The following is a 144,179-nucleotide window of genomic DNA, read 5'->3' as shown; positions in this document are numbered from 1 at the left end:
TCTCTCTCTCCTAAAGCAGCACGGTTCTCCTCCTCAGGGCTGTGCATGGCTCTCCTTCTCAGGGCTGCACATGGTTCTCCCTCCTCAAAGCAGCATGGTTTTTCCCTCAATGGCCGCCATGTCTGGGTTTTAAATCCCCGTGGCCAATCTTCCTCTGCAGCCTCATTTCCTACTCCTCCCACACTCGGCTTCACATGCCAGAATTCATACCCTTCCAGCTTTACTGGGCTGCCATCATGAGTCTGGGCAGGTGTGGTCCCATGTCCTGGAGCCAATCTTCTCCGAGCTCCCACGCAGGCGTTGTAGGTCAGGGGATCTGCCCCCAGTCACGTCTTGGTGGGGGAGTTACTTCCATTCCCCTGGCTCAGGGCATGGCCACAGCTATTTAACATATCTAAGCGACCAGCCAAAGGCTATAGATATATTAAATGACCATGCCAGAGGGTAGCTGCAAGGCTGTTGCTATGCAAAACAGCTCTCAATGGCCCTGCTCCATTTGTCCCTTCCCCCAACCCACACCCTGGGTGGGGGAGATGGAGACATCTTAAAATCTCCTGGACACCTTAAGTTCTGGACCCCATTTCAAATGCCCATTTGGGGTCCCCCCTCTTGGCTGCACCCTGTAACATGGTCACAACAGAACTGTGCATGTCATCAAACTATCTGTAAATACAGTCATACCTTAGTACACATTAGCTTCAGAATTCATCAAATCCTGTACTCACATTTTGATAATAAACAAAAATGTTTCAGCACTCAGCACTTGCTTGAAACTCACTGCACTTGCTAGAACTTATATGAGTCAAATTGGACTCCACAAGAGACAATGCTTCATTGTTCAGTATTTGGTTGGTTTTGGCTCTTTTCACGAGTTCCAGAATTAATTAATGATTGTGAAGGATGCCGGCCAGCAGTATCCACCTTGGCTGCAGATGTTCGTCAACACGTGAGAAAAACATACACAGAGGCAACCAGGTCCTGTGGGGGAATAGGAACAGCAGGGCCACTCCTCACATGAGGAGCGCCTTGGCCACCCTCCCTGGTGGGGAGAGCACCCGTTCCCCCTTTGGAGAGGCTTTTTATTGGTTTCCTTTGAATAAGAATTCAGGTAAAAGCTCATTACTTGTTGCTAGGAAGTAAGGATCAAACAATAGATAACAAGGAAGTCTGAGGGCTTATTTTGAGTCAGAGTCAAAGAGCTGTAAAACTTTGAGGAACAAACTTAATTCTTCCTTGGACCTTTATCATTCAACTGAGAGCATTCTAAACAAAGCAGGTTTCACAGGATTTTACATATTCTTTCTTAGGCTTGATCACCCAGAGAACCCGCCCTTTTCAGCACAGAGCTGCACCACCCTGTCATTGTTTCAGGCTTAGGTGGAGCAAGGGAACTAAGGCAACCAAGAGATAAGGAGGTTTTCTCCCAGACAATGAGGACTCAGGCTATGTCAAAGCCGAGGAGCGAGGGTCCATCACCCCCTTTTGCTGTAGGCCCCAAAGTCCTTTCTTGGGGGCCTCCCATGTGATTGTGCCTGTCTTAGGCCATTCCCCCCTTGGGGAATCTTACCCATCATTGGCTAACTGACCAAGCTTTGGGGTTCAGTTATGAATGAAGCAGGAGAAGCAGCGCTCCTGCCAGGGAGATAAGCTTTTGTCTCCTTGCTGGCTTAAGGTCCAAGGCCACTCCCTCAGCCTTAGCCTTGGTGGGGGTTACAGCTTCTGATACCAGGCAGGGCAGTTCCCAACAAATGATGAGCACCAAGGATCACTGTAATAACTATTGGCTCTCAAAAAACATAAAAATAGCTACTGGAAAGTCCCTAATTAATTAGCAAACAGGCAATAACTGGATGAATTCTCTTTAAAAAAGGAATTTCCCTCACACAATGTGAGATTCATATTCATCAAGATTTTGCTCTGATGACTCATTGTGTAACCGGAAAAGACACTGGTGTTCGAGCTGCCTGTCACTACCAAATCCAATAAGCAATGACAGTGATTGAATGTTTTATAGGTGCTTTATTCAGATGGCCAGCAATCCGAGAAGATGGCAGGTTCATACCCTAACAAATCATCTTACCCTTTCTTTCCCAGCCAGATCTTTTATAAGGGGGTTGGGGGAGGGCAAACAAGGTGTCAGCGAAAGCCTTTGAAATTCAACAGTTGCCTTCAAGGGGGAAGGGTATCGCTTGCTTCTTCCTGGTACAGATGTCTCCAAGAGGCCATCTGTTTATTCTTAGGCACCAAGATAGGCCTTATCTGTAGTTACTGAAACAAAAACTTAACATACACATTACTTGCTAGATTTATGACTATTTACCTTAAGCTAAATTTTCCAAGTTTTAAGCCCCTATCAATTGTAGATCATCCAGTTAGATGTCTTAAATGCCAAGCAGAGAGATGTATTCTTATTGGTATGATGTGTCTGAGGATAAAGTTCAGGGCTGCTACAAGATAGAAATCAAGGGAATTAAAATACAACAAAAAGGGAGTCCTGGGGGAAGAGCCCCATAATCTGCTTGTACACTCCTTTTAAATCTGTCCTTGACTCCTGAAAAACACATGGACAGACTCCAAGAAACCCAGTGGGAAGCAATGCCTTGAAGGGTAACAGGATGGAGATAAGTGTTCACTACACTGCCTCCACAGATGAGACTGTTGGTGTTAGAAACTCTGCCAAGTTAGGAGGTCTTGGAAATACCTCAAGCTTCACCAAATTCAAGAAAGCATGAAACACAGTCCATAAGCTCAAGGTGATCCTATAATAATTTAACTGAAATCAGAGCAAAACTCAGTACAGAAACGAGAACCTCTTCTACATATCATTACAATGTCCAGCTTACAAACTGATATTACTTGATATGTGTCTGTTTGCTGTTTACTTTTGTTACAGGGTGCAGCCAAGAGGGGGGACCCCAAATAGGCATTTGAAATGGGGGTCCAGAACTTAAGGTGTCCAGGAGATTTTAAGATGTCTCCATCCCCCCCCCAACCCAGGGTGTGGGTTGGGAGAAGGGACAAATGGAGCAGGGCCATGGAGACCTGTTTTGCATAGCAACAGCCTTGCAGCTAAGCTCTGGCGTGGTCATTTAACATATCTATAGCCTTTGGCTGGTTGCACGGATATGTTAAATAGCTGTGATCATCTCTGAGCCAAGGGAATGGAAGTAACTTCCCCACCAAGACGTGACTGGGGGCAGATCCCCCAAGCTACAGCGCCTGCGTAGGAGCTCGGAGAAGATTGGCTCCAGGACATGGGGCCACACCTGCCCAGACTCAAGATGGCAGCCCAGTAAAGCTGGAAGGGTATGAATTCTGGCATGTGAAGCCGAGTGTGGGAGGAGTAGGAAATGAGGCTGCAGAGGAAGATTGGCCACGGGGATTTAAAACCCAGACTTGGCGGCCATTGAGGAGAGAACCTTGCGGCTTTAGCAGAGTGAGGACTCTCCCTTCCCGAAGCCCTGAAGGAGAACCATGTGGCTGTCGAGGTGCATAGAGGATCACGGCCATTGTAGAGAGAGCCACACAGCTTTAGCAGAGTGAAGACTCCCGCATCCTAGAGAGGGAGAACCATGTGGCTTTAGCAGAATGGGGAGGACCTCAGCCATTGGAGGAGAACCATGCTACTTTGAGAAGGAGAGCCATGCGCAGCCCTGAGGAGGTGAACCATGCGCAGCCCTGAGAGAAGAGAGAACCATGCGGCTTTAGCAGAATGGGGAGGACCTCGGCCATTGAGAGGAGAACCATGCTGCTTTAGGAAGGAGAGCCATGTGCAGCCCTGAGAAGGAGAGCCATGCACAGCCTTGAGGAGGAGAACGGTGCTGCGTTAGGAAAGAGAACCACGCGGCCTTGACAGAGTGGAGACTCCTGCAGCCCTGAGAGGGAGAACCACGAGGCCTGGACAGAGTGGGGACCCCCACAGCTTTAGAAGGGGAACTACCACCTGGTTTTAGCAGAGATCCCGGTGACTCAGCTGAGGGTGCCGGGAACCCAGGGAGGTCTCCCAGTCGAGATGGAGTACTAACTGGGAAGAACCAGAGGACTGCCTGAGCCATGGACTTCTGTTTCCTTTCCTGAGATACGGTACTCTGGACTGGGCAAAGGGGGAAGGAAGGAAGGACTGTGTGTGTTTGTGGGTGTTTTAAGGGACTTTGGGATTTTGATGAAGACATTAGGTCGCTACTTTAAGTCTGTATAGCATTAAATAAACATTTCCTTTCCTTTTCACGAATCTCTGGCATTGAGAGACATCTTTCCTCTGGCGGCGGACATAACGGACCCGGGGCCTTCTTTCAATAATAGTATATTTTCCCAGGCCCCCACTTGTCTGTTCTGTAACACTTACATTATAAAAAACTTCAAGGGAACAATACTACCTTCTAATGGTTAAACTAGTCCAGATAATCTACAAAATCATAATTTTGGGATGTATTAGAAATATTAGACCTCTTCATAGGAACTGAATTCCAGAGTAGTAACATGTATCTCCCAATACCATCCACTAAAGTAGTTAAGAAAAAATAAATTAAATTTTAACAAAGCCATAAAGGTGAAGTAGTGTCTAGCTAACAGTTCAGAATCCCTGGGAGCTACAGGAATGGTGGCTTTCTGCCTCAATGGGTATTCCTACCAGAAAGATGGAGGGAGGTAGTCCACTGAGGGAGAGAGCCCATTGTTGGTGAAAACTTTTCCAAATTCTTAGATCCTCCTTCCATGGGATGATAAAAGCATCAACTAGATGGGGCAGGGGTGCCAGTATGAGCCTGCACAGCTTGTACTTACTACACACCCAGAGATTTTTCATCTACATATTCCATCAACATAGAGACTTGACCCAGGAGTGGCTGGATCAAGAATGTATATGAATAAAAGTTCAATAACAATCATGAACATGAACACTAAACTGGTACATATATCTTATAACAATTCTGCAGAAGTTGCCAGTGTAAAGTTGATTTCTTAAAAGGCTTAGTTTGCCACAATTTACGTGAAATATTTTTGGATTCAGCTGTGATCATGAAAATCTATAAGTAAGGAAAAATAGTGTTTTTAATTCACACATTCAACATTTAATAAAAAATAATTGAATGTTTTCTATAATACTTTGTTATATTCAAGGTTCACATTGCATATGTTAATGTGTGATGTAATACACAACTTCCCATGTGGAAATAAGGTTTACATACTTCAGTCATTTTATTCCTGTGATCATTGATAAATATAAACTTTTTCCTCTTTCTTGTTATTTTAATAAAACTTGGAGAAAAAAAATGGGCAAAGGACTTGAACAGACACTTCTCCAAGGAGGACATACAAAAAGTCCAGAGACATACAAAAAGATGCTCTGCATCAGTAGACATCAGAGAGATGCAAATTAAAACCACAATGAGATACTACTTTCCTTGGGTCAGAGTGGCCATCATAAACAAAGCAACAAACAACAAGTGTTGGAGAGGATGTGGAGAAAAGGGAAACCTAGTACACTGGTGGTGGGAATGCAGATGGGTGTAGCCACTCTGGAAAACAGTATGGAATTTCCTCAGAAAACTAAAAATGGAACTGCTTTTTGACCCAGCAATTCTACTGCTGGGATTATACCCTAAAAGCCCTGAACCACCAATCTAAAAGAACCTATGCACCCCAATGTTCATAGCAGCACAATTTACAATAGTCAAGCGCTGCAACCAACCTAAATGCACATCAGTAAATGAATATATCAAAAAACTGTGGTACATTTACATGATGGAACACTATGTAGCAGAAAGAAAGAAGGAGCTCCTACCCTTTGCAACAACGTAGGTCAAACTGGAGAGCATTATGCTGAGTGAAATAAGCCAGGCTTTGAAAGATAAATACCACCCTGGCTGGTGTAGCTCAGTGGATTGAGCGCAGGCTGTGAACCAAAGGGTCGCTGGTTCTATTCCCAGTCAGGGCACATGCCTGGGTTGCAGGCCAGGTCCCTAGTGGGGGCCATGTGAGAGGCAACCACACTTGAGGTTTCTCTTCCTCTCTTTCTCTTTCCCTTCCCCTCTTTAAAAATTAATTAATTAATTAATTAAAATTTTTTAAAAATTGAAAACAGAAAGATAAATACCATATGATCTCACCTTTAAGTGGAACCTAATCAAGAAAACAAGCAAGCAAGCAAAATATAACCAGAGACACAATAAGTAAGAACAAACTGACGGTAGCCAGAGGGGAGATGAAAGGGGATAGTGGGAGTAAAAGGGTGAAGGGTTTTCAGGAACAACTATAAAGGATACATGAACAAAACCAAGGGTGGTGGAATCAGGGGATGAAGGTGGGGATGGTGGGGCTGGGGAGGGTATTGGTGGGGTTAAAGGCAGACAACTATAGTTGAATAACAATAAAAAAGAAATAAAAAAACTCAGTAAAAATGCAACTCTAACTTTAAAATTGTCTAACAACTAACAAACAAAACTTTGACCCTCTTTTATATGCATATAACATGTATTTATCATCTTCAAGTCAGGATTTTTTGTAAAGAAAAATAGTATTTCTCTAGAAAAAGAAATATGTAATATTAAACTGTGAAATAGTGTTACAGAACAAGAAGGTGGGCCAAGGCAATATACTGTTGCTGAAAGGAACCCCCCAGGTTTGTTATGTCCACTGCCATATAGGAAAGACATCTCTCAATGCCGGAGGTTCATGAAAAGGAAAGGAAATGTTTAGTTAATTCAATACAAACTTACAGTAGTGACCTAATATCTTCATCAAAATCCCAAAGTCTCTTAAAACACCCACAAACACACACTCCTTCCTCCCCCCTTTACCCAGTCTAGGGTAACTTGTCTCAGGAAAAGAAATAGAAGTCCATAGCTCAGGCAGCCCCCAGTTCTTCCCAGTAATCTATCTTGGCTGGTAGGCCTCCCTAAGTTCCCAGCACCATCAGCTGTGTCACCGGGATCTCTGTTAAAGCCAGGTGGTGTTTCCCCCTTCTAAAGCTACGGGAGTCCCCACTCTGGCAAAGACGAGTGGTTCTCTCTTACATGTCCACACCCACATGCCTCTCCTTTCTATTGCCACAGCTGAGTGGTCCTCTATGCACAATGGTTGCGGGAGTTACCACTCTGCCAAAACAGCGTGGTTCTCTCTTCAATGGCTGCCATGTCTGGGTTTAAATCCCCCTGCCAATCTTCCTTTGCAATCCCATTTCCGACTCCTCCCACAATTGGCTACACTTGTCAGCATTCTCATATCCTTCCCACTTTACTGGACTGCCATCGTGAGTCTGGGCAGGCATGGCTCCATGTCATGGAGCCAATCTTCTCCAAGTTCCCACGCAGGCGCTATAACTTGGGGCACCTGTTCCCCAGTTACATCTTGGTGGGGAAGTTACTTCCATCTCCCTGGCTCAAAGCATAGTCACAGCTATTTAATATATCTGTGCAACCAGTTAAAGGTTGTAGATATGTTAAATTACAACACCAGAGGTTAGCTGCAAAGCTGTTGCTATGCAAAACAGCTCTCAATGGCCCTGCTCCATGTGTCCCTTCCTCCAGCTCACACCTGTGGGGGAAGAGGGTGAGGACATCCTAATATTTCATGAATACCTTGAGTTTTGGACCCCATTCCAAATCCCTATTTGGGCCCCCCCTCTTGGTTGCACCCTGTAACAATAGTAGAAAGCTTATGCCATGGGACTTAGTTATTGAACCCAGAATAGGAGAGTGAAAGTTCAATAGGTTGACTTGTTCCACATTATTAAATTTGCCAATGTGCTTCTCCTATATATTCTGACCAGCTTTATCAATGTTTCAGAACTTACTGTTCTGAATTGTGTTTCCTTACTTGCAACACAGTAGAGACTACAACAAATTTTCTCTATATTTTTAAGAGATTGAAAATGTCTCCATCCTGTCTCCAAAATGTTTTTTAATATGCTAGTCATTTAATTTCATGCTGTGATATGCACATGTAAAATATATTATCTTGCAAGAAATAAAAGTGTTATCAAAGATTTTATTTACTTATTTTTAGAGAGAGAGGAAGGAAGGGAGAGAGGGAGAGAAACATCAATGTGTGGTTGCCTCTCACATACCCCCTACTGGGGACTTGGCCTGAAACCCATGCATGTGCCCTGACTAGGAATTGAACCAAGACTCTTTGATCCACAGGCCAGCACTCAATCCACTGAGCCATACCAGACAGAGTGCAAGAAATAAATATTTCACAGATAATATACATGAGAGCATTACATATAATTTCTTCATTTGGATAATCAACAGAGAAATCCCCTGACTGTAAAACACCATACAACTGAGAATGATTTAAACAACTTTCATAAAACTAATGAGATCAACTAAAGGCCAATGGGGGAAGTTATGATTGATTTGAGTCCTACCTCAAGACTCTCATTTTCTTTTGTTTTTTAAATATTTATTTTTACCCTGGCTGGCATAGCTCAATAAATTGAGTGTGGGCTGCGAACCAAAGTGTTGCAGGTTCGATTCCCAGCCAGGGCACATGCCTGGGTTGCAGGCCATGACCCCCAGCAACCACATATTGATGTTTCTCTCTCTCTCTCTTTCTCCCTCCCTTCTCTCTCTAAAAATGGATAAATAAAATCTTTAAAAAAATAAAAAAAACTCTATCTATATTTAAAAATAATAATATTTATTTTTAGACGGGAGAAATGAGGGAAAAATAAAAAAATAGAAACATCAATGTATGGTTGTCTCATACGTGCCCCTTTACTGGCAACCTGGCCCACAACCCAGGCATGTGCCCTGACTGGGAATCAAACCAGCGACCCTTTGGTTCAGAGGCCAGCACTCAATCCACTGAGCCACACCAACAAAGGCAAAGCCTCTCATTTTCATTACAGAAATTCCTTTCTGGGATTTTAGAATAGGGAGATGCTGAAAGGATTGCATGAAATTATTTCTGTGGCATCTACTTCATGAGAAACCTTAGTGATCCCCAATAGAAGTTAACTTTATGGATTTCCTGATGCCATAGGTTTAATCTACTTTCACTGAGGTATTCCCAGTTTTTTGGCTTGACTCTGGCTTGACTAGACATCTGCCACGAATGTCATGCTATCTCAGGGCATATACTTAGCATCCATATTGTTAATGTGGCAGGAAATATGGAAAAATTGACTTTACAGAACTGTTCATGTAATGAAAAGCATCCATCTTAATCAAGTGTTGGAAAATTAAGGAAAGACTGAAATAGTTAATGGTGATCACCATCATTTTCTACATCATAGTTTAATTCTTTCATTTTTATTAGATTCAGTAATATAGTCTGGTAAATTGCAATGAAACACTGTTCCTTAGAAATTAAAATAATTTAATATTTAAAAATCAATCTATTATCTATCTATCATTTATCATCTGTGTAACCTACTAACACATTAGTTTTTTAGAGCAGTTTTAGGTCTCTAAAAAGATTAAGAGATTTCCCATATATCCCCCACCCTTAGATATGCACAGCCTACCCCGATGGTACATTTTTTTTTACTAAGGTTGAACCTATATTAACACATCATAATCACCTGAAGTACACCATTTACCTTTGTGTTCACTGTTGATGTTTATAATCTGTGGGTCTACACAAAAGTATAAAACCTGCATCCATCATTATAGTATCATACAGAGTTTCACTGCCCTAAAAGTCATCTGTGCTCCACTTATTATTAATCTCTCCCCAGCCCCTGGCCACTACTGATTTTTTATTCTCTCTATAGTTTTATCTAGTCCAGAATGTCATTTAGCTATGATCATACAATACACAGACATTTCAGAACCACTTCTTTCATTTAGCAATTCACATTCAAGTTTCCTCATATCTTTTCTTTTTTTAAAGATTTTTTTTTATTTTTAGAGAGAGGGGGAGGGAGGAAGAAAGAGAGGGAGAGAAACATCAATGTGTGATTGCCTCTTGTGCATCCCCTACTAGAGACCTGGCCTGCAACCCAAGCATGTGCACTGATTGGGAATCGAACCAGCTACCCTTTGGTTCACAGGCCAGCACACTCAATCCACTAAGCCACACCAGCCAGGGTTCTTCATATCTTTTCATGTTTTGAAATCTAATATCTTTTTAGCACCGAATAATGTTACATTATCTAGATTTACTACATTTTACTTTAAATATTTACAATGTGTGGATAAAGCTAAATACAAATTTGTCAGAACCTCCACTTTTTAGCTGGTTTTTGTTTTATATTTGATGTTGATGTTAATACTAGTATTGGTAAAATCAGGAAATAAATACAAACTGTAGGCAGAAATTCAGAGAGAAATTAGTGACAGAATTTCAAAATCACTAATTAAAACTGTATACAAATCAATTGCCCCTCCTCTTTCTTCCTTTATCACATAAAAATCTCCTCCACAGAATGAAGCTCACAAAACATCCAGCTCAGCATTCTGAAATTCTTTTCATCCTTTCCAAGTGAAAAGTAATACTGATCACTTTCCTCTCTCTAAACACCCTTTAAAATAATTCATTGCTTTTTTCCATGAACTTAAAGCTGTTGCATTTTGCCCAGAAACCAGCCAGAAGCTTCTCATTGGATTTCCAAGTAGTCAGAGAATTACCATTACTTAATCTTCTGAAATACCTTTGGCTATTTACCTTTTCAGAATATGTCATGCTAATAAATACCTAGCAATTTACCTGAAAATAAGTCACTGATTATTAGTACAGACTTATGCTGGATGAATAATTTGCTTCTGAAATTTGATGTAGCACATAGCCTCCTGTCTGGGCAGCAGAATACAATTCATTAGCTCACTGTTGGGTCCTGATGATTCCTGAGGTACTCAGCTATACTGACAGAATGAAACAAAGCTGTGTAAAAATGTTCAAATAACATGTCAGGGGGTCATATTAAAGCACTTCAAATTTTGAAAGGCAAATCTTAAATAACAACTGTGGGATTTATATTAACAACCTAGCAGCTAAAACCAAACAAATATTCCAATGATCTCAAGCTCTTCTACAACATATGATTGAGGCAGTTCTGCACGATGAGCTTTGCTCAATATACACAGATGCCAAAGTGAGGAATGAAATTATACAATGCTGCTAATTCTGGTTGTAACACAAAACAAAATAAAAGAAGTTGCCTTCTAAAGGTAAATAATTCAGAAAAGAATATTTTTATGTGGAGCAGGCTGGCAATAGGCCTGACCTTTAATTCAGAGTCACAGAGGCCCGAATTTGGACTCAGGATATATATGTATCCTGAATAATCAAAGGTGAGTAACTTAATTGTTTAAAATCTTAATCTAAAAAAAGAAAGGAAGAGGATAATAATGAACCTTGAATAGGCTGTGGTATGAATGTGACATAACCATTTTTCTTTCTAAATTCAGAAATATTTGTGATTTAAATGCTTTAAGATATCCCATTTTTTTCTTTAAGTTATATCATATAAAATGTACTGTAGAATAAAAACAAGATTATAGATGAGAAAATCAACAAATGCTGCCAGATCTGTTATATCCAGAAGTTCAAAATTCATACCAGCCATGTATCAGCTGAGCCCCAGAGATTAAGACCACCTGAGGTATATGGATGATGCTTCTCTTGATCACAGAGACCAGAATCAATAGCTGTGGCTTCAATTCGTCACATCCCCAAAAAGTATTCCTCAGAGTATAGTACAGGAGGTACCTGGTCAAAACTACAAGGTTATTGTGATTTGTATTAAAAACACAGAGTACGTAGAACTCAGGCAGATAATCTGAATTGATTAAGAGATTCCCTAGTTATTTTTCTAGACACTAAAGTTAACACAACCTTTGAGAAACCTAAACAGTACCTGGAGAACAATCAAGGTCAGTATAACCAGCTAAGTTACGAGACGAAAAGGGTTCATTGGACCATAAGTGGTTATACACATATCTTAGATCTACTGAACCCCTAATGTCAGTGATCACAATGGAGGATTTTAGCATTTACACAGTGCTGTTTACCTAGCCCATTAACCCCAAAACACTTTTCTGCAGTTTATCCACCATCCATATTTGCAACTTTTCCAAGCATCATGACTGAATCTAGATGCATTTCAGAAGTGAAATGTCTATTACATCTTAGACCCTGACACATCCTACCCAATTCCTGCTCCCATCTCTCTGACTCTAATTCTTATATTCACACCACATTTCATTCTCTGGCCACAGGGGCCACAGTGCAGGGCCTTGGCTGCTCTTTTTCTTCAATCCACAATCCCTTTGTGCCCTGACATTTGCACTCCACTTTACTAGAATACTCCTAATGCTCAAAGTGTTTTTAATTACCTACTTTCCTCTGTACCAACATGTTTATTGAAAATTCATTATGTGCCAGGCACTAAAGTAAGCATTTTTTTAAATCTGCACTATCGCTATGTAAGGTAGATTTTAATTAATTTTACAGATGAGGGAACTAAGCCAATAGGAGATCGAATAATTCTCTAACACTGCATTATAGATGGCAGGCTCTTCAATAAGAGACACGTGTTGTCTGGCCACCTCTTTTCTAGTTGTGTTCTAGTGTCTAAATAAATTGCTGACCAGGCTAGCAAAATGATAAAATTTGATTAACTCTTCTTCATTTATTAACTATTTGTTTCTATAAAAAGAAACTTTTACTTTTCTTACTCAGTAGTACAGTTTAGATGAGATGTAAAGGCAGAAGAGCTGCTTGATTATTTCCCTCCAATTACCAGTCTTCAAATCAAGTGTTAGTTTGTGAGCATCCAAAGATGTTATTCTGATGATCTTGTGAGTGAACTTCATTGCAAATGTAAATTTCTTCTTACTATTCTGTATTCACTCATCAGCTCTGTATAGTGATTAAAAAAAAAAAACAGAATCACCATCTGTAGAAGAGCTGAACCCAAAAATTATATCTACATTTCCAGAAAAGTGGAACCAGAAATAATTGTTTGTTTTGGGTGATTGGAGAGGCTAGAATACCTTCAACTTCCTAAAGAAAAATTGTTTAATTTTTAAACAACATTTAACAGTAATACAGAGATTATGATGCAAATTTAACCAACCTACCATATTTAAAATAACAATACTATAAAATTCTATTTACTTGGGTCTTAAGTCAAAAGAAGTCAAAATTTAATCCTACCTTTTATTCAATATAGGTTTTGAGCATTCTTCTATGTAATTACAATAATACATTTAAAGGCCTAAAAATTGTCTTTGTGGCTTCACATATTAGAAATATAAGTTTTAGATGACTTCTGGCAAGATGAAGGCATAGGTGGACGCACGGTACCTCCATGCACAACCAAGATTAGAACAACAACAATTTAGAGGCAGAATAACACCCAGAACTGACAGAAAATTTATCTGAATGGAAGTCGGATAGCCAAGAAGTTGAAGTAGACCCATTCATCCAGACTGGTAGGAAGCACGCGGAGTGCGGGTCGAAGCGCATGGAGTGTGGGGAGAGCTGGGCGCCTAAGGCAACCAGAGCACATAAGCCCTCCGGGGCGCACAGCGGGTGGACCCTGAGTACCCAAGCGGCAACTGGCGGACCCAGTGAGGCTGCGATTGTGGACCAGGGTGGAGCACGCAGGCCAGGATCCCAGGGAAGGAACTGAGATCCCAGGAGAGTGGGGCTGCTGTCATTGTTCCCTCCCACCCCCACCCCCGTCCCCGCCCCCACATGTAACATGGCTCAAATTGAGAGCGATGGCTCAAATAGAACAAATCAGTGCCCCAGAACTCATCCTTTTTAGCAACCAAGAAATAGCTAACCTATCAGATGCACAGTTCAAAACACTGGTGATCAGGAAGCTCACAGAATTGGTTGATTTTGGTCACAAATTAGATGAAAAAATGCAGGTTACCATAAAAGAGATGAAGGAAGATGCACTGAGAACCAACAGTGATAGGAAGGAAACTGGGACTCAAAACAGTAGAGTGGACCAGAAGGAAGAAAAAAAAAGCCAAACAGGAAATCATGAAGAAATGAGAATTTTGAAAAATGAGGAGAAGCTTAGGAACCTCCAGGACATCTTTAAACGTTCCCACATCCGAATTATAGGGGTACCAGGAGGGGAAGAGGAAAAGCAACAGATTGAACATGTATTTGAACAAATAATAAAGGAGAACTTCCCCATTCTGGCAAAGGAAATAGACTTCCAGGAAATCCAGGAAGCTCAGAGAGCCCCAAAGAAGTTGGACCCAAGAAGAAACACACCAAGGCACATCATAATTACATTAGCCAAGGTAAAAATGAAGGAGAGAATCCTAGAAGCAGCAAGAGATAAGGGGGACAGTCACCTACAAAGGAGTTCCCATCAGACTGTCAGCTGATTTCTCAAAAGGGACCTTACAGGCAAGAAGGGGGCTGGAAAGAAATATTCCAAGTCATGAAAGACAAGGACCTATACCCCAGATTACTCCATCCAGCAAAGCTTTCATTTAGAATGGAAGGGCAGATAAAGTGCTTCTCAGATAAGGTCAAGTTAAAGGAGTTCATCATCACCAAGCCCCTCTTTTATGAAATGTTAAAGGGACTTATCTAAGAAAAGAAGATAAAGAAAAAACATGTATAGTAAAAGGACAGCAAACTCACAATTATGAACAACCACACCTAAAGCAAAAACAAAAGAAACTAAGCAAACTAGAACAGGAACAGAACCACAGAAATGGAGATCACATGGAGGGTTAGCAACAGGGGAGTGGGAGGAGGAGAGGGGGGAAAGGTACAGAGTATAAGTAGCATAGATTGTAGGTTAAAAATAGATAGGGGAGGGTAAGGATAGTATGGGAAATGTAGAAGCTAAAGAACTTATAAGTATGACACATGGACATGAACTAAAGGGGGGAATGTGGGTGGGAGAGGGTGTACAGGGTGGAGGGGAGTGAAGGGAGAAAATGAGACAACTGTAATAGCATAATCAATAAAATATATTAAAAAATAAATATAAGTTTTACCTTTTAGAATTTAGGTAAATTGTCAAGAGGTTATCAAACAATAGCCACAGTTACATACTATGTTGATATTGCGATTTATCCCTATTTATAAAGTGGTATATGTGTGTGTGCATATGTGTATGACTGTGTATATGTGTGTGTTTGGGTGTGTGTGCATGTGTCCGAAGTAGCTGAAGTCAAAGAGGGGCTGATGGTCAATATGACACACAAGCACAGAATGGGAAGCACAAAAATAACCACCTGGCTTTCCCATTACAGCCTCACACTAGTGAATCCAAATTTATGGGACACCTCTATTTCGTATGTGACAAAATTGCTTTGCAATAATGGCCTGTTGTTGTTGTTGTTGTTGTTATTGTTGTTGTTGTTGTTGTTGTTAAAAAAGCAACTGGTACAAACTACACAGCCTTAGATAAGCTGGGAATTCAGCTTCAGTGTTCAGAGTTTGCGTATTCTTTGCCATATCTGTGGATTTGATGCAACCCCCCCAAACTATAAGTTCCATTGTTTACATTTCCTTTTTAAAAAACTCATATGCTTTTTTAAGATTTTATTTATTTATTTTTAGAGAGAGGGGAAGAGAGGGAGAAAGAGAAGGGTAGAAACATCAAAGTGTGGTTGCCTCTCGTGTGTTGCCAACCAAGGACCTGGTCCCCAACCCAGGCATGTGCCCTGACTGGGAATTAAACCAGCAAATCTTTGGTTCATAGGCCAGCCCTCAATCCACAGAGCCACACCAGCCAAGGATAAAAAAAAACCTCATGTTCTTGATAGATGTTTTATGGATTCAAAATCAATCACCCCAAGATGTGCCTTTGGGGTATATGGATTATTTCTGAGATAAAGGCAACTGATACCCCACAGATCCAAGAGAAATTTCTGCGCCCCCCCCTCAATTATCTTAAAGAATTTGAATTAGAGGCCTTGTCCAAAATAAGAGTTTTCATTTATTAAGTAACTCTTTATGAACTCCCTAAGGGGAAAACACCTAATTACTGAGCATCTGCTTTTCTTAACACCCTGCAATAACCTTCCTCCCCTCTGAAGTCCCAGGTTCCAGACCTCATCCCTAGTCAAAATGCCTTCTATACCTCAATTTCCTTTCTGTCTCTGATTCCCTCACATGTGATGGTTTCCCATACATATGGAATGAAATTTGGTAATTTTTGTTGGGAACTATCCTGCCTGACTTCAGGAGCTGTAACCTTGCAGACAGGCAAGAAGGTCCCATGGCTAGGACTAAGTAAAGAGACCTTGGGACTATAAGCTACTAAGGATACAAAACTTATCCTCCTTGCAGGGTTACAGCCTCTTCCCATTTTACTTCACCCTGCTTGGCCCCTGGAAGATGGCTGGATAGCCAATGACAGGTAAGATTCCTAAAGGAAGGATTAATCTAAGATAGGCACAGTCATGAAGGGGCCATCAGGGATGGACTTAAGGCACTGTAGAGAAGGGGCAAAAGACCCTCACCCCTCAGCTTTGTCATAGTTTGAGTACTCATTCTATCTGTGACAAGTCTTCTAATCTCTTGACTGCCTTGCTTCCCCCACCTGACTCAGCCCTGAAACAATGCCATAGGTGGGTGCAGCCCTGTGCTGGAACGATTGGTTTCAGGAGGCAGTCAGACTTGAGATAGAAAGCATTAAATGCTCTGAAACCTACTTTGCTAAGAATGCCCTAAAGTTGTGCATACTAAATGTTTAGGACCCAGGCACAAAATGAATTTGTTTCCCCAGGTTTTATGGCTGATTGGTGTCACTTTGTCTACCAGACCCTGGCTCAAAAAGACCCTCATGACCCCAGAAATGTTATATATAAACCATATCTCCTTTCTTAAATATGCATCCCTATTCAAGCTAAACTCAATAAAAGCCCAAGAAAAAAGGTGCTCAGGGCTCTTCTCCTCTGAAGAAGAGGCCTAATCTTAGCCAGCCTTTCTCCCCAAGCAGATCAGATCTTAGCAGTCTCATTGCATCTGCAACTCTGGGAACACTGCCAGATAGGGTCCCCCTCACATTCTGTTTTGCTAATCTGCCTCCTGTAGATCTAGATCTAGTTATTAGAATAGATGAAAGAAACTTTAAGGTACAGTAAAGTTTCCCCCCCCCCCATAGTGGAAACTATAGATAGACACTCTTTTTAAAGGCTTTTTGAGAATTAGTTTTCATTTGATAATAGCATCTTCATATAGCATTTCAGTGCAATGGACTACTGAAATATTTTCCATCATGGTATTCTTCCATTTGCAAGTATATGAGAAGGCACTGCCAGCAATCTGTGCTGTTGTGCTTGCAAGTGTCCCAAGAAAAGAGAATGGCACCATGATCAAATAGCCAAATGAAGGTAAGAGAAGTTGACCTATACTGTCATCACAAAATGCTGCTGCAGTAATAAGATGTTTCTTCCCCCTGAACAATTGATGACTGCAGGCAACTCACATTTTACTAACCAGGATACCTTGGAAGTTCTACAGGTTGGCTTGACTCTACAATTGTCTTGATTATAATAACAATAGGTATTACTCACTTAGTAGTTTAAGTACCTTTCAACAAAGAAAACAATTTGCTATCTAAAATAAAAATCCTAATTCCTTTCCACCCATCACTGTTAAAATTAATATTTTTAATAGCAAGAGCCCATGTGGTGCTTAATGATCTTTTCCCTCACACAGCTAATGTGTAAAGGTGGTTAATTGTACAATTGGAAGCTTAACTCATTTTCAGTGTGCTCACAGTTAAAGAGTTTATCTCTTTATTCAGTAGCCTACTCCACACATTAATAATCTACCAACTAAGGAGAGTTTCTCTAACTTCCCAAGGCTTCCTCTTTCCTGAGCTTGAAGCAAGATTTTTACTTTTCATTGTCCAATTTTGTGACACTCATTTTCTGGGATTTTCAAATACTTTCTTCAGCTACTTTTTTTTTTAAGGCAAGAGACAATAAATTCACATCACCTTTCAGAAGTGGTTTTAATTAACTTAGAGAATACTTGTAAGATTTTATTTTAAAAAATATACACACAATATGTAGGGTGACAAGTGTCTACATCTTTTCATCTCATTTTATCACATCTCTCTGTTGTAAAATGTTGCCCAGTATAACATGAGTTAAGACACCCATGATGTAATGAAGACCATTGTTAAACACCACAAAATTCTCTAGGAGACATATAAAACTTCATTCTCCAGTCTTTTCTTTTATGTCTTAATTACATTCAGCTTCATGAGTCTACTCTCCAGAAGCACAAAAGGGTGACCCAGTTTGCTCCGCATCAGCAGTTGTCCATAACCCAGGTCATTCTCCTTACCAACATTCTGCACTAACACATCCAGCTGGAAAGTTAAAAACATTGAAACTCCTTTGACCTTACCATTTTCCCCGCACATTTCTTTGCAGTTACTTTCCATGTCTCAGTTCCCCTTCAAAGAACCTCCTTGAAGGAATTGTCTTCATAGGCTTCATTGTATGGGAGCTCTGACCAGCAAAGCTCCGCAGGCCACCAGGTGAAAATAAGTCCACAAGACATGACCTACTTGGGGAGGAAAAGCTGACCAACCTCTCAGAGGAGAAAGGCCTTAAGACTCTTTCTCAATGGGCTTTTATTGGGTTTAGTTTGCATAGGAATGCAGGGTGTATATGTAGAGCTCATCAATCATTGTCAGGCTGCAGTGATCAAGGAATAGATGACATTCAAAGAAATATAAGGGCTTATTCTAAGTCAAGATCAGATAGATAGAGTGACATCAAAGGGCCATACAACTTTGGGAAACAAACTCATTTTATGCTTGAACTCTTAACATTTAAATTGAGGACATTCTTTGTAAATCGGGTTTCACAGGATTTTATGCATTCTTTCTCAGGCTTGATCACTCCCAGGGAACCATCGGTTCCTGTACAGGGCCCTGCCCACTTCCAGCATCGTTTCAGGCTTAAGTCAGGTGGGGGATGTGGGCATCCAAGAGATTAGGAGCCCTTTTACAAATAGAATGAGCACTCAGGCTGTGACCTAGCCAAGGGGTGAGGATCCATCACCCCTTTTCCAATAGTCCCCTAAGTCCTTCCTTGATGGCCCCTTCATGATTGTGCCTGTCTTAGGTTGTCCCTCCCTTGAGGAATCTTACCTGCCATTGACTATCCAGCCATCCTCCAGGGGCCAAGCAGGGTGAAGTAAAGGGGTCAGTCAAAAGGCAGTTCCATTTTTAGTTTTCTGAGGAAATACCATACTGTTTTCCAGAGTGGCTGCACAGTCTGCATTCCCACTGACAGTGCAAAAGGATTCCCTTTTCTCCACAACCTCACCAGAACATGTTGTTTGTTGATTTGGTTATGATGGCCATTCTGACCAACGAGAAGGTGGTATCTTATTGTGGTTTTAATTTGTATCTCTTTGATGGTGAATTATGCTCAGCAATCTTTCACATGTCTCTGAGCCCTCTGCATGTCCTCTGTGGAGAAGTATCTATCCAGATACTTTGTCCTTTTTTTAATTGAATTGTTTGACTTCCTGGTGTGCAATCATGTGAGTTATTTACATATTTTGAAGGTCAAACTCTTCTCTGAGATATTATTGCCAAATATATATTCCCATACATTTGGTTCCCTTTTCATCTTGCTAATGTTTTCTTTACAGTGTGGATGCTTTCATTTTGATGAAGTCCCATTTGTTTATTCTGTCCTTTATGTACCTTGCTCTAGGGGACATGTCAGTGAAAATACTTCTGAGTGGAATATCTAAGATTTTCCTCTAGGGCTTTTATGGTGTCAAGACTTATATTTCAGTCTTTTATCTACATTGAGTTTATTTTTGTGTATGGCCTAAGTTGGCAGTTGATTTTCTTTTTTACTTTTTCTTTTTTTTTTTTTGCTTGTAGTTGTCAAGATATCACAACACCATTTGTTCAGGAGGCTATTTTACTCCATATTTTTTTGCTTCTGCCCTGTTTGTCAAATATTAATTGATCACAGAGACTTGGGTTTGTGTCTTGGCTTTATATTCTATTTCATAGATTTATGTGTCCATTCTTGTGTCAGTAGCAGACTGTTTTGATTACCATGGCATTGTAATACAGTTTGATGTCATGTATGGTGAAACCTCCTACTTTGTTATTCTTTCTCAAAATTGCTGTGGCTATTTGGGATCATTTATGGTTCCACATGTTTTTGAAATGTTTCTTTTCTATCTGTTAAATATGTCATTGGTGCTTTAATAGGGATTACACTGAATATATAAATTGCTTTAGTAGTATGGACGTATTGATGATGTAATTTCTTCCAATCCATGAGCATGATACATGCTTCCATTTGTTTGTGTTTTCCTTAATTTCTTTCTTCAGTGTTCTATAGTTTTCTGAGTAAAGATCTTTTACCTCCTTTATTTGGTTTATTCCTAGGTACTTTACTTTTCTTCTTGCTATAGCAAATGGGATTTACTTCCTGGAATCTATGTCTGATATTCCATTGCTGGGGTGCAAAAATGACTTCAATTACTGAATATTGACTTTGTATCCCTTTCTTTTGCTGAATTCACTTATTGGATTGAGTAGTATTTTTGTGGAGTCTATAGGGTTTTCTTTGTACACTATCATGTCATCTGCAAACAATGACACTTTTGTTTCCTCTTTTCCAATTTGGATGTCTTTTATTTATTTTTCTTGTCTGATTGCTGTGGCTAGGACTTCCAATACTATATTGAATGTAAGTGGTGAAAGTGGACATCCTTGTATTGTTCCTGTTCTCAATGGAAAAGCTTTTAGTTTTTGTCCATTGAATTTGATGTTGGCTGTAGGTCTTTCTTTTATGACACTTATTAGGTTGGAGAATGCTACCTCTATTCCCCCTTTGCTGAGTATTTTAATTATAAATAGGTGCTGTACCACATAAGTTGCTTTTTCCACATCTATTGATATGACCACATGATTTTTGTCTTTGCTTTTTTTTATGTAATGCATTACATTTATTGATTTGTGAATATTGTACCATCCTTGCATCCCTGGGGTGAATCCCACTTGGTTATTTTGTATAATTTTTTTAATGTATTGCTGGATGCAGTATGCCAATATTTTGTTGAGGATTTCAATGTCTATGTTCATGCGCAATATTGACCCAAATATTTCTTTCCTTGTTGTGCCTTTATCTGGTTTTATTAGGATGATGCTAGCTTCATAAAAAGAGTTTGGGAATCTTCTGCCTTTTTGGACTTTTGGAATTAGTCTGTGAAGGACAGGGGTTAGCTCTTCCTTAAATGCTATGTAGACTTGTCCTGTGAAGCTGTTCAGTCCAGGGCTTTTGTGTGCCAGGAATTTTTGGTTTACTGCTTCAATTTCCTCACCTATTGTTGATCTCTTCAGGCTTTCAGCTTCTGCTTCACTCAGTTTTGGAATATTTTATTTTTCTAGAAATTTGTTTGTTTCACCTAGGTTTTCAAATTTCTTAGCATAAGGTTCTTCATAGTAATTTCTTACAATCCTTTGTATGTCTGTGGTATTAGTTGTAATCACTTCTCTTTGATTTCTGATTGTGTTTTTTTTTAAGTTCTATTTTTTTTCTTGATGAGCCTGCTTAAACACATGTTGATTTTGTTTATCATTTGAAAGAACCAGCTCCTGGATTTATTCATCCTTAGAATTGTGCTTTTAGTCTCTATGTCATTTAATTCTAGTCTGGTCTTGGTTATTTCCTTCCTTCTACTTTCTCTGAGCTGTCTTTGTTGTTTTTCCAGTTCTTGCAGGTGTAAGGTTAGTTAGGCTGTTTATTTGAAATATTTCTATCTTTTCTGGTAGGCCTGTATTGCTATGAACTTCCCTATCAGGACTGCCTTTGCTGTTTCCCATACATTTTGGATTGTTGTGAGTTCATTTTCATTTATTTCCAGAAGCTTTTTGATTTCTTCCCTAATCTCATTCTTGATCTGTTCATTGTTTAATAGCATGCAATTCAATCTCTATGACTTTAAGTGTTTTTGAGTTTTTCCTTGAGGTTGTATTTTTTAGTTTCTGTCCCTTGTGGTTGGAGAAAATGCTTGATATGATTTCAATTTTTTTCAATTTGTTGAGGCTTGTTTTGTGTCCTATCATGTGATCTATCTTTAAAAATGTTCCATGTACATTTGAAAAGAGTGTGTATTTTGCTTCTTTGGGTTTAAAGGCTCTCTATATATTTATCAGTTAAGCCCATTTGATCTAGTACATATTTCAATGCTGCAATATCTTTGTTAATATTTTTTTTGGAAGATCTGTCCATTTTTCATAGTGGGGTGTTAAAATCCCCCACTATAATTGTGTTGCTGTCCATATCTTTCTTGAAGTCCTCTAAGATATTCTTTATGTATTTGGGTGCTCCTATGCTGGGTGCATATATATTTACAAGACATATCTTCTTGGTGGATTTTTCCCTTGTCTATTATGAAGTGACCTTCTGGGTCTCTTTTTATGGCCCTTTTTTGTAATTTATTTAGTCTTATGTAAATATTGCTACCTCAGTTTTTTCCCCTCTCCATTTGCTTGGAATATTTATTTTCCAACCCTTCACTTTCAGTCTGTGTAGGCCTTTTGTTCTGAGTTAGGTCTTTTGCAGACAGCATAAGTGTGAGTCATATTTTCTTATCCATTCAGCTATTCTATGCCTTTTAATTGGAACATTTAATCAATTTATGTTTAACGTTATTATTGATAGGTACCTGTTTTTTACCATTTTTTTGTATTAGTGTTCCTCTCTCTCTCACTCTTTCTTCATTTTCTTAAAGCAGTCCTTTTAACATCTCTTGCAGAGCTGGATTGGTGGAGGTGTATACTTTTATACTTCTTTTGTCTGGGAACTCCTTATTCGGCCTTCCATTGTAATTAAGATCTTTGCTGGAAAGAGTAGACTTGTTTGCAGGCCTTTGATTTTCATTATTTGGGATATCTCTTCCCTTCTCTTCTGGCTTTGAGCATTTCCATTGAGAAGTCTGCTGCTAGCCTTATTGGATCTCCTTTGTATGTCACTTCCTGTTTGTCCCTTGCTACCTTTAAGATTCTCTCTTTGTCTTGAAATTTTGCCATTTTAATTATGATGTGTCTTGAAGTGGGCCTCTTTGGGTCCTTTTGATTCCTACTGTCTGTGTTTTCTGGATTTGTTTGAGTTTTTCTCTCATCAGATTTGGGAAGTTTTCCATCATTGCTTTTTCAAACAGGTATCCTATCCCTTGGTCTTTTTTTTCTCCTTGTTGTATCCCTACTATATGGATATTATTATGTTTCATGTTGTCTTGCAGTTCCCTTACCACCTCTTCATTCTTTCTGAGTCTATTTTCCTTCTGTTGCTCTTTCTGGGTGTTTTATTTCTACTTTGTCCTCCAGGTAGTTGATTTGATACTCTGCTTCACCCATCATGCTTGTAATTCCTTCTAGTTTGTTTTTTTTATTATTATTTCTTAAATTTTATTTTTTTATTTTTCCTGGGTTTTGTTTACAGTGTCTACTTCCTTTTCATACTGTTATAGTTCTCACTTAGTTCATTGTAGTTGTCTGTGAGTTCCTTGAGCATCTTCATAAGCATTATTTTGAATTCTATATCTGATATTTTGCTTACCTTCACTTTATTTAGCTCTTTTAATGGGAAGTCTTCCTTTTTTTTATTGCATGCTCTTTTTTTTTGTCTCCCCACTTTAGGTGACTCTTTGTTTGCTTCTGAGATTCCCAATGTTCTGCTTTGCTAGCTATCTTTGTAGGGTGAACTTCTATGGTAGGAATTCTGTGGGGTTTAGTGTTGCCTTCTCTTTGATCTCCTTGTCTGGACTTTCTAGGTTTGACCTTTCTTCTGTTTGTGTGGGCTCTCTAGATGTACTTGGGTTTTTACCTTTTTGGTGGTTCCTTTGTTGGTGGTTTTCTCCTCTGGCAAGTATACTGATGTTCACAGTTCCCACCTATTCTTGTCTATGATCAGTGGCAGGGGATAGGAAAAATGGATAAAGACAGCAGGAGAGTATTTTATGGGATTTTAAGTATCAGCAAGTAGAGAAGAGATAGGAGATTCTTTGGATAAGTATATTGTTCACTGTGGTATTTCACCCAACTATCCACTTTTTATAAAAGGTGAGAGATAAGACTCTTGTTAGAGGGAAGGAGGATTGTGAGCTGAATCCAGAAAACAGAGTGCTTGTACAAGGTTAGATGATAAGATATAGTGAGAGTAAAGGCTAGAAAATAAGCATAGTGTGAGAGAGAATAGAGTTAACCACAACAATAATAATGAATAAAGTGAAGTGGGCTAAGACCATGGAGGGTTGCTGTGTAGCTTGTACAATTGTGTGGAATAACAATTATTTACTATAATACTGGAACAACAATAATATGACAAGAAATGTATGATTTGAGCAACCAAAATTGAAAGTACCTGATCAAGAGTAGTGTGTTTTTGGAACATGATTAAAGTGAAAGAATAATAATTAAATACAATAAAGAGAGAATAAGGAAAACCAGTCAAACAATGCAATAAACAGAGAAATAAAATGAGAAAAACTAAACATAAGGAAAAGAAATTTAAAAAGTAATAACATAAGAGTAATAAAAATAATGAAAAAATAATAATACACATAAACAACAAAATGCCAGCTGTATGGAATGGCAAAATGACATTTGTCTCAGTTTCTCAATTTTTGTAGTTACCCTTGCACACCCCCTTTTCATCTGACTGTTGATTTTATTGTCTCACTAAGGGAAAGAAAAAAAGGAAAAAAAGAGAAAGGAAAGAAAAAATATGCCACCTGCTGACTTTAAACCTGTTCAGAGAGTTCTGCTTGTTTTTCTGGATGCCACAGGAAAAGGGAGACTGGGCTTCAATTTTCTCCCTTCTATGGTTTTGAGCAGAGGGGGACCAAGTCTGGGCTGTAATCACAGTTTCCCAGCCTCCAGCCCAGGTCCTCTGTTAGCTGCCAGGCTCAAGTCAGCCACTCAGGCTCTGGGCACACCACTAGAGTCAAACTTGAGCACACAGTTCCACTTAGCCAGTCAGTCTTTGAGCGCACACAGCTCAAATTGCCCTGCAGGTGAACCAACCACTGCTCAGGAATTCCTTACAAAGCAGCTGCCCCCATTCTTAAGCACATGGATTTTCACACAGTCCAACTTTCCAACCAGTCTGGAGACTGTCAAAGTCAGGGTTCAATAGGACCCAACTCCTGCCTTCTCCAGGTGTTGTATGGCACCCCAGTTTCTCTGGTACTGGTGTCCACAGTCCTAGTGGATATATATCACCTCTGTGTGTCTCCCACTTTTTCTCTATTTTCCCCAGTGACTTCTAGCATCCAGGTCCCTCCTAGTGCCGGGCTGCCCTCCCTGCTCTGGCAGGGGAGGGAGTTGATGATCTAACTCTCCCCCCAGTATCCTGTGGCAGGCACTGGGTGGGGGGCCACAGCAGCCTAGGTCCCTGCACAAATCCCAGGGACCTTATCATCCTAACACAATTTCCTCACCATCTGTTTTTCAATGTCCTCTACAATATTTGGCCTCCAAACTTCATATAAGCTGGGATTCTGTTGGATGTTCACTCTGTTTCTCAGAAGATGGGCTGGGGTTCCAGCTGGGCACAGGGACAACTGGACTCTTCTCCCACCTACCTCGCTGCCATCTTCTCCCTATTTTACACACACATCCAAATCTGTACTTCCTTCACTTGTTATTAAGGAACATCACACTACAAGCTTATTTTGCCTTACTCAGGATACACACTCATTGCCTGCTTTAACTTTTAGTTTGGCTTTCTCCAAGCTAAGACCAATATACCATATGATTTCACCTGTAAGTGGAACCTAGTTAATAAAACAACTAAGCAAGCAAAATATAAGCAGAAACATTGAAATAAAGAACAAACTGACAGGAATCAGAGGGGAGGTGGGAGGGGATAATGAGGGGGACAGGAGGAAGTGTTTTCATGAAATTGTATAAACAACACATAAACAAAACCAAAGGGGGCTAGAATCAAGGTGGGGGGGGAGTGGAGATGGCTTGGGTGTGGGAGAGTAGTTGGGGGAAATGGAGACAACTATACTTGAATAACAATAAAAAATGTGGAAAAAACATATCCTTCAAACATTCTCTATGTAGCATAATTGCATCCTGGTTTCTGTACCTCAAAGGCTTGTAGTTTGTCAAACTCTTATTAAAACATCACAACCAAGAGTATTCATATTCCAGATTTGGGATCTTCAAGGCAAAGTAAAATCTGCCTGAATTTAATCTCCAAACAGAAAATTTCTATTTTCATGTAATAATTATATAAACCTCTTAGCAGTGCCAATACAGTGTTGAGACCTATTATGTTTGTAATCTACTAAGACTTCCAATTTTTTTCCTTGTGAATTTTATTAAATTCTAGACCAATCCATAATGCATATGAGCATGGATGTATTGGCCCAATACACAGATAGTATGTGCCTATGAAATTGATCTCATTTTAAGGTTATACTGTTAGCTATACTGTCTAGTTCTAATTTGGATTTTTGAATGCCAGTGCATAAATCAATCCTCTAATTTTACAATGCTCAAGAATTTGGTAAGCATTGTGGCAGGAAAAGAAAAACTCCAAAAGTTTCTTATGCTCTGTAACTGTAACACTTGCAAAATTTCACACAGGACTAGTCACACAGAAGCTGACTAGTCATAACCAAGGCAACGGCCAGTTACTCAAGGTCGTACACTAACTCCCATGATAAGCTCCTGTGCTCTGTAGCTTCTGCAAATTTCCTCCTGAGTTTTTCTTTTTTGTCTCCCATATAAGGTAGCTAGACCTAGCTTCCGCATTCAGCTTTTGTAACCTTGCTTCACCATGTAGGCAGGAAGCCCGGGACTATTTAAACCCGGGGAGAGTGAGGAGGGTGAAGATCGGGGGCTCAGAGGATTTGGATGTTAACCCCCTCTGGGCCCCCGGGTAATAAAGTTTGTGCTTCATTATCTCCTCAAGTGTGGGTGGATTTTCCACAACAGCATGGTCAATATTTTTATCAAAATGGCTGATAGAAATGCCAAGCAAGTTAGGATAAATTTAATTAAAATAGATCAGAGATAGAGTTCAGTGGCATGTCAATATAAACTTCCTCCAACCAAGCATCAACAAGTAAATCAATATTTTTAGGACACTATTTAATCAGAAAGGACCCAATAGAACATTAGCATCAGCCAATGTTTTATCATATAGTTCACCAGAAGATGATTGCCCACTATAGTTTATGGTCAGCAAAATCTTAAACAATATTATATTAATGTGCCAAGAAATAACAATGAAAAATAACATCAGATTATTTTGGCATGATTAATTTGTGGAGATACTTCATTGTTTTATGTTTTTACCAAACATTTACAAACTGACTATTTAATATGACATTCCAGATTCTTCTCTTAGGAATTCAGATTTGCTTATAAGTTTGTGGTTCTCAAAGTCAACGCTTTGTCTTTTTTTAGAAATGTACCCTGCCTTTAAAGTCTTGATTTATCAGAAAGTTAATTTCATAGGTAGTACCTTTAGCATTCCCCCTTCCCATCATGATGTTTCAGTTTTCCATTTATGGTGTTTGTTCTAAGCATTCCTGTTGATGACCAGATTTCTTAAAGGAAAAAAGACTGAAGCAAAGGACACTGAGTGGATTTTCCTAATGTATAAACATTACCCCTGAGCAAGATTCCTACTTCACCCTTGTTTGTTTTGCTGTGAACGTAGTATAATAGACAGAATCCTTGTTTTGAAGGTTTCAAAGAGACTATGGCCTTAAAAATCTCTTGTAACACTTGCCCTCGGGGCACTTACATTCCCAGGACTTGAGTCAATCTCTTGTGAGAAGACTTTCTATTTTCAAAAATCTCCTGAGAAATGCAAATTTTATATTTCTGTGTGATACGTGTTTTATAATAAGACAATCTCCTACACTATGCTTCATGGGACATTAGTGTTTTGAAATATATTAAATCAATTATTAGAAGAAAATTAAAGTTTCTGCACATAAATATATTTGGGAGATATAAACACTAGAACTTTCTCCTTGGTGTCTCATTGTAGAATAGATAATACATTAATAGTAACAAGGATGATAAATCCTGCAGGAAAAGGAACTTCTTTAACTTTGTATAATGCAGAATTTCATCAGATTACTGAGCATAAACATTTCTTTTCTACAGAACACCTTCAACATCTATTCAAAGGAGGACATTTGAGAATGCATTGAATTAAGTCATTAGCCTGAGGACTTCAGTATGAATTACCAGATCCACTTTAAAAGAGAGACTTCTGCCCAGCTGTGGACAACACACCCAACACTCTAGGAGCATGTGCACCCAGGTTCTAAACTCCAGGGAGGCTTCCTGTGACTAAGCACAGCAGGATGTGAAGATTTGGTCATTTATGTCCAAGAGCACAGCTCTGGGAGACCCACTCCATAATCTCCCACCACATTAGCCAAGGTTTTTTTGGGCCTCCATTTCAATTCAATATTTTTCTGCATAATATGCTTCCTCCATCTTCTTTTTAATTGTTACTTTCATGTTTCACACCCCAGTCTTCATCTCAGCATCTGCTTCTTGAAAACTTCTACGATAATTGGAAAGCAAAAATTGAATTGAAGAAAAAAATACTTTGAGGCCAATACTTTTTGGACCAATAATGTGAATGAAAGGTTGGAGGTGAAGGAAAGTTTGAGGTAGAGGTGTGTTAAAACAGAGCCGCCTGGAGAGGCACAATCCAGTGTGTACTTGACATGAGAACAGGGAGGTCATAAATTATGGACAGGTCAAGGCAGGAAAGTGAGGAGGAGTAAAGAAAATAAATGACTCTAAGGACAAATATAGTTGCAATTTAACTACATTTTTGGTCAAGCTAAGGATAGGTCTAAATGCTTAGTATTCCTCTGATCTCAGAACCAAGGTGAAAGCCAACCATAATTTCAAGCAAGACGACAAATTAGACTCTGGGTCAGATTGCCAGTACATTTCATTTTCTTGCTTAATTTCAAACCACTGTTGAAATCAGCTTCATGCATGGTGCAGGAAGAGATGATGCTGACTCAGCCGCAACATTTTTGAACTGAGACTTACTTGAAGACAAATCAAGGAGTCAATTCAGGGGAAAATGAAATAGACTTAAACAATTTTTGTGATAAATTAAATCAGTTCATTGGGCCACTTAACAAAGAAATTCCAAAATCTGGCTAAATTTAGCAAGCCTTGTATTCATCAAATTAAATACACACAAAATTATATCTAAAACAAATATAAAATGGTACTTTGGCTATTACATGTTTTATTAACCACTAAATTCAGTGGTTAATAAATCTCCAGTACATCATTCCATGAAGACCAGTGTTTTTATTACATCCTATGGGTCAACAAAGTCTCACCTTGGACTCTATGCTAAAGGCTGTCAAAGAGGTATAACATTTGGAGATATTTGAGATATTTTATTCATATCTTGATGATCACATCTTGAGGGAAGGTAACGTTTTATGTTTTCCTTGGTGCAGATACCTAGAAATGAAATATATTTTATAAATCCAGAAAATAAACAAATGGACCTTACTTCAAAAATGAAGGCAAAGATGTACTTAAATAATATGAATTAGATGATTTATTCATATTGTTTAAGTAAAGTTTATGTCTTTACAGCTAATAGGCATGATTCGCCTCAGATACTGTTGGAGATGTCCTGAATTCAGTTATTTGTTTATGCACAAATGTGAAAGTTCAATATATTTTCAAAGAAAAATAAAAATATTGAAGGTTAATATTAATAATATCTCTCAAGAAGTGAAACAAAGTTTCCATTTCTAATCTACTGTCTCTCCTATATCTTATTCTCCAAGGATTTCAGTGAATACAGAATATGAGGTGTGATTTATGAAGACAAAAATCAATCAAGTGAGCAAAATAGAACCGGAGACATGAAACAGAGAATAAACTGACAGTTACCAAAGTTGGGAGGGGAGGGTTGTCAAGGAATGTGTATAAAGTACCCGTGGATGAAAACAACGCTGAAGGAGGGTAGGATTGAATGTGGGAGGTTGGGCTGGGTAGGGTGGAAGAGAGTAATGGGGTGAAAATGGAGACGACTGTAACTGAACAATAAAAAAACTGTGATACATCATAATGCATTGCAATTATTTTCTCTTGGAGTCAAAAACATGCTCAGTTTTAGAAGAGAAACCTTTTCCTATCTTTGAAAGTAGAATTCCTAAATAGTGTGTTAGTGTTTTCACTATTCTTGTAGGAGATATTTGGGGCCAATACCTCCTGAAGAGATACTGAACCTCCAGGAATATGCACAGGCTTCTAGGAAGTTACTTGGAATATGGTGAGGGTTACTCTGTGGAGATGGATGAGGTATTTCTGTTATGATATTAACACATAATGGAGAATTAGTGTGTTCTCACTATCTTCTAGGCTTCTGCTAGATCTGTTACAGATACTGTTTCAGCATCCTCACCAACTGCAATCAGTTAAATAGATGGTAAGGCAATATGTTTTAGGTAAGGAAATTAAGTTGTGTAATATTCTCAAGACAACTTATGTTCTAATTTGTAGATATTTGACTTGAACTCTAAGTTATAAAGTCTATGTCCTTGGTCCTTCATTAGGGTGTTTCCATCAGTAACATGATTCCCATCAATATTTATTTCATATAACATTTTATGCTTGAAACAAGTTTTTTTTTAATATTGTACAGTTACCCAGGCTTATTTTCTGCATTACAACAAAAAGTTTCCTAGGATTGTAGAGTTGTTGAAATAAGTATCTGAAGAGAGATAATTTAATATCCATGTGTTGCAGCTTGTCAAGGCTGGACAGGTTCACATGGAATTCAAGCAGACTGAAGAAAATTCACAGAGCTGTTGGCTGGTCTGACATACCTTTCTTCAAGGGTGGGCGGTCCACACTCACCAAAAGCCATATGTTGCCCAGCAGGAATCCCCTAACTTCCTTATATACTAAATGCACACAAAACCAGAAGGGTGACACAATATTGTATAATAGAGCAAGATTCTGTGTATGCAGCTCCACCCAAGGCTATGGGAACCATTTATCAAACTCAAACTCAAAGTTATGAGAACAAAGCTTATCTTAGTTCCTCAGATATCTGGGTGAGAGAGCCAGACTGATTCTGTTTACTCTATAATCTGTACTTTTAAAAAATATGTTTTTTTTTAATCCACTGGTAGTACATGAACAATGTACAGGTTTAAATGAGAGAAACAACCACTACATTTTTTACTCTAACTCAACAATTAGATGAGGCAGTAAAGAAAAACCTGATAACATGATGGCATTACAACAATCAGTGGCAATCACAGTGGCAATAGCCTTCTGTGTTATTGCTAAAATCAAAATTTCAAAAGACCTTTAAATGTCCTTTCCTCACCACTTCCTTGTCCACTCACTTTAGTAAGGTGATTTTGTTTGATGAATGCAGCAATCCTAAAGAAGTCATCATCTTTTTCAGTCTATTCTCATGACAAAATGGGTGGGGACTTAACATGATTTATTTTGAAAATATGAAATCCCATCCAGAATATAATGCTTCTTCCTTTTCTCTAATAGCAACTCCAGACCACTCTGGTTGGTACTTGGGGCACAGTGAGAGAGAGGACAGGAATTCAAAATAATTTTTGTTCAGCTAGCTGACTTCTCTTTTTGAATGGGCATGGTGTGCAATCATAAGGATAATGACACTTAATTGAGTACACTGCATACCAGGTCCCCCAATAGTGACCTACATGGGCCAATAATGGTGGACCTGTGAGTATTATATAAACTTTGCCCCTCTTGCACCTCACCTTTCTAGACAAAAGGTCTGGGCTTAAGTAAGAGGTGGCTGACAAAAAGAAAATAGAATCTATACCTGCTAGACTGGGACACCACCAATTTAGGAAGTAGAAGGAGAAAAACATCATGTTGGTACCTGGGGAGGGGAAACCTCAGACTCCAGGAGGTATGAATTTAATGAGGAGATATTAATGACTTTTGTCTTTCAGAACCCTGAGCATTTCTCATTAAGGAACACATTGGGATGTGCCCTCCCTGAAAACGGCTGCATCAAGCATGCTAATCAAGTTGACTGCTGTCATCTTCTGCCCAACAATGCTGACAATGATTATTACTGCTCTCTTTAATCATAGATAGAAGTCAGCCAGAAACAGCAGACCATGGGCTCAGCTCTTGTACTTTCCAAGTACAAACAGCTGTCAATACCCTCAGATAGCTCTTCAACTACACATTCATAACTGTTCCTTACTTATTCCTGAGCAGACACATGCATTCTGCCTGGGGGTATGAACAAACAGAGATGAACTGGTTCTGCTCTGGAAGTTCCATTCAATGGAAGCTTTAGTAATAAATATTTGAACTGAAATGGGGCCTCAGAACTCTCAGTTGACTGGGAGACTACAATGAAGGTCACCCTAGGTTCCCTGCTGATGTAGGTCTCACTTGGAACCTCAGTGACTGAGATTCCCAGTGACCCCCTTTTTTTCAATGAGGCCACATACACCCCTATGCTGTACTTCTTGTCATTAACTTTTCTTCACCTGACTTATAGATTAACAGAGATTACAAGATTTTTTCACATTTTTATTGTTGTTCAAGTTTAGTCGTCTCCATTTTCCCCCATTACTCCCCTCAGCCCCAGCCATCCCCATTTCCCAGGCTTGATCCTACCCTCCTTTGGTTTTTGTCCATATGTCATTTATACATGTTCCTGAAAAGCATTTTCAAGTGTTACAGAAGTATTGGCACATGATGGCACTCTCAGATGACCACAGAGGTCTCTCCAAATGAAGCTACCCATAATTACTCAGGCAACTTCCAGAAGGATAACTGAATCAACATTTGCATAGAGATAGCCACCCCTGTAGGGTGTCATTCAATTAGAAAGGATTGTCTCTCTACATAAAACTTGTCTCTGACTTTAGCTGAGATGATACCACCTTGGCCATGAAAGGCATTTGCATCAGTATCAACTCACTGTTCAAGGAATTTTTATGGAAGCAAAATTGCCCTGCACATTTTTGCATGCCAAGGCAAAGTCAGCATAATGACTCATAGATACTTCTACACTTGAATTGATGTCTCAGGGAAAATGAAAAGGAGAAAGCCACCTGAATATTTAAGATAGACCCTGATGGTTTGTGGGCTGAGTTCGTGATCTCAGGGTCATGCTTTCTGTAATGCCACAAGATGGCCTCACTTTGTTGCTTGAAGTCCTACTGATAGAATTCTGAATTGAATGTATTACATTAAAAAATTCAAAATTGTTCTTATATTATTCAGAGTTGCTGATGGAGTAGGAAAATTCACCATAAGCTAAGATAGTAAAAAGTTGGTATAACTTGAAGGATGGATATCATTGGGAGGCATGGGTCTTTCACACAAGCCCTTTACATTTGTGCTTGTGTTGTGAGCAGACACACTTACAGCTATTATTCTTGAGAGTTTTACCAAAGTATTTGTATAATGAGCAGTTTTGGAGGACTGAGTTTGTGTTTCCCCCTGGGACAAGGAGTTTGTTTGATTACAGACTTGGGGGACAAAGGCAGCACCATTCTAATTCAAGGAATACATGCTTAACTGCCTGCTGTAAAGTTCTTGGGTTCCCAGGATTCTTCTCCCATAACATAAGTGGCCCTGTTGGGACTGAATAGTAGACTTGGCATCAGATGTTGATATTCTTGCTTCTCCTGATGCTGTGTATAATAAAGTTCTTTGTCTCTGGCCCAAGAGTCTTGTGTTTTCTTTAATCACCCATAACCTGCTATCAGGATCAATGATTAGCCTCAAATGAAGTAAAATATTAAACATTTTATTGTTTATTATGTTTAAGAACTATATAGTTTTTGACTTAGGACAATAGCATAGGTGAGGAAAAAAAGATGTATTTAGTAGAGTTATAATATTCAAGGCAATGTGCTAAAGAGCTGAAAAAATGGGTGTGCCCACCTAAGTAGACTAACAAATATCACCAAATCAATTGAGAAAGCATATTTTCCAGCATTTGAGCCAGTAAATTTCAGGGAAGCAAACTTTTTATGAAGTCATTTTTCATCAAATTTTGAGCATTTGAAGGTTACCACCTACAGGGGAAAAATGAGGGAGTTAAAGCAAATAAGCAATGTCCCATTACTGAATATCATGAAATAAGAGTTAGTGGACACAATGAGGATAAACAGTGGGTCTACAACAACCCAGGAAGAGAAGTCCTAATCTCAGATATGGATGAAATAATTCCATGCATTACACTCAATAGTTGTTATCCTCAATACTGAAAGAAAAGCAATTGGAAGTGAGTATCGTTGAAAAATAGATTGGGATATATATATATATATATATATATATATATATATATATATATATATATATATATATACATACTTCTGCTCATGTTAATACACCATGAAACAGATGTAGTTTTCATTACAGAATTAGGTTAATTCATTTTCAGTATCTTCAGATAACTGGTTTATTATCTCCACAGAGGCAAGAACTAAAGAGCCCCTATGTTGACTGGTACATAGCAATATGACGCCTCACACTGGTTTGTTCATCAACTCATGTGATTGCTTGATGTCAACCGACTTTTCAGTTTTATTCCTCCACATAAAATTACTGAAAGTACTGTGCTTATCTTTTTTGTCCATGACCTTATAATATAAACATATTTTTTTAGAAAATTATTTGTGGTATCATGAAAAGATCACTAGATTACAGTGCAAAAAGACAGCACTCTGCCATTCACCAGTTGCCTAGTTTCAAAATCTTGATTAACCTCTTTGAGGTACTATCAACCTTTTTACCCCACCTCACAGAGTATTACAAAGATCAAGTTAGATAATGGACATAACAGCACCCAGAGTGTTTGTTTTAAAACAGAAATGAGTATTATGATTAAAAAAGGGATAGCAGACTTTCCTTTTTTACCATGTAACTAATTAGGGGAAATTTTTTTTCAAAAAGTTACCTAATCTCCCCAGACTCTGGGATATCTTCCTGAAGTGCATTTTACTAAAATTATTTGTATCTGTTGTTTTCTGAATTATTACACTAGTTCTGACAGTGTAACTACTTCTTTTTTAAACCAAAGGATGTTTTATGATTTTTTAGGAGAAAATCACTTAGGTTTATGTGAATGATAATATTTACCCAATTTCAAATTATAAAATAAACTGAGGGAGAAGATGGCAGTGAAGTAGGTAGGAGCTGAGTTCACTTGTTTGTGAACCTAACCGGGACACTTAGCTGATCTTCTGAAGGACAAAATGAACAGTCAACAGAATATTAGCTGACATGAAGTTTGGAAGACAAAGTGTTCAGAGGTTGCTTCAAAATGGGTGGCAAAGAGGTTTTATAGTCAGACAGAGAAAATCCCCAGATGTGGAACCTGAAACTGGGGATGCCTTGGGGAAAAACATCAGAGCTGGGTCAATGATAGCAGCCTAGTGGCTCCCTCTCCTCCCATGGTGGGAAAATCACAGACCTTCTCCAGGAGAGATTTGAATGGGTAAAGTCACCAGGAAAAAAGAAGCAGCACACATGGCAGACAGCTGGCAAAAAACCCAAGCTGGGGCTGCAGTCCCTGGAGGGGACAGTGTCAGAGAGTGGGGTGGGGAACCCTGGTGGCACTTGAAGCTAGGAGGAGAAGAAGTGGGCCATGACTGAGATAGACTCTGGACTTTACAGAGAGTTGGGAATGTGTGGAAAGCTGGGCAGTGGCTCAGAGTGGCAGCAGTGCCCACAGAGACTTTTTTCAAAAGGGGAACTGAAGTGAGCTGGGCAGGGACATTGCGCAGAGAGCTGCCAGCCAACCAAGAGGACAGACTGTGGGTTCTATTTGCCCCTACTCAGTACACTTCATGGATTGATCAAAGGGGTGCAAAGCAAAGTGGTTTATCAATGCAAGTCCAGCACAATTAAACAGAGTGGAGAATGTGGGCTGTAGGGTACTGGGAGGGCAATGGGCTGGAAATAGTGTCTGTGATTATGGTAGCCCAGATGGAGCCCCTTTCCTTGGTGGAAGCACTGGAAAGGGAAAACTGAGCCCAAACCCCCACTGCTTGCAGAAGCCAAGAAGACCTGCAAAACCAGCTAGGAAGGCCAGGTTTAATAATCAGCAGGGGGCTTCCTCACACCCAAGAGTAACACATTAAGACCTAGAGCTGAGAGAAAACCAGAGACAGATCCAGAAACATGTCAGGAGGTGAACATCAAGAGCCGAGACAAAGTTCACCTTGCTCTTTATCAGAATTTGTGTGTTTATTTTTTATTATTTCTCCTTTTTCTTTTCATTTTTTTAAGTTTTTGTTTGTTTGGTTTTGCTCTCTTTCATATTGCATTTTATTTTGTCTTCTTTCACTTCACTCATATGCCAAATAACTCACTACTCTTGGTCTTTTACTTTTTATTCATATTATAAATATTTTTTATTATATTCTTGTTATTCCAAATTCCAAACAACATCCTTTCCTGGTATGAATCAATTTTGCCATCTCTCTGACCTTTCTTATTGCTATTGTAACTTTGTTTTCTCTCACACTGCACCATGTTCCTCTCCTTTACCCTCACTATTTCTCCTCCATTTAATCCCCCATAAACATCCTTCTTTCTTAAGCTGGCTAACACTTTTCCCCTTCTTACAACAGTTTTATTTCCTTTCCACCTTTTATAAACAGTGGCCAGTTGAGTGAAATACCACCATTATTACTGTACTTCTCCAATAGAACTCCCATTTGTTCACTATTTGTTTGTACTTTAAATCCCGTAGGACACTCTCCCCCATCTTACTCCATTTTGTCTTCCAATTGATACTAATCAGTTGAGTGGGGAATTTTATTTCATTTTTCCCCCACTCTGAACCTGGGCTTTACTCCTCACTCTTATTAGTTTGCTTCCTCAATCCTCTCAAAATCATTTGTCTTTACTATAGATATCTCACATTCACTTTTCCATTTTGTACAACATCCTTATTCCTATACCACCTTAATTAAACTTCATTCAGCTGCCATTGCTATTGACCCTGCTGTGGTTTTTCTGCAATTTTGCTTCTGTGGGACCAATATCTTGCCAATTTTACTTTAAACCTTTCAGTATACTCTTTCCTTTTCTTACCCTCCTGTTCCATTGCCCTTACATTTTTTATTCTACATCCTAAATTTTGTTCTCTCCCTTTCTTCACCTTGGTTCTATCAATTTTCCTACCTCCTCCCACTCACTAACATTTTCCTCTCTTTCAGTCATCTCATATTCCCCTTGTCATATCTTATATTTGTAATTTCTCTTCAACATTATTAATCTTTGCTCAATTGTAGATGAGATTGCTGATGTAGTAGGGGTTTCTTATTGCTGGCATAAGTTTGGTTGTAGGGTAATACTGTTTTGTTAACTAACACCTGTATAACACATGCAAGACAAGTGGGAGTATGACTACCAGTAAACCTGCTAGAGAGGAGAACCTATCAGTAAAGAAAGGCATCAAGAAGTAAAACCAAAGTACAGGACAGCCCACACAAATGGAAGGAAGGAAAAATCTAGAGCACCAACACACAGAGATCAAGGAGAATGAACCACAGAGTCTTGTAGAACTCCTACCATAGAAGTCCACTCAGTGAAGGCAGGCAGGCAAAGAAGAGCACCCTGAGAACCAGAAACAAACAAAAAAGAATCACCTAAAGTGAGGAGACAAAAAAGAAAATCCTAAATGAAAAGAGTGGAGGAATCCCCAGTAAAAGAGCTAAATGAAATTGAGGTAAGCAATCTATCAGGCATAGATTTTTTAAAATGGTTATAAGGTTGCTAAAGGAATTCAATGACAACTACAAGGAACTGGGTGGTAACTACAACTGCATGAAAAGGAAATAAAAACTATAAACAAGAACCAGAACCAATGAAGAATAACAATCTGAAATTTTAAAAAAATATCTATACTAGACAGAAGAATGCTGAATGAAGCAGAGGACAGAATCAGTGAGCTGGAAGACAAGGTAGAAAGAAATACCCAGGTAGAACAACAACATGAAAAAAGACTAAAAAAGTATGAGGATAGCTTAAAGGAACTTCAGGACAACATGAACCATAACAACTTTCTAATCATAAGAATACCAGCAGAAGGAGAAGAAATGGTACAATGGATAGAAAATCTGTTTGAAAAAAAATAATAACAGAAAATTTCCCTAACTTGGAGAGGAAAAAAGCCATGCAAGTTCAGGAAGCACAGAGGGTCCCAATCAAGACAAACCCACAGAGTCCTACTCCAAGACACATCATAAATAAAATGCCGAATTTTAAAGACAGAAAGAATCTTAAATGTAGCAAGGGAGAAACAGATAGTAGCATACAAGGGAGCTCCAATAAGGCTAGCACCTGATTTCTCAACAAAATCACTACAAATAAGAAGGGATGGTGAGAAATATTCCAAGTAATGAAAAGCAAAGGCCTGCAACCAAGACTATTCCAAGCAGTAAGGTTCTCATTTGAAATGGAAGGCAAAACAAGGAGTCTCCCAAACAAAAATAGGTTAAAAGAATACACCTCCACCAAACCAGCATTGCAAGACATGCTAAAAGGACTGTTTTAAGATGATTAAGGTATAGAGTGATAGTGGAACACAGGTAAAAAAGGAAAAAAAATGGCAATGAATAAGTAACTATCAGTAGCAACTTTAAGTGAGAAATGAATTAAACACTCCAATAAAAAGACATTGGGTAGCTGAATGGATAAAAAAACATGTCCCAAATATATGCTGTCTACAAGAGACCCACCTCAGGACAAAAGACCTACATGGACTGAAAATGAAGTGTTGGAAAACAATATTCCAAACAAGAGGACAGGAACAAAATGCTGGGGTAGCAATACTTATGTTGGACAAAATAGACTTCAAAAGAAAGGCCACAATAAAAAGAGACAAAGCAGTTCATTTCATAATTTTAAAAGCAAGAACCCACAAGGAAGCTATAAACACTGTAAACATAGATTAACACAACATAGGAACACCCAAATATATAAGGAAAATCTTGGATGACTTCAAGAAAGATATAGACAGCAGCATACTTATAGTAGGGGATTTTAACAGCCTATTGTCAACCATGGACTGATCTTCCAAACAAAGAATCAACAAAGACATTATGACACTGAATGACACACTAGATCAAGTGGGCTTAATTGATATATACAGAGTGTTTCACCACAAAGAAGCAAAATATGCATTACTTTCAAATACACACAGAACATTTTCAAAGATACACCACATGATAGGACAAAAAACAAGCCTCACCAAATTCAAGAAAATTGAAATCACATCATTTTCTCAGATCACAATACTTCGAAACAGGAAACCAATATTAAGGGGAAAACTTGAAAGCATTCAAACACATGGAGACTGAACAACATGTTATTAAACAATGCATGGGTTAACAATGAGATCAAGGAAGAAATCAAAAGGTTTCTGGAGACAACTGAACATGAACAGAAAACAATCCTAAATCTATGGGATACAGTAAAGGCAGTCCTTCCTGAAAGGGAAGTTCATAGCAATACAGACCTACCTAAAAAAAGATAGAAAAATTTCAAATAAATGACCTAACCTTACATGTACAAAAACTAGAGGAACAACAACAAAGAACTCCCAGAATGAGTAGAAGGAAGGAAATAATCAAGATGAAGAGCAACCCAAAGGATCAATAAATCCAGGAGCTGGTTCTTTGAAAAGATAAACAAAATTCACATGCCTTTAAGCAGACTCATCAACAGAAAAAGGAGAGGACCCAAATTAATAAAATCAGAAACAAAAGAGGTGAAAGTACAACTCATAACACAGATATTCAAATGGCCATAAGAAATTACTACAGACAACTGCATACCAATAAAGTTGACAACCTGGGACAAATGGACAAATTTCTAGAAACATATTACTCCAGTACTGAGTCAAGAAGGAGCAGAAAGCCTGAATAGACCAATATCATTTACTGAAATAGAAGCAGCAATCATAAAACTCAAAGCACACAAAAGCCTTGGGCCAGACACATTCACAGGAGAATTTTGCCAAACATTTAGAGAAGAGCTAACCCCATTTCTTCTCACACTATTCCAAAAAAATTCAGGAAGAGAGAAGACTCTGAAACTCTTTTTATGAGGCCAGTATTATCCTAATTCCAAAACCAGATAAAGATAAAATAAAAAAAATTCAGGCCAATATTGCTAATGATCTAGAGATGCTAAATCCTCAACAAAATGTGGACAAACTGGATCCAGCAATACATTAAAAATATCACATACTATGATCAAATGGGATTCCCCCTAGGGATGCAAGGATAGTACAATATACACAAATCAATAAATGTGATTATGCCATTACAGTTGTCCCATTTCCCCCCTTTATTCCCCTTCACCTTGCACCCCATTTCTACCCATATCACCACTCCCCTAAGTTCATGTCCATAGGTTGTACATATAAGACCTTTGGCTTCTCCCTTTCCCATAGTATTCCTAACCTACCCATGCCTATTTTGTACTTAACCATTTATGCTTCTTATTTCTTGTACCTTTTCCCCATCCTCTCTCTTACCTTTCCCCACTGATAACCTTCTATGTGATCTCCATTTCTGTGAATCTGTTGCTGTTGTAGTTGTTTGCTTAGTTACTTTTTGTTTTTGAATTTTTAGGTTCAGTTGTTGATAGTTGTGATTTGTTGTCATTTTACTCTTCATAGTTTTTGATCTTCTGCTTTTCCTTAGATAAGTCCCTTTAACATTTCATATAATAAGGGCTTGGTGATGATGAACTCCTTTAACTTGACCTTATCTGGGAAGCACTTTATCTGCCCTTCCAATCTAAATTATAGCTTTGCTGGATAGAGTAATCTTGGATGTAGGTCCTTGCCTGTCATGACTTCAAATACTTCTTTCCAGCCCCTTCTTGCCTGCAAGATTTCTTTTGAGAAATCAGTTGATAGTCTTATGGGAACTCCTTTGTAGGTAATTGTTTCCTATTTTCTTGTTGCTTTTAAGATTCTCTCCTTCTCTTTAATCTTGGGTAATGAGATTATGATGTGCCTTTGGTATATGCTTCCTTGGGTCCAACTTCTTTGGGCCTCTGAGTTTCCTGGACTTCCTGGAAGTTTATTTCTTTTGCCAGATTGGGGAAGTTCTTCATTATTTTTTCACATAATTTTTCAATTTTTCACTCTTCCTCTTCTCTTTCTGGCACCCTTATGATTTGGGTGTTGGAACCATCTTCCATCCACTGCTTTCCTGCAAGTGCTCTCCATCCAAGGTGCCCTCTTCACCCCTCCTACCAGTCTAGATTAAGATTTCTTCTTTAACTCCTTGGTTGTCAGACTTCCATACAGTTTAATTTTCTGGCAGTTCTGGTTGTTTGTTGTTGTTGTTGTTTGTTTGTTTGTTTGTTTGTTTTTAAATTTGTTGTTGTCCTTCTTTTGGAGGGGAGAGGAGGTATATTGTACCTACCAATGCCTCTGTCTCCTGAAGGCATTTTATACACCAAAAATGAAATATCAGAAATAGAACTTACGACAAAATTCCCATTTACTACAGCAACAAGCAAAATACAGTTCTCAGGAATAAACTTAACCAAGGAGGTAAGAGTCTTATACTAAGAAAAGTACACAACACTGAAAAATTAAGGAAGACACAAATAAACAGAAGCTTGTGCCATGTTCATGGATTGGTAGAATTAACATCATCAAAATGTCCTTACTACTCAAAGCAATTTATAGACTCAATGCAATCCCTATTAAAATAACAATCATATATTTCACAGATATAGAACAAATATTACAAAAATGTATATGGAACCATAAATGACTCTGAAAAGACTCAGCAATTTTGAGAAAGAAGAACAAAGTAGGAGGGATCATAATACCAGATATCAAACTATATTACAAGGCAACTGTAATAGAAACAATCTGGTACTGGCATAAGAAGAGCCACATAGACCAATGGAACAGAATAGAGAGCACAGAAATAAACCTGTGTCAATATTGCGAGTTAATATTTGACAAAAGTGGCAGGAACATAAAATGGAGTAAAAACAGCCTCTTCAATAATGGTGTTGGAATATGGACAAGGACATACAAAAAAAATTAAACTAGACCACCAACTTACACCATATAAAAACTAAACTCAGAATGGATAAAAGACTTAAATATAAGTCATGACATCATAAAAGTCCTGGAGGAAAATATAGGCAGGGAATTTTCAGATATCCCACACAGCAGTATTTCTACTGATACATTTCCTAGGGAAAGGGATATAAAGCAAAGAAAAAATGATTAAGACATATCAAATTAAAAAGCTTCTGCACAGCTAAAGAAAACCTCAACAAAATGGAAAGGCTACCAATCATAGGGGAAAACACATTTGCCATGATAACTCAAACAAGGTTTTGATCTCTAAAATATATGAAGAACTCACATGACTCCACATCTGGAAGACAAACAATCCAATTTAAAAAATGGGCAAAGGACCTGAACATACATTTCTCCAAGGAGGACATACAGAGGGCCCAGAGACACATGAAAAAATGCTCAACATCACTAGCCATTAGAGAGATCCAAATTAAAACCACAATGAGATACCACCTCACACCAATCAGAATGGCTATCATTAATAAATCAGCAAACAACAAGTGCTTGTGTGATTGTAGAGAAAAGGGAACATTTGTACACTGTTGATAAGAATGCATAGTGGTACAGCCACTGTGGAAATCAGTATGAAATTTCCTCAGAAAACTAAAGATGGAACTACCTTTAGATCCTTCACTCTCACTGCTGGGACTATAACCTAAGAATACCGAATCAACAATTCAAAAGAACCTATGCACCCCAATGTCCATAGCAGCACAATTTACAATAGCCAAGCACTGGAAACAGTTTAAGTAAATGACTGGATCAGAAAACTGTAGTACATTTATACAATGGAATATTATGTATCAGAAAGTAAAAAGGAACTCCTACCTTTCACAACAGCATGGATGGAACTGTAAAGTATCATGCTAAGTGAAATAAGCCAGACAGTGAATGATAAAATACCACATGATATCATGTATAAGTGGAACCTAATCAACAAAACAAACAAATGAGTACAATAGAACCAGAGACTTGGAAATAAAGAACAAACTGACAGTGAACAAAGGGGCAGGGGAGGGGTATAACAGGGGAAAGATGGGGAATAGGCATGCAAAGGAACATGAACAGAGGACTCATGGTCACAGACAATGGGGCAGGGATTGACTGTGGGAGTAAGAGTGGACAGTGTAGGGGAGAACAATGGGGAAAAAGGCTGGACAACTGTACTTGAAAAAACAGTAAATTAAAAAAATAAAGAACTTATGTAAATTTAAGAAAAGTCAAAAATTATAAAATACAAATAAGAAATACACTACTGATCTATTTCCTTCAAGGAGACTGTCATCTACCTTAATATTCATAAGCTCAGAATCAATTTACTATATATTTGCAATTATTTTTAATGCATTTATAATTTAACATAGGACAAATTACTCATTGAAAATATTTAAAAAATTATTTGTCTTCATTTTCCACATTTAAAATGAAACACAATATAGAATTCCTGTATAAAATTTTTGCTGACTCCAAAGGGAGCTTCAGAGAATTAAGCTTTGTGTTTTTGCAAACATGCTATATAAGTGATTGCAAGTTAAACATATTGATTTAAGTGACCTAGATTGGTTTTCTTCAGGCAACTCAGTATTGATCACTTGTTTTTACTATATGGTCAGAAAACTGGTGAGATTGAAATGACTGCAAAATCCAGAGAAAATGTCTTTGGTAGAAAAAATAAGGAAGAGAAAGTCTTTATTTATAGTAATAACTAACACAGCCAATTATAAAAAATAAATCCAAATAGAAAATATATTTTAAAATAGTAGTATAAAAAGTGGTAATGTTCTAAATTGTTTATTTTGGATACTGGAAACAATTGTAATATTTTTTATCCTACTGATTAGATGGCCTGTTTGCACCTAGCTCTAATACCACAGAGAAATGTGACTGCCATTGTCAACATCAATATCCCACATGGATTTTCACCTCAATAGTTAATACTTTTACAATTACATTGTCACATAGATATTATCCTGATTTTATAGACATAACCTCAGGTAGCATAACTCATTTGCTATCATCCAGATAAAACTTTGTGTATTTTCAGCCCAGATACCAAAGATGAATTCAGATAACCTCCCCTTCATACTGCACCATTCCTTATCTTACACTACACAGCCTACATGCACAGATTTTCTCCCCATGCCTTGCCAAATACTCTACATACAAAATGAGCCTGTATAATTAACACTCAGCCTGGATCATGAGCAGTGGGCTGGGAATGATTCCATCTGCCCCACTCTGTCTATTGAGAGAATGGCTTAACTACAAAAAAAAAAAAAGCTAATTATCAAAGTTGCATAAAAAGATTATAAGGGCTCCATGGTCATAGCTTTTCCTTTTTCTTAGATTAGTTACAAATCATAGTCATGCTCCACATAATGATGTTTGAGTCAACAACAGATCACATATACAACAGTGGCCCTGTAAAATTACAATGAAGTTGAATTTCCTATAAATAATAGAAGTAAATGTGGTTCAGAAGGAATTTATTTTTCTTTGATGGGAACAGTATCTGTGGGTCTTAGCAATAGATTCTCTCTCCCTCACAAGTCCTCAATTTTGAGTGCAGAGATGACATGCCAATCAATCAGTGACAGAGTAGCCTGTCCCCCTAGCACTACATATTCCGAAGGTGTTATAGCTCTCCAAGAACTAGCTCAATGGTCCTCAGATAACATTGCTATAAATTGTTTGCTGAGGACCTAAGATCCTGAGAAAAACACAGGTCATCAGGAACAAAATTAATAAACATTAAGTGCTAATGTCACGTCAGTAAAAGCTTCCTGTGTTCATGCAGAAGCAGCTTGCCCCTGCACTTTCAGAAATATTTTCAGGTTGTAATGATGTAAAGCACAGATAAGTTCTATGTTTTCCATCAGTTCAAAGCCAGAGAGAACACTTTGTGCAAGATAAGGTCAATCGATTAAAAAAAATCCAAAATATTGAGTTCTCAGTTCTATACCCTCTTTTTCTATGAATACCACAATGATTCTTATATGACCACTGCTCCAATGTGCTATACCAAAACCACATCACCATGACACTTTATGTGTTCCTTCATCTCTTCATCTTGATTTCTTATTCCTAATGACCCTCAGGCTACCTTTCACTTACATTACATATGAGAACATGTAATGGGGTAATAAAGCTATTTAAGTATAATATATATAACCCTGAAATTTGAACTATATCTGAAGAAAAAAATTTGCACAAAAGTTGCATAAGTGGTGGTGGCGGTAAAGGAAAAACTTCACTGGAAGAGAACACATCAAATGTCAAGGCCCTGTGGCCAGGAGTGCCAAGAGTGTAGTAACTGAAGAAGGTGTATATGACAATCCCAGAGAGCACATGGGGAACACAGTGTGAGACAGTAAGTATGTTAGGCTTCACCTAAGAACGATAATAAATTATTATAATCTTTTAAATATGATAAGAGTACAGGGATCAGAAAAAGTTCAAATTTGTGTCTCAAAAAGATCACTCCAGTTGGAAGGTGAAGATTGACACTGAGAAACTGAGTAACAGAGTTGCCTATCATATTTAAATCTGGAACATCTCATGGGTATTTGGAGATGAGAAGTCTGTCTTTTCAATTACATCGTGGTAAGTTCAATACTTTAAAGGTATTTGTTGCCTCAGAGTAAAGACACAGAGTATAAATCTTATTTAATTTATCAACTTGTACTGAGAAAATAACCCCTTAGGAGTAATAAGCAGTTGTAGTATATTAGATACATCAATATTTTAAATATTCTTACTCTGTATTATCTTTGGTGGTATAATTGTAGAAAATATTTCAGCACAATAATTGATCAGAGAAATGGTAAAGGAAGTAGTATTTTTAGCACCAACCCTATGAATAATGTAAGTCACAGTGTCACTGGGAAAAGTTATTTTTTAACTATATAGATACTGTACTTGGCTTTGGAGAATAAATGCAAAAAAGAATAAATCTGGTTGAGAAAACTGTGGAGCCTACCATAAATACATCAAATTCAGCATAAAAAAGTACATATTCACTGGATCTGTTGTTTTTTTCTATACAATGGTGACAAGTAACAAATTTGACTGAATAATTTTTTCATGCCCTATACACATAGACTCTGGAATTTAAAAATTAACAAATTAGAATGAGCAAAGTAAAAGGCACTAAAGCACAGGAAAAGTCATTTAGATTAGATCATAATAACAGTGAAAAAGCCAAAAGAAAGCCCAGGATAAAAGATGGCTAGCCAACATTGCTCAGATGTGAAACAAAAGAATTCCACTAAAGAATTAAATTAAGAGATCTATCAATGAATTTATTCTGGTAAGTGAGAACAGTTCATTTCCATTGAGACATCAACTCATAGTTTCTAAAAGTTTAATTAGGAGTAATGAAGAAGAATCTAACTTACTGGTTAAAAGCCAGTTTTGCAAATTTTGTTACTGTATTGATCTTATTCTTTATATTCCAAAGTTAGCACTATCAATAGTAATTTTCATTGTGTTGACTAGTTGTGTAAGCTGTCAATCTTTTAAGCAATGGCACTTATATCTTCCCCATGTTGTGGTTTTATATATACAGCTTGTAACTGGGACATGTTATAAGGTTTTTTTTTTTTTTTAATTAGTCTTCTCTCTCTTACAAGGAAATGTCTCTCCATCCCCTGTTTTTGCATCAAGAGACTTCAATTAGCTATAATCCTAGTCTGTTCTTAAGCCATCTCTCTCCATCCCCTCCTAGTGAATCATTATGAAATCTCTGAGAGCAACCTAGCATGTATGTATAAGACCCTTTCCCATTTTCCTAACTCTGGAGAGCCAGCTGCCCAGACAGCATAAGCAGTTCTAGTTGACCCAGCTCTGTCCTCCCGTTGTGAAAGTTTTACAGAAGTACTTCAATGTAGGGAAGCCTAGGTATTTCCATTGTAACCTTCACTTTGTTCATTATTGTAGAGGTTAGAATCAGGAGATGTATTATGGCCACATGATTAGCCACAATTGCTAATGTGAATGAGCTTTATTATTAATATAGGTGAGTGTTTCATCTTCATCTACCTAACCTTTGATTTACCTTTGATTTAATTATATTAATAGACTAATATTTTAGAGTGGTTTAGATTTAAAAGAAACAAGCAGATAGTATAGAGAATTCCATATACCTCATACAAACAATTTAAGCTATCATTAATACCCTACATTATTATAGTAATTTGTTATACTTATTGAGTCAATATTGATATATTTTTATCAAATGAAGTATCTCGTTTACTCAGATTTCCTTAGTTTTTACCTAATGTCCTTTTTCTTTCCCATGATCCCATCCAGGATAACACATTATATTTAGCTATCATTTCTTTTCAGCCTCCTCTCAACTGTGACAAATTCTCTGACTTTCTTTATTTTAAATGGACTTATAGTTTTGGGAAATACAGTTTTCCATGATTAGGCTGAGCTTACATAAATTTGGGGATGATAGATCACAGTGGTAAGGTGTCCTTTTCATTACAACACATCAAGGTTATATACTGTCAACATGACTTATGACCACTGATGCTGACTCTGTTCACCTGGCAGATATAGAGTTTTTCATGATTTTTAACATCCCCCTCCATTTAAAAGATAATTTTAAACATTAGTATTGTATATTGAATAGTGAATATCTGAATATATTTTTGGATTATTGAGATTAACAAGTGGTAAGGGTAGATATGGGAAAAGGGATTGAGGTGGGAACTTTTGAAGGAAATGAAGGGGTGTCTGGGCAATGACAATGGAAAGGATTACCATAGCTTGTGCTAGAGAACATTTTTCTCTGAGACTATGGAGAAATACACCAGGAACTGTGAGCTGTTCATGAGGTTTGACCATTTCTCATGTGTTCATATTTTTATAAGAACAGTTTATGTTGTCTATTTGGTTTTGTTTGGCTGAGTGAAAGGAAGTAACCACATAGGAAAATAGAAAATTGAACCAACTACAATTAGTGGAAAGACTACCAAGTAGCAATTGAGGCCCTATTTGAGGTAGGAAACTATCAGTTTTTCCAGATTATATAATTTTATTCAGATAATGCATATAGACCACTGGTTTTAACCACATTTAGGAATTGGCAAGTCAAGTATAGTGGAAGATCATGAGTTCTGCTGAAAATATTGCTGACCTATCTTTAAATAAAAAGAAAACGTTAAGAAACTGGAAGATAATGAGACTTAAAATGCAGTAAAAAAATGGATAGATTTCTTAGGTTTAAACCCAGCAGATGACTGAAATGGGGGTAAAAGAATAATGTTGTGATTAGAAAATTTTCAAATTTAAATATGGGTGAGATAACAAAATTCTTCACCTTATTGTGGCCATATCAAAAGTCTACCAAAGTAGAGAAACAATTGTATGAACAGAGTGGAGGCAAGATGGCGGGAAAGTGAATGGAAGCCACACTAACCTCCTCCCAGGACCAATCTGGAATTCCAACTAAATTGTGGAGAAATCATCCAGAACAAAAAAAAAAAAACACCTGAAAACTGAACAATAGTGAGAGAGAAGACTTATATCCTTGGACAGACAGAAGAATCATCTTCAGCACTAACTGACTGGTAAAGAGTGCGGTGGGACCTCAGGAAGGTTGGCTGGGTGCCCAGAACAGGCAGGGTGAAGGGATAATTAAGTGGCCAGTTACATCCACCTGAGAAGAATGGGGTCTAAACCCTCAGCTGGGATATCAGGCCTAGAGCATCAGAGCTCAAAAAGTACACAGGTACAGTGGCAGCAAAAATTGCCAGGGTTGCTCTCTGCCAGAGATGGATGGATAGAGATGCAAAGTGCCATTTAAAGGGCCAACACACAAATTTTCATTTGTAGCCACTTGCCCTGGGCTCCAGCAAAGGCAGTGGCAGAGTGGGTTTGAGATGTCTGAAGAGAGACTGGAGACAGAAACTTTGGGGAGAAAACAGAAAACAGACACAGGATGCTGGTATTGAGTCACCCCACATATGGCAGTAGCCCCCTTGCTCAAGGTGACTGCCCCCTTCAAGCAGCAGTAGCCTGAGGGGAAAAAAGAGCCCCCAACCCCAGGAGAGGCTCTGCCCTGCTCTTTGGCACTTAAGCCTGACTGTTGAAAGCAGAGTGACCAGATTAACAACTGAAGGAGAGAGCCACATACAGTATAGATCCATGGTGAAGGGAGAGGGAACAGAGTGAACTAGAGACACTTGAGGAGAGAATGGGAATGGAGGCTTTGGGGAGAGAATTGAGAGAGTAGACACTGGGATCCCAATGCTGAGTCATCAACACTATGGCAGAAGCCATCCTTCTCAGTCACCCAAACCCCTCTGAGCAGCAGCAGCAGCCTGAGCAGAAACAATAGCCCCAACCCCAGGAGAGATTCTGCCCAGCCCTACGAGGCTTAAGTCTGATTTCTAAGTGCAGAGTGACTAGATTAACAACTGAAGAAGACAGCCACAGGGAGTAGATTTCTGTCAGTCTCAGAGCAAATTGCCTAAGGTCAGATGGGGTAAATATTTGACACTGCCAGAAGTGGATCCAGAAAGAATAAACAGTGGTAAATACAAAAGGCTACCACGACAAAATCCACTGTGGTCTTCTCCATGATTTGCAATATTTTCTATCCTGCAGAGCTTTTTAAAATTCATTTGTCCAGAAAGTTTGTATATATTAAGTCACTAGATTTTATACTACAGTTTTTTTCTTTCCTTTCTTATGATAGCCTTAATTTCTTTACACCCTTATTAATACTGGTTTGTTTGCTGTTGATAGTAGGATTGTGGAGGGTGGGAGATATCTTTGAGGATACAGGTTTGTTCCCAGGGCTCTGTGGTTTTGTTCTGGCAACACCTGTACAACAGCATACAAGACATGGTGGGCAAAGTGACCCTCAGTCAACCAGCTGGAGGGAAATACCTGAAAAAGAATGACCCCAAAACAATCAAAACCCGATTACATCTGGAGAGCCAACATAAATGGCATAAAGGGTACCCCAAGAGATTCAAGTTCAGGAGATCAAGGAGACTACACCACTGAATCTCACAGGTCTCCTACCATAAAAGTTCACACCACAAACTCAGGGAATCAAAACAGATCAATTTAAGGAGCAGAGGCAAACAAGAAGCATCCTACATATAGTGGCAAGACAAAGAAACAACACTCAAATGAAAGGAAAGGAAGAATCCTCAGAAAGAAATTTAAATGAAATAGAGGCAAGTTAAATATCAAATATTGACATTACAGCAATGGTTATAAGGAAGCTCAATTAGCTCAATGAAAATTAACAAAAACTATGGGGAAGTTACTAGTAACTTACTGAAAATTGCACCAGCATGTAAAAAGACATAGAAACTATCAATGAGAGCTAAGAGAAAATGAAGAACACAATTTCTGAATCAAAGAACACAGTAGAAGGAATCAAAAGAAGGGCAGATGAAGCAGAGGACTGAATCAATGAGCTGGAGGACAAGATAAACAAAAAAAATTCCCCAAAAAAGCATGAAAAGTAAAAAAGACTCAGAATGAAGAGGTGTTAAGGGAACTGCAGGACAACAAAAAATGTAATAATATCCATATAATATGGATACCAGTAGGAGAAGAGGAGGAAGGGAAACAAAAATCTGCTTGATAAAGTAATGGTGAAAAACTTCCCTAATTTGATGAGATAAAAAGTCTCACAAATCCAGTAAACACTGAAGGTCCCAATCAAGAGGAACTCAAAGAGGCAGACCCCAAGAAACATCTAATTAATAAAATGACAAAATTCAAAGACAGAGAATCATAAAGGCAGCAAGGGAGAAACAGGAGGTAACATACAAAGTATCTCCAATAAGACTAGCATCTGATTTCCCTAAAGAAACACTACAAACCAGAAGGGAATAGTATAAAATATTTCAAATAATTCCAAAGGCCTGCAACCAAGACTACTCTATCCAGTAATGCTCTCAATTAAATTAGAAGGCAAAATAAGGAGTTACCCGGACAATAGAAGGTTGTAAGAGTATACCACCACCAACTCAGCACTGCAAGATATGTTAAAGGGACTGCTTTAATAAGAGGAAGAAAAGGAGTGACAGAGAAAGGAACACAGGTAGAAAGGGGGTAAAATAACAATGAATAGCTACCTATCAATAATAATCTTCAATGTAAATGGATTAAATATTCCAGTCAAAAGACATAGGGTAGCTGAATGAATAAGAAAACATGATGTGCACATGTGGTGCCTATAAAAGAACCACTTCAGAACAAAAGAACTACATGGACAGAAAGTGAAGAGTTGGGAAAAATATTCCAAGCCAATAGACAAGAAAAAAAGTCAGGGTAGCAATACTTATATCAGATGAAATAGACTTCAAAGCAAAGGCCATAAAACAGACACAGAAGGACATTTGATAATATTTAAAGGAAGAATCCAACAAAAAGACATAAACATTGTAAATATATATGCATCCAAAACAGGAGCACCCAAATATATAATGAAAATCTTGGAGGACTTCAAGAAAGATTTAGACAGCAACATACTTATACTGGGGAATTTTAACACCCTATTGTCAAAAATATCAACAAATATTGAGGCACTGAAAAATGTCCTAGATCAAATGAATTTAACAGAATATATATCCCTGTGTGTGTGTGTGTGTGTGTGTGTGTGTGTGTGTGTGTGTATAAAGAGAGAGAGAACTGTTCATCCCAAAGGAGCAAACAAAACATTATTTTCAAATGCACATGGGATATTTTCTAAGATAGACCATATAATAGGACACAGAACAAGCCTCAACAAATTCAAAAAAATTGAAATCATATTAAACATTTTCTTGGACCTCAAGGGCCTGAAATTAGAAATCAACGTCAAGGAAAAACTCAAAAACACATTCATAGAGACTGAATACCTAGCTACTAAACAATGAATGGGTTAATAATAAGATCGAGGAAGAAATCAAAAAGCTTCTGGAAACAAATAAAAATGAACACACAACAGTCCAAAACTTATGGGATGCAGTGAAGACAGTCCTAAAAGGGAAGTTCATAGTGATACAGACCTACCTTAAAAAGATAGAAACATTTAAAGTAAACAGCCTAACTCTACACCTACAAAAACTAGAGGAACAGCAACAAAGACACCCCAGAGCAAGTAGAAGGAAGAAAATAACCAAGACCAGAGAAGAATTGAATGACATAGAGGCTAAAAAACAATCCAAAAGATCAATAAATCCAGGAGCTGGATCTTTGAAAAGATAAACAAAATTGACAAGCCTTTAAGCAGACTCATCAAGAAAAAAAGAGAGAAGATCCAAGTGAACACAATCAGAAATGAAAGAGGCAATATTATAAGTGATACCACAGAAATACAAAGGATTATAAGAAATTATATGACAAGAAATTTTAAAACCAAGGCCAAATGGACAAATTTATAGAAAAATATACTCTCCAAACATTGAATGAAGAAGAATCAAAAAGCCTGAACAGACCAATAACAGCTGATGAAGTTGAAGAGATAATCAAGAAATTTGCTACACACAAAATCTCTAGACCATATGGTTTCACAATTTTACAAAACATTTAAGGAAGAGCTAAACCCTATCCTTTTCAGAATATTCCAAAAAATCTAACAAGAGGGAAGTCTGTCAAACCGTTTGTATGTATCCAGCATCATCATAATTCCAAAATTATATAAAGACCCAACAAAGAAAAAATATTACAGGCCAATATAGCTGATGATCACAGATGTTAACATGCTTAACAAAATATTGGCAAACTGCATGCAACAATACTTTCAAAAGATCATACACAATGACCAGATGGGATTCATCCCAGGGATGCAAGGAAAGTACAATATTCACAAATAAATACACGTAATGCATCACATAAACAAAAGGAAAGACAAAAATCACATGATCATATCAATAGATGTGGAAAAAGCAACTGATAAAGTACAGCACCCATTTATGATAAAAGTACTCAGCAAAGTGGGAGTAGAGGGAGCACACCTCAACATAATAAAGGCCATATATGAGAAACCCACAGCCAACATCATACTCAAAGGGAAAAAACTAAAAGCTTTCCCACTAAGATCAAAAACAAGGCAAGGATGTCCACTTTCACCATTTCTATTCAATATAGTATTAAAAATCCTAGCGAGAACAATCAGACAAGAAGAAATGAAAATCATCCAGATTGGAAAGGAAGAAGCAAAACTGTCATTGTCTGCAGATGACATGATAGTGTACATAGAAAATTCTATATATTCCATCAAAAAATTACTTGACCTTATAAGTGTAAATTTGGTAAAACTGTGGGATTCAAATTCACTATTTCAGAAACCAAAGTTATTTTTATACACCAACAATGAGATACCAGAAATAGGAATCAGAAAGAAAAAAAAAAAACATTTGCTATAGCAACAATAAAACTAAAGTACCATGGACTGAACCTAACAAAGTAGGTAAAAGACCTATACTCAGAAAAATACACAAAACTGAAGAAATTAATCAAGGAAGACACAAACAAATGGAAACATATACCACGTTCATGGATTGGAAGAACTAACATCATGAAAGTGTCCATAATACCCAGAGGGATTTATAAATTCAACACAATCCCTATTAAAGTACCAATGACATATTTCACAGATATAGAACAAACATTTGAAAAATTTATATGGAACCATAAACTACCCTGTATAGCTACAGAAATTTTGAAAAAGAAGGACAAAGTAGGAAGGATCACAATGCCTGATATCAAACTATATTACAAGGCAACTGTAATAAAAACACTCTGGTACTGGCATAAGAAAAACATGTAAATCATTAGAACAGAATAGAGAGCCTAGAAATAAACACAAGTGTCTATGGTCAATTACCATTCAATAAAGTTGGCAGAAGTATAAAATGGAGTAATTATTGTCTCTTCAACAAATGGTGTTGGGCTATCTGGACAGCTATGTGCAAAAAATATGAAACTCGACCACCTACTTACACTATATGCAAAAATAAACCCAAGATGGAAGAAGGACTTAAATATAAATTGCAACACCATAAATGTCTTAGAGGAGAACATAGGTAGGAAAATCTCAAATATTCCATGCAGCAATATTTTCACCAATATGTCCTCTAGAGAAAGGGACATAAAGGAAAGAATAAACAAATAGGACTTCATAAAAAAAAGTTTCTTCACAGCTAAAGAAAACATCAGCAAAATGAAAAGGCAATCAGCCAAGTGCAAAAACATATTTTCAAATGATACCTTGGACAAGGGTTTGATCTCCAGAATATATAAAGAACTCACATAGCTCCACTCCAGGTAGGCAAACAACCCAGTTAAAAAGTGGGCAAAAGACCTGGACTGACACTTGTCCACAGAGGACATACAGAGGGCCCAGAGACATATGAAAGGAATCTCAAGATCACTAGCCATCAGAGAGACACAAATGAAAACCATAATGAGATACCATGTCACACTGGTCAGAATGGCCATCTTAAACAAATCTCCAAACAACATGTGTTAGTAAGGTTCTGTAGAAAAGGGAATCCTAGTGCACACTGTTGGTGGGAATGCAAACTGGTGCAGCTTCTGTGGAAAACAGTATGGAACGTCCTCTGAAAACTAAAAACTTTGTAATTACCTTTTGACCCCACAATTCTACTGCTGGGATTATACCCTAAGAATCCTGAAATACCAATTCAAAAGAAACTATGCACCCCAAAGTTCACAGCAGCACAATTTACAACAGCCAAATGTTGGAAAAAACCTAAGGGCCCATCAGTAAATGAGTGGATCAAAAACCTATTGTGCATTTACCAAATGGAATAGTATACAGCAGAAAGAAAGGAGGTGCAACTACTCTTCTTCATGAAAGCATGAATTGGTCTGGAGAATATTATGCTAAGTGAAATAAGGCAGGCAGTGAAAGGAAATACCAGATGATCTCACCTCTAAATGGAACCTAATCAACCAAACAAAGAAGCAAAGTGTAACCAGACACATTGAAATAAAGAACAAACTGACAGTAACCAGAAGGAAGGTTGTAGGTATAACAGGGGGAAAAGGGGGATGAGTGGTCAAAGAACATGTATAGAGGATACATGGACAAAATCAAGGGGGTTAGGATCAAGGGTGGGAGGTGAGCATCCCTGGAGTAAGGAGGAGTGGTGGTGCAAAAATGAGGACAACTGCACTTGAACAATAAAACAGAGAGAGAGAGAGAGAGAAATATAAAAAAAAAAGTATATGTAAATTATCCTGTATGATAAGAACCATTTTAAAGGGGCATTATATGATTTTTGAAAGGGGAAAAAAAAATACCCATAAACTGATAGGAACTAACCATTTGACTATTTATGGTTAGTACAGACATGTATATTGGTATTCTGATGATGGTAGCCTATGAGGTTAATGAGAATGTGATTGAGGTACAATAATATTTTTTAAAACATCAAGTTATGACTCATAATTATAACAAGGTCAAGATAATTGTAACAAGGTCAAAAAGAGGGCAATGTGTTTGAGATTTTGAGGGGAAAATGTAGCTGGAAGCCAGTATGGTACCAGATAAATGACAAAATATTCCAAATTTGGTTTATGGTGATGGAAATACTGGAGAGTGGAGTAGCCTTCTTTGAAGAGGAAAATTGACAGGGATGAATAATGTAGGTATCAGCTAATGAGCAATAGAATGCAGTAGAGGAAGATACATATTTCAATGCAAATCACAGTTATGAAAATTCATAGAGAATAAGGTTCTTTGTGTACTTTAGATTTCATATCAATTTAGTATTTTGGGATATATTTTTTCCTTCTACATATTGAGTTTATTAAAGTTGCAAAAATGGTAGTCAGCATTTTGAAAATACTGAGATGGCATGCTGTGTGGGGATGCAATATATGACCAGAAGACACAATGGCAGAGGATAGCAGAATTAGTGAGGTGAGCTGTGCCCCATGTTCCAGAATGTCCCCCTCATCCTTTGGCTGCAGTGAGGTAGTTGGTCACCTATATGTTTGAGCTCTGCCTCTGGGACACAGACCCTGGGTCAACCAAGCACTTGAACTGCCTCTATTTATTGAAACTAAATACATCCCAACCAATATCCTGAAATGTGAAAATACTTTTTAGTATCTGCCTGTCTTTCGGAGGAAGTATTCAATATGAATAAATTTGCTTTTTTACAACAGAGACACAAGAGCTATTTCACATTGCTTAACTCCCATTCATTCTATTAAAATTATTTGAAAAACTTGTATGTTAAAAATTTCTCTCCACAAAAAGAAATGAAAGTATCATATTATCCATTTATTTATTTTAATTATTTTATTGCTGTTCAATTACAGTTATCTGCATTTACTCCCCGCCACTCCCCCTGGCACCCCAGCTAAACAAACCCTCCTCCCTCCCTTGCTTCCATTTAAGAGAAAATATAAAAATTATTATACAATATTTTTGGAATTCTTTAATATTTTTATGAATTTTTTTATTCCAGGTCACTTGACATTTTAGGGTTTTACCTTGGCACTCAACAATACTTACAGTTGCCTCTGTTTCTTCTTTGCTGGACAGAAGCAAGAACTGTTCATGTTGAACACAGGAGCTCACTGTGATCAGTACAGTTGGAAGGCAAACTCGGAGGTTTTGCAAATATGTGATGGTGAATACTTGGACCTTTCAAGATGATTCTAATTTCAGTGGACCATTAACCACTCTCATGAAATATGCCTCCACAAATTTAGAAATGGTCAGAAGGAGTCAAGGAAGGACTTCTGAGGAAAGTGTGTCAATGTCGCCAACTGTCTTAGGGCTTGCCATTCCAGCAGACAGTCAATGTAGACACCGAAAATACAGCGAAGTATAGTTTACCTCCAAAGTCTCAATGCTGTTTCCCTGCACTGAAGACAATGAAATTTGCTCACTTACATGCAGATGGTGGAATATGGCTCTTTCCCAAGTCTCACTGTTCTACTGGTGGTCACAGGGATGTACCAAGGGCAGAACTCTATATCTGGAAGACAGGTAAAGGGACTCTCAATGTGTTTCTAAGCCATGATCCAACAACAACAAAATTTGGGGTCAGGTCTCTTATTCAAATCACATTATTAAAAATAACAAAGGGGCCTATTTTGAAGTTTGGTATTAAAAATGGAATTTCTATTAGCAAATTGTTCCAGACACTTTCTGTTCAAGACAACAATACAAACTCCTGTTCTGTTGTTTTCATACTAAGCCAACAAAAACTTTTGTCCCAAAGATTCCACACATATGTTATTCATAGTTTAGTTTACTTCATATGATTTAATTTTACTCTGGACTTCCTGCAACTCAGATAGTTTTCTTTTCCAACTATGGAATATAATTTAATAACACTGTTTTTCTTAGACAAAGAACTATTCATTGTTTAAAAATCAAAGAACATCTGAGTGAAACTTCAAGGATGAGCAAATTCTTATTTTAGCCTTTAGAAGTATGTCAGTCACATTATATGATACCAGGCCTTACCTGACAAAGTGGTCCTTTCTTCAGTTTTTGAGACTATGATGGAATCAGCATCATTTAAAAATAAATACTACATTCAATTAAAATTTTCTGCCAATAAAAATAAAAACAAAAAATCTCTGAGATCCTTTATCCTTTCCTAAAATTTCAGGGATATGGCCATCAGTAAAAGAGATAGTTGGGACATCCTGGTGTAATGCACTATTTATTTAATGTACTATTTCTACATATGAGTTATAACTTACCTGTAAAGAAATTCATTTCTCTAGACTTCGAGAAGAAGGAAATGTCTTCCTGGTCCAGGAAAGCAACACGGACAGATACCTTTAGAACAAAATTGCATGTTTCATGTGATTATGATGTGGTTCAAAGGGATTACACACACATTTAGGTAAGAATGTTGGACATATATAGGTTATCTTTCTTTATCCTTCCACTCTCTTCATTTATCCTTATCCAGGTTAAATGAAGAGAAGAAAAAATTATTTAGGTGACAACCATGACAAAAAGTAAATTATTGACTTTAAGTTGCAGAACAATTTATAAATATGTAAAAGGGTTCTACAAGAAAACAAAACAATGTTTTAAATCCATATGTTGTATATTCAATAAAGTAAAATAATAAAAACTTTATTACATAAGATAAAAAAATGATATGAAGTGGAATTGGCTTTTTGAGAATCAGAATAAAATTTTAAAAAGTTAAGAGAACTAATGATATAAAAGGTAACTAAAAACACAGTAATGAACTAACATGCATTAGAGGTACTAAGAGAGAAAGTGCATTATTATATCACAGAAAATTATATGTGATGTAGAGTAATAATTAGAAAAGTTCTTTAAGAGTGAAAGAGAAGGAACAAAAAGAAGAAAATGATAAAACATTATATATTTGGAGGAAAGGGAGGTGATTCAGTTTATAGAGATTATCAGGATTCTGAGAAGGAAGCAGAAATGCCTGCCAGAGGAACAAATAAACATGAAGGATAAAGTGAGTAATACCTAAGTCTAGCACAAAACCATCCACTTCATTTAATGCAATGGCAATTTAAAAGCATCTCTTTGTCTCTACAAAAAAGTTACAAAATGGTACATATATATGTATGCGTGTATATGCATGTATATATGTATATCTCAAGGATAATACAAGAATAGTACAAGGTAATACAGGTATACATATTTATATATCTATATCCTCTTGTACACAAAGCTATAAAATATAGATTTAGGCTTATACATGTGAGGGTGTATATACATATACCTGGAGTATACAGGAGATTATATGTGTGTGTGTGTGTGTGTGTGTGTGTGTGTGTGTGTGTGTGTGTATCCATCCCTGTGTGGGATGTACATGTACACACCCTATACATGTGTGTATATAAATACACACACACATATTCCCTGTACCATTCTTGTATTATCTTTGAATTTCATATATGCATATCTGTTTTTACATGGAAACTTAACCAAGGAAGTTAAAGGCCTGAACTAAGAAAACTACACAACACTGAAGAAAGAAATTAAGGAAGATACAAATTTGGAAGAATTTGTCCATGGGTTGGAAGAATTTATATCATTTAAATGACCATACTACCCAAAGCAATCTATACATTAAATGTAATCTCTATTAAAATACCAATGGCATATTTCACAGATCTAAAACAAACATTTCAAATATTTATATGCAACTAAAAGAGACCCCAAATAGCCTAAACAATCTTGAGAAAGAAGAACAATGTAGGATCACAATACCTGATATCTAACTACAAGGCCATTGTAATAAAAAAAAAAAAACAAGTCTAGTGATGGCATAAGAACAGACACATTGATCAATGGAACAGAACAGATAGCCCAGAAATAAACCTATGTCTCCATCATCAATTAATATTTGACAAAGGGAATGTGAGCATAAAATGAGTAAAAATAGCCTCTTCAACAAATGGTGTTGGGAGAACTGGACTGGCATATGCAAAAAGTGAAACTAGAACACCAACTTACACCATACACAAGAATAAACTCTAAATGGGTAAAAGACTTAAATATACACCTTGATACCATAAAAAGTCCTAGAAGAAAACATAGGTAGTAAAATTTCAGATATCCTACATAACAATATTTTTGCTGACATATCTCTTAGAATGAGGGAAATAAAGTAAAAATAAACCAGTGGGACTACATCAGATTCAGAAGCCTCTACAGAGTTGAAGAAACCATCATAAAAATGAGAAGGTAACCTACCATCTAGGAGAACATATTTGCCAATGATACATCAGGCAAAGGGTTAATCTCCAAAATGTTTAAAGAACTCATATCACTCAACACCAGAAACACAAACAATCCAATTAAAAATGAGACAAGACCTGAAAAGATAATTCTCCAAGGAGGACATACAGATGGCCTTTATGCATATGAAAAGATGCTCAAGATCTCTACCATCAGAGACATGCAAAACCACAATGAGATATCAAACTCACACCTGCCAAAATGGCTATCATTAAAAAATCAACAAACAATAAGTGCTGGTGTGAACTTGGAGGAAAGGGAACCCTAGTTCACTGTTGATGGGAATGAAGATGGTACAGCCACTGGGGACCTCAAAAAATTAAAAACAGAACTTCCTTTGACCCAGTGATTTCACTGCTGGGATTATATCCTAAGAATTCTGAAACATCAATTCAAAATAACTCACACATCTCTAAGTTCATAACAGGACTAATTACAATAGCCAAGTGCTGGATACAGCCTAAGTGCCCATCAGTAGATGAATATATCAAAAAACTGTGGTGCATTTATACAATGGAATATTATGCAGCAGAAAGAAACAAGTAATTCCAACCTTTTGTGACAACATGGGTGGAACTGAAGAATATTATGCTAAGTAAAATAAGCCAGTCAGTGAAGGACAAATACCATACAATCTCACTTATAAGAGGAACCTAATGAACAGAATATACTAACAAGCAAAACAGAACCAGAGGCATAGAAACATGGAACAGACTGAGAGGCTAGAGGGGAGTAGAGTGGGTAATGGTAGAAAGAAGGGGAAGGGGCTAGACAAAGAATGTGTATGAATGACCTATGGTCATGGACAACAGTATGGAGACTGTGGAAGCAGAGGGTGGGCTATGCAGAGGAGGGCAAAGGGGGAAAAATTGGGACAAATATAATAGAGCAACTGTAAGGAATTTTTAAAAATAACAAATCTCACTGCATTAAGCTAAAAATGACAAATTTCTTTAAAATATGTATTACTGAATAGATAAACACACTTAACAAGTTGTTACCTCCAGAAATGTAAGGAATATTTAGCTCTAGGAAACCTATTGAAGTGGTTTGTAGTTACCTAGGTTGATGGAAATGAATCTCATGAGAAGATTAGCCCCCTGAGAGGCATTTCTGACTCCTGGACAACTTGTGACCCCAGATCCTGCCAGGCCTTCTGGGCCATCTGTGCTAAGCAGTGGGGTTCTGTTTCCCTGCCTGAGCCCATGATGGAGAAGTACATGGGGCAAAGTTGGGCTTGGTGTCCACTCAGAATGGTACAAGGAGAAATATTTCATTCATCTGGGAAGGGCAGGTATCATAGTGCAGTTTGCTGACTGAGGAGGAGAGAACAGTGTTTAGCTGGTTGTTCACATGCCACTTACTTAGAACCAAATACTTTCCTCAAGTCTGGGTTGAATTGTATGTTTCCAAATAAACTGGAGTCAGTTACACTTCCAATTCCTTTATGTCTCCCCATCAAATTTTCCCTGAGCAGCCTCATTACAATGACCATTCAATCCACAAAAGGAGTTTAATTACATTTCCCAATATAGTGACATTACCATTTCATGAACTGTCTGTCCTTTGGATCCCAAAATAACCACAGTTCTTTTCCTGCTCATGTTAACATATAATCAGAAATAATGTCCAGAAGGTGACCTTTTCTTGACCCAGAGCTGAAATGAAATGGTGGTACATAGTTTTAACCTCAAAAGTCTCTTTTGAATATTAGCAAACTAGTTATAATACAAGCTTTTGTCATTGGCTATTTTCATAAATTTCACTGAGTATTATCCAAAATATTGTCACACATTACCTGTGACATACAAGCAACAGTAGATACACAAGAGGTTACAAAATATAGGTTTTGTCCCTTTATTTTTTACTTAGTATGCAAATTCTTTCAGAATCTAAATGAGTAGTGGGGGGAAATGGAGACAATTGTACTTAAACAACAATAAAAAATATTAAAAACCCATAAAGTTACATGTATGAAAAACAAGAATCTAAATTATTACATATCATTAGAAAATCTGAGGGTTTATGAACTTGGGCTCTAACTCCAGCTGTGTTTCTGTGGTTATTATTTTTCTGAATATCTATTAGAACTATAAAATATCTAATAGTGGCTTATATCAAATACTAGTTTATTTTCTATGAGTGACTCACAAGGATTTGCTTATTATTTTAGTTCCACCTTTATAAACATATTTAGGACAAGGAAATCTACTACAAATGAGTCTTGCCAAGGAAAGCTATATTTAATACCAATCTACAATGTATGGCATTAAAATATATTTTATCTTCTTTGGTGCATTGTGATTATACAGAAAAAAATAACAATGTTTCAAAGCAGAGAAATATTTCTTTATGGTTTTTAACATGTGAGAGTAATTCAATAAAATATTGAGCACAGAATTATAGGCAGTAATAAATGGTTTTCTGTTTGTGCCTCAGATGCTACAATAAAAATTTGGATCAAGTAAGTTTTGTGTTTGCTTACTGTCTTGTTTGATATTTTTATATGTAACTATTTTTATTTTGTGATAAAAATGCTTTCATATAAATTTCACATGGAGTACTTTTAGAATGAAACTTTGAAAAGTAAAAGCAAAATGTACATTTCCTTACTAAATACTTTTAGAATGAAACTTTGAAAAGTAAAAGCAAAATGTACATATTCCTTACTAAGGAATATGCAGTCATTTTATTGGTTACTATGTTTTTCATAAAAAAAGATACAATATAACTTTTAAGAGAAATGTATACAAGGAAGGAGCTGTAGTACCAGAGAATTAAGGATGGGAGTCTCAGTACATAGAGCATGTCATATGAAATAGTCACCATGCATTCAATATATTGGTTAAGGCCAAATTCCCTAAAACACCTGCCAACAATACCATTAAACCTTTGGTTCTTTTCTGTGCAAGAATTATGAACTAGCAAATGTAATAGTAAGATAATATCATGGACTTGAAAATCATATCTGATTGATTACGTTAAAATCTTGAACTCTCAGTCTCTCTTATCCTCAAACCTCTACCTCCCCCACCAGCCTGCAAGTCAGAAGATTATGCTTAATACTAAACTAAAGAAAGAAATAAATAAACAAAAAATCTATCCCCAGAAGATGACAGAAGAGTCAAAGAACAATTTTATACAAATAAACCAAAAATGAGAGATTGGCCTATACATGGCATGAAAGTTGTGTCCCCTTAAAAGTTTGTTTGCCATTCAGAACAAAATGAGAAAGTGACTCTCTATCCTACCTTTTCTTTGATTAGATATAATACAACTTAAGGTTCCTTAATGTCTAAGTGACTACTAAATGCTTGAAATTCAGTATCTTCCTCTTCATCACTAAAACAATGGTCTACAATGGCTGCTTTGGTGTTCCCTTGCCCTAAATCCAAATGATTTTAAGGAGGAAAAAGCAAGTTAGGCTTACATTGTCTTTGGAGAGGGAGAAGGTTGTAAGAGATCCTAGCTGTTGGGTCAGAGACTAATCATCTCAATAAGTATGGCTGGAACAGGATGACAAAGCAGGGTAGGTGTGGTGGGGTCTACAGCGATGCAGGCATATAGATTCTTCCATCTGTGAATCAACAAATGGGTCCAAGAATAGGAAGTCAGGATTTAGAATGATAAAATATTACACACTATGAAAGGGACTGATAAAGTTTCCACATAAGAGAATAAAACACAGAATGAATAAACAATATGTTTATATTGGAGCAGAACCAATTATTTTTTGTGGGTTCATCATCTTGGGCAGGATTGGAAAAAACATTTGTATACTGCTATGCTAAAAGATACACAGGGCTATAAAGGGCCACAGGCAGACAAATCAAGTAAGGGGAGAGCACCAATGAACACTGCCAGTTAAGGCAGGAATGAAGACTGTTTTTCAAACCAAATCAGGATAGACAATTTACCTATTAATATCTACCAAATACTCCAACAGAAAAAAAATTCCAGACATCATGATGTCACAGCACCAAGTAGATGTGACAGTGGGGCCATGGGAACAATTATTTGCTGACTCAGAAAGAAGGGGTAAAAACAATTGTCTTCCCTCTTCTACTGTTAACTAGAATACTTCTGCCCTTGACAAAGGGTCAAGGAAGTTGGCAAGACCACAGATAGAGAGAGCAGATGTAGATGAGATGCAATTACAAACTGAACATGATGAAGACAAGGAGAGTGATTCTATAACTTTCCATTACCATCTAGAAGGTGACTCTAGGAAAGGAAAATGTTCCTGATAAGTTTCTTGTTAATTATCTAAAGGGACAGGTCATGACTGCTTCAAAGAAAATACAATGGTACCCAAAATGGCAAAGGCTGCCGAATACATTCTCCCTTTCCAACTTCCTTCTTTTATTTTATTTTATTTTATTTCTTTAAATTATTTTATTGTTGTTCAATTACAGTTGTCTGCATTTTCCCACACCATTCCCCCCACCCAAGCCAAACCTCTCTCCCTCCCTTATTTCCATCCTTCCCCTTGGTTTTGTCCTTGTATCCTTTATAGTAGTTCATGGAAACCCTTCCCACAATTGTCCCTTTACCTCTCTCCTCTGGCTAATGTTAGATTGTTTTTCATTTCAATGTCTCTGGCTATATTTTGTTTAATTTTTTCTTTCATCAATTGTGTTCCTGTTAAAGGTGAGATCATGTGGTATTTGTCCCTCATGGCCTTGCTTATTTCACTTAGTATAATGCTCTCCATTTCCATCCATGCTATAGCAAAACGTAGGACCTTCTTTTTTTCTGCTGCACAGTATTCCATTCTGTAAATTTACCATAGTTTTTTGATCCAATCATTTATTGATGGGCACTTAGGGTTGCTTCCAGCACTTGGCTATGGTAAATTGTGCTGCTATGAACATTGGGGTGCATGGGTTCTTTTGGATTGGTGTTTTAGGGCTCGTAAGATAAAATTGCAGCAGTGGAATTGACAGAAAAAAAAGGAGCTCAATTTTTAGTTTTCTGAGGAAATCCCACAGTGTTTTTCACAGTGGCTTCACCAGTCTGCATTCCCACCAACAGTGCACTAAGTTTCCCTTTTCTCCATATCCCCTGCAACACTTGTTTGTTGATTTGCTTATTATGACCATTTTCACCAGTGTGAAGTGGTATCTCATTGTGGTTTTAATTTAGATCTCTGTGATGGCTAGCGATGCTGAGCATCTTTTCATATGTCTCTGGAACCTGAGTATGAGCTCCCTGGAGAAGTGTCTGTTCAAGTCCTTTGCCCATATTTTAATTGGGTTTTTTGTCTTCCTGGAGTGGAGTCTGGTCAGTTCTTTATATATTTTGGAGATCAAACCTTTGTTCAAGCTATGATTGGCAAATATGTTTTTGTACAGAGTTGGTTCTATTTTCATTTTAATGCTGTTTTCTTTAGCCATGCAGAAACTTTCAAATTTCATGAGGTCCCACTTATTTATTCTTTCCTTTATGTCCTTTGCTGTAGTGGGCATATTGGTGAAAATATTGCTGCATGGAATATCTGAGATTTTCTTACCTGTGTTCTTTTCTAGGACATTTATAGTGCTGCAATTTGTTTTTACATCTTTCATCCATCTTGAATTTCTTTTTGTATATGGTGTAAGTAGGTGGTCCAGTTTATATTTTTTGCAGATAGCTGTCCAGATAGTCCAACACCATTTGTTGAAGAAGCTATTTTTACTCTAGTTTATACTTCTTCCCTCTTTGTTAAATATTAGTTGACCACAGAGACTTGGGTTTATTTCTGCACTCAGGGTGAGTCGAGTGGGGGCTGGGTCTCTGCTGGGGATGGCAGTGGTGCAGAGGGGAGATTGGTTTCCCTCCCCCCCCTTTCTCCCAGGTGTGCACAGTGGGGTTAGACCTTCCCCACATCTGGCACTGCACCGGGTGTAGTCCTGAACACATCGGTGCAGTTGTTACCAGCTGGGTGCAATGGAAACCAGCCCGGAGTAGTGGCGCATGCTTGCAGTCCCAGCTACATGGGAGGCTGATGCAGGAGGATCTCTTGAACCCAGGATTTCTGGGCTGCAGTGCGCTATGACAATCGGGTGTCCGCACTAAGTTCGGCATCAATATGGTGACCTCCCAGGAGCGTGGGGCCACCAGATTGCCTAAGGAGGGGTAAACCAGCCCAGGCCAGGAATGGAGCAGGTCAAAACTCCAATTGAAAAAAAGAGTGAATGTATTTGCCGGTATAGAAAAAACTGTTTCTGAAAGTTGTGAATGTGTTCATAAATTTGTCAATCTAAAGCATGCAATAAGTGGGATGGGGGTGTGATGTGTTAAAGAAATGTTAAGAATCCTCCTTGTTTATGCCAGAGCTGTGACCTTTATTGTAAAACTGAAATATAGGTAACTGTCCCCCCGGGGAGAACTAGCCCTTCTCCATGGAAGACAAAAGTGCCACTTTTTAATTCAGTATCTGTAAACACTGATTGTTTCCTTGTAGAAGAACTAGCTATTCTCCTGGAGGGAATGGTTAGTCAATCGAGTCACAAAAGGCCCTTGGTGTGTAACCACTTATGTCTAAAACATATTTTTTCAGAGCACCACGCCCATCTTTCCCACTTTCTTTGAAAACTCTGAACCAAGGAGCTACAAGGTCCTCAGAACAACAGGGCAATTAACTTGTTACTTAAACTCATTGCAGCTTGTAGAAACAGCAGGGGGCCTGTCTTTCCAAGCTAAGCAAATTATTAAAGAATGCCTTGATTGCCAAGCCCTTAGCAAGGCACCCCCATCTACAGGAGTTAACCCTCAAGGACTAGGTTCTCAAATAATTCGGCAAACAGATGTCATTCATTACCTCCCTTTGGAAAATTCAAATATGTTCATATTTCTACAGATACTTACTCTGGTGCCCTACATGCATCTGCCTTAACAGGAGAAACTGCTAAAAATATACAAGCCCATTAGCTTGAGGCCTTTAATCATTTAGGACAGACTCAGAAAATTAAAACTGATAATGGCCTTGGATACCTTGCATATTCTACTCAGGTTTTTCTTCAGCATTGGAATATCCAATATAAAACAGGAATACCTTATAATCCAACAGCTCAGGCAATTGTAGAAAGGGCTCATCATACTTCTAAAAATCTTCTTAAAAAACAAAAAAGGGGAAGTCATGAGTCCTCCCCCCAGATAATTTAATTTTGTTAACCATGTTTAGCTATAATTTTCTAAATTGTGATGAATCACTTTATACTCCAATTGAGAAACATTTTCAGAAGAAAGAGCCAAAGTCATCTTATCCTCAGGTTTTATATAGAGATTAGCTGGGAGCTGGCTATTGGCAAGGCCCTGTAAACCTCTTAACTTGAGGAAGAGGGCATGCATGTGTTTCCATCCCTACAGGACTTGTCTGGCTACCAGCCAAAAGAGTAAAGCCTTATCATGATCGGACAGACACCAAGCTCTGCTACCTGAAGCCAAGAACTGATTGACTGACAGACCAGATGGCCAAGCTGACCCTGAACAACCAGAAAGAAAATGGACACTCACACCATCACTCATGGGCCTGATTCTGCCCCTGGAGAAGGATGAGGCCTGCCACAATGACATAGGCCGAGGCTCAAGCACCTCCTGCAGAGGGCAACAACCCCTCGGTGCCCCATAATGTTCAATGGTTGAACCATAAAAACATTCAATGGGCTGAATTTACAAGTTTGGGTCCTATCAGCCCATGGATGCCCCTTTGTCTTAATTTTTGTTTGTACTTTATGATATTTATGGAGGTTGCTTTCTTAATATTGTGTTGGGAAACAAAAAAATAGTAGGTTTCACAGACTTAAAAGCTGCAATACATACATATAGGATGTCTTCAACCCCACAAGTGGAGCTGGAGGATGGGACACGTGGAACAGGGCTGTTGAGAGCTGTTTTGCATAGCAACAGTTCTGCCACTAATCTACGCTATGGTCATTTAACATATCTGTAACTTTTACCTGTTTTCATGGGTATGTTAAATAGCTGTGGCCTCTCTTTGAGTCAGGGAGATGGGAGTGACTTCAATCCATGATATAACTGGGAAGCAACTCCCCTGGCAACTGTAACTCCCCCAGGTTACAGTGCCTGTGTGAGAGCGTGGAGAAAATTGGCTCCATGACACCAGGCCATGCATGCCTGCATTTATTATGGCAGCCCTGAAGAGCTGGAAAAATATGGGAATGCTGGCAGGTATAGCAGATTGTGGGAAGAGATGGAAATGGGCCTGCAGAGGAAGACTGGCACTGGGATTTAAACTTAGGTGTGGCAGCCATGAAAAGAATCACCCACGGGACTTCAGAGTAAGGGGGGACCCATGCAGATTTGGTGAGAGAGGGAGAACCAGAAGACTTTGGGGCTCCCATTCCCATGCAGCTTAGGAAGCAGGAGAGCAAGATGTAGTGGCAATGCAGAGCTCTCTCTTAGCAGTTTGGAAGAAAGCAGGAGATATGCTATGGGAAGGAAAGGGGTAAAATGACTCTTGCTGGTGGGCCATGAGAAGGTGCCACTTGGGCTTGGATTAAGAACTGGAGATCATGGTGGTGACACAGCTGATGGTGCTGGGAACTGAAGGAGGCCTGCCAGCTCACCATGGATTACTGGGAAGAACCAGGGGCTACCAGAGCCATGAACTTCTATTTCTTTTCTTGAGATATGGTACCTTGGACTGGGCAAAGAGGGGAAGAAAGGACTGTATGTTTGTGGGTGTTTTAAGGGACTTTTGGATTTTGATAAAGACATTAAATCATTACTCTAATTCTGTATAAACTTTGAATAAATAATTCCTTTCCTTTTCACCAATCTCTGGCATTGAGAAAAGTAATTCCCTAGCACTGGGCAAGGCGAATCTAGTACAGGGGGACCCTGGGAGAAAGGGAGGTCTGTTTGGTAATAGTATATCACTCCCCCACCCCACAAGTCTGTTCTGTAACAGTGGGAGACCCACAGAGGTGGTGTTTCCTGGCTAGGACTATGGTTATTGGCTGGGACAGTACCAGAGAAATTGGGGAGCTATGTGACACCTGGAGATGGAAGAAGAGATGGGCTGTGACTGACCATGACCCAGATAGTCTTGGGACTGGTCAGAAAGTTGGGCTGTGTGAAAAGCCAGGCACTTGTTAGGGAAGGCTGCATAGCCAAGAGAAATTCATTCAAAATAAAAGGCTTTCAGTTGCTGGGCAAGGAAATTTTGTGTGCTGTGGCTGTGGCAGTGAAGAGGAAGGAGGAGGGGACTGATTTGCTCCAAATAAGGGTGCCTCACAGGCTGATCAAAGTAGGGCAGCAGGGGTTCAGAGGGGTAGCAGTTCCCAGAGAGACTTCATTTAATAGGGGAAGTAAAATGCCCTAAAGAGATTTTATGTGCCCAGCTCCCAGGCCAGCAAAGAGGAAGGAGAAGTGCCAGTTATTCCCACTTGGTGCTCCTAATGGACCAAATGGTGGCACACCAAAGTGCATTAAAGGTGCTGCCCTGGTCCATATGGATAATGAGGGCTTCACAGAGCTCTGAAGGCTTGGACTGTAGGCTGGACACCTGTGAATATTGTAGCCCAGACTCAACCCCAAATACAGAACCACAGGAAAGGAAAAAAATGGAGCCCAGTCCCCCTCTGCCTGCAGCATCTAAAAAGACCAGCATAAACCCATGGCAGGTTTAAAGTCAGCAGGAGGCTTTTTTTTTTTTCATTCCAAGTGTAAAACCTAAGACCAAGAGCTGTGAAAGAACCAAAGACAGATTGAGAAAAAGAGCAGAAAGCCAAGGCTAATAACTGAGACAAAATTCACTCTGCTATTCTACAGAAATTGCATTTTCTTTCTTTCTTTTTATTTTTACTATTTCTTTTTATTTCCCTCCCTTTCATTTAGTTTTATTTGTTTTGTTTGTTTAATTTCATTGTTTGACTGTTTTTTTTTGTTTTCCCTTTCATATTGCATTTAATGTCTCTTCATTTACTTCACACTCTGCTCTTAGACTTTCATTTTATATTATTTTTATTCAAACCATATATTTCTTGTCATGTAATCATTCTTTTAAATTCCACACAACAACCTTCCTTGGTCTTGGTCCCTTTCACTATCTTCCTGAGCTTTATTACTATTGTGGTTAACTTTATGCTCTCCCACATTACACTAATTTTCTAGCCCTTACTCTCATCTAACCTCACATAAGAGCTCAGATTTCTGTAGTCAGCTCACATTCTTTTTCCCTCTAATAAGCATCTTATCTCTTTTTCACCTTTTATAAAAATTGGCTACTTGTGTGAAATACCACAGTTATTGCTGTACTTCTCTAAAGGATGTCCGATCTGTTTTCTACTTGTTGGAACTTTAAATTTCATAATTCATTATGAAATTTAATGACATAATTCATTATGGCTGTCATAATTCATTCCAACTTCACCCCACCCATGATCACATATAAAATAAGGTGGAAGTTGTGAATACTAGTACACCTGCTGGAGAAGAGAACCCACCAACAAAGGACCCACCAACAGGTAAAACCCAAGTACAATATGAGAAACCACACAAAAGAAAAAAGGGCAACCCTAGAGCATTCAGGCAAAGAAATCAGAGCCACACCACTGAGTCCCACAGAACTCCTACCGCAAAAGTTCACCTTATGAAGACAGCTAGCAAAACAGCACCAGGAATCACAGAAACAAACAAAAAGACTGATGTAAAACCTAGAGACAAAGAAAGAACCTACAATCAAAAGGAATGGAAGACTCCTTACTAAAAGAGCTATGGAATAGAGGAAAGCAAACTATCAGATATAGAATTCAAAAGAATGTTTACAAGGATGCTCAAGGAACTCATAGCTACAAAGCACTGAGTGAGGACTAAAACAAAATGAAATAGGAAATAGAAACTGTAAAGAACAAGGGAGAAAAAAAGAATACAACTTCTGAAATAAAAATACACTGGAAGGAATTACAATCAGGTTGGGTGAAGCAGAGGACTGAATTAGTGAGCTGGAAGACAAGGTAGGCAGAAATACCCAGGAAGAGCAGCTGTACCAAAAAAGACTAAAAAAAATATCAAGATAGCTTAAGGGACCTGAAAGACAATGTGAAACACAACAACATACAAATGATAGGAATACCAAAAGGAAAAGAAAATGAGCAAGGGTTATAAACACTGTTTGAAAAAATAATGACAAAAAACGTCCAGACTTGGAGAGGGGAAAAACCATGCAAGTTCAGGAAGCACAGAGGTTCCCAATCAACATAAACCAAAAGAGGCCTAATCCAAAACACATCATAATTAAAATGCCAAGTTTTAAGACAAAGAGAGAATCTTAAAAGCGGCAAAGGAGAAATAAGTAACATACAAGGGAGCTCCTATAAGTCTAGCAGCTGATTTCTCAACAGAAACACTACAGTCAGAAGACAATGACAAGGAATATTCCAAATAATGAAAACCAAAGCCCTGTAACCAAGACTGCTCAACCCAGTGAGGCTCTCAATAAAAATGGAAGGCCAAATAAGCAGTTTCCCAGACAAAAGAAGGCTCAAAATATACACATTGACCAAACCAGCACTGCATATGCTAAAGGGACTGCTTTAAGAAAAGGAAGGAAAAGAGTTAGAGAGAGGACACAGGTAGAAAGGGGGTAAAATAAATAAGTACCTATCAATAATAAGCTTAATGTTATTGGATTATATGCTTCAATCAAAGACATAGGATAGCTGAAGGTTAGAAGAAAACAAGACCCACACATATGCTGCCTACACGAGACCCACCTCACAAAAAAGACCCACACAGACTGCAAGTGAAGGTTGGAAAAAAATATTCCAAGCCAATGGAAAGAAAAAAAAAAAGCTGGGGCAGCAATACTTATATCAGACAAAATAGAGTTCAAAAAAAAAAGACATAAAAAGAGACACTAAAGAACACATCATAATACTCGGGAAGAATCCAACAAGAAGACATAAACATTATAAAAATACATGTACAGAACATAGGAGGACCCAAATACATAAGAAGTATCTTTGAATACTTCAAGAAAGATATAGACAACAACACACTTATACTGGGAGATTTTAACACCACATTGTAGACAATGGACAGATCTTTCAAACAAAATATCAACAAGGATATTGTGGCATTGCACAATGCCCTAGATCAAATGGACTTAACAGATATATAAAGCCTTTCATCCCAAAGAAGCAAAATACGCATTCTTTTCAAATGCACATGAACATTTTCAAAGACAGACCACATAATAGGACACAGAGAGCCTCAAAAAATTCAGAATATTGTCTTGGCTAGTGTAGCTCAATGGATTTAGTGCAGGTTGTTCAGTGCAAAGGGTCACTGGTTTGATTCCCAGTCAGGGCATATGCCTGAGTTGCGGGCCTGGTCCCAGTGGGGGCCATGTGAGAGGCGCCCACACATTGATGTTTCTCTCCTTCTCTTTCTCCTTCCCTTCTCCTAACTCTAAAATTAATAAACATCATATCAAACAAAAAATTCTGGATGTTAAAATCATATCAAGCATTTTCTGAGACTGCAATGGACTGAAACTAGAAACCAACCTCAGGGAAAAAAAAACTAAAAAACACTCAAATTCATGGAGACTGAATTGTTTGCTATTAAAAATGAATGGGTAAATAATGAGATCAAGGGAGAAATCAAAAAGTTTCTGGAAACAAATGAAAATGGACACACCAAAATTATGAGACACATCAAAGGCAGTCCTGAGAGGGAAGTTCATAGTGATACTGGCTTACCAAAAAAAGATAGAAACATTTCAAGTAAACAACTGACCCCTACATCTACAAGAACTGGAAGAACAACAATAAACAAAGCTGAGAAAGAGTAGAAGGAAGGAAACGATCAAATCAGAGCAGAATTAAATGACATAGAGACTAAAAGAAAAATTCTAAAGATAAACAAATCCAGGAGCTGGTTCTTTGAAATGAAAAAGAGAATTGACAGGCCTTTAAGCAAACTCTTCAGAAGAGAGAGAGAGAGAGAGAGAGAGAGAGAGAGAGAGAGAGAGAGAGAGAGAGAGAGGGAGAGGGAGAGGGAGAGGGAGAGGGAGAGGGAGAGGGAGAGGGAGAGGGAGAGGGAGAGGGAGAGGGAGAGGGAGAGGGAGAGGGAGAGGGAGAGGGAGAGGGAGAGAGGGAGGACCCAAATTTAAAAAAAAAATCAGACACGAAATAAAGAGATTACTACTGATACCATAGAAAAATAAAGGAGTGTAAGAAATTATTACAAACAATGGTATGCCAAGAAATTTGTAAACCAGGGTGAATGGACACATTTCCAGAAACATATAATCTCCCAAAATTGAATGAAGAAGGAGTGGGAAGCCTGAACAGACTGATAACAGCTGATAATGTCAGAGAAGTAATAATAAAAAAAAAAACTTCTGGCACTTAAAAGCCCTGGACTGAATGGTTTCACAAGAGAATTTAAAACAAACAAACAAACAAAACATTTAAGGCAGAGCTAACTCCTATCTTTCTCAGACTATTCCAAAAAACCTAAGAAGAAGGAACACTCACAAACTCTTTTAATGAAGCCAGCATCATACTAATTACAAAAACAGATAAAGACACAACAAAGAAAGAAAACTACAGGCCAATATTGCTGATGAACATAGATGCTAAAATCCTCAACAAAATACTGGCAAACTGCATCCCACAATACATTAAAAGTTTTATACCCCAGTGTCAAGTGGGATTCATCCCAGGGATGCAAATTTGGTACAGTATTTGCAAATCAATAAACAATATATCATATAAACAAAAAACACAATTACATGACTGTATCAATAATTGCAGAAAAGCATTTGATAAGGTACACCACCCATTTATGAGAAAAACACTTAGCAAAGTGGGATTAGAGAGAGTATATTATTAAACATATTAAAGGCCATATATGAGAAGCCTACAACCAACAACTTACTCAATGAACAAAAACTAAAAGCTTTCCCACCAAGATCAGGACAAGACAAGGGTGTCTGCATTCACCACCTCTATTCACCATAGTATTGGAAGTCCTAGACACAGTGACTAGCCAAAGGAAATAAATAAATGGCATCCAAATTAGAAATGAGAAAGTAAAACTGTCACTGTTTGGAGATGATATGATAATATACATAGAAAACCCTATGGAGTCCACCAAAAATTTACTCAACCTAATAAGGGAATTTGGCAAAACAGCAGGATTCAAAGTCAATAGTCAGAAGTTGAAGGCATTTTTATACAACAACAATAAAATACCAGAATGAGAAATCAGGATAAAAATTCCATTTGATACAGCAACAAGAGAAATAAAGTACCTAGAAATAAACCTAACCAAGGAGGGGAAAGACCTATACTCAGAAAACTACACAACACTGAAGAAACAAATTAAAGAAGACACAAATAAATGGAAGCATATACAATGTTCATGGAAGTAACATCATCAAAATGTCCATACTATCAAACTATTATAGATTCAATGCATTCCCTATTAAAATATCAATGACATATTTCACAGATATAGAACAAACATTTCAAAAATTTATATGGAAGAACAAATCACCCAGAAGAGTGGCAGCAATTTTTAGAAAGAATAACAAAGTAGGAGGGATCGCAATACCTGATATCAAACTATATTACAAGGCCACTGTAATCAAAACAGTCCTGTACTAACATAAGAACAGACACATAGACCAATGGAGCAGAAAAGAGAGCCCAGAAATAAACACAAGTCACTATGGTCAATTAATATTTGACAAAAGGGGAAGAAGCATAAAATGGAGTGAAAATAGCCTCTTCAATAGATAGTGTTGGGAAATATAGAAAAGTACATTCCAAAAATTTAAACTTGATCACCAACTTACACTATACAGAAAAATAAATTCAAGGTTGACAAAAGACTTAAGTGTAAGTTGCAACACTGTAAAGTCCTAGATGAGAACATAAGCAGGAAAATCTCAGATATTCCACATAGCAATATTTTCACCAATATGTCCTGTAGAACGAGGGACATAAAGTAAAGAATAAACAAATGGGACCACATAGAAATAAAACAAACAAACAAACAAACAAACAAAAACCTTCTGCATGGCTTAAGAAAACATTAGCAAAATGAAAAGGGAACCAACTATATGGGAAAATACATTTGCCAGTGATATTTTGGACAAAGGTTTGATCTCCAAAATGTATAAAGAACTCATACAACTTCACACTAGGAAGACAAATAATTCAATTAAAAAATCAGCAAAGATTCTGAACAAAAACCTCTCCAAGGAGGACATATAAAGAGCCCAGAAACAGTTGAATGATGGTGAGCATCACTAGCCACCAGAGATATGCAAATTAAAGCCACAATGAGATACCACTTTATAGTGGTCAGAATGGTCATGATAACTAAATCAACAAATAACAAGAAGTGCTGTAGAGGTTATTGGGGAGAGGGAACCTTAGTGCACTGTTGTTGGGAATGAAGACTGGTGCAGCCACTGTGGCAAACAGTATGAAATTTCCTCAGAAAACTAAAAATGAAACTGTCTTTTGACATGGAAATTCCACTGCTGTGGTTATACCTAGAATCCTGAAATTTCGATTCCAAAGAAGCTATTCACCCCATTGTTCATAGCAGCACAATTTACAATAGCAAAGTCCTGGAAGCAACCTAAATGCCCATCAGTAAATAAGTGGATAAACAAACCATGTTGCATTTACAGAATGGAATACTATGCAACAGAAAGAAAGAAGGAGCCCCTACCCCTCAAAACAGCAAGAGTGGAACTGGAGAGCATTATGTGAAGTGAAATAAGCAATGTGGTAAAAGCCAAGTACCATATGATCTTACCTGTAAATGGAAACTAATCAACAAAACAAACAAGGAAACAAATATAACCAGGGACACTGAAATAAAGAACATACTGAAAGTAACCAGAGATAACAGGGTAAAGGGATAATGGGGGGAAATGGGGAAAGGTCCATCATGGGACATGTATAAAAGACACATGGACAAAGCCAAATGAGGTAGGTTCAAGTGTGGGTGGCAGGGATTAGTGGGGAGACAGGCATAGTGGCATGAAAATGGAGACAACTCTAGTTGAACAATAAAAAAAAAGACAAATTATAAATAAAATGATTTTATTCATGTAATACATACTGCCTTCAATCTTGACTGAGATGTGAAGAAGGGATCTGAATTGGTGCTGCTTGTAATTTGAGGATAAATATTGTTCCTGGCATGGGTGTATGTAGTACAAGCTCAGTAAATATTTATCCAGTGAACAGATTAAAAAAATCATTCAATAACCCCCAATTGGAAAGAGTATGCAATCTGATTCAAACTCTCTAGGAACTCAGAGTCAACTCTGGAGAAGCTCAGTAAACAGGCACAGTAGGAGTTAATAGGGGTGCAGGTGTCATAACAAGTAGGGGTTCACCCAGCATAGATGCCAGGACTGGGATGGCCTGTCCCTCACTTTGTCTTCCACGTGTATAGATTTGGAACCTCACACATCTGTACTCTGAACCCTGTGGTAGCAATTAGAGTTTGGGATGGGACCTGAGGACCCTATGTCCAATGCAACTAGAACTCTCTCTGAAACAAGTTGAAATTTGTGCATGCTACTGTGTTATTGACATCTTAGCCAATCTGTAAATTCACATAGCCTGAGCCCAGTGAGGGAAGTGAGAGATAGAGATAGCAGGATAATTAATTGCATATTGTGAATTTATCAGAATAACCATGCATGCTCATAAACTGCCTTTTGAAATGAGAGGAGCCTTCCAAGAAGTAGGTTGGAAAGTGAAAGGCATTTTGTCTCCACACATACACTGATTCTCATATTTGGCTTTTAAAATGCAACAAAAATTAATTCATAGTGTTACTAAAGGCTTAGAAGAATTTTTGTCTAAAAAGTAATCGTATTTACATTTTTTATAGAAAATTAAGTTTTTTAATGCTTATGGATCCCACACAACTGTAGGCAGAATTCTATGGAAAGCATTATAATAACTTGCAATTTAAGATTTATTGAGCACAAAAAACATACTGGATGCTGCCAGCTGTCAGATTTAAGTGAACCCTCTGCTTAGAGACGTTACAAAGCAAGAGTGATCCACAGTTTAGAAGAGAAAGGACCTAAATAGAAATATTTAGTATACAATTTTTTTCAAATGGAAAATGGCTCTCATTTTTCATATTGAGTTCTGTGTTTCATATAATACGAAATCAAATTATATTTTGAATGTTATATTTAACTTAATGCACAGTAGACAGTTATGAAAAAATACTTACTTTAGTCATATACTGACAAAGTGCCCCAGATAAGTGGTGCCAAGTACTCAGTAAAAAAAAAAAAGTATATAAATTAATTTAAAATACTTAATAGAATGTGTATTTCTTTTTGTTTAGCATTACCCTCAGAAATATTATTGAACATAAGTTTCAGAATTTAAATTTTGGCAATATTAATATATCTATAAATCTGTCTTCTCTATTTCCCCCTTGTGGTCAAAAGACAAAAGTTAATTATTTGTTAACCATCACCACTCAATTGTTTAACTGAATTGATGAGAAAGTACATTACGCTGAAAAGTGCCAAAGTGTTTTCTCCAGTGTTTCTATATACAAGATAGGCTGCATACTCTAGGGATGTGTTCAGAAAGTAAAGTTAGGGAAGGTGTGGGCAATTAATGAAAGTGAGCAATTCTGTTTCGTTCAACTTCAAATATTAAACTTTTAAGGAAATGCTATACACTGACCTGATATCATGTTGGACACAAAGAACTCAAGGTGTGAAATACAAAGTAATGGTAGTGGACCCAGGAACAAAATCACACTGGGGAGTGGAGACCAGGGCCTTTGGGAATCAAGACCTTGAAGTTGGAGGCTGTGAGAAAAGTCACCTTCTTCAATGTTGACATAAATTTTAATAAAAACCACACCTTCTTACTTTTAATCTAAGTGACTATGCATTCACTGACACAAAGGTTTCTAACTTCATTATTTGTTTATTGTAGTAGGTAGTTTTTCCTACATTATGATAAAATATTTTAAAGTAAAATTGGAAGAACTTAATAAACACATTCTACCTACTATCTTTATTCTATTCTACTTGCTTTATCTTAAACCTATCACCTTACTCATTTTTATAAACTTTACTAGTCTGTTGTATTTAATGCACTTAAATTGCAAACAATAGAAACATCTTCCCTAAATAAGCATTTTCATCATTAAACAAATACTATATTTGTTTATTGGACTTTTGATGTAAAATCAAAATATTATGAAATGTACAAGTATATATTCTGAGTTGAGTCAAAATTTGAAGACATAGTATATAAATATCATCTCCAAAAATTCCTCTTCCCCTTCCCAGTAAATTTCTGCCCTCGTCTCCAGAGACGATAATTCTTATGATTATTTCCGAGAATAATTTGTCTGTTCTAGAATATCATAAAAATGGTATTACAGAGCATAACTTCTTTTGTGTGCAAGGAATGCTTTATTCAGTATAATGTCTTTTAGATTCATTCAAATTGTTGCTTATATAGAATACGTCACAGCACAGAGAAAGAAGGATCTCCTACCCTTTGTGACAGCATGGATGGAACTGGAGAGCATTATGCTAAGGGAAATAAGCCAGGTGATAAGGGACAAATACCATATGATCTCACCTTTAACTGCAACATAATTAACAAAAGAAAAAAGCAAGCAAGATATAACCAGAGACATTGAAATTAAGAACAATCTGACAGTAATCAGAGGGGAAGTGGGAGCAGATAATGTGGGGAAGGGTTTTCAGGAACTACTATAAAGGACACATGGACAAAACCAAGGGGGAGGGTAGAAGCAAGAGAGGGAGGGGGGTTTGGCTGAGGTCAGGGGGATTGAGGCAGGAGACAGCATAGGAAGAACTCTGAGACTGCAATACTGTCACCGGCCAGCATTTAGCACCCTGGTTGCCAGGAAATGCCTTTTACCAATTAGGTAGAATAAACAGTAAACCGAGGCAAGAAGGAGGAAGGAGACAAGTCTCACATGCTAACTCAGCAATCCTGAGCCTGGTCTGATAATATTTCCAGGTGTTCCTGTTGTGGAAAATCCACCCACACGCGGGGAGATAATGAAGCACGAACTTTATTACCCCAGGGGCCCAGAGGGGGTGGCTAACATCCAAATCCTCTGAGCACGGATCCTCACTCTCCCGGGGTTTAAATAGTCCCGGGCTTCCTACCTACGTGGCGTGGCGAAGCAAGGTTACAGAAGCCGAATGCGGAAGTTAGGTCCAGCTACCTTATATGGGAGACAAAGAGAAAACTCAGGAGGAATTTGCAGAAGCAGGGAGCGAGGAGCTTATCAAGGGAGTCTGTGTACGACCTTGAGTAACTGGCCGTTGCTTTGGTTACGACTTGTCAGCTTCTACAGTCCTGTGTGAAACTTTGCAAGTGTTACAGTTACAGAGCATAAGAAACCTTTGGAGTTTTCTTTTCCTGCCACATTCCAACATCACAAGAAACAGTATGTTAGCAAGAAAGAAGGAAAGTCCTTGAAGTTCTATGTAACATTTCCACTATCTGGGAAAGAAAGCCTTGAAACTGTGCTTTCATCCCAAGGCCTGAATGTGGAAGAGGGTATCTGGTGGCCAAAGAAAGAGCCCATAAAACAACTTTGGTTAATTGCCTACCTCTGGTCACTATCTGTTTTACAAGGGAGTCCCTGATGCTTACAGAAAGAGCCCATAAATAACTTTAGAAAGTGCCCCAATTTTAATTAACTGCCTCCTGTCACGTATTTGTTTTACAACGAGATGAACAAATGGAGTCTGGAGCAAGATAAGTGAAAGGTTCTCTTAGGCCGCACCAAGGAATAAATGCTAATCAGCCACAAAATTAGGCAGTATAGAGCTTTATTGGGATTTGCGCGCCCAGGCGAGGTTTCCCGGTCCATATGGTGGGGACGAGAAAGCCTCGCACAAACAGGGAATATGGCAGGCTTTTATTTTGGTTGGCCCTCTTCATGGGGGCCGGAAATTGGTCCCCTCTGAACAAAGTGGCAACATATCATTGGTGGTTCTCCTCTCGCCCTGGTTTGACGTCAGCTGTCTTTTCCGGGTTGTAGTTCAGCCTCCATGTTTGTAGTTCAGCCACCATTTTGTCCTACCCTGCCCATCCTGACAATAAGGATTTGGGCTAACAGACCCCCCCCCAGCTAAGTTTGTTTAGTCACATTCCCCCAGGAAAGCCAGCACCACATTTACCCGTTAATCAATATGTAACTTCTTTCCCTCCTATCCCACCAATTATATAAGTCCAGAGAACAAAGGACTCTTTCTCTCTCTTGGGGATTCTGGGTGCTTTTGGCTCTTGGGCCACAGAGCCTCTGGCTACCTGGCCTCAGGCTGCTCAGGGGCTTGCCACCCAGGTCTTTAGGCTCTCTTGCTTTTCTCACCCTGCTTTGCCCTGAAACTTTGCCTTTCACCCCCTGCTCTACTCAGTCCTGTTATCTTCCATGGGAACAGGCCACTAATAAACTGATTACATACTACTAGATTTGCTGATATGTAATTCTTTACATGCATCTGCAAGAAGAACAAGGTCTTTCCTGTCAACAGGAGTAGTGGAGGGAGAATGCAGACAACTATAATTGAGCAATAATAAAATACTTTAAAAAAAAAATAGAGAGAGCGATGTCCAACATTTTGGCATCTCTGGGCCACACTAAAAGAAGTGTTGTCTTGGGTCACACATTAAATACACTGTGACATGTAATACACTCAAAATTTCATAATGTGTTATGTGAATTTACAATTTTGTGTTGGGCCACATTCAGAGCCATCCTTTGCTGCATGTGGCTCATGGGCCTAAGAGTGGACACCCCTGCCTAGAGTGCAACAGTTGAGTCTTATGATAGAAGACTGTTTAGTTATTTTCAGAAACAGAAAAATTTGTTTTCCAACTGGCCATATCATTTTGCACTCCCACCAGCAATGCATGAGGGATTGAGATTCTTCACATCCTCACCAGCATTTGGTGCCCTATTTTTCACTGTTGTTCAAGTATAGTGGTCTCCATTTTCACCCCATCACGGCCCCTGTCCCTCCCATCCCCACCTCCCATGCTTCAACCTACCCCCTTTGACTTTCTCCCTGTAACCTTTATACACTTTCTTTGATGGCCTCTTCCCTCTTATCCATCCTCTCTGGTTACTGTCAGTTTGTTCTTTATTTCAATGTTTCTGGTTATATATTGCTTGCCTGTTTGTTTTGTTGTTTGTTCTTACATTGTAACTGCAGGAGACCATTCTGTATGGTGGGGGCCTTATCCCACGCGGAAAGGCACAGGACCCATGCCCACAGATAGGTTCTCCCATGGGGAATCAGGCCTGCAATGTGCCTAGGCCTCTTTGAGTCTTGCTCTTGCTAAAAAACTCCCTCACCCTGATTTGTAGCAAACATTTACTGCCAAGTTACTTCCTAAAATCCATGCTAAACATTCCAAGGATGAGTGTAACCAGTTCACCCACTTTTGCCTTTTCATTTGCAAATATCCCTCTTCTGTGATGTGATTAGTGGCACTGGCTCCTTTGTTTTCTGTAAAAAGTAACCACCTAAAGCAACCTGTGCATAGTAAATGAAGACCATCACATAATGTGCCCAGAGATAGAAATAAAGGCCTGTCATGGTGGAGGCCGAGGCTTTTGCTCCCCTTAAGAGAAAAGCCATGCTGTCCCTTTTCCTCCACCAGACTCGGTATCCATGTGAATGTCTCATTTCATCCATAATGACGTGGACACTGTGGGCCAGTGTCTGCATCATCCTGTCTGCCCTAGGGGTGTTGTTCTAAAAGTTAATCTGACTTCTCACACTGTGTAGTTCTATTGGGTTTTGCTTTGAGTCATGAGTTTAAATGTTTGTGAACCACTCTGTTATTTTTACCTGGTAAATGGGAAAATCCAAAAGAAGAAATTTATGGAACAATAAAAATTCATTGTAATACTTAAACTTCCAAAGTGCAATCCCTTTTTATTTCATAACACTTTCCCACATTGAATTTGCATATTTTTATGTGACTATATGATATTTAATTATTTGCTTACTATGCTAATAGTATTTGCTTACTATTTTGCCTCTACCACAAGAGAGGAAAGGGCAGGTATCTTGTCTTCTAGCTTGGTGTCCACTATGCTTGTGCCTAAGAACACCTAACAGAAATTAGTAAATTGTTACTGAATGTTAATACTCACATTTATGTGTTCCCATCTTGAATATGCAAATACCCAATAGATGATTTAACAGAGCAGTTATAGAAATAATTATTTAAAAATTGTGGCAGTGAGAGCATTCTACAATATTTAACATAGAATGGTGCTTTGGCTTAACTCATTTTTATCATTATACAAGAATTAGAAACAAAGGTTTGAATTAACTCCCACTGGTTTGTGTCAGAAAATCCTGTGATTTAAAAGGCAGCTTTGTTCCCTTAAGACTTTTCTAATGAAGAACATTTTAAATGTTAAAAGTTGAACTTCTAGTACAAATAAAATGTCTTCTTTGTATAACGATATTTAATAGACAGAAAATTGAGTTATTCAATAGTCTTTGCTTCAGATACAATGCAGATAAAGTTCCCAAGACAAAACCTGCACCCATTCTCAATCCTTTTCAATGGAAAGATTCAGCCACCCTTTATCCCCCATCTAATATGGGCTCCATGAAGCATATTTGCCTCATCAGTGCCCTGTTCACACATCCTTGCCACATGCAGTACAGACCCTTTCTGCCTGAATACTTGCACTAGCTAGCTGTGTCTCTGTTGTCTACACTGTAAACTGGCTCTCCCAGAGGGGCAAGGTCTGACTGCCACCCTCCCATAAGGACCAATGGTGGCTGGTGTAGGAACAGTAACTGTGAAGCATGTGTCTTCCCTTCCATTGGCTCAAAAATCTGCACTATAGAGAGGCAGGAGTATTCCTTTACTATGTACCTACCTCGAACTCCTCCTTCTACTTCACGTTTTCTACCTCCCTCTACTTCCTCCTTTTCTTCCTCCTCCTCCTCCACCTACTCTTCATCCACCTCTTCTTCTTTCTCCTCCAACTCTTCTACCTCTTCCTCCTTCTAGCCTCTCTCATCCAAGATTATCTTCCAACAGGCAGAAGTCCCCCCTTGGTGGGACCATTTGCAGCATAACTTAAGGCTGGGCAACCTCTAAAGTTTTGTGATGTTTTGGGGAACACTCATGCACCGCTCTGCTGCCATGTGCCATTAAGGGGCACTTTTGAGATTGTGGCCACTTAATTTGGAGGTTTGGATTAGCAGACAATGAAGATTCCAAGTCAAAGGTGAATAGTTAAGCACTTTATTAAGTGAGAACAAAGAGAAAAGCAAGAATCAAGAGCATACATCACCAAACAGGAAATCACCAAAACCTGAACACAGATGCTGGGGAGTCCCAGAGACAGTAGCATTCGGGGTCTGCCTGGGAAAAGTTCCCAGAAAAGTGTCCTTCCCTCAGGTGAAATTCCAAAGTCTCACTTTGGGGGCTATGATAAAATACGCTTTAAACAAAAGTGGCTACGTGCCAAGGGCCTTGTACGATTTTGACAGCAGACAGACCCTGAATGTTGTCTCTGGGATTCCCCAGCATCTATGTTCGGGTGTTGGTAATTTCCCATCTGGTGATTCACACATACTAAGAAGGAGTCACCTGAGCATGAGTATAAATCCACTGTGGGCACTCTGGCAAAAATAGCTGCTACCACCACCTTGAAGATGGCCATTCCCTTGCCCAGTGGATACGCCATCAAGTGGGACATTTAGGTATGCGAGCTATGCTCAGTGTCTTTTAGGGCTTCTCCCTGGATAGTAGATAATTTGGATGGTTGAAGCTTGGACAACCAGAACCCTTCTTGCAGGTCCTACACCACACCTGCAGCTCCTTTGGACTAACATCAGTCCTTCTCGATGGATCGGCAGCAAGAAGACATGACAACAAGATAACTTTACTTGTCCAGACCTCCAATGTTGTAATGTGTTTAACTGGACTGTAGACCCTGACACTCAATTATAGAAAGTGGCTGAACCCGTTCCCTATCTGGCTCATCCCAAACGGAACTTTACCCATTCAAATCCTTGCATAATTTTTAAGTAAACTATTCCCTTTTGTGTTAAGAACCATTTCTGCTGTGTACCAATTAACTGGCGATGCGGACCCCGGCCCATGGGGTCTGTGTGTTGTGGCTGCGGTGAACAAATTCACACAGACTACAGAAGTCCTGTGGAGAAAAAGGGACAGCGTGGCGGCCACTCTCTCCATGAAAGAGAGGTCCCCGACCCCTGCCTGGACAAGCTTTTGTTGCTTTTCTGGGCACATTACATCGAGGATGATCCTCATTTATTATACACAGGTTCACTTTAGGTGGTTACCTTTTACAGAAAACAAAGGAGAGGATGTTGCTAATTACATCAAAGAAGAAGGATATTTGAAAATGCAAAGGGAAAAGTGGTTGAACTGGTTACACTCATCCTTGGAAGGTTTAGCATAGATTTTAGGAAGCTACTTTAAAGATATGAAGTAAACATTTTCTGCCTCAATTCAGGGTGAGGGAGTTTTAGCAAAAGCAAGCCTCATAGCAGCCTAGGTACAATGCAGGCCTGGTTCCCCACTGGAGAACCTATCCATGGGTGTGGGTCCTGTGTGCTGGACCTTGCTCCCCACTGGCCTTTCCGAGTGGGGGCTGGGCTACATTTCCCACACCACACAGAACGGTCCCCTACAAACTGGGATATATATAGATTTGCAAAATGTGACATATAACCTCCAAGATTGTATTCCCACCCATCAAGGTTTGTTGTGTAATGGCTTAACTAGACAAATGGAACGTTGCTAACTACAGCATTCCTCTAATCTATGTATTCTTACTTACTTCCTATTAACAATTATTCAGCATTGTATGAAATAGTAGTGCAGCATATGTGCTTGGTTAGTAATAATCAACCAGAGATGGCCATGCTGGGGGCAGAAGCCCTATCCTCTGAGAGTCTGCAGTACCTAGAGGTTCTCCACTGGCAGGGTGATGTTGTCAGAGTGGATGATGTTTCTCTCACCTGGGTACCCAAGCCTTTACCTCTTCCATATGTATATATGTATTTATACCCCTTGATAGTACTAATCAAGAATTCTACATTAATGCAAAAATTATTAGATGAAAACCAGAATCAACTTAATCAGCATAGAGTACAAACACATACTGTTGCTAATAGGTTAATTGAAGCTTCCCATCTTACAGTAACCAATACTAATCACCATTGGTATGAGTTCCTGTTTAAGTCTGTATCTGCATCTAAGTATTGGAGTGCAATATTTCATCCCATTTTAATATGTATTATTCTAATAGTTTTGCTCTATGTATGTAATATTTTCATGTATTGTCAAATAAGGAAAATGTATTTGACCCCGACCCCCAAAATGTTAACTAACTACTCCATAAACATGTCGAATTCTAGGGCTGAACTGAAGGGTTAAAGGGACCTTGAGAATCCTGTTTATGCCTGAGCTGCACCCTTCATTGGAAAAGCAAAATATGGCGCTGTCTCCCAGGGAGAACTGGCCCTTCTTCCCAGGAGATCAGTACCTTTGATCTTTAGCTGTCCCCTCAGGGAGAATTGCCCCTTCTCCCAGAGGGAATAGTTAGTAAAAATCACACCAGGCCCTTGGAGTGTAGCCACTTTTGTTTAAAACATGTTTAATCATAGCCCCCAAAGTAAGACTTTGGAATCTCACCTTGTCACAGGTGGGCACAGGTAACCAGATTCTTGATGGTCAGGACAAAGAATTGAACCGAACACCCAGAGTTTATAGCAGAGAACCTGGTGTTACTGAGCAACAAGTGGGGGGGGGGCCTGGAAGGGCAATATACTATTCCCCGAAGGAATGCCCCAGGTTCCAGGTTATGTCTGCCGCCAAAGGAAAGATATCTCTCAATGCCAGAGATTCAGTGGAAAGGAAAGAAATTTATTATTCATTTGAAATAACAAAAACTAAAGTTCCCCACAAATGCACACAGTCCTCCCAGCACCCTCCACGTGGCAAAAGGGAACACTTCCAAAGCCTCATGGTCCTGACTCTCACCCAAGCCGCATGGTCCCAACAAGAGAGACGTGTGGTCCCAAAAGAGAGACCCCAAATGGCTGCCTCACTGGGTTTAAATCCCAGAGCCAATCTTCTTCTGCAACCCCATTTCCGGCTCTTCCCACAATTGGCTACAGCTGCCAGCATTCTGGGCAGGTGCGCCCTGTGTTGTGGAGCCAATTATCTCCAAGCTCTTCTGGATCCTATTACAAATCCCTATTCGGGGCTCCTCTCTTGGCTGCACCCTGTTACACTGGGAGCAGGCCAACCCCAAGCAGAGATTGACCTCATGGGCTGGAGGGACTCTATTCTTATAGGGCGGATCCTTCCTGGCTAATTTTGGTGGGCTTTTACTGCATATGTACAAGTAGTTGTATTACTTTAAAGCTATTGCACATATGGTCTCCCATGATTTTTCCTGATTGTCCGCCAGGGAAGGGTGTCCCACAATGTTACCAAATGGACCCCCCTTTTCCTGGGGTCCCCCTGTACTAGGTTCACTTTGCCGCTCGCCAGAGAATTATAGCTCCCCGTGTTAGAGACTGGTGAAAAGGAAAGGAATTATTTATTCGAGTTATACAAACTTAAGAGTAATGACTTAATGTCTTCACCAAAATCCCAAAGCCCCTTAAAACACCCACAAACACACACAGTCCTTTCTTCCCGCCTTTGCCTGGTCTGGGGTACTGTATCTCAGGAAAAGAAATAGAAGTCCGTGGCTCAGACAGCCCTCGGTTCTTTCCAGTAATCCATGGTGAGCTGGCAGGCCTCCTTCAGTTCCCAGCACTATCAGCTGTGTCACCACCATGTTCTCCAGTTCTTAATCCATACCCAAGTGGCACCTTCTCATGGCCCACCAGCAAGAGTCCTTTCACCCCTCTCCTTCCTGCAGTGTCTCTGCTGTATTCTTCTGAACTGCTAAGAGAGAGCTCCGCATTGCTGCTACATCTTGCTTTCCGGCTTCCTAAGCTGTGTGGCAAAGGGAGACCCAAAGCTGCATGATTCTCCTCTGCCAAAGCCACGTAGTGGCTCTCTGCTAAAGCTGTGTGGTGATTCTTGTCATGGCTGCCGCACCTGGGTGCTTTAAATCCAGGCACCAACCTTCCTCTGCAGCCCCATTTTCGACACCTCCCACAATCGGCTATACTTACCAGCACTCCCATATTTTCCAGCTTTTCTGGGCTGCCTTAGTAAGTCTGGGCAGGTGTGGCCCTGTGGCATGGAGCCAATCATCTCCAAGCTCTCACGCAGACTGTGACCAGGGGGAGTTGCCTCCCAGTTACATCTTGGGTGGAAGTCACTGCATTCTCCCTGGCTCAAAGCATTGCCACAGCTATTCAGCATATCTATGAAACGAGTTAAAGATTATAGATATGATAAATGACCATTCTAGAGGTTATCTGCAAAACTGTTGCTATGCAAAACAACTCAATGGCCCTGTTCCATGTATCCCATCCCCCACCTTGGACTTGTGGGGATGAGGACATCCTATATTTTTAATATTTCCTGGACACCCTGAGTTCAGGACCCCATTACAAATCCTTCTTTTGGGGGCCCCCTGGCTGCACCCTCTTACAACCTGAGGGAAGGATGCTTTGCTGGGAACTTTCCCCAGGCAGACCTCGAATGCTGCTGTCTCTGGGATTCCCCAGCATCTGTGTTCAGTTGTTGGTGATTTCCCATCTGTTGACGTATGCTCTTGATTCTTGCTTTTCTCTTTGTTCTCACTAAATAAAGTGCTTAACTATTCACCTGTGACTTGGGGTCTTTATTGCCTGCTAATCCAAACCTCCAAATTAAGTGGCCACGATCTCATACGTGCCCCTTTATGGCATGTGTCGTCGGAGCTCCCTGGGCTCTTCCACCAGCAAGGACAGCTATGAGCAGCCAGCATTTCACATAATACTCTTCCAGCTGTGGGTCATCACCGCCCATACCCTCACATCAGGGAACCTGGTCCTGCCTTCCCTTGCTCCAGATTAGTTTTCCACCTGTTCCTGGCAGTGAGTTTGGCTGTGCTCTTGAGGGCTTTTCTTAAGCTGCCCCATTGGCCCTGAGGTGTGGAGAGCAAAGGAAAAACAGACAACTTCCCCTGACACCTATCCTCATAGTCTTTGTCTTGTTGGACCCTGTCTGTCCCATCGAGTTGGCTTGAGGCAGCTCACAAACCAATGTTCATCATCTATCTTTTAGGTGACCCCCTCAGCAAATTACGTACGGTTGGGCTGCTACCTCACTTTCAAATTTGTGGCTATTTAGCACCTCGTTTTCAAATCTTTGAGGCTCCAGATGTAATTCTGAGGTAGCAGAGAAAGTTCCATTGTAACATCTCGCTGCAATTATAATTCAAAATATAAGTAAAGGAACTAAAATTTTTAGGGTTTATAATATTCCAGAATTTGTGCTAAATCTTGATCACATGTTATCCTGTTAGAATTGTCTTATTTAATTCCTGATAATTTTCACCCCTGACACCCAAGTTAGGAATCCATGTATTTTCCATCAAATGATCTTCCAAGGTTTGGGGAAGCACGTATAAGAAAAAGCCTAGCTGTTTCAAATATTTTCAAGAATTGTCAAAATGCCTTATACAATATATTGTGGGTCTTGAAATAAAAAAAAGAAATATTTCATACTGTAGTCAGTAAAGTTTCATTATCCAAATAGAGTTAAAAATTTAACACCAAATATGATGTTAAAAGGATTTCTTCCACTGTGTCTCTACATTTTCCATTTTTTCAATAATGAATATATATTAAGTGTATAAAATTTATTTTTAGGAATAAAATTATCTGATTCAGAATGCAGCTGCTGTGTTTTAAGAAATGTTCAAAGGCCTGCGTTGTGAGAGCTTTGCACCTGGTGGATTAGTAAGGACTGTTGATTGATTTAGCTTCTATTAAGTACGCTAATGACTGGCAGGTGTAGACTATCATATTGATGCTTCATTGTTTATGGTTTCTCAAACCAATAAGACATCTGTGAAGATGTTCACATTTTATTTAAAGCTTTATTTATCAACGGAAGATGTGCTTGCAGCAATACTGAGTACGGAGGCATAGAATTTATGTAGAAATTAAGAATAATGACTTCTATAGAAACTAATAAACCAGAGCTCCCTACATTGTTTGTATCTCTCACCCCTGGTTGGAAAAGGGAGCCTTTCTTAGATCAGAAGACTGTTCAGGGCATTCATCTCACTGAAACTCAAAACAAGTGTTTGCATGTAGGGGAATCTCTTTCTGATAAATAAGCATGGACTTTAGACATTTACAGATTTTGGGATGGTTCTTGGTGGTGTCATTGTTTCCTGATTTCTTTTAAATGAAGAATTCCTTCAGATATGTTTAAAAAATGACACAGGAATTTATGGCATTTTTCTGCACCAGAGTAAAACTGTCTTCTGGGTTATAGAAATTAAATGGTCCTAAAAAAGCTGTTGAAGAGATGTTGTTTTTTTACTCCATAAAAATGATTAGTGTGTTTCCTGCAAAGTGAAATCTTGTGCATTCGACCTACCAATAACTTTTCTGTTTACAAATAAAAAGTTGTCTTTTCTTAATGCCAGGCTGGAAAATGAACCGGAATCATGAGAATCATGCCATGTTCTTTCTCATTAATATCAGGAGCAGTTGGTTCTGCAGTTGGACCTCAGCTGACAATTTGGACGATGAATGGGCCCAAGGAGACTTACGATGGTTCTTAAACAGCTACATAGTTGGCTTTGCATAGAGTTAACAGTATGAAGGTTTTTCTTTTCTTGCATGTAATTTACACACATGGAGGAAGCCACTTTGCTCATTCTCACCTCAATTTAAGGTGTGTGCACACAGTCTCAGGACAATACACAAGGAGCAATAGACCAGTCAGAGTGCAAGGCAAACACACACAGGGACCTGATCTGGGCAGCCAAGTAAGGAGGAGGGAGAGAATGGAGGGCAATTGGGTTATATATCTTATATATCTGGGAACACCTGCACTAGGTATGCAATGTCTTCAAGAATATCCAGTAAATTAAAAACTGGCAGTGGGTTCATTATCATTATTTTTTTAATTAATTTTTAGATTCCTGTCATTTTAATTTAAGTTTTACTTGGGCGGATCAGGATTCATTGGCAGGTTTCAAGGTGACCAGGCAATCAAGCTGCCTACAGGTCACATAGAAAGCATGAGCAGAATCAGTGCTTTTGAGAAATAGCAAATGCAGCCAAGATCATTTGGGTCTCACAATTAATTAAGATTTTAATGATTTTATTGCATTTTTTCCATTAACATTTAGTCCCCTTCCCACACACCCTTCCATCACCCCACTGTTGTCCATGTCTATGAATCCTTTTTCCTTTTGGCTCAATCCCTCCACCTCCTAAGCTCTGCCCCCCATTAGCTGTCATCCTGCTGTCTTTGAGTCTCTCTATTTTGCTCCTTAGTTCAGTTTGTTCCTTAGATCCCACATATGAGAGCAATCATATGATATTTGTCTATCTCTGACTGGTTTATTTCACTTAGCCTAATGTTCTCCAGGTCTGCTCATACTATTGCAAAGGGTAAAACTTTATTTATTATGTTCGAGTAGTATTCCATTGTGTAAATAAATGTCCCATAGTTGTTTCATCCACTCATCTACTGTTGGACACATGGGTTGCTTCCATATCTTGGAGATTGTAAATAATGCTGCAGTGAACACAGGGGTGCTTTTATTCTTTTAAATTAGTGTTTTGGATTCCTTTGGATATATTGCCAGAAGTGGGATAGCTGGGTCAAAAAGTAGATATATATATATTTGAGGTATCTCCATACTGCCTTCCACAGTGGCTGCAGCAATCTGCATTCCCACCAACAGCGCAAAAGTGTTCCCCTTTCCCCACATCCTTCACGGCACTTGTTGTTTGGTGATTTATTGATGATTGACATTCTGACAAGTGTGAGAGGATATCACTCTGTGGCTTTAATTTGTATCACCCTGATGGCTAGTGATGTTGAGCACCTTTTCAGATGTCTATTAGCCATTTGTATATCCTCTTTGGAGAAGTGTGTATTCATGTCCTTTGCCCATTTTTTAAGCTGGGTAGTTTGTCATTTTTGCTGTTGAGGGTCTTTTGTTGTTGTTGTTATTGTTGTTCTATTACAGTTGTCCCAATTTACCCCCATTGCTCTCCCCTGGTCTTCCCACACCCCACTCCCACAGTCAATACCCACCCTGTTGTGCATGTCCATGGCTCATTTATAACTGTTCCTTGACTAGATCCTTCCCCTTTGTTGCCCTCTTATCCTCCTCCTCCAGCCCCTTTGGTCTCTGTCAGTCTGTTCTTTGTTTCCATGCCTCTGGTTCTATTTTGCTCATTTGTTTGTTTTGTTCATTAGGTTCCACTTATAGGAGATGATATGGCATTTGTCTTTCACCAACTGGCATAGTACTCTCCAGTTCCATCCATGCTGTTGCGAAAGGTAGGAGCTCCTTATTTCTTCTACATAGTATTCCATTACGTAAATGTAGCACAGTTTTTTGATCCACTTATTTATTGATGGGTGCGTAGGCTGTTTCCAGCACTTGGCTTTTGTAAATACCAGTGCTGTAAACATAAGGGTGCATAAATTCTTTTGAATTGGTGTTCAGGATTCTTAGGTTATAATCCCAGCAGTGGGGTCACTGGATTGAAAGGCAGTTCCATGTTTTGTTTTTTGAGGAAATTCCATACTGTTTTCCACAGTGGCTGCACCAGTCTGCGTTCCCACCAACAGTGTAGAAGCATTCCCTTTTCTCTACAACCTCACCCAGCATTTGTTTTTTGTTTGTTTGTTTGTTTGTTTGTTTCTTTGATTGGTTAATGATGGCCCTTATGACCTGTGTGGGGTGGTATCTCACTGTGGTTTTAATTTGCACCTCCCTGATAGCTAGTGATGCTGAGCGTCCTTTCATATGCCTATGGGCCCTCTGTATGCCTTCCTTGGATGTATAGCCTTGGTTTAAAAGTTTATATTGTCAGATATAAATATTGCTTCCCCAGCTTTTTTTTTCCTTTCATTTTGTATGTGATATCTTTTTTCATCCCTTTACTTTTAGTCTATGTGTGTCTTTCAACCTGCAGTCAGTCTCTTGGAGGCTACATAGATATGGGACTTGTTTTGTTATTCATTCAGCTACTCTATTTCTTTTGTTTGGAGCATTTAAGTCTTGCCATTTCATTTATGATGTATCTCAGTGTAGGCCCATTATTTTTTTTTTAATGAATGGAGGCAAGTCCGTTTTAAAAAAATTTTTTTTTAAAGATTTTATTTATCAGAAGATGGCATTGGAGTAGGAAGGAGCAGATTCGGCTTCCCTCTGCTCAGGGGAGAAAATCCTGACCGATCTATGGAGTAGAGAGGCAAGCAACCAACATACTTCAGCAGTTTTGAAAATAGGGGACCAAGGATTGTGGCAGAACCGAAAGATCAAAGACAGGACCCTAAGAAGAGTGCTGCAACAAGGTAGGGTCTCGGGGGACCAGCGTGTGGTCCGGGGGCTGCAGCCCCAGGCTTGGGCTGCTGCTGGGTTTGCCATAGGGTCCTTGGGAGAGAGCCGGGACAACTGCTCCCTCCCTAGCCAAACAAGGTCTGGGTGGCTCTGGGAGGAATCCAGGTGCTGACAAACACACGGGGGCTGTGAGCACTTTTGGAGGCTGTAGATACCGGAGAGGCTGGGTCACGCAGCAAGCCCGGACCCCCACAGTCACCTGTCTGGCTGGAGCATTTGGCGGTGGGAGAAGCCAGGCCACTGAGGGGAGCGGCAGGCTTGAACGGGAGTAATTTCTCATGAGGAAGGCGTGAATAGACACAGACACTATTTGGGGAATTCTCCTAAAGTGATCAGTGGCTCCAGCCTCCCTGCTACCCAGCCATGGGCGCGTGGGCACGCGTGCAGGGAGAGCGGCCCCGCACCCCAGTCCACAGCAGTAACCCTGGGGAAAGACCTGATCCGCACACCCAGGATGCAAGGCTGAGGAGCCAGTGTGAGCTCCCCTGGCTGAGGAAGAAAAGCCATACCAATCACTCCTCAGCCTGCCTCAGCCAGCAAGAGCAGAAAAACCGGTTTGGCCACTTTGAAACCAAGAGACTTTTTAATTTGATTCTATTTTTTAACATTTTTTAATTTTTAAATTTTTATTGTTTTTATTGTCTTTTGATTTCTTTTTCCTCTCTTACCTGCTTCCTTGTTTTATTCCTTCCTCCTTCCTGTCCTCCAATTTTATCTCTTTTTCCTTCCTTCATCTGCCTTTTCTATTTTTACTTTTTCAATTTTTTTCTAAATACCTACAAGTGAGACAAAATCCTGGATCTGTGAAAAGACCAAAGTTGAACCCAAAGAAGGGGCATCACAACAGCTGGGACAGTGAGATAAATTTCACTCTGCTATTACAGAGAACCTGCAAGTTATTGCATATTTGTATTATTATTATTTTTTCCAGTATTCTTACATCTTTTTTTAATAGTATTTTTATATCCCTCTTCTTTTTGTATAGTCTGCTTTGCTAGGCTGGATATATTGTATGACCTGACAGCTTTCCCCTGATATCACTTTCCATACTGTATTGCTAATCTACTGTCCTTTAACTCACCTGTATCCCATTAGCACACTACTCGAGGTTCTGTACTCCCTATTCTTGTTACCTAGATCTCATAGATTCTGTCATATGATTGTTGCTATAATATTATTGTAAATAACTGCTGTTTCATGCAATGGTAATTACTTCACAACACCCCCCACCCCCAAGATCTTAGCCCATTTCAAAGTTTCCTGAACTCTATTACCGTAGTGGTTAACTCTATCCTCTCACACACTACACACATTTACTATCCTTTACTCTCACCTTATCCCAGAATCTGACCTCCCACAACCTCCCTGCTTTATAGATCCAACTCACAATCCTTCCTTCCCCAACAAGAGTCTTATCTTCTTTCCATCCTTTCTAAAAATCAGCTAGCTGGGTGGAAGATCACGGTTAACACTGTACATATTCAAAGGATCTCCTACCTCTTCCCTACTTGCTACTACTGTAAATAGCATAGAATTCTCTGTTGCTGTCTTAAATCATTTTGCCTTCCCCATCCAACTGATGACAAAAAAGAATAGGTGGAGGCGGTGAACACCAGGATACCCACTGGAAGAGGAAACCCAACAACAAAGTAACCACTAACAGATAACAACAGAAGAAGGTGAAGGAGGGAGTAGTAACCACACAAACCTCAACCCAGGACCTATCTGGAAACACAACTAAACAGTAGAGACAGTACCCAATACAAACAACTGAACAAGGATTCTTTAAACCTTATACACACAGAAGAACAGGATTCAACACAACCTGCCCTCACCAGCACAACAAAATACAGGAGGTGGTGGAGAGAGTGACCCTCATTTAACCAGCTGGTGGGAAGGAACCACCAAAGAAAGACTCAACAACAATCAAAACCCAAAGGCAAACACAAAGCCAACTTAAACGACAGCCCAAGACCAGTGAGCTTGGGAGATCAAGGAAAGAGCACCACTGAAACTCACTGCTATTCTACTAAAGAAGTTCACAACATAAACCCAGGGAGCCAGAACACATCAATATAAGAAGCTGAGGCGAACAAAAAGAGTCTCAGAAACAATGGGAAGACAAAGCAACAATCCCCAAATGAAAAGAAAAGAGGAAGCCTCAGAAAGAATGCTAAATGAAAAAGAGGCAATTCAACTATCAGATATTGAGTTCAAAGCAATGATTGTCAGGAAGCTCAATGAGCTCACAATGAGCTACCAGAAACTACAGGGAAGCTACAATGAAGTCACTGAAAACTACATCAGCATAAAAAAGGAAATACAAACTCTCAACAAGGGCCAAGAAGAAATGAAGAATACAATTTCTGAACTAAAGAACACAGCAGAAGGAATGAAAAGCAGGATCGGTGAAGCAGAAGATCGGATCAGCAAGCTAGAGGACAAAGTAGAAGAAAACACCCAGAAAGAGCAAGAAAAGGAAAAGAGGCTCAGAAAAAATGAAGAGGGATTAAAATGCAAGACAATATGAAACGTAATAATATTCGTACAATAGGAATACCAGAAGGAGAAGAAGAAGAACAACAAGGGATAGAAAACCTACTTGAAAAAGTAATGATGGAAAGCTTCCCTAATTCGATGAGAGAAAAAGTCACACAAATCCAGGAAGCACAGAGAGTCCCAATCAAGTGGAAACCAAAGAGACCCACCTCAAGACACATCATAATTAAAATGGCAAAATTTCAAGACCAAGAAGAATCTTAAAGGCAGCGAGGGAGAAACAGGAAGTAACATACAAGGGAGCCGCAATAAGGCTAACAGCTGACTTCTCAATGGAAACACTCCAAGCCAGAAGAGAATGGCAAGAAATAATCCAAGTAATGAGAACCAGAGGCCTGCAACCACGACTACTTTACCCAGCAAGGCTCTCAATCAAGATAGAAGGCCAAATAAGAAGCTTCTCAGACAAAAGAAGTCTAAAATAATACACCTCCACTAAACCAGCTTTGCAAGAGATGCGAAAGGGACTGCTTTAAGGAAAGAAAGGAAAAGAGAGAGTGAGAGAGTAACACACGCACATAAAAGACAATGAATAAGTACCTATCAATAATAACCTTAAACGTAAATGGATTAAATGCTCCAATCAAAAGACATAGAATAGCTGATTGCATAAGAAAACATGACCCACACATATGCTGCCTACAAGAGACACACCTCAGGATAAAAGATCTGCAAAGGCTGAAAGTGAAGGGATGGAAACAAATTTTCCAAGCAAACGGACAGGAAAAAAAAAAAAAGCCGGGGTAGCAATACTCATATCTGACAAAATAGACTTCCAAAAAAGGACCGTAAAGAGAGACCCAGAAAGTCATTTCATAATACTCAAGGGAAGAATCCACCAAGAAGACATAAATATTGTAAATATATATGCACCCAACATAGGAGCACCCAAATACATAAAGAAAATCTTAGAGGACTTCAAGAAAGATATGGACAGCAACACAGTTATTGTGGGGGATTTTAACACCCCACTATCAAAAATGGACAGATCTTCCAAACAAAATATCAACAAACATATTGTGGCATTGAACAATACCCTAGATGAAATGGGCTTTACTGATATATACAGATCCCTCCATCCCAAAGAAGCTAAATACACATTTTTTTCAAGTGCACATGGAACATTTTCAAAGATTGACCACATGATAGGACACAAAACAAGCCTCAACAATTTCAAAAAAAAATGAAATCATACCAAGCATTTTCTCAGATCACAAGGAACTGAAGCTAGAAACCAACCCCAAGGAAAAACACCCAAAACACTCAAATTCATGGAGGTTAAATAGCATGCTATTAAACAATGAATGGGTCAAGAATGACATTAGGGAAGAAATCAAAAGGTTTCTGGAAACAAATGAAAACGAACTCACAACAACCCACAACTTATGGGACACAGCCAAGGCAGTCCTGAGAGGGAAGTTCATAGCGATACAGGCCCACCTAAAAAGGTTAGAAACATTTCAAACAAACAACCTAACCCTACGTCTACAAGAACTCGAGGAACAACAACAAAGACAGCCCAGAGCAAGAAGAAGGAAGGAAATAACCAAGATCAGAGCAGAATTAAATGACATAGAGAATAAAAGCACAATTCTAAAGATCAATGAATCCAAGAGCTGGTTCTTTGAAAAGATAAAGAAAGTCGACAAGCTTTTAAGCAGACTCATCAAGAAAAAAAAGAGAGAAAACCCAAATAAACACAATCAGAAGTGAAAGAGGACAGATTACAACAGATACCACAGAAATACAAAGGATTGTAAGAAATTACTACGAAGAACTCTATGCCAAGAAATTTGAAAACCTAGATGAAATGGACAAATTTCTAGAGAAATGTAATCTTCCAAAACTCACTAAAAAAGAAGCAGAAAGCCTGAACAAACCAATAACAGCAAAAGAAATTGAAGCAGTAATCAAAAAACTCCCAACACACAAAAGCCCTGGACCAGATGGTTTCACAGGAGAATTCTACAAAGCATTTAAGGAAGAGATAACCCCTATCCTTCACAGACTATTTCAAAAAAATCCAAAAAGATGGAAGACTCCCAAACTCTTTTTTATGAGGCCAACATCATCCTAATTCCAAAACCAGATAAAGACACAACAAAGAAAGAAAACTTCAGGCCAATATCGCTGATGAACATTGACGCTAAAATCCTCAACAACATACTGGCAAACCGCATCCAACAGTACATTAAAAAGATCATACACCATGACCAAGTGGGATTCATTCCTGGTATGCAAGGATGGTACAATATTCACAAATCAGTAAATGTAATACATCACATAAACAAAACAAAGACAAAAACCACATGATCATATCAATAGACGCAGAAAAAGCATTTGATAAGGTACAGCACCCACTTATGATAAAAACACTCGGCAAAGTGGGAATAGAGGGAGCATTCCTCAACATAATAAAGGCCGTGTATGAGAAACCTACAGCCAACATTATACTCAATGGGCAAAAATTAAAATCTTTTCCACTAAGGTCAGGAGCAAGAGAAGAATGTCCACTTTCACCACTTCTATTCAATATAGTACTGGAAGTTTTAGCCACAGCAATGAGACAAGAAAAAGAAATAAAAGGAATCCAAATCAGAAAGGAGGAGACAAAACTGTCACTGTTTGAAGATGACATGATAGGGTACATAGAAAATCCTATAGACTCCACCAAAAAACTGCTTGACCTAATAAATGAATTTGCCAAAACAGCGGAATACAAAGTCAATATCCAGAAATCAAAGGCATTTCTGTACACCAACAATGAAACAGCAGAAGCAGAAATCAAGGAAAAAATCCCATTTGAAATAGCAAAAAGAAAAAATAGAATATCTAGGAATAAACCTAACAAAAGAGGTAAAAGACCTGTATTCAGAAAACTACATAACACTGAGGAGAGAAATCAAGGCAGACACAAACAAATGGAAACATATACCGTGTTCATGGATTGGAAGAATTAATATCATCAAAATGTCCATACTACCAAAAGCAATTTACACATTCAATGCAATACCTATTAAAGTACCAATGGCTTATTTCACAGACATAGAACAAACACTTCAACAATTTATATGGAACCATAAATGACCCTGAATAGCTGCTGCAATTTTTGAGAAAGAAGAGTAAAGTAGGAGGGATCACAATACCCGACACTAAACTATACTACAAGGCCACTGTAAACAAAACAGCCTGGTACTGGCATAAAAACAGGCACATGGACCAATGGAACAGAACAGAGCGCCCAGAAATAAACCCAAGTCTCTGTGGTCAATTAATATATGACAAGGAGGCAGCAACATAAAATGGAATAAAAATAGCCTCTTCAACAAATGGTGTTGGGAGAACTGGACAGCTACGTGCAAAAAAATGAAACTCGAGCACGAACTTACACCTTATACAAAAATAAATTCAAGGTGGGTAAAAGACTTAAATATAAACCGTGACACCATTAAAGTCCTAGAAGAGAACGTTGGCAGGGAAATGTCAGATATTTCACGCAGAAACTTTTTTACTGACATGTCTCCTAGAGCAAGGGACATAAAGGAAAGAATAAACAAATGGGACCTCATCAAAATAAAAAGCTTTCGCACAGCTAAAGAAAACAGCATCAAAATAAAAAGAGAACCAACTGTATGGGAAAACATATTTGCCAATGATACCTCCGACAAGGGTTTAATCTCCAAAATACATAAAGAACTTACACGACTGCACTCTACGAAGACAAGTAGCCCAATTGAAAAATGGGCAAAGGACTTGAAGAGACACTTCTCCAAGGAGGACATACAGAAAATCCAAAGACACATGAAACGATGTTCAATATCGCTAGCTATCAGAGAGATGCAGATTAAAACCACAATGAGATACCACTTCACACCAGTCAGAATGGCCATCATAAACAAAGCAACAAACAACAAGTGTTGGAGAGGTTGTGGAGAAAAGGGGGACCCTAGTGCACTGTTGGTGGGACTGCAGACTGGTGCAACCACTATGGAAAGCAGTATGGAACTTCCTCAGAAAACTAAAAATGGATCTGGCCTTTGACCCTGCAATTCCACTGCTGGGACTATATCCTAAGAACACTGAAACACCAATACAAAAGAACCTTTGCACCCCGATGTTCATAGCAGCACAATTTACAATAGCTAGGTGCTGGAAGCAACCTAGATGCCCATCAGTAAATGAATGGATCAAAAAACTATGGTACATTTATACAATGGAATTCTATGCAGCAGAAAGAAAGAAGGAGCTCCTACCCTTTGCAACAGCATGGATGGAGCTGGAAAACATTATGCTAAGTGAAACAAGCCAGGCAGTGAAAGACAAATACCACATGATATCACCTTTAACAGGAACCTAAACAACAAAACAAAGAAACAAGCAAAATATAACCAAAGACACTGAAATAGGGGACAGACTGACAGTGACCAGAAGGGAGCGAAGAGGGAATTTCAGGGGGGAATGGGTAGGGTTTACAGGAACAAATTTAAAGGACACATGGACAAAAACTGGGGTGGGGGGTAATGGGAGGGAAGTAGGGAGGGTTGGGTGGGTGGGCTGGAATGGGAGTAAATGGGAGAAAACTGTACTTGAACAATGATGAAAATAAAATAAAAAAAAAGATTTTATTTATTTATTTTTAGAGAGTTAAGCAAGGGAGAAAGAGAGAGAGAGAAACATCAATATGCGGTTGCTGAGGGCCATGGCCTGCAACCCAGGCATGTGCCCTGACTGGGAATCGAAACTGTGATGCTTTGGTTCGCAGCCCGCGCTCAATCCACTGAGCTATGCCAGCCAGGGCTCAGTGTAGGCCTCTTTGAATCCAACTTGTTTGGGACTCTCTGAGCTTGCTTGACTTATGTGTCTTTTACCTCCACCAGATTAGGGAAATATTTGGACATTATTTCTTCAAATAGGTCCTCGATCCCTTTCTCCCACTCTTCTTCTGGTATTCCTATCATGTGAATGTTTTTGCACTTCGTGTCCAAAATGTTTCTTAAGTTCTCCTCATTTTCTTTAAAATTCTTTTTTTCCTGTTTGCTGCTCTGCTTGTGTGTGTTTATCTCCCAAATCACTGATCTGATCCTCTGCTTCATCTAACCTACTGTTTTTTCCTTCCAGTGCATTATCTGCTTCAGATATTGCATTATTTATTTCTGACTGGTCCTTTCTTTATTGTTTCTATGTCTTTTTCAATGCTTTTGATTATCCTTATAATTATTACTCTAAACTCTCCATTTCATCTAGTTTTTCTGGAGAATTACCTTATTCTTTCATTTGGGGTCTGTTTCTATGTCTTCATATTTTGGCTTCTTTGTTTTTGTTTCTATGTATTCAGTAGATCTGCAAAGACTCTGGTACAGGCCTTTGTCAGATGCTGCTTGTGACCCACCCTGGGCAACCTGTTTGGGGCTACCAGTGATCCACAGAGTGTGGCTCCCTCTGCTGGGCCTGTTTGTGTGCAGAAAGAAACAGGTTGCAGCCCTAGCTGGCATGGCTCAGTGGCTTGAGTGCTGGCCTGTGAATCACAGGCTCACCAGTTTGATTCCCAGTCTAGGGCACATGCCTGGGTTATGGGCCAGGTCCCCAGGAGTGGGCATGCAAGAGTCAACCACACATTTATGCTTCTTTCCCTCTCCTTTCTCACTCCCTTCTGATCTCTAAAATAAATAAATGAAATCTTTTAAAAATTACTTAAAAAAAAAAGGAAAGAAAGAAATAACCAGGCTTCACAGGAAGGATGGCCTTACCAGCACTAGTCGCAGGGGAGTGTCAACTATAAAGTCTTAGAGCTCCCAGAGATCCATCTTAGTTGTTAAGCTTAGTCAGTGATATAGCCTCAAGCTGCACACAACAGCCAGGTGTAAGCTCCACAAGGTGGGGCAGAGAAATCCTGCCAGTGGGCATATTGCTTCCCCGTCAGGCTGATGACACTTGGAGGGGAGTGCTCTGCTTGAGAAAGATGGCTTCTGCAGTATGGGGAATGATTCAGGACAGGGATCCTGGTGGTTCTCTCTCTTCAGTTCTCTCCCCAGAGCCACCAGCCCCAGACTCTCCTCATGTGTCTCTAGTCCACTCAGCCCTCCCTCTGCCAGAGCTCAGGGTAAATGGCTAGAAACAATATTTTGTTCATTAGCCCTTTAAGAGGCTCTCTCTGTCTCCAGCCATCTCTCCCTGACAGACAGAAAGAAACCCTGGTGCTTTTCACAACTGGGTGTTATCCATATTCGTTTCCCAGCTCTAGTGCTATAGGTTGGGGAGAACAGCTTCTGGTTTAGATTCCACACTTCTCAGGGAGAGCCTGCTGGTCACTGAAATATCCATATCCCCCTGGAACTTCAGCTGCCGCTTGTGGGAGCCCAGCCAGCCCTCTAGTGCCTCCTCTGCACTCCCTACCAGTCACATTGCGGCGAAGTGGTTTCTTCTGTCTGTCCTTGGCTATAAGACTTCTTGGTTATTCAGGATGGTTTCTCTACAATTTACTTATAATTGCAGATTTGTCCTGGGAGGAGGTTACCATAGCTTTCCACTCACTCTTCTGCTGTCTTGGGTCTCTTTTTAATGACATTTTTAAGGGTGATACCCTTTTTTTTTCTTTCTGCCTACTTTGACTCTTTCTTCCTGGATTACAAGTTTCCAGAATTAATTCTCATTGACTCACTGTAAGGTAAGAAAAGACACTTGGTTTTGTGCTATTTTGTGTGAGACTGTGTATTCCTTTTCTACTTCTGTTATAACAGGTTAGCACAAACTAAGTGCCTGAACACACTCACACCCCTTATCGATGTTGTCATCGCGTTACAGACCTGAAGGTCAGGGGTCTGCAGGATTCTTCCAGTATGGGATGAGGTGTTAGCAGGTCTGGGTTTCTTCTGAAGACTCCTAGGGAAAATAGTTTCCTGCCTTTTCCAATTTCAAGTGATGACCCACTCTTCTTGGCTTGGCCTTCTTCCTCTACCTTCAGCCAGTAATGGTGAACTGAGTCCACCATTCACTTCTCTCAGACCCAGTCTTCTGCTCTCTGCTTCCTCTGTTAAGGACTTGTGTGATCAGAATGTCCCACTTGGGTTATCCAGAATTATCTACCCCGTTCTAGGTTGGCTGATTAGAAACACTTGTAACCTTAACTCCCTTTTGCCACATAAAGTAACATTTTCATAAGTTCTGGGGTTCAAGGTGAATAACTCTTGGGGTCATTATTCTGCCTACAGTTTCTGCACCATCTACCAGTTAAGTCTAGTTGTGAGTAACAGATTCAAAATAACTGTAATTTAAATGAAATAACATTTATTATTCTTTTTAAATTAAATTTATTGGGATAACATTGGTTAATATTTTATATAATACATCATCTGTATATTGTATTATGTGCTCATCACCCAAAATCAAATCTTCTTCCATCAGCATATATTTGATGCCTTTTACCCTTTACTACCTTTACAGTCACCTTACATCTGATAACCACCATACTGTTGTCTGTGTCCATGAGTTCTTATCTGTTTGTTTTTCTTGTTTATCATGTGTTGCTTTCAGCTTTATACAGCAAAATCATATGGTTTTGACTTTTTCTGTCTGAGTTATTTTGCCTAGCATGATATTCTCAAGATCCATACATATTGTCACAAATACCAGTATTTCATCTTTAATTATGTCTGAGTAGTATTCCATAGTATACATGTACCACGCCTTTCTTATCCAATCATCTACCAAAGGACACTTTTGTTGTTTCCATATCTTGGCTACCATGAATAATGTTGCAATGAGTATAAGAGTACATATATCTTAACAAATATGTGTTTTCAAATTTTGAGGGTAGATACCCAGAAGAGGGATTTCTATGTCATATGGTAACCCTATTTTTAATTTATTGAGGAACCTCCATACAGTTTTCCATAATGGCTGTGCCAGCTTAATTTCTACCAGCAGTGAATGTGGGTTCCTTTTTCTCCACAACCTCTTCAACACTTGTTATTATTTGTCTTGTTGACAGTAGTCATTCTAAGAAGTGTGAGGACATATCTCACTGTAGTTATTTTTTATTTTTCTTCAATTATTTTATTGTTGTTCAATTACAGTTGTCTGCATTTGCCCCCCCCACCACACCCCCCCCCCCCCCAGCCAAACCCAACTCTCTCCCTTGCTCCCGCCTCCCCCTTGGTTTTGTCCATGTGTCCTTTATAGTAGTTCCTGAAAACCCTTCCCCCTACTGCCCCCTCTCTCCTCCCATCTGGCTATTGTTAGATTGTTCTTAATTTCTTTATTTCTACTTATTTTTTAAGATTTTATTTATTTATTTTTAGAAAGGGAAGGGAGGGAGATAGAGAGAGAGAGAGAAACATCAATGTGGGGTTGCTGGGGGTCATGGCCTGCAAACCAGGCATGTACCCTGACTGGGAACCGAACCTGCGACACTTTGGTTTGCAGTCCGCGCTCAATCCACTGAGCTACGCCAGCCAGGGCTATTTCTACTTATTTTTTATTTAAGTTATTTTATCGTTGTTCACTTAGAGTCGTCTGTATTTTCTCCCAAACCCTCCCCCGAACCCATCTCCCTCCCTGGCTTCCACCCTTCCCCTTGGTTTCGTCCATGTGTCCTTTATAGTAGTTCCTGAAAACCCTTTTTCCAGACTGTTCCCTACACCCTCCTCCCCTCTAGCTAATGTTAGATTGTTCATAATTTCAGTGACTCTGGTTATATTTTGCTTGCTTTTTTCTTTCATTGATTATATTCCAGTTAAAGGTGAGATCATATGGTATTTGTCCCTCACCTCCTGGCTTATTTCACTTTAGCATCATGCTCTCCAGTTCCATCCATGCTGTCACAAAGGGTAGGAGCTCCTTCTTTCTCTCTGCTGCTTAGTATTCCATTGTGTAAATGTACCACCATTTTTTGATCCACTCATTTACCGATGGACACTTGGGTTGCTTCCAGCACTTGACTATTGTAAATTGTGCTGCTATGAACATTGGGGTGCATAGGTTCTTTCAGATTGGTGTTTCAGGGCTCTTAGGATATAAGCCCAGCAGCTGGATTGCTGGGTCAAAAGGCAGTTCCATTTTTAGTTTCCTGAGGAAATTCCATGCTGTTTTCCACAGTGGCTGCACCAGTCTTCATTCCCACCAACAGTGCACTAGGGTTCCCTTTTCTCCACATCCTCTCCAACGCTTGTTTTCTGATTTGTTTCGATGTCCATTCTGACCATTGTAAAGTGATGTCTCATTGTGGTTTTAATTTGCATCTCTGTGATGGCTAGTGATGCTGAGCATCTTTTCATATGTCTCTGGGCCCTCTGTATGTCCTCCTTGGAGAATCGTCTGTTCAAGACTGTTGCGCATTTTTTAATTGTTTTTTTTTTTCTTCCTGGAGTGGAGTCATGTGAGTTCTTCGTATAGTTTGGAGATCAAACCCTTGTCCAAGGAATCATTGGCAAATATGTTTTCCCATAGAATTGGTCTCTCTTTATCTTAATGCTGTTTTCTTTAGCCATGCAGAAGCTTGTGTATTTCATGAGGTCCCATTTGTTTATTCTTTCCTTTTTGTCCCTTGCTTTAGGGAACTTAACATTGAAGATGTTGCTGTATGGAATGTATGAGATTTTCCTGCCAATGTTTTCCTCTAGGACTTTTATGGTGTCACAACTTATACTTATGTCTTTTATCCACCTTCAATTCCTTTTTGTGTATGGTGTAAGTTGGTGATCGAGTTCCATTGTTTTGCATGTAGCTGTCCAGGTCTCCCAACACCATTTGTTGAAGATGCTATTTTCACTCCATTGTGCTTCTTTCCCCTTTGTCGAATATTAGTTGACTGTAGAGACTTGGGTTTATTTCTAGGCTCTCTGTTTTGTTCCATTGATCTATGTGTCTGTTCTTATGGCAGTACCAGGCTGTTTTGATTACAGTGGCCTTGTAATACAGTTGGATATCAGGTGTTGTGATCCTTCCTGCTTTGTTCTTTTCTTAAAATTGCCGCAGCTATTCAGGGTCATTTTTGGTTCCACATGAATTGTTCAAATGTTTGTTCTGTATCTGTGAAATATGACATTGGTATTTTAATAGGAATTGCATTGAATTTACAAATTACTTTGGGTAGTATGGGCATTTTTATTATGTTAATTGTTCTAATCCATGAGCATGGTACATGCTTCCATTTGTTTGTGTCTTCCTTGATTTCTTTTTTCAGTGTTGTATAGTTTTCTAAGTATAGGGCTTTTACCTCCTTGGTTAGGTTTGTTCCTAGGTATTTTATTTTTCTTGTTGCTCTATCAAATGGGTTTTTCCCCCCTGATTTCTGATATTTCATAGTGGTGTACAAAAATACCTTTCATTTCTGAATATTGACTTTGTATCCTGCTGTTTTGCCATATTCGTTTATTAGGTCAAGTAGTTTTTTGCTACAGTCTCTAGGATTTTCTATGTACACTATCCTGTCATCTGCAAACAATGACAGTTTTACTTCCTCCTTTCCAATTTGGATGAATTTTATTTCTTTTTGTTTTCTGGTTGCTGTGGCTAGGACTTCCAATACTATTTTGAATAGGAGTGGTGAAAGCAGGCCTCCTTGTCTTGTTCCTGATCTTAGTGGGAAAGCTCTAACTTTTTGTCTATTGAGTATGATGTTGGCTGTAGGTCTCTCATATGTTGCCTTTGTTAGGTTGAAGAATGCTCCCTCTATTCCCACTTTGCTAAGTGATTTTGATCATAAAAGGGTGCTGTGCCTTATCAAATGCTTTTTCCACATCCATTAATATGATCATGTCATTTTTGTCTTTCATTTTGTGTATGTGATATACTACATTTATTGGTTTGTGAATATTGTACCATCCTTGCACCCCTGGGATGAATCCCACTTGATTGTGGTGTGTGATCTTTTTTAATATATTGCTGGATGCAGTTTGCCTATATTTTGTTGAGGATTTTAGCATCCATGTTCATCAGCAACATTGGCCTTAAGTTTTCCTTCTTTGTTATGTCTTTGTCTGGTTTGGGGATTAGGATGATCCAGGCTTCTGAAAAATTGTTTGGGAATCATCCACCTTCTTGAATTTTTTTGGAATAGTCTGTGAAGGACGGGAGTTGTTCTTCCTTAAATACTTCATAGAATTCTCCTGTGAAACTGTCTGGGCCAGGGCTTTTGTGTCTGGGAAGCGTTTTGGTTACTGCTTCAATTTCCTCAGCTGTTATCAGTCTGTTCAGGCTTTCTTCTTCACTGAGTTTTGGAAAATTATATTTTTCTAGAAATTTGTCCATTTTACCAAGGCTTTCAAATTTCTGGCATGTAGTTTTTCATAGCAATTTCTTGCAGTCCTTTGTATTTCTGTGGTCCCATTTGTAATGTCTCTTCTTTCACTTCTGATTGTGTTTATTTGGGTGCTCTCTCTGTTTTTCTGGATGAGTCTGCTTAAAGCCTTGCCGATTTTGTTTGCCTTTGCAAAGAATGAGCTCCTGGATTTATTGATCCTTAGAATTGTGTATTTAGTCTCTGGGTCTTTTAATTCTGCTCTGATCTTGGTTATTTCCTTCCTTCTATTTGCTCTTGGCTGTCTTTGTTGTCGTTCTTCAAGTTCTCATAGGCGTATGGTTAGATTGTTTATTTGAAGCATTTCTATATTTTTTAGTAGGCCTGTATCACTATGAACTTCCCTCTCAGGGCTGCTTTCTCTGTGATCCATAAGTTTTGGATTGTTGTGAGTTCATTTACATTTGTTTTCACAAACTTTTTGATTTCGTCCTTAATCTCATTCTTGATCTATTACATTGTTTAATAGTATGGTGTTCAATCTCCATGAGTTTGAGTGTTTTGGGTTTTTTTTCCCTTGAGATTGATTTCTAGTTTCAGTCCCTTGTGGACAGAGAAAATGCTTGATATGATTTCAATTTTCCTGAATTATTTGAGGCTTGCTTTGTATACTATCATGTGGTCTATCTTTGAAACTATTCCTTGTGCATTTAAAAAGAATATGTATTTTGCTTCTTTCAGATGAAAAGCTCTCTCTCTCTCTCTCTCTCTCTCTCCCTATCTCCCTCTCTGTGTGTGTGTGTGTGTGTGAGTGTGTGTGTGTGTGTGTGTGTGTATAATCAATTAAGTCCATTCATCTAGGGCATTGTTCAATGCTACAATATCTTTGTGGATATTTTGTTAGGAAGATCTGTTCATTTTTGATAGTGGGGTGTTAAAATCTCCTACTATAATTGTGTCACTCTCAACATCTTTCTTGAAGTCCTACAAGATTTTCTTTACGTATTTGGGTGCTTCTATGTTAGGTGCACATATATTTACAGGGTTTATGCCTTCGTGATGAATTCTATCTTTGAGTATTATGAAGTGACCTTCTGGGTCTCTTTTTTATGGTTCTTTTTTTTGAAGTGTGTTTTGTCTGATATGAGTATTGCCAGCCCAGCTTTTCTTCCTGTCCATTTGCTTGGAATATTTGTCTCCATCCCTTTACTTCCAGTCTGTGTAGGTCTTTTGTTCTGAGGTGGGTCTCTTGTAGGCAGCATATGTGTGGGTCATGTTTTCTTTCCCATTCAGCTATTCTATGTCTTTTGATTGGAGCATTTAATCCATTTATGTTTAAGATTATTGATATGTATTTATTCATTTACATATTTTTGTGCCTGTGTTCCTCTCTCTCTTAATGCTTTACTTCCTGTTCCTAAAGCATACCTTTTAGCATCTCTTGCGGAGCTGGTTTGCAGGAGGGATATTCTTTGAGTCTTCTTTGGTCTGGGAAGCTCATTATTTGGCCTTCCGTCTTAATTGAGAGTCTTGCTGGATAAAGTTGTCTTGCTTACAGGCCTCTGGTTCTCATCACTTAAGAGTATTTCTTGCAATACCCTTCTGGCTTGGAGCGTTCCCATTGAGAAGTCAGCTGCTAGTCTTATTGGAGCTTTCTTGTATGTTACTTCGTGTTTTTCCCTTGCTGCATTTAAGATTCTATCTTTGTCTTGGAATTTTTCCATTTTAGTTATCATGTGCCTTGAAGTAGGCCTCTTCGGGTTCCTCTTGACTGGGACTGTCTGTGTTTCCTGGATTCATGTGAATTTTTCTCTCATCAAATTAGGGAGGTTTTCCATCATTACTTTTTCAAACAGGGTTTCTATCCCTTCTTCTTCTTCGTCTCCTGCTGGTATCCCTATTATAAGGATAGTATTATGGTACATGTTGTCCTGCATCTCCCTTAACCCCTCTTCATTATTTCTTAGCTTCTTTGTCTTTTCTAGCTGGTTCTGGGTGTTTTTTTTTTTTCTACCTTGGCCACTAGCTCACTGATCCAATCCTCTGCTTCATCGAGCCTGCTTTTGATTCCTTCTACTGTGTTCTTCAGTTCAGAAATTGTATTCTTCATTTCCTCTTGGCCCTTGTTGATAGTTTCTATTTCCTTTTTCATGCTGATATAGTTTGCAGTGAGTTCATTGTAGTTTCCCTGTAGTTTTTGGTAATTGTCTTAGAGCTTATTGAGCTTCCTGATAAGCATTGCTTTGAACTCAATACCTGCTAGTTGACTTGTCTCTATTTCATTTAGCATTCTTTCTGAGGTTTCCTCCTTTGTTTTCCTTTGTGGATTGTTTCTTTGTTTCCCCATTGTTTGTGAGACTCTTCTTACTAGCCTCTGCTTTTTAATTTGAAATGTTCTGACTCCCTGTGTTTCTGGTGTGAACTTCTGTGGTAGGATTCCTGTGAGATTTAGTAGTGCAATCTCTTTGGTCTCTTGAACTTGCTACTCTTAGGCTGTCCTTTATATTGGCTCCCTGGATTGTTGTTGGGTCTTTCTTTGGTGGGTCCTTCCCTCCAGTTGGTTAACTGAGAGTCACTCCTTCTACCACATCTCGTATTCTGTTGTGCAGGTGTAGACAAGTTTTGTTGAAGTTGGTTCTTCCGTGGGTGCATGGTTTTGAGGCTTCTCTCTTGCTCTTGTTCAGTTGTTTGTTCTGGGTAATTTCTCCACCATTTAGTTGTATTTCCAGATTGGTCCTGGGTGAAGGTTAGTGTGGCTTCCACTCCCTCCTTTACCACCTTCCTTTGTTATCTGTTGGTAATTCCTTCGTTGTTGGGTTTACTCTTCAGCAAGTATCCTGTTGTTCACAGCTCCCAGCTACTCTTTTTTTGTGATCAGTTGGAGGGAAGTCAAAATGGTTTAAGACAGCGGGAGTGTATTCTATGGTATTTAAAGTACCAACATATAGAGAAGAGATAGGAGCTCGTTTGCATATGTATGGTGTTAACCATGATATTTCACACCACTGGCCACTTTTTAGAAAGGGTGGAAAGAAGATAAGAATCTTGTTGGTGGGGAAGGATTGTGAGTTAGATCTAGGAAGCAGTGAGCTTGTGGGAGGTCAGATTATGAGATAAAGTGAGAGTAAAGGATAGAAAATAGGTATAGTGTGCAAGAGAATAGAGTTAACTACAACAATAATAAAGTTTAAGAAACCATGTAGTGAGCTAAAATCTGGAAGGGGTGCTGTGTAGTATTTACAATTGTATAAGACAGCTACTATTTACAATAGTGACGAGGCAACAATCATATGACAGAATCTATGTGATCTGAATAACAAGAATAAGAAGTACAGGACCTTGAGTAGTGTCCTAATGGTACACAAGTGCAGTGAAGGATGGAAAATTAAAAATATACTGTGAAAGAGACAATGAGGGAAACCAGTCAAACAATGCAATTTAACAAACCAAGCTAAGAAGAATAAACAGGAAGAAGAGAAATACAAATATACTATTAAAATAAATGATGTAAGAATAATGAAAAAATAATGATGCAAATATACAATAACTTTCAAGATTTCTGTACCAGCAAAGTGAAATTTGTCTCACTCCAGTTGTTGGGATCACCCCTCTTTGTGTCTAACTCTGGTCCTTTCAAAGCTCCAGATGTTATTCTCTCACTTGTGGGAATGTAAAAAGAAAGAAAGAAAAAAAAAGAAGAAAGGCAGGAAGAAGAAATAAAAAGAGGAAAGAAGGAATTAAAAAAAAAGTGCCTCCAGCTTGTGTCAAATTGGCCAAGCAAGTTCTGCTGGTCTTCCTGGTTGCTGTAAGCTGAGAGCAGATTTGTTTTGCTTTTCTCTCTTCCTTAGTTACACTCTTTGCAGTTGCCCAGCTCCCAGCCCAGTTCCTCATTTCGCTGCCGGGCCCCAGTGCCCTTCTCTGTCTAGCCTATGCCTTCAGTCCACCAGTTGTGCTGTCCTTGAGGTGCATCAGTTAGGGGCAACTCACACCCCACTTTCTCACTCCTTGTTGTCTTAGATGGTAGGGACTCTCAGGGGCCCTTCAGGGTAGTTCAGCACCTCCATGGAGTAAAGTCCTTTTCTAGCTTCTCGGGATTACTAGCTCCCTGATTTCTGTAGTTGTTCTCTGAGGGGTGTCTCTGCCTTCCTGTTAGAGAGCCAGTTGGCCCTGATGGGTGGGGGTGCCTCCCTGGCTTCTATTGCAGACGTGGGTGTATGTCTCTTCTGCTGCTGCCCAGTAGGCACAGAAGTCAGGTGGGATTTGCCTTTGGACAGTGGGGCTTCAGGCACGAGCACTGGGCCTGTGCTTCTGGGTTGGGGTTGGCAACCACCAGGCCAAGGTTTTGGGTGTGCATCGTTCCCAGGGTTTCTAATGTAAGTGCATGGCCTCCACCTCCATGGCCAGGTGGGGGTAGGGTTGCAGGAAGCAGGGGAGGCTGCTGCAGGAGAATTCCCCAAACAGTCACTGAGCACCTCTTTTTTTCTCTTTTTCTTTTTTGAAAAAATCCTGCTATTCAAGCCTGACACTTCAAACAAGTGCCTGGCCTCTCATTCAGCCCAACATTCCAACCAGACCGGGGACTGACCAGGCCAGGGTCTGTCACTGCCCAACTCTTCCCAGTGGTGTCCACAGTCTCAGTGGGTGCACACCATCCCTGTGTGTTTGCCACTTCATCCTTATTCTGCTCCTGAGACTTCAAGCATCAAAGTCCCTCCTGGTGCTGCTCAAACCTTATTTGGCAGGGGAGGGAGCTGTTGACCTGGTTCTCTCCCAAGAATCCTGGGGCAGACCCAGTGGACCCTGGGCCTAAGGGCTACAGCTGCCCTGATCCCCACGCTGGTCCCAGCAACCTTATTGTTCTGAAGCATTCTCCTTACCATCTGCTTTGTCAATGTCTTCTACAAATTTTGGTCTCCAATCATATATGCTGGGATACCGTTGGCTGTTCACTCCATTCCTCAGAATATAGGCTAGGTGTTTCACCCATGTGCAGGGGGAAGTGGACTCTGCTCCCACCTATCTTACCACCATCTCTCCCCACCAGTACCCCGGCCTTATTTATAGGATTGTCTTCTTTCCTAGGAAAACTAGGCCAACGTTCTATTTTTTGCACTTAAAATTCCTGTGTTTAATGAGAACATGCTGAGTTCACCAGCAACTCAGACCATACCATGTGGAAAGGAGGCTTGTGAATGGGCCTGTGATTAGAAAGTAAATCAGGAATTAGAGACTGGTCACCTGATGAAGGAAAGACTACCATGATGGGCTCCCTTGAGCTGAAGACAGTTCCATTCTAGAAGGTGAAGGAATATCATTTGAGATATTTTCTTCTGTGAGGACTGGTGAAAGGAAGGACTAAACATATAGATTAGCTTCATCTGCTGGAGGAGTGAGGGAAGCACCCAGCAGTTCTTAGATCTGGGAACAAATGTGTTCGACACTGGAGCTAATGAGCTGCTTGGCAGGAAGGGCAGGGACCTGTCAGTGGGGAACACTTCCTACATCAGTTAGCTAATCTCTTGGTCATTCCAGCATTCCAAATCTTTGTCTGATTTTTTTAAAGGAGGTTATAGTACCTACGCTGCCAAGGAAAAAACTTCCCATTAAGTCCACAGATGGAAAAACTGATCCTTATCTTTTCTCCTGTAAGGTTTATATGGAGCCATGCATGCAGGCCAGAGAATTAGGTGCAGCCTCTTGAAGGGATCTCCTGTCCCCAAACAGGCTCAAAGAAAAATATTTTGCTCCTTTTCTAGAAATACTACTATGTAGGTGAAGGCAGTATGTCCATTTTCTAAAGAAACATATTAGAAATGTTTATGCTGAGAACTATAACCATAGTAAACCCTGTGAGACTTCAAGGGGCACTGGAAAATAGGAAGCAGAAGTTACATTCCAGAGAAGGAATGACTAAAGACACAAAGTCCAGGCCCTATAACTTGCTGGTGAGACTACAACCATAGAGAGGTGCAAAACTGAAATATTTTAGTGATTTTATTTGAATAAGTTATTTTTCATGTTATTGACAGAGCCTAAAAATATAAAGTTTTAATGATGATCACAGTTGGGATCTTCTTAACTATTCTTACTACACTGGTTTCCCCATATGTTATTCTTTTATCTATTTACTATTTGACCTCACTTGCTGTCTGTTAGGTTGCTCATATACTTCAGCTAATACCCCACTCTTACATTAATCTATGCTAAGAATTCCCTGTTTTAGCTCTGGCTGGCATAGCTCAGTGGATTGAGCGCAGGCTGCGAACCAAAGTGTCGCAGGTTCGATTCCCAATCAGGGTACATGCTTGGGTTGCAGGCCATGACCCACAGCAACCGCACATTGATGTTTCTCTCTCTCTCTCTTTCTCCCTCCCTTCCCTCTCTAAAAAATAAATAAATAGAATCTTAAAAAAAAAAAGAATTCCCTGTTTCAAAATTTTTTCTTTCATTCTCATACCATGCTCCTATCACCTCCTCTCACACAGTTGCCACTCTATTGTGTCTCATACTTGTCTTTGAATATACATGCCCCTTGGTTTAAAATGTAAATTTGCATGCTGTTCATATGTTTTAAATTGCAATAAATGTTATTAATATGCATGTGTTTAATCTCTTTTTTCACACAATATTATTTTTGTGATTTCTGTGGCTACATGTACATTTGCTTCTAAATGCTGTATAATATTCTATAATTCAGTCTATTACTGATGGACTGAATCTGTTCCAGGATGGGAATTTCTAGGTCCAAAATTACACATGTAGTTATTTTTTACTGTGTTATGCCACAGCATGCTCTGTCATATTTGGAACTACTTACATTATCAATAGCAGTATATGAAACCTTCCTCATCCACACTAACACTTCATATTTCCCAGTTTTTCTATTTCCAGGATTCCCACTTTTTAAATTCACAATGACAAGCTTCCTAGTAAATTAGAAATTAGTTTTCTGCTGATTCTCTGCTTTGAATTATATGTCCCTGTCCTTTGCTCCATAGTTATTATTAGATTTTCTGTATCTTTCTTTTTGATTTGTAGTAGTTCATTTTATATTCTAGTTATTTATTCTTCTGGTTCAGACAGAATGTCATCATCTTCTGGCCTTCGGTTAATAGTGGGTGTCCTTTGTTGAACCAGTCTGGTCAGTCTCCAGAAAAGTCTCTTCAGAGCAGGGGACTTAGGGTTCTAAAACATTTCCATGTGATTGTGATGATTCTGCTATTTCAATGTGGCCTGTAGTCATGTCAAGGAAGGCACAATATGGAACACAGTTTAACCACAGCCCTTCCTGAATATTTTTTTTACTGGAATTAATACATATCATGTTTGCATAGTGCCCACTGCCCAAAACAGACATAGCTCCCCCATCTGCTAGCTACATGAGAGGCTGAGAATTTTTTGATGGGTATATAGGCAGTGATCAGTATCTGCCCCCACCCCAAAATCCTTAAATTTGACATAATTTAATCCATCAAATTTTGACCTTATTATTTGTGTTTTGGAAATTTTCATCATGAAGTATTTCTTTATCATGAAGGTATTCTACCATTATTTTCATGGAACTTATCTCCCATATTTCCTTCTATCAGTTGTATAGTCTAGTGTTTGCATTTAGGTCTTTAATTAATTAGGAACACACACTTGTTTGGCTGGAATGTAGGAGAGACTTTCCATATTTATTCACCCAGATTCCCAACATTGTTGTATTTAATAAGTTCTTCTTTCCCCATCACTTTCTGCTTCCCACTTTGCTGACAAGTTATGATATCAAAGGTCTAATTCTGTTACTTTTTCTGTATCTCATTAATCCTCTTTTAATTCACTATTAATAATAAAGAAAACATTCCCTATTTAAACCCAAAAAGCTGCTATTTCTTGATTTCTAAAACTTGCTTAAAATATATTAATTTGTTAACTAGCCTATTCATTTAACAAATATTAAATAGAATTTTCTATATTCTAAGAACTTGACAGGCATAGAGAGGATATAAATGACTACTTTTTTGTGTATAAAACATATTTACTAGTGACTGTGAGTAAGCTATCTTTCACTGCATCAGTTTTCTCATCTATAAAATGAAGAAAATCTTCCTCATAATTTTGTAGGGAGAATTAAACATTTTAATAGAGCACTCATCAAGTGCCTGCTGCATAGCTTATTTTATTGGGTTAGTTACTAATATTATATTAATCATTATCATTGCTTCTATTGTGTGAGTACCCAAAATCTCCACTTTTAGAGTTCTCACATTCTTTTCATATTTAAACATTGATCTTCTGGTTGCTTAAGAGTTAAAATAAACAGTGAAGGACTTGAAAAATCCCCACAGAAAAGAAACAAAAATTTACCTCTAAGAAATAAGGCAACAAGGAAATGTTCTTCCTTTTGCCTAAAACATGAGGAAGCACAGATGAAGGTAAGACAGAACTTAGCAAATCACTCAGTTCATTACTCAAACTGCATAGACCCTACAGCTTCAAAGACAGAGTCATCTTTCAGCCTCAACTCCTCTTTGACTTCCCCAAGGAAAGTGAAAAATGCTCCTTTATCCCATAAAAAGAAGAGGAGTAAGTACTTACGGTCCTATGAAAAATACTAGGGGAGTCAAATTCTGATAGACAAAATCCTACCCACCCCTTTTACACTTAATCCTCATTTGAAACAGAGTCATATAACAGATTTTATTTTCCCTGCCAGGAGCTTTATCAATAATCTTTTTCTTAAAATTAATATTGTGGCATTAATGTTAACATAGTGTTTTAAAATATGTGAAGGCTCAAATTTAGTTCCATAAATACTATGTTTTAAAAAAGCATGTGACCTTCAAAAATGTGGCTAAACCTACAGTAACTGAAAACATTCATTTAAAACTGGGATACTTCCCACTTTGGATACTAAACTCATAATTTTTTCTAAGTTTCCTACTATTAATTACTATAGATTACAGATATAGGACAATTTTCCTGGATTAAAGATGAAAGCACATATCTCTAGTCCCTCTGTGTGTCCTCCTTGGAGAAGTGTCTGTTCAGGTCCTTTGCCCATGTTTTAATTGGATTGTTTGTCTTCCTGGTGTGGAGTCATATGAGTTCTTTATAGATTCTGGAGATTAAACCCTTATCTGCGGTATCATTGGCAAATAGATTTCCCCATACAGTTGGTTCCCTTTTCATTTTGTGGATGTTTTCTTTAGCTGTGAAGAAGCTTTTTAATTTGATGATATCCCATTTGTTTATTATTTCCTTTATGTCCCTTATTTTAGGAGACATATCAGTGAAAATATTGTTACATGGAATACCTGAAATTTTCCTGCTGAAGTTCCCCTCCAGGACTTTTATGGTATTGTGACTTCTATTTAAGTCTTTTATCTGTCTTGAGTTTATTTTTGTGTATGGTGTTAGTTGGTGGTCGAGTTTCATTTTTTTGCATGTAGCTGTCCAGTTGTCACAACATCATCTGTTGAAGAGGATATTTTTACTCCATTTTATGCTCCTGCCCCTTTTGTTGAACATTTATTGACCATACAGGCATGGGTTTACTTTTGGGCTCTCTATTCTGTTCTTATGTTAGTACCAGACTATTTTGATTACAATGGCCTTGTAATATAGTTTGATATCAGGTATTTTGGGCCCTCCTAATTTGTTCTTATTTCTCAAAATTGCTGTGGCTATTCAGGTTTTTTTATGGTTCCATATAAATTTTGAAATGTTTGTTCTATATCTGTGCAAAAGAATCTATGCACCCCAATGCTCATAGCAGTTCAAGTTACAGTAGTCAAGTGCCAGAAACAGCTTAAGTACCCATCAGCAAATGAGTGGATCAAAAAACTGTGGTACAGTTATCTAATGGAATACTATGCAGCATAAAGAAATAATGAATTTCTACCCTTCACAACAGCATGGATGGAACTGGAGAGCATTATGCTAAGTGAAATAAGCCAGGTGGTGAAAGACAAATACCATATGATCTCACCTATAAATGGAACCTAAACAACAGAACACACAAGCAAGCAAAATAGAACCAGAGACAAGGAAATAAAGAACAAATTGACAGTAACCAGAGGGAGGAGAAAGGGGGATAACGGGTCAAAGAAAGGGAAGGGTCAAGGTACATATATAAAGGACCCATGGACAAAGACAATGGGGGTGAGGAGATTGAATGCAGGAGGTGGGGGGGTGGGTAGGGCAGGAGGGAGATATTGGGGGAAAATGAAAACAATTGTAATTAAGCAACAATAAGAAAGAAAAAAGATAAAAAATGAAGAAAAGATATATAAATCTAAAAACCAATCCCTGGTTGATGTGGCCCAGTGGACTGAAGGCCTTCCTGAAAACCAAAGGGTCTCTGGTTTGATTCTCAGTCAGGGCACATGCTTGGGTCGTGGGCCAGGTCCTCAGTAGAGGGCATGTGAGAGGTAACCACACATTGATGTTTCTTTCGATCTTTCTCCTTCCCACTTTCTCTAAAAAAGAAAAAATAAATAAATAATAAATAAATAAATAATGATGAAAGCACATACAAGCATGTCATTTAAAAACTTGTTTGCAAATAGTACTCTTGTCTATTAGATAATCCTTTTTCTGTTTCTTATGACTTTCAATCTGCATATAAATCAAATTTTTTATTTTTTAAAAAAATACTTTTAATATGGAATATTTAACATGTAAAAAGTAAACTGAGCTGTATATCCATCACTTAACTTCAGCAGTTACAAACATTTTGCCAATCTCCTTTATTTATATCTTGCCCTCCTCAAAAGAAGGTCTCAGACATCATCTTATTTTTACTGTAAATACTTTCTATGTATTACTGATTTCTAAGAGAGTTTAAAAAGAAGTACTACCATGTTATAAATGACAGATATAAAGTATTTGACCTGTCACTGACATTTGCTCATTGGTATAATGCTAAATATTTTTCACTTGAGGGTAAGTTAGCATTTTTGAATTAATGACATGATTGGTTTTCTCTTTCAGGGTTATTAATTAATCCCACCTAAACAGAAATATCTATGTTCTAGACAAAGAAGAGAAAACTAAAGTGTAGTGATGCATAATCCCAGAAACCTTAGAAAAATTACAAGCATCAAAACCAACACTTTTATTTGCTTACTGCCTGATGTTTTAAGTAGTATCTAAAAATACAAATAAACTAAACTTTTCCCTCCTGATTTCATGAACATAGCATCACTGCTATGTTACAGCGCTAATGTATGCCTGTTGAACTAATATTGCCAACAGAATATGGTCACTAAAGAATACAGAAGGACTACATATGCAAACCTGTTGCTTGTCCCTACCTGGATTTTTTATTGATCCACCCACATAGTTTAACTGACTTTTGTATGGTAGATGTTCAGTTTTGCTCAAGGGCCAAATAGGGAATCATGCTGGAAATTCAGAAGGAAAGAGGAATAAAGTCATCAGAAACACTTCAGAGTGCTGACATGCCTGACAAAGAAATTTTCCTGCCCTTCCGGTGAATAATGGCCCCATGAGTCTGAATTCTTTGCTGATTCTCTCTATTTTGAGAAATTATCTATCTATCTATCTATCATCTATCTATCTATCTACATATGTATATATTATTCTGTCATATATACACATGTACATATGACAGAATAAGATTTTTTTTCATGTTATTATTTGGGTAGACTTACATCTCTAACAATGACTTCCTGGAACTTTCATGGGCACTAAATCTACTCCTGGGACACAAAAGGTAACCACTAAGGGCAATATAAAAGTTTGTGGTAAAAGATAAACACAAGTTGCTTCCAATATTATATGAACATTTAAAATGATTCCAAGACAGTTTGAAATACTTTCATAAATATCACTTAACTTAGTGTAAGTTATTTTTCCAAATGGTTCGCACATCTGCATTTTTCATTTGAATGCTTGTTTTCCATTTTATTCCGTGTTGGACACCTTTTGGTCTGGCAGCCAAGGAAAACAGAAACCCTCTCAGCTGTATCAGTTTGGAACAGGAGTCACACATAATGATCAGTTGAGTTGAACGTATTTATTCTTTGGGGTCAGAGTTCCAGCTCTCCCCTGGAGAAAATCATATGTGAAGTGGTATTAAATTTTTGTTTACTATATAATGGATTTTTGAAAAACATATCTTAAAAATCAACAGGGACTTTGAATTCCATTTTTGAGTAGAATTTGAATCTTTCCATCAAATTTAGCAAATCTATTTGAATAGCAACGAAATGTGATCATCCTTTGCCCAGTACAAAACTGTTGTTCATTAAACCCTTATAGACAAGATAATAAAAGTCAAGGCTGAGCTGTCTTTGCATTGCTGGAAATACATTCACTGTCAACAAAATGAGACATCTCTGATGTCTTCTGATCATCTTAAATGAAAGTTATTGTTATTTTGGTGTATATAAAAAATCCTCAAAGTGAAAGAAATTTCTTTGAACAGTTACTATTTTTTCTTTTATTAAGTGATGAAGTTAGTAAGAAATTTAGAAATAAAATAAAAATATACTCTCAATTGTGAAATTTGGGCTATAATTTATAGTTTTCTATTTTACAAAGTGAACCTGTGAGCTTTAAAAAATTAAATGTCTGCCATTTTACTATTTTTTTCCACTTAATGCTGGTCACTTACAATTTTACTCCCCCTTCTGTCTGTCTTGTGGTTCACTATAATTCTAGTGGTGCCAATCACTTGGTAGACAATAAATGAGAATGTGTTATCTATCGTTATTTCTATAGTTAATATAACAGGGAAATGTGTATACTCTATAGAACATAAGTTTGAAAAGGAATAGACTAAAATGTAATCTAATCTTACAAAGGTACACAAATACATGTTGGGTGGAAATATGTAATTAATTTCTAACTGTTACTTTTACATTTTATTTGTGAAATATATTATTTTTAAAATATTGTGTTAATAGATATTATTGTAATTCTAAACATTTGGGGGAGAATTTTGTATTACTGTACAGTTTTTGGTACAGTAAAATTATCTTAGTATTCAATTATCTTAACCTAGAGTTTTGAGACAGGTCATGAAAATTGGCACTTAGTTGAATTACATTCAGCAGGCAGTCAGATGGAATTAATAAAATCTTTGAATGCACAAAGTTCTTCTTTTTTATCTATTTATCTACATGCCAATGCCATCAAGGTATAATCACTAAATGGTAAAAATTCCAAAAAGATTCTAAAGCCACAGACAAAATGAAAATATTAAGGAAAAGCAAAATTTCACCTAGAAGAAAAATTTAACTTTTGAGATGCCTGGTGGTGTATTTGTTGACCATCATCATTTCTGCTTGCCACAATGACGTACTGATTTTCCTACTCATTGTATGCATTTATTTAGGTCAAAGGCTTTGCTTATTGTTGAAAAAAGTCTTCATGATGGTCAGGTCCTTGAATTATCATTTTTACCCCAAATACTTGGTAAAAAAAAGAGTATTTATCCTTTTTCAAGCAGAAGTTCACTTACTTTCTTAAATACAATTCTTGAAATACTTTGAGTGGACAGGGAATTACCTTCCTCATCCCCCATCTCTGTTAATCCCCTTCCCTAAATTGCTTTTCTCTGTTATTATTAAGAAAGAGAAAACGTTGTTGTGAGGTCATCCTTGAAGGCCTGATTTACTGTACCATTTTCAGGGAAAAAAGGAGGTATATATATGTACATGAAATACCCACCCCCAACAAAATAAACTGTAAATCTGCAGCAGGACTTTCAGAGCTGAAGGCAATACTTACATGAACGTGAGAATCAAGAAGTCTGGTCAATTTTCCTTCAGAAAGAACACTTACAAATTTCCTTAGAATTATTTTGTATTATTGGTTAGGAACATTTAAAATTTATTCATTGTTTTCTTAGTGCCATCAGTGATATGCAACTCCCAAATGGAACTGCACTGGCTTGAGGACAAAGGTAATAAATTCTCAGTCAACATAGTCTTGGGGAATCCTAATACTCCAAGGAAGGAGTAGGCAAAGTAATCTCTGAGCTCCCCATTTGCTTTGCATTTATTATCACCAACATCAGATTTTAAAATTGATTAAATTCAGAGATGATTTGCTGATTAACATGTAAAAGATCATTTATCAAGGCCACTGTCTTTCTCATAGTAATTTATTTTTAAATATTCCACTTATTTTTTTTCCTTGCTTAGAAGCTTCCTTCTCCAGTTTTTGTATTCAGAGTTTTGCTGCGTGTCACCTCCTCAGAAAAGGCAGTGCTAAAATCTCAATCCAAAGCAGACCCACCCCTTTCCCTGATACTGTCTTTCCCATTATCTTGTATTATTTCATGAAGCATCTTATTATACCAACTAGTCTCGTCAGTAACTTCAAAAGAGAGAGAGTGCAGGAAGTGTATCTCTGAAGAATTTGAATCAGTCTGATGTTTAGTCATCCATGCTACAGCACAGCAGTCAAGGTTGATGGCCAGGCCATGGCTACACTTCTAAGCTGAGAATGAAAGAGGTGCCCTCAAGGAAAGTGAAGGTGTTCAAAGGGTAAAATGGATGGTTTTCAGCTTCACAAAAACACTCAGTCACTATATCTAACAATCTTCATGTTGGGACACACCCCCTCACCCCCAAAAGCCAAAGTAATTACAGATGTTAACAAATGACCAAAATTAAAGTATCTCAAGGGATAATATCTACATGAGTTTTGAGAGTTCATTGAAAGCAATATACTGACTTTATTAAAAGGCATAGCAACTTCATATTTATTGTCTATAAAATCTTTGTAGAAAATGATCCTTAAGTGTAACCATAGTTTGCACATTAGACTTTATTTCAGAATTTCTGGATATAAGTTTAATTTATTAATAGGAGCAAATTATCTCTGTTCTGGAAAAAAAAATATGTTCTCCTTATTACCTAACAAATGAAGGGTAAAAGAATATATTGAAGGCAGTACCAGCTGGCATGTTTGTACTCACTTGATGTCCATATGATAATTTTTGTTCCTTTTCAGAATATTTTGGAGCTAATAATTGTTAGATAAATCAAGTTGCTTATTTTTAAAAGATTTTATTTATTTATTTCTTAAAGAGGGAAGGGAGGGGGGAGGGAGAGAGAGAGAGAGAGAGAAACATCAATGTGTGGTTGCTGGGGGCCGTGGCCTGCAACCCAGGCATGTGCCCTGACTGGGAATCGAACCTGGGACACTTTGGTTCAAGTTGCTTATTTAAAAGGAATTATTTTATATTTTTAATCTATCTCTAGAATAAATGTGTTCTCGGTCCTTGTGATTATTTGTAATAGATTTCAGTTTTATCATGATGGACTTTAGAATTGGCAAATACAGTTAAAAACAGGACAACTTAATATGCAAACACCTTTGTTTCTGAAGATGAATGCAGAACAATTTTCTCTCCCAAAAGGAGAGATATAATTCCTTCCTTAAAGTACTGCATCCAAGGTGCATTTTTGAGAGCAATCACTATCAGTCGCGGAGAATCAAGAACAGTGACATGTTAAACGCCCTCCACCCTGGAGATCAGAGTGGATGGGATTTTTGATGACTCTTAAATGATTTTATATCTAAGTTTAACATGCCTTTGGTTTTGTATTCACTTTCTTAATAACAGCTTCTCTGTTAAAATTAATTTCTAGAAAACCTAGGAACACATGTAAAAGAGTCAATAAGCAGAAACCTGGGTTCTTTCCCCAATGCAACCCAAATTTCAGGGCTTTGAAACAATGACACCTTTTTTTAAAGTATGTCTTATTGATTATGCCATTACAATTTCCCCAATTTTTCCTCTGCCCTGCACCCACAACCCTCCAGTATCCCTCCACTTAGCTCATGTCTATGGGTTGTACATATAAGTTCTTTGAGTTCTGTGTTTCCTATACCATTTTTTACCTCTCCCATCTATTTTATGCCTACCAATTACGTTTCTTCTTTCCTGTACCCCCCCCATTCCTCCCCTCCCCCTCACTTCTGAAATCCCTCCATGTGATATCCATTTCTCTGATTCTGTTCCTGTTCTAGTTGTTTGCTTAGTTTTTGTTTTTGTTGTTTTTCTTTCTCTTGTTTTAGGTTCAGTTATTGATAGTTGTGAGTTTGTTGTCATTTAACTGTTCATAGTTTTTGATCTTCTTCAATTTTTTTAGATAAGTCCCTTTAACATTTCATGTAATAAGGTCCTGGTGATGATGAACTCCTTTAATTTGACTTTATTTGGGAAGCACTTTATCTCCCCTTCCATTCTAAATGATAGCTTTGCCAGATAGAGTAATCTTGGATGGAGGTCATTGGCTTTCATGACTTCAAATAATTCTTTCCAAAACAACAACAAAAAATAATTCTTTCCAGCCTTTTCTTGTTTGCAAGGTTTCTGTTGAGAAATCAGCTGATAGTCTTATGGTCACTCCTTTGTAGGTAACTGTCTCCTTTTCACTTGCTGCTTTTAAGATTCTCTCTTTGTCTTTAATCTTGAGTAACTTAATAATGAACATGCCAACCTTGGCATGTTCTTCTTTGGGTCTAACTTTTTTGGGATTCTCTGGGCTTCCTGGACTTCCTGGAAATCTATTTCCTTTGCCAGATTGGGGAGTTTTCCTTCATTATTTGTTCAAATAAGTTTTCAATTTCTTGGTCTTCCTCTTTTCCTTCTGGCACCCCTATAATTCAGATATTGAAATGTTTCAAGTTGCCCCCAGAGGTTCCTAAGTCTCTCTTCATTTTTTTTTATTCGTGTTTCCTCATTCTGTTCTGGTTGGATGTTTATTTCTTCCTTTTGTTCCAATCATTGATTTGAGTCCTGGTTTCCTTCCTGTCACTGTTGGTTCCCTGAATATTTTGTTTTATTTCATTTTGGGTATCTTTCACTTGTCCTTTAATTTTTTGACCAAGCTCAATCAGTTCTGTGAGCATTTTGATTACCAGAGCTACAAATTCTTCATCAGATAGGCTGGCTATATCCTCATTGCTTAGTTCTCTTTCTGAAGTTTTGCCCTGTTCTTTCAGTTTGGCCCTATTTCTTTGTTTTGAGGCACATGTTAAGTTGTAAGGGGACCTTAGGTATTCACCAGAGCAGGGCGACTCTCTTTATTGCACTGTGGCACTTCCTGTGAGGGAGGGGCTAGAGAGGGAACAATGCAGCTCCCCGCTTGGCTCTAGTTCCTCTGAGCTCTCTTGTGAGACTGATAGTTTTTTCCCACTGGGGCAACTGCCAGAGTAGACAGTCAGCTCTGAGTCTCAGTTTCCTGTTCAGTCAGCCCTGCCACATGGTCCGCCCCCCTACAGAGGGTTCTCTCCATCTGTGGTCTTACTGGTCTGGTTGTTCTGGTTGACTGTTTCTGTAATTCCATGGTTCTCAGAGTCCCATGCAGTCTGATTTTTCTGGCACTTCTGGCTGTTTATTAATTTTAGATTGGTTGTTATCCTTCTTTTGGTTGTTCAAGGAAGTGAAGGGTTTCTACGTATACCTCCACCTTGGCTGGGACTGAGCAGTGAGACCTTTCATGCACTATTTATACCCACTTGATGGACAAAAAATATGGTTAATTACTGCTCTACTCTGATGGCCTGCAATGTTCTTCATCTTAAGTTTTCAGTGGTTTTTCACTTTTACACATCTCAATGTGGTGATCACTTTGCTGATTGGATCCAGTGAAGATCAGCACAGATCAGGACATTGTAAAATCACTTTGCATCACGGTAAACTGAGGAAAAGTTAAGTTCTCTTTGTTTGAAATATACACTGCAGGCTTGAAAGGAGTATTGATCCAGGAAATTTCTGTGGGCCTTGTTGACTGAAGAGATAACTTTTACACACTGGTTCTTTGTTTAAACATCATTTTGTCAGGATTTGGAGATTGAATTCAACACTATCATTTTCCTGCCTTTCCCTTTGAAGTGACAGAGAAATTTCTTTATGCTTTTGTTTTAAATGATTATTATTTTCAAGAAGGACATTTTTCTTTAATATTTATCATGAGTATTTAATTAGGATTCTCAACTAAGTGCCTCTAAATCTATCAGAAAGGAAGAGATATACACAAACCATAAATACAATGCATGTATTTTATTTTTTAATGAACAGAAACCATTTTCAAAATAGGATTTTTATGAGGAAATTATAGTTTAGAAATTGGAGTTTTGAGATATAGGTAGTATAACTGTCATTATCTTTAGAGCAATCCAAACAAAAGCATTGGTCCCTGCAATACTGTGGCTCTGCCTAGGAACATAAATTACATGTGGTGATAATTAGGCCCTGACTGATGCAGAAATCATAGTTATTTGTTTTGAATACATAGAACAGTGACTGTTTATCACATTGTTCATATTATTTTATCAAATTAACTGTTTAGATATTTTCTTGTCATACATATTTTCAAATTGAGCTACATACTGACAGAATAAAATAAAGGAAACAAATTGGACTAAACTGCCTCTATGTGGACATTTGCAATGACACAGACTCTCAGGATCTTTTCAAGGTAGTTCAGCACCCCCACTGAGTTAAGTCTTTCTGGGGATTGCTGACTCCCTGATCCCTGAAGCTCTCTTCTGAGCCGAGTCTCCACCTTTCTTTTAGAGAGCCATTTGGCCCTGCAGGGCAGGGACACTGCCCCAGTGAGTGCATGGCCTCCACCACCACAGTAGGAGGACAGCATGCATGGCCAGGTGGGAGTAGGGGCACAGCAGATGGGGACAGCTGCTGCAGTAAAATTACCCAAATGGCCACTGAGTGCCTCTTTTCTCTCTTTTTCTTTTTGAAAAATCCCTCCTATTCAAGCCTGCCAGTCCAAACAAGTGCCTGGCCTCTCACATAACCCAGCTCACCAACCAACTGGGGACTAGGGGCTGACTGGGTCAGGATCCATCACTGCCTAACTTGTCCTAGCTGGCATCCACAGTCTCTGTGGGTGGACACCACCCCTGTGTGTTTGCCACTTTGTCCTTATTTCTTCAAGCATCAAGGTCCCTCCTGGTGCTGTTCAAACTTTATTTGGCAGGGGAGGGAGCCGTTGACCTGGCTCTCTCCCAAGAATCCTGCAGCAGACTTGGTGAGTGCTAAGCCTCAGGCTCAAGTTGCCCTTGTCCAGAGCTTATCCCAGGGACCTCATTGTCCTGAAGCATTCTCCTTACCATCTGATTTGTCAGTGTCCTCTACAATTTTTGGTCTCCAGTCTTCATATATGCTGGGATACCATTGGCTGTTCACTCTGTTCCTCAGAAGATCAGCTAGGTATTTCACCTGTGCACTGGGGAAGTGGACTGCACTCCCACCTTTCTCACCACCATATTCCATCCCCCTGTAGTTTCTTTTTTTTAATCCTCACCTTAGGACATGCTTATTTATTTTAGAGAGATGGGAAGAGAGGGAGAGAGAGGGGGAGAGAAACACCAATGTGATAGAGAAACATTAATCAATTTCCCATCTCTTATGCCCCCTGGCTTAGGACAGTTTTTGTATGCACCTGACTGGTGACTGAACCTACAACTCAGGCATGTTCCATGACCCACAACATTTTGGTTCATGGGACAATGCCCCAGTCAAGTTATACTGGCTAGGACTCTCATTTTATTTTGATTTGCATTTACCTAATCACTAGTGAAGTTGAGTATCTTTTCATGTACCTGTTGGCCATTCATATATTTTCTTTGGAGAAGTTTCTCTCCAGGTCTTCTGCCCATTTTTAATTGGATTGTTTGTTTTTTCGGTGTTGAGTTGTATGGGATTATATTAGAAAGCTTCTGCAATGCAAAAGAAACCACCAACAAAACAAAAAGGCAACTAACCAAATGTGAAAAAATATTTACAAACAGCAGCTCTGACAAGGGATTCTTATCCAAAATATATAAAGAACTCATACCATTTAACAGCAAACAAACAAACAATCCAAGCATTTTTTGTTTAAATAGGTGTCCTAATAGAATGATTAGCATTTTAATGTTAGAGATGTTGGAACTAATAATGTCAATGAATTACATGGACTACAGATATTACTAAATGATGATTGTTTTCATTTAAACACTATCATACATTTCTAAAATAGGTTAATTTTATGTATATTAAGTCATAATCAGTAATTTTTATTAAGTTAGTACCCAAATCTGTTTTTTAAAACAGGATAATAAAACCAAAGTTCAATTTTCATAGCAATAAGCTGCACTGCAGACAGCAACTTGCAATGATATCACTCACAAAATTGTGTTTTTTAGGATTATTTTAGAAAGTAATGGAATTTCTTGGTTATGTGGACATTACATTGCATTTTTGAAAGGGTTATGAGAAACTGAAGTTCCAAAAACACATTATTGCATAAAAATGGTAAACTAATTTTTAAAAGATGAAATTAAATAAGGATAACTTGTGATTTTAAAAATACAAAAGGACAGTAGATGGTTGTAGTATTTTAGCAGATACATTTGTAAATTTATTTATCTGGTAGTAAAGATGGAATGTGTTAACAGTGTAGTAGTCAGATACTAAATACATCCTAATGTGAATAAATAGTATTACATAGAGAATGATTTTAAGGTGAGTAGGATGGTATAGTCTCCTGGGTTATTCAGAGCACACCTAAAGATACTGTAAATTCTGGACACCATTGAAATTGGAACACTTTCTGAAGAGAGAAACTTTGAGTGAAAGCCAGACACAGTGCCAGGTCCAAAGCATAGGTGGAGTCTCTTGGAGATTACCAGGAAATATGAAAACTGTCTTAAGATACCTAATGTATTTTAGGTTAAAGAACGATAATCCTGTCCCATGAAGAATGTCAAGTGACATTCTTCAGACAGAGAGGGAAGTTTCTGTTTATTTATAATAAAGCCAGTACCTTTCTAGTAAATGACACTCTCACATACAGCATCCTATACTTCTTAACATTCCACTTCTCAGACTTTTATGAAGTTATATTCTTTTAGCCAGTATATTAGGAGTAGACTTCTGTACATTTTATCCTATAAAAAGCTAATAATATATGGGATAAAAGCCATAATATGCTTTGTACCTTACTGGTACCCTGATGTGAAACATAGCACTGAACCCAGTACCTCAGGTAAAATTGTACAAATGTGACAACAACAAGTTATTCTCACAAGTCATCTCTCTACAGGTTTTCCTTCTTTCTTTGAAATGAGAGTAACTAAGATGGCTAATTTGAATTACTCATAAAACCCATACCATTATCACAGGTAGGGAGAATCCTGAAAATGAGGACTGCATTGTGTGATAGGTAGGAGGGATACTGAGATCTGTTTTGTTTGAAAAGCCCCAAGTATAAAAGATGAGCTTGTATAAAATCAATGTTCCCACCAATAAAAAAAAAAGAAGGCCAGATCACATACAATAACAAACGAACAAACCAAACAAACAGAAAATATGTCTGAAGGCATTGGAAGGGAACAAAGCACCCAGACCTAAGGGTCTAAGACCTCAAACAGAAGGGAAACGCATTATGAAAGACCCCAGATTGTCTGACACTTTTCCATCCAGGCATTTCAACTGGGCAGAAAACTTCAGTTTTCTACAGTCTCAAAAGGCTGGGTAGATAAAATTGGAGTTCAGGGTTACCAAGGCAGCCATCACACGTAATCTGCAGAGAAGTGAGTCTGATATTTTGGACTATTTGCTCCCTCAAGGTATTCTGCTAATTCCTAAACTGCACAGGATGCTAAAACTTTTAAGCAGAAATTGATATAGGAAAGCCTCAAAATTAATAAAAAAAAATCAGTATTCTCAAATGGATGAGGAAACAAAAATTGGAGTTCACAGCCTTCCAGAGAAAATGGGCTCTGGAAATCAAACCTAGCCATTGAGCCAAGATTATCTGACATACCCTAGGAGAGTGAGGCTTAAAAAATACCCCAAAACTCATCTTCAATCATCTTGATCTCTGAGTAGATTGAAGTTATTTCTCAATAATTCAGCTTCTCCCCAGAAGAAACATAGTGCCCATTCTACCACCCAAGGAAAATTGGGATCATTCAAAAGTTGAATAGGTTTTTAATGCACAATATCTTGAATTTAATTTTAAAACTCACAAGATTTTCTAGGACATAAGATCAAGCAGCTGAATATTAATGTGGAAAAAAAATAGAAATAGACCTACAGGTTGTTCAGATACAGAGGATATTAGAGCCTGTGCTAATCTGGTATTATATATACATGACTACAGTGATAAATGTACACAGTGCAAATGATCAGTATATTTTTAAAAATATGACATAGAAATTTGGAAATTATACCTAAAAATGGTATCCATAAATAAAAATGAGGTGGACATACTAGAACTAAAAATGTAAGTGAAATTAAGAAATCAGTAGAATGTTTAGCAGCATTATAATTAGTGTATTCATAGAAAATTTCCACACTGAGTCAGGGAGAGGAAAAAGAGTAGAAATACAGAAATGAAAGTGAGAGCCAAACAAGACATGATAAAAATGTCTACCGTAAGTGTAATTAGAATTTAGAAGATAGAAGTATTTGAAAAGGTATTGATCAAGACCCTTCCAAACTGATGACAACATTGATCCATGTTTTAAAGAAGTCCTACAATCCATGTAGAAGGATAAAAGAAATTTACATCACACCAAAGCATGTCATGAAAAACCTTTAATAAATAAAAAATGATGGTGGGGACAAAAAGAAGGATAATATCAGTGAGAAAGGATGTATCCCCTTCAGAGAAATAGCACTAACTGTTAAACCAAAATGAGTTGTAGCCATGAAAATAAACTGGCATCTTTAAAGAGCTGAAATGAAATAAAACAAAGCAAAAAACCTAAAAACAAATCCATCAAAAATATCCTTCATCTTTCACAAAGAAGGATAAATGAAGATATTTTCAAGCAGATAAAATGTGAGCTAATTTACCACCTGCCACATGACATACATGCCAATCAATGATAAAGGTGATACTGTGAGAGACAGTCCAATGGAGCTGACTGGAGCCATGGTGGTAAACCATGGCCTGTCATCAGTTGCTGCTTTTATAGTTTTATTGGAACATGACCACACCCATCACTTACGTAAAAACAGTCTGCGGCTGCTTTTGCACAATGGCTGAGTTGAGTGCTTGTGACAGATAACGTGTGATCCACATGCTAAAACAGTCAATATCTGGGCTTTGAGAAAAATGTGCCTGTCATGTACTTGAGAGTTTAAAAACAGACCTACATGTATTTATCATAGATGACTCATGACAAATGTATCCTGCTAGGCAACAAGTAAAGTATCATAATGTCAGTGATTGTGCCAGGTCTTATGGAGATGCTCAGAGCAAACAGAACCTTCACCCATTCTTCTCGCCATACTCAAAATCATTTCCAAGAAAAGTGCAGATCTAAATGTGAAAGGTCACATTCATGTATTTTTGGATTTAACAGACCATCTTTATGACCTTTGAGTAAGCAAAGAGTTATTGAACATGAAACAAAAGCACTAACTATTGAGAAAAATGATGAAATTGGACTTCATTTAAATGTAAATTGTTTCTGTTTATCAGTGGATGACATTGATAGAGGGAAATGAAAAGGCATCCTACAGATTAACAGAAGATTCTATCAATAATCAATATCTAATTTATTTGTACACATAGATATGTGCAAAGGACATACATGAATATATAAAGATCTACTACTAATCAGTGAAGAAAAAACAAATTCACAAAAATATGTCACAGATTATAAGAGCTATTTCACATAAAATCACATAAAATTTTCAATAAACAGGGAAAAGGTGCTCAGATCAATAGTCCTAAATCAATAGCTATTTACAGTGCCCACTAATTCTGAGCTGTGTGAAAGACTACACAATGTCCTAGGTTGTCCCTTCCTGTTGCTCTGACCTTTATTCACCATCTGAATGCTAAGGAGCAAGTGTTAATACATTTTTACATCACTCAGAGCCTGGCTTTTCTGAAGGAATGTGGGAATCATTTCAATGGTATGAATATGGGGATTTTTGAAAGGATTAGCCAAAACAAACCTATCTTAACTTCTATTAAGTGTCAGAAAAACTTTTTTTCTGAAAATCACTATATAATAAATATTTTGGGTTTTGTAGCAACTTCTGAACTCTACTTTGGTAATGTCAAGGTAGCCACAGCAGTCAGGAAGAAGCAATGGGCATGACTGTGTGCCAGTAAAACTTGATGTACAAAATAGTTGGCTACTTACATTTGGCCAGAGGTCCATAGTTGGCTGACTCCTTTTGCTAGGTTGTTTCTGAAATTCTATCACTCCTTTATTTTAAGATAGTGACTCTTTTCACAAGGGAAACCTCTATATGCTATCAGCCATCATACACAAATTTGTAGGAATGATCTTTCAGTTTCAAAAAGGGCAAAAAGTAAAAACCAATACTGAGAAATCTAGACATAAATGAAGCCTGCATTTGGCACCAGTCATGATAACAATGGACAGAACAGATATATTGACTAGGAACAGAAGGAAAATCTAAGAGAAGTAAAATTCTCCAGTGTCTATGTCCATCCATCTGCTCAGTCAACATTTTTGAGCACTTATCCACCAAGTCAGCAGTGCTCTTTTGGGTAAATGGTAGGGCAGTGAGTCAAATCAGTCACACTGCAGGACTCAGTAGAGTCCTCAGTCCAGTATGACATGCAGGCATTGAGAAAGTGACTGAGAAGAAGCGTAAGGGCTGCAGAGGGGGAGACCATGCTGAGCAGACAGCCCAGAAGTGGTGTTCAACCAGGATGTAGCCAGGATGCAGACAAGAACTCAGCATGACCAGGTGAGTCACGGGTTTACTAGTGGTGTGCTGTGTGATTTCTAACCACAAACTTTCACATCACTACTAAATTACCGTACTGAGGGAACCTTGCTGCACTTGGTGCAGAAGAATAAATACTTACAACTATGACTACTGATTAGCATTGCAGATGCTTTGGAACAGAAACAAACATTTGTGTGACCACTTTAATGAGCCTTTCTAGACCCTAGGCCACAATTTTGCCTAATTTCATATCATACTCTCATCTTTTTCACATTTTTTTTCTTGGAGACCAAGTCAAAGACATAAGAGAAAAATTGTTGCCGAAGTGAAACTTATGTTAAAGGATGAACATCCATCAGAAAGGAAGAATGGAAGAAAATGTAAGGAAAGAAGAGAGGGAGGAAAAGAGGTCACAGCTAGTGACTAAGCAGAAAAATAATCTTCACTTTATTCATGATGAACTTTAAACTTAAAATGCCACCCAAAAGGCATTTAGTGAATTGCTCTAGTAAATGTCACATCTGTAAGAAAAAAGACTAACAGAGTCTCTGAACTCTAATGCTCCAGTCAAACAGACACTTGGTTTTTATGACTTTGTCATTGTGTAATGGGTAGAGCTTTTGTCTGAAAATGACAGTGACCATGATAAACACTGTGCCTATTTCTTTCTGTCACAGCATTGTGGGAAAACATCACAGTTTTCCCACAAGCAGTAGGCAAGAACATCATTATGGCCACAGCCTGCCTACTAATCCATTCCAACACTGTCACTCAGGGTCAATGCCTGCATCCTTGGTGAACTATGGACACAAAAGAGCAGATACATGCATGCTGAGTCATATCATCAACATCTATGTGGCTGTGACAGTCACGGGGGCATCATAGTCTTGAGACCAAAATCCAATGTCTAGTCTCAAGCTTCCTGGAGAGATTTCTCTTTCAGAACCTGCAGACACACCCTGATATATCCAGGCAGTTATTTCACAAATGGAGTATCAGTGCATTACCCTTAGGGGCACCATTGGTAAGCTGCCCAGATAATCAGTGTAAGCTGTGATATCATTATAAAAGAGCATGCATTGAGTGATCAGCTGTTCAGGATATTATGCTGAGATGACTATTTCCAATTAAGTGACATCTGCCTAAGAACTCCTACCACCTAAACCCCAGTGTGCAGGTTACCTCCTAGCTACCTCTCTGGTATCACTGCAATAGTTTCCTGTGCAGAGATGCCTTTTTGCATCTTCCAAACCAATGTGAGTTCCCCACTTAAAACTTCTGAGAGCTCAAGGTCCTTCTCTCTGTATTACTTTTCACATTGGGATTGTTGTGGTTATTGGAGGTGTATCAATTTTCCACAAAATTCTACCAATGATATGACTATGGGGCACATGCCTAATATTTACCACCTTTGTGCTTCAGAGAAGTGTCTACAAATATCACATGATTGGTGCTGAAAACTACTCAGTGAATGAATAAATCACTGAATGGAAGGTTGAATGAAATAATAACCAACAGATTTATAGAGGACAAAAGAGATTTATAGAAGGCAGCTAAATGATTTGATTTTGGGATCATAATGAAAGGGATCCTCCTAACAGAAATATATGCACAAGGGAATTTAATTTAAAATGTTAGAAAGTTATTTTACAAAAATATTCTGGTGAAATGCAATTTTCCATAAGCAAAGTTACTGCACTTGGTAATGAATTCCAGAGCTGCTTTAGTGGAATCTGTCCATTTCTGGATCAGTAATAGGGAAAGTGTCACAGATCCATTTTTTCAAGTGAGTCCTTCAGGCTTGGTAAAGAGAGAGAGTGAGTAAAGCAGGGGGGAGGAGGGAGAGATTTAGAACTCTAGTAGTGAATGGTTTAGAGTTCTAGATTGTTGGATTCATGACCCTCGCTGGTGTGTATTTACTGTATGCCTGATTCAGTGAATTTAACCCCATTGGGGTATCAGTTTGCTCACTTGTCAAATGGGACTATCGATGTGTATATCTCATTAGGCATTGACAGCAATAAGGTGCCGAGTGCTTGAAACAGTGGCAGTCATGTTGTAAGTTGTTAAGTGCTACACAAGTGTGTAATTAACTTGCCTACCTTCTAAACTTCATATATTTCAGTCCCCAAGGCATGTTGTTGCTCTTGCCAGAATTGTTAATGCCTTAGAATTTGACCAGCTTAGAAAGAATGTAAGGTTGTGGTCCAACATTTAAAGTTTGCAAAAGATTTTGTTGAAAATTGAGCAGTGTATTTCAAAGATTGAGAAGATAATGACATTTAAGAATTGGAAATCTATTCAGATACAATTCAACCCAAATACTCACCTGAGAATTCTCATAAATAGCTTCTTTGTAGGCAATGACCAGACATGATCTGTGAGGTTGGTACGGTGCTGGACACAGAGTATGTGTTCAAAGGGTGTTTGTTTAGTGACTCACACTTCAAACATTTCTTGAAATAATTTGCATAGCTTTGTTTGTTTTTTTCTACTTTGTTTTGTTGTGTGTTTTTTCTTAAATAGTTATGTTCGTATAATAGAGACAAAAACATACCTAACCCACTTTTTGTAGCCTACTAAATCTTGGCTTCTGGGAGGAAATAAACTATGCATATTTTGGATTTAGAGAGGAAAATGGAGACTAAATACCAGCTTATAACATCCCCTCCACCCTAAGAGCATCCTAAACCTCTGAAATCCATGCTTACTTTGCTACAGAGCAGGCAGCCACATCATTCTCCTAATGAAAGAAATTTCCAAAGCAGTCAGTAGAGAGCACTGTTCTCTTCACTGTTCACAGTGTGCTCAGCAGGCGCACAGCAGTACATTGTGGAGCTGGGAAACCTAAATCAAAATGACACCTCAGAGCAACGTTCTGCATGGATAGATATGACACTATTGCAGGGTGGCTTCCCCTCTTTTCCTCATGGAGTTAAGCATGCATTTGGTTTCACCTGTAAATATCTGAGGAGGGGAAGAAAGACTCGTGCAGCATGACTGTGTCCATGCTGATTTGTGCTGGGCAGCCTAGAGGTCTGAACATTTCATCATGGTCTGTGGGGCGTGGGAGAGGGGGTTATCTCTTGTTCCAGCTGTATGGGTCTAGGAGGTGGGGGACTTACAGCCTGTGGTTCAGGCCTTCCTTCCAAGGAGCATATGTAATATAATGTTCTTGGAGAAGGCTCTCTCCCATTATGTTTCACTACAAAGGGGATCTTTGCTGCAAACCTTAGAAAGTTTCGTGAAAGTATGTGGATTCTAAAAGTCTCTAAGCAGGTGTCAGATTTTCTGTCTGTGTGATGATATTTGGAAGTCTGTATACATAAAGTCATTTTTCTTGATCAATTTTTTTCAATAAACAATAAATCAGTGTGTGCTTGTATGTACATGTGCATGTCTGTGCACCCTACATAAATGACAGGAATAATAAATATTAAGTATGAGATGTTGCAGTCATTCAAGGCTAGACATGTTCATAGGATTCAGCAGACAGAAGAACATACTCAGAACTGTCATGGTATCTGACATGCCTTTATTCACGGGTGGGTGATCCACACACGCCACAAGCTGCATATCCCTTGTGTGTCCCTGCATGTCAGTGACTGTCACACTGCATGTCACCTGTCCCTCAGCAGGAAATCCCAACTCCTTTATATACTACATGCACACATAGCTGGCAGAGTGCCACAAGATTATACAACAGATCTTCATTCTATGCATGCTCGCCCACTCAAGGCTATGAGAACAATTTTTTGTGACCCAGTCTCAAGGCTATGGTAACACAGCTTATCTTAGTTCCCTGGACATCTAGGTAAAGAAGACAGATTACCTCTGTTTATCCTACAATCCACCGCTTCAGGGTTCCTCACTATATAATCTATGTGAGAATGTCTTCCTCTAAGGTCCCTTGGTGAGGAGGGCAGAGCCTTGCACCCATAAACCACAACAGTAGTATAGACTATGGCAACAAGCAACTAATTAGGCCCTAGGTACAGTGAACAGTCCAATTCCTGGGTAAGGAAGGCCACCCATGTGAGCCATATACCCAGAGAGCACCTGTGGGAACTGCATCATTCTGCACTTCCCAGCAATGCTTTGGAGTCCAAGTCTGACACAGACCTGTTGGATTCCAGCCCACCTTGGCTTGTTCTTGAGGCTTTTAACACAGAGAGGGGCAGGCCCAACCAACCCCATGGTCCCAGACTTGTGTCACCCCTAAGCCATCCCACATGGAGCAACCAACCAGCGGTCAGAGCCAGTCACACTACTGCTCTGTCCCAGTGCAGATGCCAATCCAGGTTGTGTTCCACAAGGAATGTACACTGTCCCATTGGTGTAACCAAGTCCAGTTTGAGACAGAAGCTGGAGAAATGCACCATGCGAGGTTGGCAGGGGAATTTCAGTGCAGACCCAATATGCAGATTGGTTAGCCACTGAGGCATAAGTATGTACCCAGTCTTCTACACCCTAAGCAGGGGAAGACAAAGCAGTTATATTCACCAACAATGGCTGATCATGAGCCTCAGGCAATATATAATCATATTTCTAGTCTGTCAAAAAGACAATGGCTGGCAAAAGGGGCCTTCCTGGGCATGAATAGCATACCTTACATGCCTCAACTGGGGGTTCAGAATCTACTGGCAACAGCAGTGGAGAATTCATAATGGGCCATAAGGATATCACAAAGGTGCCACAAAGAAGCATTGTGTGGTCTTCGGGCCCTGTATATCACACCTTTAAGATTGGGGACCATGTTCCAATCACCCAGGTTTGTAAGTTTCTCTCCACCCCTTATTCCCAATGGGCAGCAATAGCCACCCAATGCATGTGAGGGGCTTTTATTTCCCAAAACTACATCCAAGTAGCTGTTTTACCCTCGCTTCAGACCCTCAGAAGCAAGCAAGAGAATATTTCCCTGTTTTCCCATGCCTGGTTTCAGCAAAGTGCATTCTTTGACCGCTTTCAATGATTAAAGATCACGAATGATGGCCTATAAATAACTATTTATTTGATTGCCACGTAGAGATTAATTATGTTAGCCCTTGGTACATCACCAAACTATCTGTGCAAATAGCCAGGGGCAATGGTTCATTGTCAACCATGAGGCACACAACATGCCATTCTGCCCACTGGCTACTCTGACCTACTCTAGTGTTAAGCCAGATTGTGTCTGTTTAACTGCCTCACCCTTTGTGGGGAAGGCAACTAAACTGAAGTGGAGATGCTCAGTATATCCCAGCAGAAAGCCTTAACAGACCCTCACATGGGGCTCAGGAATAGGGGACACCTAAACAGTATACTCACAGAGGGACAGTCATTGTTTACTCTGAGAGAGCCGCACAGCCTTCACTTTTTCTGGTCCCTGCCCAACACATGTAGATGGGTTTATTGGCCCTTCCCCCCATTTAATATGTCTAAAGAATGTTTCCTTCTTCTTCTTGGTAAGTTGGCACAGCCATATGGTGCTTTAGATGCATAGGAAGAGCCTTTTTGGGGCACGCACCCTGGTTTTTGACAGATAAATTAGGCCTGCACTGGACACCAGTGTGTGTGGGCACCAGGAGCTCGCATTTGTGCAGCACTGGTGCCTGGAAACTTATGCTTGCTGCAGGCTACGGTTCTTCCCAGGACTTCACTGCTCCTTCTGTCAGTGTGTTCAGGCCCTGGTGGAAGTGTATGGCATGTTTCCTGCATCTACCCAACTCGGGCCCCCTGGGTGGGCACTGGTTGCTGGCACTGCCTTGATTTATCTTGGGTAGCCCCAGGCCATCCCTGCCTTCTTCTTCTTGGACAACGTTGATGGGCATGGTGCTCACCTGCGACTCTGGTGGCAGCACTGCTGCCTCTGCTACTCCACAGGCTGGGAGGCCACCATTGCTGTGGCTCTCTGGCCTCCTCCTCTAGAGCAAGGGTCCCCTGGCAGGGCAATGCAGAACAAACCAGGCACAGGCTCTGCTCAAGAGAGCAGCAAGGAATAGTGCACTATTCCCTGAATACTATCTGCCCCTAAATCCCAAAGGCAGAGGAGCAACACTGGCAAAGACTTCCCAGCCTGCTGCCACCCACTCTTATTAGTGCACCGGTGTCTGATCATTCTGGTAGTGCTGGCCCACTGCAGTCAGAGCACCTGGCCCAGGCTGCAGTCCTGCGGCCCAATCACTCTCGGCAAACTTTTTCCCAGTCTGTGTGGGGTGGGGCAAGAGAAGGGAGCCCAGACTGTCCAGATCCAGACTCCCTGCAAATACCACAGGCTGCTGTGACTTCATTTGCTATATTAAAAATGGGAAGGCCCTCAGGGAACTCAGTTCTGTGCCCCCTCAACCTTTTCCCCTGAATCAATCACTACCATTGGGGAGAAGGTTGCTGTATCTCCACCACTCAGAGGCTTTTCGCCAGGGTACAGATTAGAGCCTTCCAGGCCTTCTTTCTGCCATGGTGTTCCTATAACTTTGTGGCGTTGGGAAGTAGAGTATCTTCTTCAGCCTTCAAGGCTTCCCACTCCCGTTCTCTCTCTAGGTCTTGGAACTTCTCTGCATTGCAAAGACCAATCTTCATCTCAGCTCACAAAGCTGAAACACCTAACCCATGGCCCCCATGGGGGCTGAGATTTTCTAGGGTATTCCCCACCATTTGCAGGGCCTTGTCTATGGTATGGGGCATTCCACTAACCTCAGTCAGGCCAGTCCTGGGGGGAATGTCCAAGCCACCAGGAGTCCAGCCACCAAATACTATATACCCATGCCCAGCCACCTGTCCAGGACCCCTCTGGGAATCCCGGAGGTTCCTTCATATTCATACCATACTGCAAAGAATCCTACCAATTATGCCAATTGTGTTATGACCCTTAAAGGATGGACAGGTTCACAGGATTTGGGCAGACAGAACATATGCTAAGCCATTGGAATATCTGGCATGCCTTTATCCATGTACACCACAAGTCACATGTTCCTGCATATCATTGCATGTCACACTGCATGTCACCTGTCCCTCAGCAGGAAATCCCAACTCCCTTATATACCACATGCACACAAAGCTGGGAGGGTGCCAAGAGATTATATAACAGAGCTTCATTCTATGCATGCAGGCCCACTCAAGGTTATGGGAATGCAGGTTATCTTAGTTCCCCAGACATCTGGTTGAGGAAGCCAGATTGCCTCTGCTTTCCATATATATGCTTAGGAGGATTCAACTCTTACCTATATCCATCTAGCATATCTTCCTCATACGCATATGTCTTATGTCTGTATATGTATATGGAGTGAATTGTTTTGGCCACACATATACTTTACACTAACAATTCATAGGGAGAAGACTGCCCATTGGCAGGAGCTTCTATTGGCAAATGTTCTATTGAATAATGTTCCAAACTAAACTGATCTAAAAAGCAAGTTTACAATTGAATTAATTTTTCTATTAAATGGCTAATATCTGATTTTGCCTATTTTTCAACTTGTAATATAATCATTCAGAAATTTACTTGTACTAAGAGAAGTGAAATTATGACCTCTCTTTTGTGAATGTTTTGAATATGTCTCTACTATTTCTTCTCAACTAACTATTATAAAGCTATCTATGATATGAACTAAACAAGAGACAAAATTAGAAACAATGTTTTTCTTATCTCATAAAAAGTTTTCAAAAATCACAATTTTGTATGTAAAACTTAGTGTTCAACATGTATAAAACTTTTGTAAAATAATTTTAAATAGCCAGCATTTTATTGCTATTATTGGTTTAAAATAACCACAATTTTATTATATCTCCTGATTTTGTAGGTTGGAAATTCAGGTGGGGTTTGAGTGGGGTACTCTTCTGCTCTGCACAGCATTGTTTGGGGCAATTCAGTGGTACTTATCTGGAAGCTGGCATGGCTGTCTGTTACCTTAGCAGAGATGACTGAAAGCCTCTGTTCAGCTGGGTACCTCTTTCTATGTGATCTCTCTGGCAGGGTAGTTGGACTTCTTATGTTACAACTCAGGATTAGCAAGCATTTTAAAATATGTACTTTTACCCACAGTCAGCAAGGAACTAGAAACTTTTGGTTAGGGCCTAATTGGCTTTTTGTAGAAATTGATGAAATGTATAAGACAAAAAGTAACTGACTTAAGTATGGTCCCTTTTCTGTGACCCAAGACCCTGAAATGCCCTTTTTAGGTAATTGGATCAGCCTTTCAACTAGAATCCTAACACAACTTTCCTTCATGCTACTTCCAGAATTAATATTTTAAAGAAAAGTATAACATGCTAACCTGTGCTTTATAACACAGTTTACTCCCACGCTTTTCATTATAGAGTGATAAAACAGCATGGAGGCCTAAGAATTTATTAAAAGACCTTCTGTGCCTCACTCCCTGTGGCCAAAGAGGCTTGAAGGCAATTGACTATACACCAGCTAAATATCCATTCTATGTAGGGCTGTGGTTGGCAAGCTGGTCTGTAGCAACCTCAAATACCCATATTTGCTGCTATCTAGTTTGCAGCTGGTTACTGCCTCAACAGAACACTCATCATCTCCCTCTATCCCAAGCAACAGGAAAGGAGGGTGGCCTCACAGGCAATGGTGTGTGGGAGGCGACCTCTGGACTTAACTTTCACATCTGCCACTCTTCATCTCCCTACTATCACCTAACCCACAAACCTGAATATCACCCACCACCAGATCCAGCTGTCACCCACACCATGAAAGTTATGACCTTCATGCAGGGAACAGATGAGTCCTTGTGAACTTCTCATCTCAGATACTTTATTTCCCTCACTAAATGTTCTTACAAATTCTTTCTTTTAGCCTTCTTTTCAGTAATTATTTTTTAATGCTTCTTTCAGAATTTTGAATACATTTTGAATAGCTATTTTAAATCATTGTCTGTTAGTTCCATCATCTCTTCTTGCTACTATCTTCCTTTCAATGCTTCCAAGTTCTTCTGGTTGGACTAACAATCAAATTAGTGAGACATATTAATATTGGAATAAACAGTTAAAGATGCTCTGTTAACCTAAAAATAAAAGGCCAAACTGAGAGGCAACTACATTTATTTAGAATCAAAGAATAGTTATTTAGGAAGTACTAATTTAGACAGGAGTCCACATAGTGTTTAGTTAAGGGTGGAGGTCAGGAATTTATGACAAAGAGAGGAGAACAGTACCATCAATAAAGGGAAGGAAAGAACTTTTGTTGGTGCTACCAGGCTGCATAATTTGTTAGCTCTATATGGTGGAGCTAATCCAAAAATTACTGTAATTTTAAATTTGGCAGTCAGGAGGTCTGCTATTATGAAATTTTACTTTGAATAACACTCATCTGAGTAACAAAGAATATGCCTACAAGGCTTCTATAATTATGATTTTATTTGAATACTGCCAAAAGCGATTTAAAAGTACTAAGAAAAAATGCTAATGATGATGATGGTTGTTGGATACTCCCTGGATTACTTTTTTATAATCTTGAAGCTTTCAAACATATTTCCTAATGTTAGAAATGGTCTGTGGTATTTCTAATACTCAAGTCATGTGGTCTCCAGGACTAACATCTATATAATTGTTTTGACTCCTATGAGTGCCTCTTAAATATTATGTTCTCTTTCTTTTGTATGTTAAAGAACACACATACATGCAGAGTTTAAAGACCCAGACTAACTAGTGAGCAGGAATCTGTGATTCAAACTGTAAGTACACATGTATTAGGTGGTTATTCTGCAGGATGCTAGGGGCAATTTAAGATACATCACAATCACATTCGATATAAAAAAAGGTCCAGGAATAAGGAAATAGCTGTCTGTAGTAATTACACTAATTTCATTAGATCATTTCCCCTTCAGACTAGTCTGTGTCATTGCAAATGTCCACATAGAGGCAGTTTAGTCCAATTTGTTTCCTTTATTTTATTCTGTCAGTATGTAGCTCAATTTGAAAATATGTATGACAAGAAAATATCTAAACAGTTAATTTGATAAAATAATATGAACAATGTGATAAACAGTCACTGTTCTATGTATTCAAAACAAATAACTATGATTTCTGCATCAGTCAGGGCCTAATTATCACCACATGTAATTTATGTTCCTAGGCAGAGCCACAGTATTGCAGGGACCAATGCTTTTGTTTGGATTGCTCTAAAGATAATGACAGTTATACTACCTATATCTCAAAACTCCAATTTCTAAACTATAATTTCCTCATAAAAATCCTATTTTGAAAATGGTTTCTGTTCATTAAAAAATAAAATACATGCATTGTATTTATGGTTTGTGTATATCTCTTCCTTTCTGATAGATTTAGAGGCACTTAGTTGAGAATCCTAATTAAATACTCATGATAAATATTAAAGAAAAATGTCCTTCTTGAAAATAATAATCATTTAAAACAAAAGCATAAAGAAATTTCTCTGTCACTTCAAAGGGAAAGGCAGGAAAATGATAGTGTTGAATTCAATCTCCAAATCCTGACAAAATGATGTTTAAACAAAGAACCAGTGTGTAAAAGTTATCTCTTCAGTCAACAAGGCCCACAGAAATTTCCTGGATCAATACTCCTTTCAAGCCTGCAGTGTATATTTCAAACAAAGAGAACTTAACTTTTCCTCAGTTTACCGTGATGCAAAGTGATTTTACAATGTCCTGATCTGTGCTGATCTTCACTGGATCCAATCAGCAAAGTGATCACCACATTGAGATGTGTAAAAGTGAAAAACCACTGAAAACTTAAGATGAAGAACATTGCAGGCCATCAGAGTAGAGCAGTAATTAACCATATTTTTTGTCCATCAAGTGGGTATAAATAGTGCATGAAAGGTCTCACTGCTCAGTCCCAGCCAAGGTGGAGGTATACGTAGAAACCCTTCACTTCCTTGAACAACCAAAAGAAGGATAACAACCAATCTAAAATTAATAAACAGCCAGAAGTGCCAGAAAAATCAGACTGCATGGGACTCTGAGAACCATGGAATTACAGAAACAGTCAACCAGAACAACCAGACCAGTAAGACCACAGATGGAGAGAACCCTCTGTAGGGGGGCGGACCATGTGGCAGGGCTGACTGAACAGGAAACTGAGACTCAGAGCTGACTGTCTACTCTGGCAGTTGCCCCAGTGGGAAAAACTATCAGTCTCACAAGAGAGCTCAGAGGAACTAGAGCCAAGCGGGGGAGCTGCATTGTTCCCTCTCTAGCCCCTCCCTCACAGGAAGTGCCACAGTGCAATAAAGAGAGTCGCCCTGCTCTGGTGAATACCTAAGGTCCCCTTACAACTTAACATGTGCCTCAAAACAAAGAAATAGGGCCAAACTGAAAGAACAGGGCAAAACTTCAGAAAGAGAACTAAGCAATGAGGATATAGCCAGCCTATCTGATGAAGAATTTGTAGCTCTGGTAATCAAAATGCTCACAGAACTGATTGAGCTTGGTCAAAAAATTAAAGGACAAGTGAAAGATACCCAAAATGAAATAAAACAAAATATTCAGGGAACCAACAGTGACAGGAAGGAAACCAGGACTCAAATCAATGATTGGAACAAAAGGAAGAAATAAACATCCAACCAGAACAGAATGAGGAAACACGAATAAAAAAAAAAATGAAGAGAGACTTAGGAACCTCTGGGGCAACTTGAAACATTTCAATATCTGAATTATAGGGGTGCCAGAAGGAAAAGAGGAAGACCAAGAAATTGAAAACTTATTTGAACAAATAATGAAGGAAAACTCCCCAATCTGGCAAAGGAAATAGATTTCCAGGAAGTCCAGGAAGCCCAGAGAATCCCAAAAAAGTTAGACCCAAAGAAGAACATGCCAAGGTTGGCATGTTCATTATTAAGTTACTCAAGATTAAAGACAAAGAGAGAATCTTAAAAGCAGCAAGTGAAAAGGAGACAGTTACCTACAAAGGAGTGACCATAAGACTATCAGCTGATTTCTCAACAGAAACCTTGCAAACAAGAAAAGGCTGGAAAGAATTATTTTTTGTTGTTGTTTTGGAAAGAATTATTTGAAGTCATGAAAGCCAATGACCTCCATCCAAGATTACTCTATCTGGCAAAGCTATCATTTAGAATGGAAGGGGAGATAAAGTGCTTCCCAAATAAAGTCAAATTAAAGGAGTTCATCATCACCAGGACCTTATTACATGAAATGTTAAAGGGACTTATCTAAAAAATTGAAGAAGATCAAAAACTATGAACAGTTAAATGACAACAAACTCACAACTATCAATAACTGAACCTAAAACAAGAGAAAGAAAAACAACAAAAACAAAAACTAAGCAAACAACTAGAACAGGAACAGAATCAGAGAAATGGATATCACATGGAGGGATTTCAGAAGTGAGGGGGAGGGGAGGAATGGGGGGGTACAGGAAAGAAGAAACGTAATTGGTAGGCATAAAATAGATGGGAGAGGTAAAAAATGGTATAGGAAACACAGAACTCAAAGAACTTATATGTACAACCCATAGACATGAGCTAAGTGGAGGGATACTGGAGGGTTGTGGGTGCAGGGCAGAGGAAAAAATTGGGGGAAATTGTAATGGCATAATCAATAAGACATACTTTAAAAAAAGGTGTCATTGTTTCAAAGCCCTGAAATTTGGGTTGCATTGGGGAAAGAACCCAGGTTTCTGCTTATTGACTCTTTTACATGTGTTCCTAGGTTTTCTAGAAATTAATTTTAACAGAGAAGCTGTTATTAAGAAAGTGAATACAAAACCAAAGGCATGTTAAACTTAGATATAAAATCATTTAAGAGTCATCAAAAATCCCATCCACTCTGATCTCCAGGGTGGAGGGCGTTTAACATGTCACTGTTCTTGATTCTCCGCGACTGATAGTGATTGCTCTCAAAAATGCACCTTGGATGCAGTACTTTAAGGAAGGAATTATATCTCTCCTTTTGGGAGAGAAAATTGTTCTGCATTCATCTTCAGAAACAAAGGTGTTTGCATATTAAGTTGTCCTGTTTTTTAACTGTATTTGCCAATTCTAAAGTCCATCATGATAAAACTGAAATCTATTACAAATAATCACAAGGACCGAGAACACATTTATTCTAGAGATAGATTAAAAATATAAAATAATTCCTTTTAAATAAGCAACTTGAACCAAAGTGTCCCAGGTTCGATTCCCAGTCAGGGCACATGCCTGGGTTGCAGGCCACGGCCCCCAGCAACCACACATTGATGTTTCTCTCTCTCTCTCTCTCTCCCTCCCCCCTCCCTTCCCTCTTTAAGAAATAAATAAATAAAATCTTTTAAAAATAAGCAACTTGATTTATCTAACAATTATTAGCT

The sequence above is a fragment of the Phyllostomus hastatus genome, unplaced genomic scaffold, assembly GCF_019186645.2.
Source record: "Phyllostomus hastatus isolate PE091 unplaced genomic scaffold, TTU_PhHast_1.1 phas_contig_38, whole genome shotgun sequence".
Lineage (NCBI taxonomy): Eukaryota > Metazoa > Chordata > Mammalia > Chiroptera > Phyllostomidae > Phyllostomus > Phyllostomus hastatus.
This window is presented reverse-complemented; position numbering follows the sequence as displayed.